General features: G+C 45.4%; 2 protein-coding genes across 5 annotated transcripts in view; one reads left to right on the plus strand and one right to left on the minus strand.

The window, feature by feature from the left end:
• CD99L2 (CD99 molecule like 2) overlaps window positions 1-20,272 on the plus strand; it is a 73,622-nt gene extending 53,350 nt beyond the window's left edge. For 2 of the 3 annotated variants that reach the window (XM_066581779.1, XM_066581780.1), the window contains 5 exons: window positions 5,343-5,405; window positions 7,621-7,683; window positions 12,594-12,713; window positions 18,185-18,250; window positions 19,976-20,272. In XM_066581779.1, the coding sequence (XP_066437876.1) occupies window positions 5,343-5,405; window positions 7,621-7,683; window positions 12,594-12,713; window positions 18,185-18,250; window positions 19,976-20,040 (377 nt within the window). In that variant the 3' untranslated portion in view covers window positions 20,041-20,272. Of the gene's footprint in view, window positions 1-1,655; window positions 1,695-5,342; window positions 5,406-7,620; window positions 7,684-12,593; window positions 12,714-18,184; window positions 18,251-19,975 lie in introns of all 3 variants that reach the window. The other variant, XM_066581778.1, reaches the window with a different exon arrangement.
• An 18,197-nt stretch (window positions 20,273-38,469) lies between these two features.
• On the minus strand, window positions 38,470-119,361 carry MTMR1 (myotubularin related protein 1). Of its 2 annotated transcripts, XM_066581781.1 has the most exons (16): window positions 119,051-119,361; window positions 109,039-109,144; window positions 107,671-107,694; window positions 90,655-90,730; window positions 86,796-86,890; window positions 82,861-82,968; window positions 80,442-80,543; window positions 70,425-70,508; window positions 63,487-63,636; window positions 63,070-63,258; window positions 61,090-61,275; window positions 60,075-60,281; window positions 58,214-58,306; window positions 57,345-57,458; window positions 56,566-56,742; window positions 38,470-39,309 (listed from the first exon to the last, which is right to left on the minus strand). In XM_066581781.1, the coding sequence occupies exons 1-16, from the start codon at window positions 119,188-119,190 to the stop codon at window positions 39,145-39,147; spliced, it is 2,016 nt and encodes a 671-aa protein (XP_066437878.1). In that variant the 5' UTR covers window positions 119,191-119,361; the 3' UTR covers window positions 38,470-39,144. The 2 variants fall into 2 exon arrangements, with proteins under 2 accessions (XP_066437878.1, XP_066437880.1); XM_066581783.1 differs by lacking the exon at window positions 107,671-107,694.
• Window positions 119,362-121,896: the final 2,535 nt, after the last annotated feature.

Raw genomic sequence — 121,896 nt, forward strand, 5'->3', positions numbered from 1 at the left:
CAAACGAGCTTCTTGAAGTGGAGCAAGATAGTTTCCTGTTAAACAGAACTCTGAGTAATCCATTGAGATGAAGGGGGTGGGGTGGGGTGAGTGTAAAACTGACTTTACATGTGTTACTGATATTCTGTTAATTTTTGTTCTTGATTAGAGTGCTTTTAGCCTGGACTATTCTCCTTTGCACGAGCAAACCAGCTGGTGACGTCATCGCTAGCTCGTTCGCTCTCATGCAACCTGTTTAAGCAGGCAGATTCATCGTTGGCTCATTCAATGAGAATTGGGCAGTATCGTTCAGTGTTTCACGTAGCAAATGTGAAATACTGAATGCTCAGAGCTTAAACTGAAGGAGAAGCGAACGAGCCAACGATTATTTTTATGTCTGCATAAAATGGACGACGAGCAAGAAGCAAATGATACTTTGTTGCCCAGTCATTGGCTCGTATTTAGACCGAACCATTATCATTCAGTTTCGCTTGTTGGGACGATTATCTGTCAAATAAAATTGCAATCTAAAAGCACCCTTAGTTTAAAGTGCATCAGTCACTTTACATAGCGCTTTATCATGTGCCGTACTAACGTATGGAGAGTGGGTGCACCACTGAGCAACCCCAATAAGTTTTCTGCAAGTCTGAGAGGAGGGACGAGTCCCCGTGTGACCATTGTCAGTGCTCTGTTGACAAAGAACTCATGCCACTATTTCATGCGGAACCTGGAATCCTTGTGCCATTTAGTTGGGTGTATGGGCTCTCGTTACCATTTTTATTTTAGGTAATGCGGTTTTACAGCATAAATCATAAGACGTTCAATTTAGAACAGTTTTTAGATTCTAATTTGCTCTAACTTCCATGTCTTGTGACGAAATCTGTAATTTGTGAATTTAGTAGAAGACTCCAAATGAGTTACCATATATACTCGAGTATAAGCCTAGTTTTTCAGCACATTTTTTATGCTGAAAAAGCCCCCCTCGGCTTATACTCGAGTGAGGTAAAAAAAACAACAAAAAACCCGTAATACTCCTCTCCTAGCCTACGTCTGTGTCCCCGATGCAATGGTCTCCCCTGTGCGTCCAAGCTGCTTGAGAATTCTCCCCACTGTCGTCTCCCTGCTCAGCTTTGAATTTCCCCACCGTCAGCGCTGTGTAGGTGAGCGCAGTGATTGGCCGGTGCTTGATCCAATCACAGCGCTGTGTAGGTGAGCGCTGTGACTGGCTGGTTCTTGATCCAATCACAGCGCTTACTTACACAGCGCTGACGGCAGGGGAATTCAAAGCTGAGCAGGGAGATGACAGTGGGGAGAATTCTCAAGCAGCCTGCCGCACCGCCGGGGAGGCAATCGTGTTGGGGACACAGATGCCGGCTGGGAGGTGAGTATTGCATTTTTTTACCTATACTCTAGTATAGCTCGGCTTATACTTGAGTCAATAAGTTTTACCAGTTTTTTTTTTTTTTTTTTTTGTGGTAAAACTTATTGACTCGGCTTATACTTGGGTCGGCTAATACTCGTGTATATACGGTAGTAACTTCTGTTGCTGCCTGAAGTGTCAACATTGTTGATTTTATATATGAAGTGAAGCCTTTGGAATCCGTGCTTGCTTTGTGGTTCCTATTGCTCTGAAGGACGTACAATTGACATTTCCATGACTGTTGGTTCCACAATAGGAGATAAAGATAAACCCAAGGGTGGTGAAGGAGGCACAGGTGAGATATTCTTGACTTGAACCCAGTTACGCTCTTCTTACTTGCTAATCTCAACTTTTAACACCTTGTCAGTTCCTTGTCTAGACCAGCTACCCCAGGCTCTTCTGCTTAACAAAATCTGAGCTTGGCTGAAATGTATGCTGAACACAGCTTGAAATAATTGGCAATATGTGGCTATACGCTTATCTGCTACTAACGCATGTGTAATAGGCAAGTAAGGCAGAACTTGGTAAAATTACTATTTTCACAATTCATTGACAGAAAGCTTCCCTATCTCTTCCATCAACGTGGGTCACTGTACCATCTTAAGCAGGGACCCAGGGGACAATATTAGGATTACGAAGGTTTAAACGTATCCCATCCCTCCATCTGTCAACAACCACCTCTCGTCTATGGCCAGTTGATCCACCATGGGTAGGGCAGCATGGTGGTCCAGTACTTGCCACTGTTGCCTTGCACTACTGGAGTCCTGGTTTTGAATCTTATTAAAGACCACATCTGCAAGGTGCCTGTATGTTCTCCAAAATACACTAATGGGTTAATTGATTTCTTGCGAAATTGACCCTCGTGTACGTATATCAGAGAGACAATGGAGCTCATGGTCTATTATGATCAATTGCAATCTCTGTACATACACAGGGCTGCATAAGGCCTCCTTCCCACGAACGGATTTACGCCGCGTAAATCCGCGGCAAAAATCCGCTGTGTTGCACCATGCTATTAGGTTCTATTGAACCTAATAGCACAATGCTCACGATGCGTAATTCCACCGCGGAATTACGCACCGCGATTTCTCCCGTCCTCACCCGCAGCATGCTCTATTTGCTGCGGGTGAGGACGGGCTGTACGCGCTGACGGCTTCCATTGCAGTCAATGGAAGCCGTCCGTTCACGCTATCTCCCGCTGCAACCAGCGGAAGATAGCGTGAAAAAACGCTTCCCCGCCTACCGCCGCGCGTCATATGACGCGGCCGGCGCGTCACGTGACACGGCCGGCCGCGTCATGTGACGCGGTGGGCGTGTCACATGACGCGACGGCGGTGGGCGGGGAAGCGTCTTCACGCGATCTTCCGCTGGTAAGTATGGGGTCTCTGGGGGGCGCCGTGACGGGATTCACTGCGGAATATTACGCGGCGGAGCCCGTCACGCTCGTGGGAAGGAGGCCTTAGACAATCTGAAGATGAGGGTTACATAGGTTGAAAAAAGGAGGTCCATCAACTTTAACCTTTACTTGATTCATTGTAGATAATTTGCTAGATTAATTATAACAATCAATGCCATTAGATAATCATCTTTTTTTTTCTTTAAATGCTGTCCTTGTCCCTGCCATTACTACCAATGGGGGTAGGGCATTCCATAGCTTGACTACTCTAACTGTAAAGAACTCCTTCCAATACCGTTGCCTAAATCGCCTTTGTCGACCCATAATTATATTCCCTCTTACTTTGTAAGTTCCTTGGTGGAAAAAAGTAATGCTCCAGCCTTTTTTACTGACCATACATATGTTTATATATGTTAATGCACGCTTCTAAAGAGTATTTTTACCAAGCTGAAGATGCCCAATTTTTCTAGTCTCTTATAAGACGGACCTCCCATCACATTTAATAATCACGACTTTGAACTCTTTCCAGCTCAACTAGATCTTCTGCAGAATGTGGAGCCCAAAACTGAGTTATGTACTCTGCATGTGGTGTTACAAGAAAAATATTGCATTGGGATCACATGGCTTAAAGGGGTTTTCTGGGTAAATACGATTGGTGGCATGATCAGTAGTTTATCTCCTGGGGTCCACTGCTCAGGACCCTGGATGATCAGGTAATTGTGTGCCTACTATCCGTACCACAACACAGAAGGTTATGGAGCAGAAGCGGTTAGCTCTGACCCCTGTGTAGTGGCCGCCACTGGTAACTGCAGGTGTGGCTCCCATTAAAATTGACAGTTGCACCTGCAATTACTAGCACTGGTCATTTGCAGAGTGGTCCAGTTGATAAACTATTGATAACCTGCCCTGTGGATGGGTCATCAATAGTAACTACCCGGAAAATGCCTTAATTTCTCTCTTTTTATATATAACCTAAAATCCTATTTGCCTTTGCAGCTGCTGCTTGATACTGGGTACTGCTGCTTAGCTTATTTGTAACCAGAATATTTAAGTCCTTCTCTTGTTCTGTTTTTCCTAGTTTTGTTCTATGTAATGTGTAATAATCTTAAATTTCATCAGTATTTAAATTAATTTGCTATGTTCTTGCCCATTCTGCCGGCTTATCCAGGTCTTTCTGTAATATTTTACGGTCCATCGCTGTGTTAAAGGACCTGTAACATTCTCATGTCACCGAGGCCAGCTGCATAGCCTTGTAGCAATGGCTGCTCTTCTCTCCCTCCGCGCTCCGTTCCCCTGTACAGACTGTCCTTAGATTCAACTCCCAGCGCTTTGAATGTGTCAAGTGGGTGATCACCGACAGTCGATGACATCAGATTTGATTAATGGTGAGCTGTGAGCACCACCCACTTGCCACATTTGAAGTGCCAGGAGCTGGATCTAAGGAGAGCCTTACAGGGAACGGAGGGGAGTAGGGAGAAAAGTGTGGCAATGTTACACAGCTAGCCCTGCTGACAGGAGGATCTGACAGGTCCTCCATAAGGGTAGGTTTAAGCATAGCGGAATGGGAAGCAGCACGGCAAATTCTGCAGAATTTCCACATACAAAACTGAGTCAAGATCCACGCTACTGGTGCAGATCTTAATCTGTAGAAGCGCAGCTAATTTTGAGTTATTTCAGAAGATACCAGCCCCCCTCAAGGTCTTCACACTCTTGGCAATTCCTTCACAGGATGCCCGGCGGCCTCTAAACGGCGCAGCACGGCTGGCCATTTCTGCATCACCTGGCCAGTAGTACCTTGCTCATTAGAGGCCACCGGTGCCCGGTAAAGGAAGTGCAGAGAGTGCAAAGACTTCAGAGGCGAGGAGGAGCATGGTATCTTCTGAAATGAGTTGGAGTCAAAACCCATACCACTAGAGTGCAGATTTTGACTGTCTTTTGCGGAAATGCTGGCGATTTTTGCAGTGGAAATTCCGCAGTATTTCCACTTCATGTGAACAACATACTCTTAAGTATTTGCAAAGTTAAGTGCCAGAACAACCTGACTGCACTTTCAATATCATCCAGAAGGTAATTGGCAAAGGGGTTAACAATATTGGGTCTAACACAGATCCTTGTGGGGCTCAACTGCCAACCGAAGCCCATTAGAGTTGTAGCATTTACAACAGCGGCGTTCTGTTCCTCAACCACTTCTTTACAAATGCGCTTATTGCCCCCCATTTCCTGCTTCAGTACAAGACTGTTGAGATATTTTCTCAAATGCTTTTCCAAATCTGTAAGACAACAGCTGCATGGCCAACATCCACGCCAAACCAGTTCAAGGGTCTTCTGCCTAAACTGGGGTTACTGGAGTCTCTTTCTCGGTCTTTCTGTGCAAATGGTTCTGAAATTCTGGTGTGCGGTTTCTGCTATTCTATAAAATGTCTGTAATAGAAAGGACTCCGCGGCTAGAATAGTCCTCGGTGGTGGGCTTCGGGGTTTGGGATGCTGAAGCGTTGCCCCCAACACCCGGTTGTACTGGAGCAACAACACAATCTCTTTATCTTACAGATTTTAAAGACTCCGATTTGGACGACGTATTCGGTGGAGGCTACAAGCCGGATAAAGGCAAAGGTAGAGTCCAGCCAGCCGCAGTAATGTGCAAATATCACTTGTTCCTGGCTGTAGGATGCACCACCCATAGAGAATACGGCCATGAATGGGACCTACTGGACTAGTGGTAATAACTGTGACTGAGGGCCCGCAGCCCAGATCTTGTAGGACCAGTGTTCCATCAAGTAGAAAAGACGTTGCTGCTAGTTTTCCTCCTCTTTAGCCAGTTATTTCATGTTTAGGCGGGGTCCACACAGGGGCTGATCTGCCCCCGAAGCTGTGCCATTTAATGTGGATTTTGAACCTATTCCTGTGTGGAATTGACCCCCCCTCGTTGGGCTGCCTGCACACATGCGACAAAATCGCGTGATTTTCTTACGATGCAACAGCGCTACAAATCGCATGTATGTGAGGCTCATGCCTTCCTGTGGGTTCCTTCACATTAGTAATGTTTTGTAGGCTGCTACATTGCTCTGTACAGCTGAAATTTACAGTGTTTTGTAGCCCATGTTTCCCTATGGAGTCTGCCTTGAGTTGCATCACACAAAATAGCAGTTTTCGTGCGGTGCAACTTTTACTGAAGGAAGTCCTACTGTTTGAGCCCTAAAATAAATCCTAGCTGCATTAAAAAAACAAACAAAAAAACCCCCAAAACATTACCTAACAGGCACTATCCGCTCTGCCGCACATCTTCTCCTCTGGCAGTTTCACGGCAATTGTTTGTAGCCTTCAGCCAGTGCTTCCTGGTCAGGGGTTCCAAAAACCCTGTGAATGTGAAGGCACCCTTAAGGCCCACTTACACACAATGATCTTTCAAGTGATTGAAATATTTAGCAATCTATTTGCAAAAAGTGTCAATAATGACCATTAACACTTTATCATCTTCCTTGGCATGTAAAAGGGCCTCCAGAAGCTGTTTGCAAAGCGCAGTGTGTGATCAACCACACGCCCAGCTGTGCACACAGCAGCATTGTTCTCGTCGCGGCTGCTGGCAGGATACAATGTTAACTGCCTGCTCCCCGTGGAGATAACAGCCTGCGGTCTACTGACAGATATAGGTGTTTGCTTTATCTCTAGTAGCTGAATGATTGATTTTTTTTTTTTAGTTTACCTTAAAATCCTCGTTCAAACGAAAAGTGCCCGATGCCCACTTTTACATGTAACCATTATCGCTCAAATTCAGTAGTTTTAGTGAATTCTGAGCGATAATCGTTGCGTGTAAATGGGCCTTTATTCTACATTGCAACAAAAAGCAAAAAAAAGTGAAAAGCAACATTACAGTTGTAGGTATGACAAACCCTTGAAGAAAACCATTATGTACATCAATTGAGATGCAAAATCAAAATAGAGAAACTCCTTATTAATTTAGCTGTACATTTCCAAGAGGCACAGCACAGATAGCTAAAGTCCCCTTTTACTTGGCACGCACATCGTTTGTTGGATCAAGCTGTTTGCACCATAATGGTGCGGAGTGAACACATGCGATGATAAAGTGATCAGCGATTAAAGTGCTGATTGATTCTTTCCTGAAGCCCTAAAACCCATAGTTGGTCGGCCGCTGCATCGGTCATGTAAGCAGGCTGTTATTAATCTATGAACAACTGTGTCTTTACTGTAAATGGAGGCAGGTGGGCCGGAATGATCCCCGCCCTGCTGCGTCTCTTCCGAGCACCGGAACGGTCATCGCTGGGACGGCTGTCAGACACTAAAGTGCCCAACAGTCTTCCCGTGTAAAAGGGGCTTAATCCTTTGCAATCCAATTTTGGATTCAGGGTTTCCTAGGGGGCTTTCTCTTTCTGCCATTATACAATGGCGCCATCTGCTGGTTAGAGCCAGTACAGCACTATGTGACATGCTGGAGAGGCCCCCGACAACACAGCGGCCAGCAATATACAGTAAGAATACCCTGCCGGAAATCTTCCGACGTCAGAGCTGCACAGGCTTTAATCAGAATGTCCTCAGACGTCAGACAGTGGATTGGAAAGGGTTAAGAAAATGTTTTAGGTTTCTGCGGGGAATGCGAGCATTTATTCAAAATTGACTAGCCAAGAGCTGACCGCTTCTTTAAGTGAAAAAACTAGTTGGCACATCGGTTTTATGCCCTGCTACTCATTTCTTCTGTTGGACGTCCTTTCGCGGAGGCTCTAGATCGTCAGTCACTTCACCATTTATATCCTGTGCTCTTTATTGTGTAGAAACGTGTAACTGCATTTATTCACTTGATGCTTTTACTCAGGTGGGAGTCCTGGAGGCCGAGGGTCAGCCGGAGGCAATAGTGACCATGAGAACTATGATAACGGTATGTACGGGTAATGACTGGTACCTAGAGGGACAGATCAGTCCTTATTAGACTCAGTGTTGGACAAACCAAAGCAGTCAAACCTTGTTTTGTGTCAAACTTTGCTTTAAAGTTTTTGGATTGGTGCGAACTCAAACCTCGAGCAGTTTGTCTCCACCGCACTCACTAAAACTCTTCCTCCTGGTATTGGTAAAAGTCCGGTTCAAAGTAATTTGGATGGGGCCAAACATTTTGCCGAATTTTGGGAGACCTACCAAACTTTTAAAAAGTTTGCTCAGCACTAATTCGATTATAATTATATATTGGGGAAAAAAAGAGCAATAAAGGAAAACCTAGTTGTTTAACAAACCGTAATTTCTGCTGGTGTGACTACCCGGTTACCACCTGTCCTCTGCACACACATCCTGAATGGAGTGGCTGGTACCCACGTTTTGGTGATTTAGCAGTCCTAATCGGCTCTGTGCTGATGCTCCTCAGTGAGCTGTGAATGAAATGGCAGGGTACATGCTCAACCTTCATTCCATTTAATCTCCTCTTAGTCATGACCTTGTAACTGGGAGGATCAGGGGACCCCGGGTTCCCCATTCTGGTAATTGGTGGGAGTCCCGGTTTCTGTCCACCACCAGTCTAGCAGGTCTCTTCTATACAGTGAAGAGGGATTTTTCTTCTGGCCAGAAATACTTCTTTGACTTGTATACTTTGCAATTGGGTTCTACTCTCTTCAATGTTGTGGCCCCTGTGATAATGCATGTTATAGGGGCCCCAGGGTGCCATGCACTATACCATCGTGTAGTGTATCCATGCCTTCCTACTCGAGCATGCTATTGTTTCAGTATAGGACATCAGGGGTGAGATCTAACGCTGGATCTGTCTGTTTGACCACATGCTGTATTAAGGCAGCAGAAATGCAGTCCTAAGCTCTTACTCATGACCTGAAGGTTGTGAGTTCAATCCCTGCATGGTTCAGGCAGACGGCTCAAGGTTGACTTAGTCTTCTATCCTTCCGAGGTCGGTAGAATGAGTACCCAGTTTACTGGGAGGAAGGGGGGGGATTACATGAAAGTGCTGTGGAATCGGTTGGTGCTATACAAATAAGATTTTTTTTAAATTTTTTATTCTATGTATAAAGAGCATTTAAAATTCTGGTATTACCCAGCAAAACCTTTTATTCCTTGTTTGGCTGTCATTTGTAAATGTATTAGCACTCAGGGCTCATTCGCATGGGAGTATGCCGCTATGCATTTCACGCGCTGAACTGCGTTTTCATACACAGGAACTGTGCATATTTACTACATGTTTTGTTCTTGTGGGTTTTTGTACGTGTATTCACTGTGGTGTACATGCGCACAAAAAATAAAAGGGCCTAGTGATGAGCGAGCATACTCTCTAAGGGCAATTGCTCGAGCGAGCTTTGCCCTTAGCGAGTACCTGCCCGCTCGAGAGAAAAGGTTCGGGTGCCGGCGGCGGGGGAGCGGTGAGTGTCAGCAGGAGGGAGTGGGGGGGAGAGAGGGAGAGAGATCTCCCCTCCGTTCCTCCCTGCTCTCCCCCCGCCGCTCCCCGCCCGCCGCCGGCACCCGAACTTTTTTCTCTCGAGCGGGCAGGTACTCACTAAGGACAATGCTCGATCGAGTAATTGCCCTTAGCGAGTATGCTCGCTCATCACTAAAAGGGACCATTGATTTTCTCCTGCCTTTATGCATAAAGATGCACGTATCATACGTATTCATTGCATGTTTATTAAATTGCATAGCAAATTGCGGTCTGTTATAGGGACCAAATTAAGACAGGATGCAATTTTTTTTCACACGTGCGAAATACCCCAATGGGAATCAATGGGTTTTATGCTGCCCTTATTACGCGTGTAAATGGACTGTGAACCGGCCCTTGCAAATGAGCCCTCCCTTTCACACCCGTTGTAGGCCTCCAGAATGGGGGCGGTTTGGATACAGCTCTATAGACCCAGACACAAAGCTGATGGGGCAGTTCTTTTTAACCCCTTGACAACCTTCACTGTTAAAGGGGTTGTCTCGCGAAATCAAGTGGGGTTATACACTTCTGTATGGCCATATTAATGCACTTTGTAATGTACATCGTATATTACAAAGTGCATTAATATGGCCATACAGAAGTGTATAACCCCACTTGATTTCGCGAGACAACCCCTTTAATAAATGATAGCGGGAGCAAGTAAATGTCACCCAGCGCCGTACACTAATGATCCCAGAGGCACATTGGTTGTGTCCATGGTGCCGCCACCCCACAGCCATGGCCAGGATCATAGAAGACATTGAGCTAAACCTTGTAATGCTACAATTGTGGTATTACAAGCGTGCAGGTGAACTCTACCAAATTTTAAGGGACCTCGCCCGGTGCTGTCCTGTGCAATCTCGTATTTGGAAATACTTCGGGTCTGCTCTAATGGCTACCGTCGCATGTTATGTGCGCAGGCAGTAATGCATCGGGATACGTGGGGATTGCAATGCTTTTGTAATAGAAAAAAAATCTTTCACATCTGCTGCTTAATAAAAAAAAATGTAAAAAAAACCCCAAATACTAAATTTTATGTACAAAAGTTACACAAAAAATACAACCCCATTAGCAAAAAAAAAAAAAAAAACACCTAGCAAAACTTTATGGGAGGAAGCAAAGTAGCTATGGCTCCTGTAATTCAGGGAAATGAGCCATGTTCAAGGAGATGAGCAAGACTCCGAGCCTGGTGGGATTGTTGGAAATGGTCTTTGTTCTGGGTGATAGAAATCCTCTGCATCTCCAAACTGCTACAAAGTGTGTTCCTTGTCCGGGGGGGTCCACACTTAATACGGAGAGCCGTACATTGCAGGGGAAATCGCCTATCTGCCTGAAGTGTGAGCCCCCTGTGATCCGCTTATCTTATTATGCCTTGCATGAATAAGGGGGCTTTTACACGCAACAGTTTGTCGTTGTAACGAGCAGACCATAACGGGCATTTGCTGGTGCAGCCTGATTACACAACTATCACTACTAAGGGGGGGCCTTTATTCAAAGATGCTTTAAAACCTCACTAACCCCAATATACACACATAAAATACATGCTGCCTTTGTGTAAGGGTTATAGAGCCGGTATGACTGCAGCACCCGCGGTTTGTTGGCTCCAGCTCTGCTGCTGACGGTACTACACGGATGACTCTCCAGGGACGGCTGGCCTATATTGCAGGCCATATTCTGATGGCACACATCTCTGCAGACCTAATACGTCATGGCGCTCGCTCCAGCGCAGAAATCGGTGCATCAAAAGGCTTCATGTATCGATGAAAAGATATAAACACATGGGTGTGATGGAGTCCTATTATGTATGCCCATAGATGAGATCCAACCAGGGCAAAACCACTGCAGGCTAAACAATGACACATGATGTCAATTTAATTGTAAATCTGCATGTAGAACCGCTAAAGGACCCCCTGTTGTCAGGGCGACCATAGGTCCTGTATAGGTTGGTGTGCTACCAGAATATGGCCTGCAATATAGGACGGCCGTCCCTAGAGTCATCTGTGTAGTACCGTCGGCATCGGAGCTAGAGCCAACAACCTGCGGGAGCAGCAGTCATACCGGCTCAATAACCTTTATACTAATATGGTACACATGTATCTTATGTTTTGTGTGTATTTTGGGGTTAATGATGGTTTTAAAGTGTCTTTGAAATAAAGGAGCTCCTTTAACATATAAACTTTTAATAGCGGGGTATTCAAAAAAAAAAAAAAAGAAATCATATGTGACTGTAAAGCAGTCAGATGTATATTTTGCAGATCTATCAGGAGCCCCTCAGCGCGTGTTTTTTTTTGTTTTTTTTTTCCTCCTGAGAACCTCCTAGTAATCTTTGTCCTTTAACAAGTCCCGACAGACGGTTCCATATTGTTTCTGCTCAAGGACTTCATTGCCACCCTTATCTGAGGGTTTGATAACCATAGATGTATCGTTCTCTAATGATTTCATCCTTGGTCAGATTGTTTCTACACGTCCCGCCTTCTCCAAGTCATTACTAATATCTGCAAGAATAGATCCATCCATGGAAGACTTGAGACATCTTATAAATGCCTTGAGATCTTTAATCCATGAAGGCGCTGGATCTGGTTTGTGGAACAAATGACAATCCTCTAGAGAATATGTAGAATTCCGTTCCTGGAAGTCCTTTGTTAGGATACTTTTATGACCTGAAGCCAAAAGTGGTGACTCCTTTCTCGTAAGCAATATGGTGCCGCTCCTCTGTGTGTAGATGGAATATCTCTGCCTTGGTCCACCTCTATCCCTTAATACCGTGTATCAAATAAGACAGTGTCTTGATATTAATTTTTCTTCAAAAAGGTTTAACTTTTTTACATGTATAGCTGCCTGGACACTATTTAAAGTGACTTTTTAAAATTAACTGTTAGCAGGGCTTAGTTTTGGAGTAGGGCTTATATTTCAAGCATCCTCAAAAAGCCTGAAAAATTATTTTGCATACTGAAATTCTGGAAAATTATGCTATGTCTTATTTTCAGGGTATGTCTTATTTTCAGGGAAACAGGGTAGCTGCGGAATTCACGCATGAATGCGAGTGCACCGCATGGTAGGTTATATCTGAAGAGGTGAGCTGGTCACTGTGGCTTCAGCTTATATTCCCTGTCACTCATATAGACTGGAGTCTTCTGGGGAACTATATAGTGGTTATGGGGGTTTTGCCCCTCATCGGTGTGCAGTAGGTTGCTGGCTTGGCTGGATAAGAGTCCTATTACTAAGACGTAGGTCAGGAAGGGTGCAGTGTCTCCTTGGGGAGAGCACATAGTAGATATGTGGCGACGTAGCAGGTGGTGCATGCTGCTCTGGGAAACTTATGCAAATGGGAAGATGCAGTATTTTTGGGAAATGCGAATTAACTTGAATCTTTCTCATTACAGGAAATTTAGCTGAAACTGGCACCATTGCAGGAATTGTGAGCGCTCTGGTGATGGCATTAGTCGGGGCGGTGTCCAGCTATATCTCCTATCAACAGAAGAAATTTTGCTTCAGTATTCAGCGTATGTATTCTCTCTCTCTCTTCAAGTCCAGATCTAGAATATAATATAGAACATGTTCAATAAAAACGCAGCGCTACGAAGTGTATATCATAGTGGGCGGCACAATGGGAGTCAGAATATTACTCATCCCGAACCGGCACTAGAAAGAAATGCGAGATGAAGTCTGAGTGGCACTGGTGGGCAATACCCGCACGGCCGTGTATCGTATGGCACTGTATCCCTCTAGTGAGGCGGGCTGTAGAGGGACAGCGGATATATGAAGACATAACAGAATGCACAATATGTCCAGCCTAATGTCTGCTCTTAACGTTTGATGGCCCAATTAAACGTTTTGGCATTCTTTGTCAAAAGCGGGGCGGTGGAAACGACCATTTCAATTTACAACCGAGATCCACAGGCCGCGCCAACGCTTATGTCTAGAATAACATCTAGGTTTTTCTGATGTAATGTTCATTTTTATTAATTTTCATGCAAAACTGCTGCAGAAGGATATGATTCCCCCCTTAACACTGTACATTTATGCCCTGGAGGTTCGGGGGTAGCTGTGAACCCTTTAAATGCTGTCATTATTTCTGACAGTGCCATTTAAATGCCTCAATCGATGTTCAGGGGTCCCACACTGCCTCCTCGTGATAAAATCGCAGGTTGCCATGACAGCTGGGAGTCTTTTTTGAAAGCCCCCAGAGTTGCCATGGTAGATTGCTGTTTATGGCAGTATATCATACTTTAGGAACGATCGAGCCATCAGGTCTTGTCCCCTATGGGGACTAAAAAAAAATAAAAATTAAAGATTAGTTTAAAAAAGTCTTAAGGCTCATTTAGACACAAGGATTATCACTCAAAATTTGCTCAAAGATGGCTTAATCATTGTGTAAATGTGCCCATCTCTCACTTATCTGAAAAATGAGGAATTTCAGATCTGCATGAAATCCATTGTTTGGCAGAACAGCTGATAAGAAGAACCGCATGCTGTGTTCTACCTGGGATGGAGCTGACAGCTGAAACAATGTAATCGGCTGTTGTCAGCCCTGCAACAGAGCGGGGGGGGGGGGGGGAGGAATGTATTTTGAGAACAGCGGGTGGTCTGTTCCCTGAATACAGCTCCTGGCAGCTCACACACTACTAATTGATACTAATAGACATTATTCCCAAGTAGTAGTTTTATTCAAAGTGATCACTCAAAAGCCATCTTCGTGTCTAAATACACCCTTTTTAATTTTTAAAAAAAGACCTTTTGCCATATTTATAGCCTCATCCATAAAAATCCACTATCAAAGTAACGCATTGTTTACCCCACATAGTGAACACTGTTTTAGGGGGGGAAGAGGGGGAGGAAACAAATTCAAGCTTTTTTGGTCACCCCGTTTCCAAGAAAAAATGGAATAAAAAGTGATCAAAAAGTCATATAGACTCCAAAATGGTACCAATAGAAATTACACTGCGTTCCGCAAAAAACGAGCCCTGGTACAACTATGTTGACGGAAGGCCACGACCTTAAATGATGCAAAAAAGTACGAGTGCTGTCAGGACTCTTAAGGCTGGTTTGGAGACAACCATTATTGCTCAAAAAAATCTTTTGAGCGATAATCGTTGTGTGCTTTTTTTGTAACGCAAGGTAGGTGCTCATACGTTGAGTGATCACCTTGCGCTCCGAGCGGCGTATGCAGAAGACAGGCATATCCAGCTGTTCTCTACACGGAGCGCCCGGCTGTTATACAGCTGAGCGCTCCGAGTGGGAGATGAAGAACAGAGCTGGGCCGCTGTGTTCTTCATACCCCACCTGTCTTCAGGGAGCAGGATACAGCTGAAACAATAGTATCAGCTGTATCCCGCTGTGAATTCCTAGTATCTGATCGCTGATCTTTCCGCACGCTGAAAGACAACGATCAGCGACTGGTTAACGAGAACTGCACGATGTCAGTGCAGTTAGACACAACGATTATCGCTTAACCCTTTGCAATCCAATTTTGGATTCAGGGTTTCCTAGGGGGCTTTCTTTTTCTGCCATTATACAATGGCACCATCTGCTGGCTAGAGCCAGTACTGCGGTATGTGACATGCTGGAGAGGCCCCAGACAACAGAGCAGCCAGTCATCTACAGTAAGAATACCCTGCCGGACGTCTTCCGACATCAGAGCTGTACAGGCTTCAATCAGAATGTCTTTAGACGTCAGACAGTGGATTGGAAAGGGTTAATAGATGGCTATGAGCGATTTTTTTTTTTTTGTTTTTTTTTTTTTTTGTTTTGTTTTTTTGAGCGAAAATAGTTGTGCTCATCTGGAACTGGCCTAAAAGCCCTTTTAGACACATAGGTGCATTTAATACAGATGAGTGACCTGACCATGGATGCACTGACCCGAGCTCACAACAGACTAGTTCATCTATAGTGCTGTGGCTTTGAGTTGGTGGACTTTCACTCCGGCCGGGACAATCATCCACATTACGTAAAAAATGTTCCTGCAATGGGTTTGTCAGGATTTGGCCTTGGAGGAAGCCGGAGAGTCCTGCCTCTTCTCGAGCCCATTATTGGGGGACTTGAATACAAACTCAAACAAAAAAATGTAGCCAATCCCTCTCTGTGGGCGGGGGAAGCAGGACTCGCGGGTCGTCCAGAAGCCTTTAACCTGTTTACATGGAAACACTAAATGAAATCTGAGAGAACCATATGTCCCCACGTTCGGCCTCTCACCACTATCCAGTGCTGCACTCCGATACGGATCACAGGGGACCTGACCGGATTTAATTAAGCAAAGATGTAGAATTAAATTACTATTCTATTCCTTCCCGAAGAGAAAAGGTGCGGAAACGAGGAGGCCGGTACGTCGTGTGCCGAGCGTAGAGTAAAAGGGAATATTTACATTCAAGAATACAAGAATTAGCCTACTGGCTTGGATTTCACATTTTATTCTTCTGGGACTTTCCAAGCAATTAAGGGGTGCAAACAGAATGCTAATGACCGGGTTGCCAGCTCCAAACGAATGCCATCATGGAATTGGCACATGTTTTATGAGTCATTTAGTCCATACGCTAGCTCCAAGAACAGAAGCTGTTTATACAGTAACACTTCTCGGTACATGCGGCGTAGACTTCATTCACTACGGGTAAATTATTTCTGTATTGGGCAGACGGTCCACGATCTGATCGCTCAACTGTCAAGGTGCTTGTAGGGGCAATGGTGTCTATAATAGACGGGATCCTATTGGAACAGGCAGCTGTGGGAGATTATGGAGTGCAGTCATCCTTTTGTCTGGGCCAAGGGTCCTCTGTGTAGGCTTGAGGTGGTGACCCGAATGGACCTCAATAGCATCTATACCTCTTAATGGAACAAGAATATGAAACCTACTGAAATAAGCGCCTGGAAGAATAGTCACTAATGTGCCAGCATAGTAATGGGTTGAAGCTTTAAATGAATTCGAAAATCCTTATATATTCAGCCCGAAGAGACTGCATAGATTCCTGGTGGTGAGTTTGCTCTTTGGCATTCATCCACCCTTTGCTCTTCTCCTAACCAATCTATGTAGGCAAGCACTGTCTCCAACAATATTGCAACAGAAGGAACGAGCAAGTGGACTCTTCCCCCACCCCCCCACATTTTATGAATATAACACGTTACAACAGATGGTGGAAGTGGTCCCCGTTCACTTCTATGCACCTGTTGGCACATGGCGACTTGTTGGCTGATACTGGCTGCAGCTCTTCAATGCTGATGCTGCAGATAGTATTTGATGTTTTCCTTCAGTTCATCCAGGAAATGTGGATTATTGGTGTACACTTTTTGATTTAAATATCCTCACAGCTGAAAATCACACATGGACAATTCCAGGGAATGTGATGGCCATAACCACTTGTCAGTTTGCTCTTCTGTAAACTGTTCATGAACCCGTGCCAGTGGGTCACTGGAGATGACATGTTGCCCCATCTTGTTAGAATATGCAGTACATTCTTTCTTCTGGTGATAGTTGGTTGTAAAACTGATTCAAATGTGAATGCCAAGGTTTATCTGGACATGCTTGAAACAAAGACAATTGGGCCCACTCTTTGGTATACGGGGTCAGGAACACAAACGCCAATTTTCTAGTTGTGTAGTGGGGATTTTCAGTAGACCAGTACCTCATATTGTGTGAATTCATGTGATCTGATAAATGAAACCACACTTCATCCATCATAAAATACTGCGTTGGGTCCAAAAGTTCTCCAGCCATCACAGTTGGCAACGACCTATAGTAATTGACACATTTAGCTTCGTTGAGCTCTTTCTGTTCCTGCACACATTGTTCCGTATGGTTTTGGTGATTTTTAGCACTTGCTGACACACCAATAATCTTGCACCACCTTGCTGGGACAGACTCGGAGTTATCAAGGGCTATTTGCAATCCACTACTGAGATCGTCTCTCAGATTACTACGGATGTGCAGACGGACACCTTGGTTTCTTCATGTTTGCGACAGACCCATGGCCCACCTTGTACTAGGGTTGCACCAACTTGATTTACAATTCTGTGTACTAGATTGCACATGATGCGGGGGGGGGGGGGAGGAATCCTTCACTTTATCACTTAACCCTTATTGAGTACAAGAGTTCCAAGAAACAACCCTGGACATGCATGTGGGTCAGGAAGTTGTACCAGATACAAGCTTCATAACAGCTGCTCTTCTTCTTTTTGAGCCTGACTGTCTAACGGACACCTCTGAGCTGCACTAAAACTGCAGTCGGGTGCAACTCTGGTCAACTTGGTTAGTCCTCTACATTTTGTTACAAGGTGTCTTCTTGTAGTTTGGGCCCTTTTCCTGTGAACTAAAGCAATGATTCGTTTTATCTCCATCTCTTCCACAAAGCTCGACTCGCTGGATGACTGTTGGGTTCAATTCCCTTATAGGGTGCTTATGAATACATTGTCTGTGGCAGACTTTTATTCCCTAATTTCAAGCACACAGACAAACATTAGTGAATTCCCTTCTCATCTAATTCTATTCTCCCATCTCCTTTCCTGCTAGAGAATTGGTTTCATAATGTTCTCTCCGTTCAGTCATTTGCTGCGGCCCCTTAAAGTTTGCACAGCCCTCCTCTGTTTGTGAAACCTTTCCTAATGGTGTCTCCATACTGCTGCACAGCAATATTGGATCCCTGCAACGGAAAACATCAAATGAGGCGTGCAAAAGAAATAGTCGCTTTTATTTTTTTTTTGCCTCCAGCACAAAGAAAATATGTGAAGCCAGCGAGGCCGGCCGTATTGATGCGGCTCAGAATAGGAGATAATGGCTCTGTGTAGATCACCGCTGTACAGTATACAGTGAGGCTCTTCTACTATAGAGGTCTGACGGGACACAACCATTCCTATCTGTGACTGCTGTCACCCAACCACCACCGCTATCAGCACCCTCCCTGTAGTAACCGCTATGGATGGTGAGACGTCTCCCTGCAGACGGCTGCTTGACCCAACCTTGAATAATGGTTATCTATTGATTCCACAGAGGGACTTAATGCTGAGTACGTGAAAGGCGAGAACATGGAGGCTGTGGTGACGGAAGAACCTCAAGGTGAGACAAGTGTCAACGGTTAATGTTTTACTCCTCTTGTAATGCTGGATGGCCTCTGATCTGCTCACTTGATGTATACTCTGGGTGTCATGTATTTTATTTTTTTCGGCCTTACATACTAGATTACTGCATAAGTGCATATATATGTCCATCCATTTCAGCCTGTTACCCCCCCCCCCCCCCCCCCCCCCCATCCCCAATCTTGATCCGGAAGAAGATTTAAAAAAAAAAAAAAAATTAGGAAGCTTGGCTTCTACCTCATTAAGGGAAAAAAATTCCTCCCTGACTCTAATCTGGGAATCTGAATAATCTCCGGATCAGCGACCCTTCTGAAGCTATTAAGGATTATAACCTATAATATTGTATCACTCCAGAAAGACATCCAGTCCCATCTTGAACTCTTATCGCGTTCGCCATTATTACATCCTTAGGCAGAGCGTTTCACTGCTCTTACTGTAAAGAACCCCTTTCTATGTCTGTGTAGAAACCTTCTTTCCTCTAGACGTAGAGAGCGCCCCCTTGTTACTGTCAGTCCTGGGCATAAATAGATGGGAGAGATCTCTGTATGGACCCCTGATATACGTTAAAAGGAAACTATTATCTATTTTTAGCCCTAGAAGCGAAGTTTATGGGATGAAAGTAAGAGACCCGGGGATGGCCGTTTTTTTACTTGCCTTGTCAGTCGTTCCCCTGTTTTCGGCGCTGAAAGCCACCGCTGCTGAACAGTCCACCCATTATAAAATTAGAATTGGTGGACTACTCAGTGGGCCACTCAATGCATCAAGCAGCAGTTTCCAGATTGACATCAGAGAATAAAGGAGGTAAGTATAACGCTTACATCCCCGGACGCAGAGGGTCATCAACTTTCAGCTCATAAGATTAGCTGTCTGGGCTAAAAGTAGGCGACTGATGCCCTTTAATCTGCAAAATCGTGTGATTTTGGCGCGATATTATATATGCGTTTTCTCGCACTATGTGAAGCCCATGCTTTCCCATGGGTTCTTTCACATTAGTGATGTTTCCTCTGTTGCTATCTTGCGAGAAAAAAATGCAACTGCTCAATAATGGCACAATTTATATATATATTTCTTTTTGTAGCCCACGTTTCCTTTGGGGCCTTTTGTTTTTGTCGTATCGCGACGCACAAAATCGTGGTTTTCATGCGATCTGACTTTGACATTAGAAAATAAGCCCTAGCTGTACTCCATTAAAAAAAAGTACTTTCCTAGCTGGCTCAATCTGGGTCCTCCTGCTGCTCCCCGGAGCTCTGCTCGCATCCTGCAGTTCTCATTCACTCACAGAAGATTACTTCCTGGTTGCAGGATTCCTAAATCCCGCCTCCAGAAAGCAATGCCTCTGATTGGCTGGGCAGCGCTGCATGAACCAATGCAATGACTGTGATTTGTGTATACTGCATTGATTGGTTCTTCAGCCGCTGCTGAAGAACCAATCAACAGTCAGCATGTTGTGGAGGTGGGATTTATGAATTGGCTGAGCCGCAGCATTGATTGGCCAATGCATAAATCTTACCTCCACAATGCGAAGTGAAAACGGCCTCACATCCCTAGGGCTTTCACATGGTGGGGAGTGTAATATAGGGTGGCGGGAGTCACAGCCCGTGTGAAGTTGGCCTAAGAAGTGTGCTTGATAAAATGTTGGTGATAGATATGTAATCGCCGTTTAGAGAACTGTGTGAATGTAACAGATTTATTGTTCCTTTTTCAGTGAAATATTCTTCCTTGGAGCCTCAGTCTGCGGTTACACCTCCTGGAGACCCATCCAAAGTGTGAACACGGCAGCCTTAGCAGGACTCCACACCAGTTGTATCATCTCACGTACGGAATTCTTTATGGAAAAAGTTGAAAAGAAAAAAAAAAAAAGAATCGTTTCCCATCGCGGCCAATGACTTCTCTTCTACCAAAATGACCGAATCTGGTTACTATGGGAAATGCCATCTGGTTTCCTTGACGCCAGCTAGCATAAACTATTCCCCATGTCTCTGGGGACTTGGGGAAGGGGGGGGGGGGGGATTTATTTATTGGGCTTCGTCACTCATCTTAAGCTTAGGATTTGTATCCATCATATTGGATCATTCCTCTTAATGTTCCAAGTTTACATATTAGCTTTGTAGGTTATTTTTTATTTATTCTATACGGCTTGCAGAACAAATGATACTTAAAGGCAATGTACATGTTCACCATCCCTTTAATTGCCCCAATACATAGTTTTCTTTCTACAGCTGCTCTGTCGCCCTGCTGGGGCTGATGTGCTATTGGAAATGCAGCAGAAAACTCTCTTACACGCTTTGCACCCCATTTTTTTATCTGTTTTAGGTCACTTTTTCTTGCCAAGTCTGAAAAGGGGGAGTGGCTAAATGTTTTTTTCTTTTTTTTTTCCCCTCCGTTACAATTTTGGGCTAAAATATTCCATAAAATGAAGATAAAGCGGCGGTATAGATTCACCTGAAGATGTAGCAGATTTATCATTGAGCACAACCAACTCTTGACCATCTTAAAATGCACCAGCTTTAACTCAGTATTAGTAAATTTGCCACATTGTATGTGTCCGTAGCCATAGGAGACAACAACCGGGCTCTGTAATCTCATCCTGCAATGATGCCGTGCTCTAAGGGTTCTTGTAGAGGAGTCGATTTAGCATTCGAACGAGCAAATGCCGTCATTACCTCGTCCGCTCGTGCAGCCTGTTTAGACAGGCAGATACATCGTTGAAACAATTTCTCATTTAAATGAGCCGCCGTTCACATTCGCTGCCTAAGGGCTTATTCCGACGGCCGCGTATTCACACCAGGCGATATACGGTGTCGCTCTCTGCAGGGGGAGGAGGCTGGAAGAGCCGGGAGTGGTGCTCTGAGCTTCCACCCCCTCTCCGCCAGCTCTCTACCCCCTCTGCACTATTTGCAATGAGGGGAGGTGGGATGGAGGCGGAGCTAATTCCAGGAACTTAGCCCCACCCCGTCCTGCCTCCTCTCATTGAAAATAGTGCAGAGGGGGTAATGAGGGGAGGTGGGATGGAGGCGGAGCTAATTCCAGGAACTTAGCCCCACCCCCATGTCTCCTCTCATTGCAAATAGTGCAGAGGGCAGAGAGGGGGCGGGAGCTCAGAGCACTGCTCCTCCCCCTGCAGCAAGAGACGCCGTATATCGGCCGGCGTGAATACCCGGCCGATACACGGTCGTCTTAATAAGCCCTAAGTGACTGAGAACGACTGAACGAGCGCTAGTTAAGCTAAACGAGAAGTGAATGAGCCAACGATTAATTTTATGCCTGCAGAAGATGAACGAGCGAAAGTTTGTCATTGGGCCGTTGGCTGCATGTAGACTTAACGATTCGGTCACTTTCACTCTTGTGAACGGTAACCATTCCATCTAAAAGCACCTTAATTATCTTGCTAATTTACATTTGTTAGGTTAGCGGGAAGTAGGGCATCATACCAAAAACCGTGTGGTTGCTCCTCCAGTCTCGTTCTCCTCGTTGCCCCGTAGTGCAGGTATATAATATATAATTGTGTGAATGGGACATAATTACTTTGGAACAGATGCTTTTTCATATTTGTAGAAGCTTAGCCATAGTTTTGAGCAATTATTATAATATTTGGGTCTGGAGTACCTGATTTTCAAAAAATAATGATGTATTGGAACAGGCACTTCCCATTTCCATTGGAATACCAATTGTGTGTGTTTTCTTCTATGACTGTGGCTCAGTTGTTAGCACTTTTGCCTTTCCGTGCTGGGGCTCCAGGTTCCAATTACATCAAGGGTAACATCTCCATGGACCTTGAGAAGAAGGGGGGAAAAAAAACTTCTCCATCCAGATGTTGCCTGTGGTCAGATTTCGACCTAGATTCCAGCAAGGCTACAGTGCTAACAGCTGAGCCACCAAACTTGTTCACCACGTCCTCTAGAGCAGGACAGGCAACATCTGGATGGGATTTTTCTGTTCTTTGTGTTTATTCGTGCTGCCTTTGGTTAGTTTTGAACGTGGTCCTCCAGTGCAGCAAGGTGGCAGCAGCATCTCTGAGTCGCCATGCTTGGTCTTCCTTTTGTGGAGGAGAAGCACAGACGTCTGTGCAAATATTGTCCTTGAAGAGATTTGAAGCTAGGGCCCCAGCAGTACAATGCAACAGTGCTAATGACTGAGCCACCATGCTTCTGCCTGCTCTAGAGGGGAGAGCGAAAATGATGAGAGAAGGAGAATAAGGCGAAGTATTAGGAGGAGGGGAAAGGACGACAAAGGAGAATGACATCTTGTTTTTCTCCTCCTCTGGAAAAGAGGCCGGAAGACGTTTGGTTCAGTGGCTAGCACTTTTGCCTTGTCGTACTGGAGGTCTTGGTTTACAGCTGATTATGGACCATATCTCCATAGAGTTCATATGTTTTCTTTCTTCTCCATCTTCTCCTTCTCTGGAGAACAAAGTGCGGTGGCTCAGGTGTTAGCATTGCTGCCTTTTTAGTGCTGGAGTTATAGGTTCATATCTGTCCAAAGGCCGCAACTGGCTGTATTTAATGTTTTCTATTTTATTCTCCCTCTTCTCATCCTTTGGAGCAGAAAGCACAGGGGTGGCGGTGGTGGCTCAGTGGTTAGCAATGCTGTGTTGTAGGTTCACATCTGACTAATTGAAAAAAAAAAAAACCCTCTCCAGATGTTACAAAGTCCATCCAGATTACCCTTAATGACATTTGAACGGCAACAGAGCTCCATTAATAGAGCCTACACGCACCCACCTACCGCTTTCCCTTTAATTATCAAAACTATTTTCTTTCGATTTTTATTATAGATCAGGCTCCGGATGACCCGATACAATTTTATCGCCTGGCTGATCATGACAAGTACCACTGATTTACTCTAGATTTACCAGTTCTGCACACACTGAAACAAGAAATAGTATTTAGCACTGAACTTTCAAAATCTTGAAAGTGGTGTATTTAAAATACTTGTCTTCCCCTTTTTGACTCACCTAGGCTTCCATAGAAGATGGGCGGGGTCTATACCGTCTCTGTAAGTTATGCTAATGATATTTTCTGTATTACTCGTTATCATGCCTTTCTCTAAATCTTCTATATGGGAGCGGAGAAGGAATGTTGACCCTTATGTGCCATGATATCATTTGAAAAAGGTCTAGCTATAGCCTAGCTCTCTGTAATGACTACAAGGGTCCTTTTGCTTGGGCAGATTGCTTGCCCAGGAAGGAGTGACAATCGACCCGGATAGCGTCTTAGTTCTTATTTGGTACATTTAAATTGTTTCTCCCCTTAATCGTGACGATTACTCAATGTATAAATTGTTGGCTGCACCTCTGCTGTTTTACAGAAAGAGATGCGCTCTAAAAAAAAAAAATTAAATAAAATAATAAAAAAAATTTTTTTTAGCGTTTGCTTATGTGGCAGCTTGTGGCTGCCACGTTTCCACAGGGCAGTGATCGGGAACAAATCTTAAGCTAATCATTGGCCAATTATAGATGGCCTTTCCTCAATTCAGGATTGTAAAAAGGTATGACATTGACTTGCAGGAACCCTGCCTTCCATTAGGTGGCGCTGTAGAGGCATTGGTTCAGCTTCCCATTTGTTCAATTCATAACTAAACACAATAACGTCCGTTTTCACATTTATCTAACTGGATCATGGGAGAACAATGAACGGATGAGCATCTTTTAACCCTTTCCAAGCCACTGTCTGACGTCTGAAGACATTCTGATTGAAGGCTGTACAGTTCTGATGTTGGAAGATGTCTGTCAGGGTATCCTTACAGTATATTACTGGCCGCTCTGTTGTTGGGGGCCTCTTTAGCATGTCCCATACCACAGTACTGGCTCTAGCCAGCAGATGGCACCATTGTATAATGGCAGAAAGAGAAGGCTCCCTAGGAAATCCTGAATCAAAAATTGGATTGAAAAGGGTTAAGCATTATTTACTATTTATTTGTTTAGTTTAAATAAACATGAATGTTTGTTTTTACATGCTATTACTGCCTACATGTCATGCTAATACTTCCCCCCCCCCCCCCCCCCCCCCCCGCCCCCAAGGCAGAGTGAGAGAGGGCCACCGTCCCTCTGACCCTGTTGCAGTTCCGTGCCTTATGAGCATTCTGCTGGCCCTGTTCTGTACATTCTCATACCACTGACACAAATGGCATCAGATACATCTGTTTGACTATTCTGCCGGATCCGCTGCAGCTAGGCCTTCTCTCGCACACTGAAGCCGTACAGTTTGTTGCCTGTTAACATGAATGCACTCATTAGGAGCCTCAGAGCCAAAATAAAAAGGATGCAGCCGATCAAAGTTTTTCTAATTGTAGATGCAATGGATTAATGTAAAATGGGTTGTGAATGTGGCCACAGCCTTTATAGTGGAGCTTTCTAGTTCGGGAACATTGGCTATACCAACAGATATTCTATTCTAGCTTTGCATCTGCTTACGACTGTAATACAAGGATTGTTCACCTCACTAAGACTGGGACTACAGGGGGAGTTCTTGTAGCGCAACCTTCGACTATCGAGCTACAGCTGTTCTCCAGGGAATGACGGAGTTGTATGCAGATGGGGGCACGTCCGGGAACTGATGTCACTCAATAGTTAAAATAGCAAAGTTGTGCTACAAACAGTCTTCATGTAGCTCCAGGCTTAGGCTGGTTTGAGCCGAGCGTATTGTAACACATCCATACTTTGTACTATTGTCTCTAATACGGATCCAGCCGTATGTCATCAGTATTTGTCTCCCATATTGTTATTTTATATTGGGTAATTTGTCCAGTAAAAACTAAAAAATATTGAAGTAGGAACGCAAAAATCTAAGTCCTACTGCGTTTTAAACTAAAAAAAACTAAAAATCTTAGCTCCATATTACGGTCCACACAACATGTAATCGGCCTGAGGCCACTCTGACCCATGATCTTTTTACCGAGACGGTTTGAATGCTGCCGTTATCGCGGTAGAACGCTTCCATTGATTTCAGTGGGGCCTTGCAGACGTGTTCGAATGTGACTTTTTCTAACGCTGCGATCTTCAAGAACTGTCCCTTGAGTTTCCCCACATTTAGCGCACCTTATCACCCATCACAACGATAGGGTCAGCTAAAACCTGTTGTCAGAGTCAGGAACCCGCGTCCGAAAACTAAAGTAAAATCGCTGCAATCTAAATCTGTGTTTTGCCAACAGCATGCGTGACAGTGACTTTATAACTGAAATGTTATTAATACTTAAGCATCCCAGTAAATACCAAACATCTGACTTGGACCTTGTTTAAAGGGAAGACTGCAGCACATGGTAGCGTCTTGGTATTTTCAGACTTCACGCTGGAGTCTTAAAAAATAGCATTTTCTTACACTAGCCACTGCCTCACATGCTATAGGCTGACTTCCTTTTTTTTTTTTCCCCAGCTCTACTTTGCTGTGTAGAATGGTACCGTGTCAGCAGAGTCATACCGTCTTTTAAAGGGTAGTAAATTTAATGCCTACTCTATGAACTACTGCCCTAGATACTGGAGGATAGTAACGGTATAGACTTTATCCCCACATCAGGTTCTGTATGCAGTCACTGCCACTTCGATCATTAACGCCCATTAATTGGACCTGCCATATACTTTTTAATTGTAGGTCATTTTTATTTTTTATAATTTCACTTTAATAACCCTGTAAAGTGTAAGATATCACTTCACGTATACAGACATTTAATCTAGACTGAAATTAAAACATAAAACCGTCCGTGTTAATCCCAAGTGACGTGGATACCTCATATAATGACATCACATGAGATATGTGCACCTACACACCTCCCATTTTTGTCATCAGAGGTGGTCTGCTCCTCTTGGCCTTTCCCTCGCTCCCCTCTTCTCCTGCTCCATAGTCCTACCGGAGGCAGAGACGCTGCTGAGATAATGTCATCCGCAGCTTGTTGATGGTTTCCAAGTAACAATAGGAGAAACATTAACTAGAAATATGAGTAAAAAGCGCAAAAACGTATTCTAGTCTACAGGGATGCAAGATGTTACGTTTTCTGACTTCACAGCCGCCATGGATTTAAAGCTGGTGCTTTATTTTAACTGGTATTTGCATTGACAAGGCCTTTTAATGCACTAGTTTGCATATTTAGTGTGTTTTTATTTGCTTCGGTTCATACAGTATTACATATTTAATATTCTAGACAGGTTGATTATATCCTGTGTTTTCACCAACTGCTTTCTCCCTGACAGAGCTCCTTACGGATAGATTTTGCTTTCTGATGCGTGACATTAGGCGTAACCACTGCATACCGTCCTGACAATAGGGCCATTTCAAAAACTGCAATAACAAAAGGGCGGTCCAGGATTAGGAAAAAAAACTAAATATTTTAAAAGTTTTTTTTCTGCAGAAACAGCGCCACTTTTCTCCAGTGGCCGTCTCTGGCATTGCAGCTCTTCCTCATTCGCTCCAATAGAGCACAGCTACACTACCAGTCGTGCTCCATAATCAGGACTGGTGTTGCCTATAGGATTTAATAAAACAAACTTTGATCAGTGGACAATCCCTTTAACAATAGATGTTCTAGCTCAGTAGACCTTGTCCCATGAAGAGACCTACTGTAAGCTATCCGATCTACAAACCTTTGTTTCTCTTACTGAGGGGGGGGGGGGGGGTGCGGGGAGAGAAGCTGACTGGGGAAGGCAATGACAAACCACCCCACAAAAACAGTCTACCAAGAACCCGTCACCCTTGCAGTCGGTCATGACTCGGTGCTTGCATCAGGGGACTTTACCTTTTTACCTGATCCAAACTCCACAGCTATGAAAAAGTGCTAGCTGCCCATGCATCCCAAGTACATGTTGTTTAGACCTAGACAGCATTAACCCCTTCAGCGGCAGGTTTATCATTACCATGTCATGCCAGGGAAATCTCTGGCTGAGTATACAAAAAAAACCTCAGAAGATTTCAGATGACAGCTCAGTGCTCTGCACATTTCAGCACCAGAGCTGTCCACGGAAATCTTCTGGGGTTTAACAGCATGGTCAGTGCAGCAAGCCCCGGAGATTTTCTGGGCGTGCCACTAAAGGGGTTAAAGGACTTTTTTTTTTTTTTTTAAAAACCGAATCCAGCTGCTTTGCCATTAACCAATAAATAGTCCTATACTCGCCTGTGTCCCGCGCTGCCGGTCTCTGCTTTTTAGGTCATGTTTACAAGCTTCTCCAGCCATCATTGCAAAGCTGCAAACAAAGTGACATTTCCCTCTTTTTTTTTTTTTTTTTTTTTTTTCCCAAGTTGTGTTTTTAAATGCGCATTGGGGAAAACCACTTCCCATTATAGGTCAATAGGATGCGTATTGTATATGTATTTGGACGTGATACCTGCCAAAATCCACCTTGTGAACATGGCTCTGTCTAGCTCCAGCCTAAGGATGCCGATGAAGCACTTTGTCCGATTCTCACTAAACTTTTGCGCTATAGGGGTTAATGTGCACATTTAGTTGAATGTAAAGGGAATGTTTTTGTTTTTCATTTTTGACAAATCTACAACATTGCTGCTTTTTTTTATGTTGCACCCCATCTGATGGCCACTGACACCACTGGTTTGTATTTGCACCAGCACTTATGATCTTACCATGCCCGCGCCTGGCTTCGAGGGGGATGAAGCGTCGTCCTATATTGGTGGTACGCTCCAAGAGTAAGCCGTACAGTTGTGCTAGTCGGTCAGAGCTACATCTAGACTTAACATATAGCTAAGCCTAAACATATAGTGATTTCTTCTCAAACGTAGCCATTATTTCTCATGTAGATGTAATATCTGGTAAGAAGCCGAGATGCATTCTTCACAGAGGTAGTTGCTAGTCTAATATCTTTTGTTTGGCTCTCTGGTCTGTTATTAATTTCAGCAATTTAATGACCTTTCCCGCTCCGTGATGCGTTTTCTACATGAGGGACTTCTCATAATAGTTGAGCCTGAACGCTGGTATTCTATAGTCGGAGTATGAATATTCATGAGGGATCCACCGTGATTACAAACCTGCTTCCCTTGTCTGCTGCAGCGCTCCGCTCCCAGGGGATGACGGTTGCCTCGATGCCTTCTCTCCGGAGTGCTTGCTGTGTTGCGGGGGTCACAAGGGTACGTTCACGCACGGCAGACTGGTTTCACAAATTTCTGCAACTGATTCGTACGTCAAAAAGTCTTTGAACCATCTGACTGGGCCGGTTTGTGTAGCAGGGGCTCCGATTCTGCAAACTGATTAACAGGACCGTTGCAAACATGCCTGCACAGACGGTACGTGCTGTTTTTGAATCGGACGGCAATGATCCACTCCACGGTGAGATGTAGCAGTTTTCGGCATGTTCTGTTACTTCCTACCGCCGCTGATGGATGCTGCAATATGTAACTAATTATGGAGTCTGTATGTGCAAATCTGATCCTCTTAACAAGAACATTCTGACTGTTAAGGAAATTATACGGACGTGCGGCCAAGAATCAATATTCTACTTCACTCAGGAGCAAGGTCACCAAATACAATTAATGCCAGTTTGTAAAACAGCTTCTGTTCAGGATGTTAAGCGCCTCTGTAGACAAAAGAAATGAAGTGTTGGGAAATGTGACGCTCGCCAATTAAAAGAATGACACCGATTGTGGCTGGACTGTTTCTGTGACTCGGGGGTTAACAGGGTTTCTTACTTCATCTATGAGCAAATGGATGCGGACAATCCCTTTAATTAGTAGTGTTGACCCATTTAGTCTCATCCATAGGTGCAAAAAGCCGGTTGTCAATCATATGCGTAATGGGCTCGATCACATGGGAGTCAAAATCGCGTAGAAGTTAGCCGTGCAAATAAATCGTGGCCGTCTTAAAGGAAAATTGTGGGAATGGATGATTTTCTGCGAGTTAAGGCCTGAGCTTAATTAGCATTGAAATCGCCCAGTCACTCGATAGGGAGTTGCTGGGGAAAAAAAGCGCTGCTGCTAAGGGAGGAGAAAGAGAGGAAGGGAACTCTCTTCATCTCTGCTGGGGAATCCCTCCATCTCCCTTGGCTGGTCGCCCGCATATCTCCCAGAGTTGTCTATGGAGACTTCTGTGATCCTTTTTTTTTTTTTTTTTTTTTTTAGGCAAAAGTTAGAAGATAGGTCAAGACTAGAGATGAGCGAGCATACTCGCTAAGGCAAACTACTAGAGCCCACTTGTCTCAAAAGATTCCCGCGGCTACAAATCGTTCATCTGAACATTTCCATAGGGATAAGTCAGTTACTTGAGGAAGCACCGCTCTTCTCGAGTAACTGCATTCTTGTCCGAGCAGGCTCGGGGGGCGGCGGGGGGGAGAGAGAGCTGTCACAGCTGCGGCCGAGGATCCCTGCATCTCTGTAGTGATGCGAGGCTGTTTTCACGTGAATCTGCCTCGCATCCACTGTGATTTCACATAGTAGGGAGCGCAATATGAGGGCAGGATTCACGGAACCAAATTGCACTCGCCCGCGTGATGTCGCTCCTGCGGTTGCAGATTCTGTGGCATACTCGCTGTAGATGTCAGTGGAGAATTTCATATATCCTTGAAGTCTATGAAGAAATTCTGCAGCTAATATCCACAACAGGTAGAAAACATTCTGGAGAGCATGGCCGCAGCAGGAACACTTCAAAAACGTGCACGATTTCTTTAAATAGATGCTGCAGATTTTTTCTGCTGCCGCCGTTTCATCCGGTGCGAGTTTACCGTCAGGTACATAATGGATTGGGCCACAATGGTTCACTGCCCACACCCAAGCCTGAGAGCGCTTCTATACATCCAAGGCCGGCGTCACATGAGGGTAAGTGGATTTAGTGAATTACGTCAATATCTACTATTTTCGTGCGCAAAAGTACAACACAATGGAGCTCTCAAAATACGTTCAGGTGCCGCAGGCCTGAGCGCAGGGCTCTAGAAGATGAAACACATGATAACCCACTGACATAGAAGGGAGGTCAAAGGAAAGGCGAGACCCTGAAACATCTGTTTTTGGTTTAAGCTGCTATTTGGTGCGGCTCTGCAGCACATCGCACTCCTCCAGTTCAGGGCAAACTGCGTTGTGTAAACGTGTAGCCAGCGGCTCTCCCGGCCCGTGGATGGCCACACAGTATCTGCAGAAGGGGAATGTTTTTGGCATTTCTCTTATAGGCTTTTCTTTAGGAGGAGAAAAAAAAATGCCAGAAAAAGTTTCTTCTAATTAGAACAAAATAAAAACTGCCAAAAAAATGTTCTAAATGAACTTGAAATTCGCTGCATTTACAAGCAAAAAAAAAAAGCATGCAGAAGGTTGGGCTCACAGGGGCGGATTCGGATTCCAATTGTGGAATAAGCGCAAAGGAGCCATGGCAAAACGTGGGCATTGCAAAGCAGGTACTTTGCTTAATCATTCACACTCGCAGATATGAATTGCAGATTCCGCGAACGGAAGCAACATCGCAGCGTGCTCTATTTTACCGCAGACTGCTCCCATTGAAGTCCATAGAGGTTGTGCGGGCCGCAGCCTATACACAAATAACTTTGTATAGATCTGTGGGTACCGGCCTCATGGCGCGGGAAGTGCAAACATTGAAAAAAAGAAAAACCTGTACTGCGCATGGCCAACAGCGAACACCACGGTCATACGCAATACAGAAATAGCATGGTTGCCGGCCGGACTCACAGCCAGAATCCACGGCGGACCTCTCGCACGCAGAACTTGGTCCACCTGTGTAAGCCCGGCCTAATGGCGCTTTCGCACAGGATGGAATTACACCACAGGACGCGCCAAAATACGCAGGTCTAAGTGCGGGTTTTGATGCAGAATTCTCCGTGGCGCGCCTTATTCCGTCCCGTACGAAAGGTCCCTCACAGCGCCCGGAGGCTGCAGACATTTCTCCCATTAGTTCCTTCAGCGCTGACCGATCGGCCAGGTCCGTATAACCCTTATTGCGCCGTTTGCTGCGGACAGATCAATCTTGAATAACGATAATGAAAATCCTAATCCAAAGCAAAGAAAAAAAAAAACCTGCCAAAGCGAGGGGAGATAATTTTATGCAATCTAATAGATAATTACCCCAAGGCAGAAAATACAAGCAATTTCCTCTGAAGTCTCCTCCTCACATGGAGGGCTGTTTGCATTCAAGCCATTAACGGCTCTATTTTAATACCTAGTTGCGCCAATTTGTCTTCAAACCCGTAAATCAAATGCAAGACGAGACTGAAGGAAATTGTGATTAAAAAAAAAAACACTCTCCAAGCTCTGTGAGTGTAACTCCAGCGCCGGTCCGTGACCCCGTGGCGGTGTCTGAAGGCAAACTAATTGCAGCGTTCTCTTTGTTATGTGTGTAATCATTCTGATGCAATCATTAGTCAAGCAGATAAAAGTGGGACGAGGGAAAAGGGAATAAACCTGCTTCGTTTATCGCTCTCCGTGTTTTCGGCTCGCTGTTGGCGTCACATTTATGGCCTCAATTTAATAAACAGCGGGATGTGCCGATTAGGGAGCATTCACACAAACAAGCTTCCCGTGCGCGTTTTGTCCGGTTGCGATAGGGATGGATCTTGGACAAGAAAGTAACTAAATTGACTTCAATGGGTTAATTTACATGAGCGATCAAAAAAAAAAAAAAATTCATTGCTGACGCTCGGACATCTCATGAGCAAAATTGCGATTTTGCCACAATTATCTCTCGGCGAAATCACGATCGCCAGTGTGGCCTTAGATGGATTAAAAGTAATATAGGACCTATGACTGACGTGTCCCTCTATTTCAGCTTATAACACCCCCCACTCCCACCCTAATGTTGATCCAGAGAAAGGCAAAAAAAAAAATAAAAAAAAATTGGTGTGCCTAATGTATACCAGCAGGCAGAGGACAAAAAAAAAAAAGTGCCAATCACACACTTTTGGGGCGCCTGTACACGGCGCGTCCGGATTCTACATGCAGAATTCCACCGCAGAAGTAAACTTAAATTGCTTGCGGATGATCACAGATTCAAGAGCTTTGCCTAGCGGGTGCACAGCAGATCATCCGGGCGGGGAAATCGCCAGCCCAATGGTGCCTTCCCCGACCTCCCTACCTGGTCTTCAAACAACCTGAGAATTATCCGCCTACAAATCCACAATGATCGATGGAGCCCGCCTGCGTGGAATCTGCGCTAAAATGGAGCATTCTGCGATTTTTTTTTCTGCTTGCGGAATCCGCAATTCATATCTACATGTGTGCACAGAGTTGTGGAAGCTCATGCTTTCCTATGGGGGCCTTACATAGAGCCACAGTGCCCCCAGATTAGAACATTCCTGATGCACATGCCGATTATCACCATAGGCCCCCAAAGCACCTGGGATATTTCTAGGGGGCAGACATAAGCCATTTTTCAATCTTGTATCAAAATCTGCAGGTTAGACATTCAGTTTTGGTGCAGAAAATGTCACTACATGTCGCAAAACAATTCTGCCCGTGTGAAAAGGTCCTATAGGTGATCTGGCATGCATGTCTCTTTAAGAACACCAGCTAGACACAAGATGGCAGAGCTTGACTGTCCGAGCAGTCGTCATTCCTGACTACTAACAGTATCGCCCAGTACCCCGATACCACCAACACTTAGGATAAAGCCGAATAGCATTAAGGCCCATTTAGACAGACATATATATGCTGCATAAACTAGGATCAGCTGATCGCTCAGTTAACATAGCAGCAGTTCAGAACTGAACGGCCGCTATGTTAGGTCAATGGAGAGGGGCCATTAGCTTGGAATCAAAAGGAAATAAACCTGCATTCAGTTAAATTGAACTTTAACTAGGAAATCACAGAGGTGCGAGAAAGAATAAGGACATTATTCACTGAAGAGGAAGCCAGTAATGCAACACCTGATAGACCGCAGGCCAGGCACAATCCCCGTAGACCCTAGTAGAATGCAGTGGGCCATACGATAATTTGGAGGAACGACTTGTTCAATGCAGACTAATAATGCAGCCCCTCACTCAACCCAGCCAAAATTGGAGAAGAGTGACTGCAAACAAGGAATCAAACAGTTATAGTCGGCTAAATCCTCCCCAGCAAATTCAGCTCCGATTCCCTTGAGCTGGACGAACAACGGTTGGTTAAAGGGGTTGGCTGTGGTGAGATCGCCCCTTTAAATAAAAGATGTTGAATTTAGCTCTGCTGGTTGCATCCGACTGTACTTCAAACCATACTTTGGTTCCAGCTGATTTGAAGACCTAATTCCCCTAAATAAAACCTCCTGCAGCTCCGGCTCGTATAGTTTTGCACTCGACAGAAAACAACATTCGCAGTCATTGTGCAGAAAGTGTCTTTTCACACATATTTCAGTTCACAATTTCACAGCATTGTGGCATAACAAAATGGCAATATTAAAAGTGCTAACATTCCATCTTTTAACTTCAAACGGTGACCTTCCAGGTTGCTAGGCAACATCAAACCTACTCAGCTAAAAATATGATTGAGTAAAATGGCTGGAAAAACACTAAATCTACTGTTTGGCAATGCAGAGCCGTCATTAGCGTTGCTGTAATTCTGCAGTAGAGAGGGCGGTTATAGAGGCCGAATGTATTAAAACAGACAAATTAATCGACCCCGTCTGCGGTACCTGCCTCATCCCCATCAGTGAAAGGTTCCGGATAATAGTCCCTTCCCACATACAATAAAGAGGACTAAGCAAAGCACTATTGTATTCTCGTCACCAGCTGGGCTAAATCTAGGCTACATAGCCCTATAGAGGGCAGGTAAGGTTGGGGTGTTTAGGCTACTTTCACACCCCCTCTGCAGTGTAAATGTGCCCTATGCATCGGCAAGGCTCCTGATGCATCAGACTTAGCCCCCCACCCTCCGACAGATGCCAAAAATGTCCTTTATAAATTGTAGTATAATGTGGAATTACCAGATTTCTGCATTAGATGGTCTGATTGATTGTGCTGGTCTATAAATGTGACTTCATTAACAGTGTAACTGAACTAATAGCACACAAGCAGTTGTACCATTAATGTGCTCAATAAAAGACATTGATTAAAAAGTAAATGAACCCTTGAATGTAATCTGTATATCCCGTTTAGTAGCACACACCTCCCGCAAACATTTGCTGTAGCTGCAAACCAAGATTTGCCTAAAACACCGAGAAGGAATTTTGGAGCATTTGTCCTTACAAACGTGTTACAGTTCATCATTATTTCTGGGATGCCTTGCGTGCATAGCCCTCTACAGGTTATGCCACAGCATCTCGATGAGGTGAAGGGTCAGGACTCTGATTTGGCCTTTCCAAAACAAAAAGCATCCTTTTTCCCAGCCTTCTTGAGTTGATTTCCTTTTGTGATTTAGGTCATTGCTGCTTCAGCGAACGTCTCTTCAGCTTGAGGCCATAGCTTGCTGCACTTACATTCTCCAGCGAAATGTATCGATACACCTTGGAAGTCATTGCTCCCTCAATGATCGCAAGGTGTCCAGGTCCTGAGGCAGTAAAGCAACCTCAAAGCCTGATGATACTTGCACCATGATGTACAGTGAGGGCGGGGCTTTGGTGTTTATGTTCAGTGCTTGTTTTTCCCCTAAATATAGTGCCTTGCATCGGTACAAATACGTTCGAATATCTTCTTATGGGTCCATAGAAGATATTCCCAGAAGCATCGTGGTACATTCAGTTGGTCCTGGGCAAACCCGAGGTGGGCTATGATTTTTTTTGTTTTGTTTTTTGGGAAGGGGGGGGGGGGGGGGCAGCAGTGACTTCCTTCCATAAACATTCTTGCTCAGTGCTCTTCCAATAGCAGACGCAGGAGAGGTTTTTGCAGTTTGTGACCTTCTCTAGGACTTTTTCTGCTACTTTGGGTTTTTTTCTCACCTCTTTCAGGATTGGCTGTTATGCTTTTTGAATTATCTTAATTTGTAGAGAAAGCCATCAAGAAAACCATTAACCCTTTCCAATCCAATTTGTATCCTGGTTTTCCTAGGGGGCTTACTCTTTTTCTGCCGTTATACAATGGCGCTATCTGCTGGCTAAAGCCAGTACTACATGAGATGACACGTTGGATAGGCTCAGACGGAAGAGAGGCTGGCAATATACAGTAAGAGAATCCCGACGGACGTCTTCCAGCATCAGAGCTGTACAGCCTTAAATCATAATGTCTTCAGAGGTCAGACAGTGGATTGGAAAGGGTTAAGATCTTTAGCAATGCTTCTGCAGCCTTTTCCAACTTCATGAGTAGCCAGGCTCTGGATGCCTTTATTTAATGGGCAAAGCACCTATAAAATTCATATTTCTTATCTCATCTCCTTAATTAGGTTAATGAATTCTCCAAGAGTTAATTGGCAAAAACGTGTTTCAGAGGTTTACTTACCCATAGTGCTGGGAGAAAAGGTATATTTCCTCAATGTGCTCAATAAAAGACATGAATGGTAGAACGATTTGTGCAGTATCAATTTAGTTAGTTTATGGTTCTTATAGTTTCCGACAGGTTCACCTTAAAGACCAACACCTTAGAGACCAACACAACCTAAAGTTACGGTGCTTACAGTTTAGGTGATGTGGAGTTCAGGGAGCTGTGTCTCATACTCACCCGGTGGTCCCTGCCGAAGGGAGCGTGTGCACAGCAGCTTCACTCTTTTAAGAAGGCCGTGTGCGCACAGTTCCCTTAGAGATGTATGGCCGGTATGCGTGCACTGCCTTCTGAAAAGAGTCAAGCTGCTCTGCACACGCCGACCTCGCCAGGGTACACCGCAGGAGTGGAGCACCAGGTACGAGACACAGCTCACCGGACTCCACGTCACCTAAATTATAAGCACCGCGACTTAGTTTATGGTGCTTACAGTTGATGGCAGGTTCCCTTTAGGATGTCCATGCACCTTCAATAGCTGTTGGCAGAAGAAACCACTTCTCCAGACTTCCCCCAAACACATGAATGTTGGGTTTGACCAAATGTTCATGTGCTTTGCAAGGGGAGAATGAAATCCACGGTCAAAAAGCACTGAGGACGACTTATCTCCAGGGAGATGAAAGGAACGGGCATTGAAATTCAATATGTCCGATACTTCTTTTCTACAACATTTTCTGTTTGGGTAAAAGCGGAGAGGCCTTCAAATGCATCTGGCAGCTGTCCGGTCCCGCTGATACGGATGACATTAGTCTATTGCATATGAGGGCATTCAGATAAAAATCAAACCACATTTTGATAGTAATCAATGCAGAAATCCAGGTAATTCCAAAGAGTTCACTTACTTTTCCTTGCAACTGTACAGAGCCCTGTGTATTCAGTGTTTCTATCCTGCTATATTTAGGCCAACAGCGGTGGAACAGAGCTCTAATTAAACACCTTATCCTCGTCAAATAGTCTATAGAGCAAAGCTGAGAAGTGGACTGCTGTAAATTGACGTGTTAATCCATTTTAATGGCTCCAGTGGTCAGAGTGAAAACTGGAATATTTCAGGTTTTTAGTCACATTTAACATGAAAAAAGAACTAAATAGAAAAGCAACAGAAATCTAAAATATAAACGCAGAATACAAACCTGATGTGACAGGCCATTGTGATTACACATTTCCTTTAAGGAAATATAATTCACTTTTTTTTCATATAAAAAGTGTTTTTTGATTTGTTTTAAATATATCTGGGCATTAGAAACAGACATCCTCCAGCTTAAATGTGTCATGTGATGAGAAAATTTCTTTGATGGCTGGGCAAATGAATAATAAAATTATTATACTGCCATATCTTCGGCCCCTGGGATCCAGCTGAGCCACTCCGGCTGCCTCGTTCTTCTCCCTGTCCACAGATGGCTGCCAGAGGTCAGGTGACCGCTGCGGTCTATAAGAGACCGTAGTGAAATCCTGGCATCATGGTGCCCAGCATGTGAGCGCTAATGTCAGGAGTTTGGATGGTGACACTGTGGCCACCGATTGGCCACAGTGTTCATCTAACCTGCAGAGGCCGTCCACCGATGGAGGGGATGATGGTGCAGCATGAGCAACTCATGGGGGCTTAAGATCGGTGAGTATACTATCATTTTTATTACCTGCCCAGCCTTCAAAAATGTTTTTCTTATAATTACACAACTTCGTTAAATGCAGATTATACTGTATATAGTACGCTGCCATTAAAGTGGTTGTCCGATTTCCAGCTGTTTTGTTGCAGGAAGCAGACAGCGCCGTGCACTGCGCAGTGGCCCGCGTCGGTACTGCAGGTTAAGTTCTACAGAAGTGAATGGGACTGCAGTACTATCATCAGCCATAGAGGTGGGACAATCCCTTTAATGAAAAGAGTTTTATACAGCCAACTACACTAAACTGCATTTCCTACTCAGCCTAATTTCTTAAAGGGGTTTTACCACTACTTAAAATGGTCTCACCGCTACTATGTCCTTCCTAGTCAGAGCAGTGACCTTCTATAGCCAGTGCTTGGCTGCAACACTAACATGTCCTGGTCAGCAGCAACCAGGAAGGGCAGAATAGTTGTGAAGCCGTTTTAAGTAGTGGGCAAAGCCCTTTAAAACATTTGCAATCGTTTAGTCCCATATGTTACTGCATTGTGATGGGTTAAAGTGGTTGGATTCTAACCATCGAAGCACTGCACCCGCATTTCAATGAGTGCCCTTATAAGTGCCGGGCACTACACGGGGTACAGCTCCCACTCTGACCCGTGTGTAGCTGTGTGACAGCATACCCCCACTCATCCGATCGGCCGGTTTCCTGAGCAGGAGACCACGGCTGATCCACTATTGATAGGTTATCAATAGTATTTGTGCCTGGAAAGCCCCTTTAAATACGGTGACCGTTACAAGTGAAATGTCCTGCTGGCTGCAGCTTTCCCCAAAGAGATCAACCCATTTCTGGATTTTAGAGAAGTTGAACCTAGCCGATCACTGTGACAACCTCCATTTAGAAAGAAGTGGTCTTTCCAATCCACTGTCTGACGTCTAAAGATGTTCTGATTGAAGGCTGTAGAGCTCCAATGTCAGAAGACATCCGACAGGGTATTCTTATTGTATATTACTGGCCACTCTGTCGGGGACCTCTCTAGCATGTCCCATACCGCAGTACTGGCTCTAGCCAGCAGATGGCGCCATTGTATAATGGCAGAAAGAGAAAACCCCCTAGGAAACCCTGAATTCAAAATTGGATTGCAAATAGGACATAAACCTTATGTCAAAGGATCATTGTTGTCTACAGTACTTACCAAAACCACTTCTCACAATGTGAATCCACCATTTTGGACACTTAACCCCTCGTTTATAGGGTAGTTGCCATTAACATTTGCAGGACAAGTAAAGCTTGGCAATGGTGAAATAAAAATTTATATTTTCAGAGGTAAAAACACTATACAAATACATACTTCGGTGCAACAGGATAACTTACATGTGGTTACTTCCATTCATTGTTCGGTAAGCTTTACACAGCATTAAATAGGTGCAATATGGAATTTACATTACATTGTCAGTTCATACGATATCTAAGAATACCGTCCCCTCCAGGCCTGATCCCTTCATAGAGACAACATGATACGAGCCTCACGTGAAATGTCCTCTACTGCAATAACTGGCTACAAAGTTACGTCAGCTTCATGTTCTACAAACGAAAAACACAATATAAAATAAAAGAATGTAAAATTTGGGAAGGACTACTATAAACATAATAACAAGTGACACCTGTGTACAGTATACGGCACTGGGGAACCGGAGAAGTGTAAACAATATTCAATGGTAGGATCAGATTTACAGATCCTGCATATCAGGGGAAGGGAAAGAAAAGGAATGGCTTCCAGCATTCAATCCTGGTGGCGTTTGCTTTTGACACGTCTGTAGCAGGTGAAATGTTTATATTGAAAAAAAAAAAAAAAAAAATGAAAAAAAAAAATTGCACTGGTGCCTCGGTGCCCAATGTGATCTTCTCACAACAGCAGATGGTAGAGGGCACCTGGCAGATTGCCAGTCCACGGCTCCACGCTTTGCCTCTCAGACAGCAGTGTGTACAGGAGTTGCGGAATGTGAAGGGGAAGATCCTCGGTCCGATGAAGATGACACGGATCTGGTTGTTGCTTCTCGATGAAGTTCTTCCACTTTCTTCTGTAGCTCTGCTCGAATAGCCAAGAGGTCCTTAAGGTTCTGATGAATTGGCATCTAAGAGGAAAACTTGGACTGTTAATATTCGCAAACAGAGGAAAATGGTCATTAAAGGGGTTTTGACATTTTAAAAAAATAAATAAAAAATTCTATACTCAGCTATTCCTCCACAGGCAGACTACTTATGGCATCTTCTCCTCTTTGACCTTCTCCAGTGCCCTGGGTCAGCTCACCACAAGCCAGCCAGCTTGTTATGAAGCCTGCATGTCCTCCTCCTACAGGTCAGTGAAGGCCACGTTCCTGTGATGGCTAGGAAGCAATGCTGGTCTATTGCAGAGACAGCGGGCATGCACAGTCTCTGCAATAGCTCGGCACTCCCTGCTAGGCTGTGAACTAGTGGCGTAGGGTACATTGCCAGGCAGGAAGGAGACTGCCTGTTAATGTAGGTAACATCACAAGCAGCAGAGGAATCAGCCAGCTGGAGGTGAGGTGACCCCCAGGACTGCAGGAGATGATCAGTGAGGAGAAGATGCGGTAAGTAGACTGACAAGGGAGAAATAGGGGAGTATAGAATTTTATTTTTAATGACAAAACCCTTTAAAGTAATCTCAGAATATCTGCATTAGACTTGGCCGTTTCTAATTGCATTGTTAACCATGACTTCCACCTCTGCCAGTGCCTCCTAGAATACAGCCATAATAATTGACAGCTGGTGGGCTGCACTGCCACATAACCATGCTCATGCACTGATTTTCTGTGGAGCCTTAGCTTGGAGAGGATAGGGATGGTTTCACATCAGCAGATGGGGTTCCACTTTCCTGCTCCGTTTTGGGAGCAGGAAAGGGGAATCCCTGTGGCCGAACGGATTCCATTGACTATAATGGGGTATGTTCGGCTTCCGCTCAGCAGCCTGTCTTTCAGACGGAAGAAAAAGCGCTGCATGCATCGGTGCAAATATTCATGACAATCACTGTGGTTCTGCAGCAGCTGTGTCAGTATACAGTACTTGTGTGCTCTGATGGGGTGACTATCCTTAAGATAAGCATGTGTGTGCCATCTGCTTAAAAGCAAGCAAATCAAAGCCCACTACCCAGTGCACGGATCTGTGATTGGTTCACCGAGTGTTGGCTCTGATTAGCTGAGCCAGTGCTCAAGAACCAATCAGAGCAATCTCTTGCTGGAGGCGGTGTTTTCAATACCCATTACCAGCAAGAGATGCTCTGTCGGCGCTGACAACTGCAAGCAAGCCTGCCCAGAACTGTGGAAAGCAGCGGGAGGAAACCGGATGGCACCTGGTAGGTTAGTATTGCTTTTTTTTCAGGTAGTGTAGTAAGGGCGTTCAGCGATTTCAAAAACACGGCACCAAGTTGTGCCACGCTTTTAGCAGTGCTGAAAACTCTGCCCATTGATTTCAATGGGCAACGCACAGCATTGAAAAACGCTGAAACGCCTTTGACCTCCGCCTCTACACCCAATGTAAAATGTGTACAGGATATGCTCACTGCCCTCCTGTATATGGTGAAGCATGACGCCTTACGGATTGTTCACATTTGTGTTAGGACTTTCTATTGGTCTGTTTTAGGTCAGAAAAACAAAACTGAAATAAATATGTTTTTCCCCCATTGATTTCAATGGCTCTACAAAAAAAAAAAAAAAAAAAAAGCTTTCAGTTTACTTTTGTTCGTTAGTTTTTTTTGACGCAACAAATAGCGCAATCTGTAGTACAAAATGGAGACCTACAGTAATGGAATGGAAGCACATTAAAAGCATTAAAAGCCCACTGAAATCAAAAAAGGAGAAAAAAATGGAAACATTTATTTCAGTTTTAATTCTCTCTCTATTCCAAAAAAAAGGAGAAAAAAAAAAAAAAGGAAACCCCCAATATAGATGTGAACGCGCCCTTTGTTGTCCTCCTTGGCAATAAGGATGCAAATGAGAAGCTTTCTTACTACTGCAAACCCACTATTTACAAGCATAGGAGCTTTAAGACCGATGAAATAATCACGCGGTAAGGCTTCTCTATATTCGAGCATTACGGCATCGGAGAGCACCGATTACAGGTGTACCGCTCGTAGGCCACAATGGAGAACGTCCACTGATTTGTATGACGCAGGATATACTGTATACATCCCTCAACTATTCATATGAATCACCAACGCAATTACAATTTAAGATAATCTGCATCTTTACAGTCAGAGCTTTACGACTGCCACTAATATACGTGTGAAAACAAACCATTTTGGTTAAACATGATGCTAACAAAAACACACATTATCCCTTCAATATAAAACCTGCCAGGCTTTCATTTGCTTTTTAGAAGCTTCAGGTTTTACTGGGAAATATAAAAGATCTCTAAATTAAAGCGCCAGTCAGATGCAGCTGTACAGACGCCCGCCGCCTGCTGATCAGACTACATCGGCAGTTACCGGAGTGGCTGCAAAGCCCAACAGGCACGAGGTCTCCAGCCTGGGATATGTACATGTGGCATCCATCAACATGGGAACATGTATGTGCAAGAGCAGGCTGGCTTTACACGGGCGGACCGGATTACGCAGGTGGGAGGCCCATAGGGGATTCTGGCTGTGAGCCCGGCCGGCGCCCCCGCATACCTGAATTTTCTGCATGGTGTATGACTGCGGCGCCTCGCCCTCGGTCATGTGCAATACAGTTTGTTTCCCTTACGGTTTGTATTTCCCGCCATGACGTGGGTACCCATGGCCCATATGTAATATTTAACATGCTTTTCAATGCCCGTGTTTCACCGTGGATTCTCCGTGAGGATTCAGATGGCGTATTCTGCAACTGGAATCTGCCCGTGTGAAGCTGGCCCAACACACAATGTAGTGCAATGCGTCAACTTTATTAAGGGGTTCACGCTTCGTTCCAAATTTGGTGCATCTTGGACCGTCCTAAAGACAGAAAATGAACTCTACGCCTACAACCAGCAGATGTAGAGCTGCGTTACAATTTGTTGCATTTTTGGTCATTTACATTCATAAGTCTGCCATGAACTTGATGCCACCCTCTCGTAGGTAACCCCACAACTTTTTTAAAAGTGTTGAAAGGGGAGTAAAGTTGTAAGTTACTGTGTAAGTGAGGTGTGCACCATAATATGTGGGGGCTCTTTACAACCCAAAAGTGGTGCAAATGGATGAATAACTTCGTCCCAACATCTATATAACACAAGGTGTATACTATAATCCTACTAGACTAACCAAAAATCGTTAAATCCCCAACCCCTGCTAGCCGTATTGTCCACATGCTCCACATACCCAAAGACTACGATCTACAGTGTGTAATGGCAGATCATGTTGTAAGCAGACGTCACCATAAGATGTAAAGCAGTATTTTCGGTTTCTGGTGAATAAGGGCTCATATGATGTTCAGCACACCGGCTGCCACAAGAGAAAGAAGAAAAAGATTTCCTTCGCATCACCGGATTTTATTACAAAAATAGAACAAAAAAACAACTCTGAAAGCAAAACGATTCTTTCATTTAAAGCGAAATTTGTTATTTTTTTGGTTTTTGTGTGTGACTTATTAGCGGCTCACGTAGCTCCCAAGGTAAAGACGTGCGAGTTATAGGCGCTTCACAAGGCCATGGGCTCAAAACTAGCGTGAGTTGAATACAACTCACATGGCAATTAATGTGTTGAATGTCCTAACAGGGCATAATGACAGGGACAGTGTTAAGGCCCTTTTACATGCAATGATTATCGCTCAAAATTCACTCAAAAGCTATTTTTTGAGCGATAATCGTGTGTAAATGTGTGCCCATCGTGCACTTTTCATCCATCGCCGAGTTCAGGTCTGCATGAAATCCTCGTCCCTAATAAGACGGACTGAATGCTGAGTTCTCCGCGGGCAGCGCTGATAACAGCCACTGGAGAACAATAGCGATGTATTTAGAGAACAGACCACATGCTGTTCTCTAAATACATGTAAATGAAGTACTAAAGGGCTGATTTAGCACAGTAGTACCTAATGCAAAATGATTGCTCAAAACTGTCAGCTTCTGACAAGTTTTGAGCGACCATCTGTCTGTGTAAATGCACCTTTAGGCCCCCTGCACATGGCCGGAAATTCTGCGGTGGGATTTCCCGCAGAATTACGCCGGTGGAAGCTGCCATAAGATTGCATTAAAAAACGCAATCCTAGGCAGACGGCCGCGATTTGTCCGCGAGTAATCACATGCGGAAAACAAATCGCGGCATGCTCTATTTCTGTGCGGGTCTCGCAGAAATGTCCCTCCACGGCCGCCGGCAGCCGTCACATCACAAGGCCAGAGCCGCGGGTGAGCGCTGTACTGGTCCCTGCAGGGGCTTGGGTCGGGATCTGACGCAGCCATCTGTAGGCGGCCCTAGTCAGACAAGCTCTTTAAGTTGGAGCTGGTCCCAGGAGCACTGTGCTATTACCATGACTCACACGACCGCAATCTTTCTCTAAGGCCAGTTTCACACAAGCGTATTCCGGCATATTTACACGCCCGTAATAGGGATGAGTGTCCGGCCTGACCGCGAGTATCCTGATCATAGATTCCTATGAAGTTCTAAGTTCGAGTCCAAATACACACTTCAGGCCAGGACGCTTATTCGTATTACAGACACATAAATGCACTTGTGCGAAACTGGTCTTGTAGTAAACATTTTACAATCCCAAGAATTCTGACCATGCCGCCATACTACTACCATGGCGCCCCTGAGCCGCAATGGACCATCTGTGTAAAAGCTTTTCGACAGCTGGGCTGAAAGACATCGAAGGGCCACTCTGGTAATTGTTTTCTTTTCATTCACTGTATATCAAGCCCCCCCAGTATATAGAAATGTAGCATCACCATCCTTGAAGCATGGCACACCACATCACCAGCGCAGACCGCCAGGCCCTGTAAGCCACGCGGACGCTGCCATTCACTTTAAACAGCGGCTGTGCTATGCAAATAGCATAGCGCCGCTAAGTCAAGACTGAATAATGTAGTAGCCTGCTCACACGAGATGCGTTAGCGGTGTTACATCGGTAAGACAACGAGTATTACCTTGATTAGTTATGCTTTTCTATCTGAAAATTCCTGTGGTCTTTTTCCTCCTGTGGGTCATGTGATCTTATTCGGACCACCTGAGATTTACTTGTCCCTCTGTAATGTTCAAGAGTCCATATTTCAGTCACCAGAACCTCCTGTATGAGGATAGTACATGGACTGTTCCACACAGGCTCTTCACAGGGGGGACATAAACTCATCACAGTTACTGTGAATTATTAGAGGCTCCTGTCACATAGTTATAATGAAGGAGATAAGCGTTCAAGCTCTTGACTGTATGGTCTTCAGCTTATTTAGGTAAATATAATTAGGGTAATAATAATTAGTGTCCTCCCAGCAGGCAGAAATGGTACTGGATCGAGCTGGTGATGTGATGATGTACTAATACATCATGGGATGGCTAGCACAGCATAGAGGAACAGAAAACAGAAAGAAATGTAAACATCAAGACGGTTTCGGTCATCTTACCCAGAATGGTACTGGATTACTATAAGATGCACCAGAAGATATTAAAACTTCCCTGGTGATCTAAAGAAGTGGAGGGTTTCGAAGTGAATTTAGATAGCTGCAGTGGCCACAATAAAAACCATGACCCCTGTTAGTGGTTAGTAGTTAGTTATAGTAATTGTGCCCCCAGTAGTAATAAGCTGCCCCCAGTACCTCCAGGTGGGGCAACAACCCCATCACGAAATACATTGCCTTACCTGTGTAGCTCAAGTCCAGGTGCCGCTGAGTATTACAGGCTTTAACCTCTGACACTTCCTCCTGGCGTCTGCGTTACTGCACTTCCTGTACATGCAGCGCAGATGCTGGGAGGAAGTATCAGAGGTCAGAACCGGGGGAGGGGAGAGGAGAATCTCTCACTCTCCCCGCCCCCTCCACCCCCCCCCTCCCGCATTTGCACGAACGAGTAGGCAGATACTCAAGAAGAGTGATGCTCGCTCTAGTATCTGCCTTTACCGAGCGTGCTCGCTCATCTCTAGTTGTCACCCGTACTGGTTGCTAGGAAACCTGAATACCCCAAGGGGGAGCTACAAGAAGAAAAAAAATGGAAATCTTCTATCTATATATATATATATATATATATATATATATATATATATATATATATATATATATATATATATATATATATATATATTACTAATTAAAGAACACCTAAGTGACACAACACTCACTATACAAAAGTGGTAAATAAACTGTCTTTTTAGCAGGTTTATGAGACGAAGTAGATGAAGGGACAGCTTTGTATAAAACACGAAAAAAATCTAGGAGCTTGCATAAAGCGATTGATGCATAGACTCGAGGCTGGGGGTAGTAGGTTCTACAGGGTCTTCTGCACAAAGGCCATTCCTATTTACAAAGTCTCGTCTGGATCTATAATGTACTGAATGTTATTCACTCAAGGACACGCATTACCTTGAAAACTAAGTGATGAATCTATTTGTTCTTGCTGAATGAGTCTGTTTTTTTTTTTATCTTCTGTTGCAACGGGGAGCCTCGATAGAAAAGCAAATGTGTTTTAATGCCACTGTGTGATCTCCGGCAAATCAAGCCATCATTTTTTCCCATTTATCTGCAAAAAAACACATTTGCTTCAAGACTCCCATTTTTTCCTACGGCTTCGTTTTCTCCCTGGTTCCTCTTCATCATGAAACAGAATGCTATCTGATGCGGTTTAAAGAAGAAAGGCCCGACAATTAAATGTACTTGCAGTGAAAGGCGTTATTTAGCCATTAGAGAAGCAGCAATGTGATGTTTTTCAGTGGAGACAATTAGCATTGCACTGCAGTGATCCACAGAGCCGCCATGCCAAGTCTTTGTGAGATCCATGTACTTTTTAATAACTTCTACCTAAACAATAGAGCTGAACTGTAATTATCCGTATTATGTAGGTTAGTCACAATATTATACTTATCGTATGGCGCGTCTGCCGTCATGTCAGGCTGCTCGACTATTGCTTCTGTACTTTATAATTCGAGTTACAATGAGCTTTCAGGTTACAAAAAAAAGGCCATAAATAATGAGGCCATTATCCCCGGAAGTTTCTATAGCAAGTGAATCCCCAGTTACGATTGACAAGTTAGTGAGTTTACCTACTCCTATATCTAGTACATCAGCGCCAACTCCTCGTTACCCGAGCAGCATGGTGCCTTTTAGGTAATGTTGCTTTTCAGCCCTGAGTTTCTGTCTTCGAGTTCTTCCTAAAGCATTCTTTCATGAAATTCACAAAAATTTCCACACTCCAAAAACATACAAATTGCAAGAGTTCTACAGGATTAGAAAAACATGGCCGCTTTCTTCCAGAAACGGCATCACTCAAGTTAATGGATTTAAAGAAACTTGGTCTGGACTTAAAGGAGTACCTGCACTTTCCCCTTTGGATGCTCCTGCTCCATCGGCAGTTTTCAGCTCCTTCCGGCAGGTGAAGGCAGGCCTATATGGTGCTATATGGGGGCCGTCTTCAGTTGCTAGGAGGAACTGAAAACGTCTGAAAGCAGAAGCGCTCCGAAGGTGAAAGTGCAGGTACTCTTTAACCCTTTCCAGTCCAATTTGTATCCTGGTTTTCCTAGGGGGCTTACTCTTTTTCTGCCGTCATACAACAGCGCTATATGCTGGCTAAAGCCAGTACTGCATGAGGTGACACGTTGGATAGACTCCGACAGCAGAGAGGTTGGCAATATACAGTAAGAGTACCCCGACGGATGTCTTCCAACATCGGAGCTGTGCAGACTTAAATCATAATGTCTTCAGACGTCAGACAGTGGATTGGAAAGGGTTAAATATGGATGACTTGTCATTAGGATAGGTTATCAGATTGGTGGAGGGCCGACTCCTGGCACCACCAATTGGCTGTTGGAAGTGCTCACCGGACTTTGGTGAACACAGAGGTCTCTTCCTTTGCCAGTGAGGTCACGTTCATTGGTCAAAATGGCCTTTATGCAACTCCATCCTTTTCAAGTGAATGGGCTGTAATACTAGGTACTGTCACTCAGAAATGTACTATGCAAATGGGGATGGAACAATGACTCTATAGCGCCACCTATTAGAAGGCAGCATTCCTACAAGTCAATGTAAGACCTTTTAACAAGCCCTATAACAATGACTGTGAATATGAGCCAAAGCCAGAGTCTTCTCCAGAAAAAAGAGATAACCATGTACATCTAGCTGCATGGCCTTATAAGTCTCTTCCAAAGTCACAGGGGCAGAGGAAGTCCCAATGGGTTATAAACAGGGTCACTGAAGAGGACCCCTTTAAAATATAACTTAATAGACAACGTTTAAAATATGGTTTCTTTAGACCAGTGACAATGGACAAAGGAACAAACACATATATGGTGAGGCTGATGCAAATAGATGGTTACATCCGCCACACTCAGAGATGCTTGCAGTAGCCTAGAGTAGTGTCGCCAACACCTAATATCTACGGCACCGAACCTCACTAGAATGAAGAACTGGATAACAAACATTAGGATCCATTATCCTTTAGTTTTCCATGATGTTCTACTTTTTTTCTATTTTTGGTTTATCTAATGTGAGTGAACTCCTATCTGTTGCCCCCCTTTTTTAGGGATCTGCCCCCCAAGTGACTTTTGATTCAATCAGAATGTCTTTAGACAGTGGATTGGAAAGGGTTAAACGTTATCTATTAAAAGTTATATTTTAAAGGGGTCCTCTTCAGTGACACTAAGTCTCTTCACACCTACCAGGGGATCTTCAGGAGGAGAAACTCTACACTTCCCAACCCACATAATAAGCCTCTCACCCAGCCAGCCACTTACCTACTGTACACAGAAGAGGAGCAGAAGACCCAGAACAGCTGTCTGCACACGATTCCCCTTCTGGAGAAGACTGACTAGTTGTGTTACTTATTCCTAGTCATTGTTACGGGGCCTAGTAAAAAGTCAGACATTCGCATATTTCCTTTCGTGTCAAACGTTTGCTGGAGATGTTGATCCGAGCTTGGCACCATGTTATATATTTGGTAGGAATGTCCACTCATCCAACCTTTCAGGCAAAAGGTCTTCGAGCTATATAGAGGGGCGCCCGGTGGCACGGTGGAGGTCACTCAGCAGCTGGCACTGCTTTCGGTCATTCCTGGCCTCTTCGCTACGATTAAAAATGGTCTTTTGCGCCATTTCCTCACTGCGGCCAGGGCTGTGATCCCACGTCATTGGCGGAGTAGTGTCACTCCCACGACTGTGGAATTTGTCCAGGAGCTGACTCAATTATTGTACATGGAGGAGTTGGTTGATGGGGACTCTGGGGCCGCATGCTCAAATGGACGTGCCTGGGAACGGTGGAATGCATTCTGGGACTCATCCGAGCTTCAAAATATAACAGGATGGTAGAGGAATAGGGCTCAGGATGTCCTCGGGGAGGCCGAGTTTGGGGACGATGCCTTGAAGATTCATAATGGGGTTCCACACAGCTATGCACTTGCTAGTATTAGAGGGTTTCCCCTCCTCCCTGCTAACTATCCCTCCTCCCCTCCCTTATCCCCCCTTTTTTTCTTTCTACCTTAGATTTGCGATCGCTTTTTTCTGTTTATTCGAAATATTTTTATTTCTTCTCTCTCTTTTTTTTTTCCTTTCTCCTCGTGGCTGCAGTTGATTGAAAGTTGTTCGAGAGGACAAGAAATGGTCAGGTCCGAGGGCCCGGCGCCATTCCGGTTACATTATGTGTATACACTTTTTACAGGATGTACAGAAAGGATATATATGAGAGGCCATTGTTGCAATATTAGGTACGATATTTCTCTGGTCTAAAACCCATAAGGCCTCCTTCCCACGAGCGTGACGGGCTCCGCAGCGTAATATTCCGCTGTGAAGCCCGTCACGGCGCCCCCCAGAGCCCCTATACTTACCTGCGGGAGATAGCGTGAAATCGCTTCCCCGCCCACCACCGCCGCGTCACCGCTCGTCACCGCTCGTCACCGCCCACCGCTCTCGCGTCACCAGCCGTGTCACGTGACGCGGCCGGACCGCGTCATTTGGCGTCATATGACGCTCGGCGGTGGGCGGGAAAGCGTTTTTTCACGCTATCTCCCGCTGGTTACAGCGGGAGATAGCGTGAATGGACGGCTTCCATTGACTGCAATGGAAGCCGTCAGTGCGTACAGCCCGTCCTCACCCGCAGAAAATAGAGCATGCTGCGGGTGAGGACGGGAGAAATCGCGGTGCGTAATTCCGCGGTGGAATTACGCATCGTGAGCATGGAGCTATTAGGTTCAATAGAACCTAATAGCTGCGGGCAACGCAGCGGATTTTCGCCGCGAATTACGCGGCGGAAATCCGTTCGTGGGAAGGAGGCCTAAGCCCTTGCTGCGGTCCTGCGAGACCTGCTACAGATTATATTTTTTCTTTTGTTTATGTGCAAATTGTATAAAAGTCTTAAAAAAACATATTAAGCATAAAAAGTAATTGACTTGCAGGAAAGCTGCCTTCTAATAGGTGGCTCTATAGAGGCATTGTTCCATCTCCCATTTGCATATTAAAATTTCCCAGAAGCGCATGTATGGCCTTAGACTACTACTACTCTCCACAAGGCAAAACTAACCTTTCACATCCAAGACATATATGGCGTTGTGTCTGGTACACAATGAAGAGGCCAGACCACAGGGACTTCTTCAAACAGATGATCATTGATGGTGCCAGGAGTTGAACCCTCACCAATCTGATACGGATGTCGATAGGTCATCAATATCCAAGTCCCGGAAAACCATTTTAAGCTGCGATACCAAAGACCATGGACAAAAGTGGCTCTGCTTTCAGAAGAAGAAACTAGTCATGTTTTTCAAATCTCATACAAGCGCTTTAATTGGCTTCCTATGAAATCGGCCCATGAGTGTGTGTACCAGAAGAAAGTCTGGCTCTGTTAACATCTCAATTTCTAGGCACTTGAAGATAAATTCTTGATGCAGTTGTATACTACAATTTGTCCAAAGCCCCATGCTCTGAGCCTATGCCCAAAGAGTGTCCTTGTGGCATACACGGAGCAGGAAGTTCTTCTATCTCACTGGTCTGCCATGCTTTTCTATGCATAGGGACATGGTGAACGAAAAAACTGGCAAGCAATACAGTGATGATGTGGGAATGTGGGCTAACTGCACACAAACTAATTCACAATCTTCTCCAAGGGTCCATTTATAAGAGATTGCACACAAGGAGTTCGCACCATTCTATGAACCACTCGCCTGCTGATGTCCTAACATGGCCCTCAGTAACCCCCTATGGCTTTTTCGGGAGTTGTAGAAGAACTCTTCAGGCTTTTAAATGCACCTTCCAGATGTTTGATGTTGACGCGGTTGTTGACACAGCAGATGTCAAGTCAGTAGCCCGTTTCTGCCCAAACACGTACCAGTTGATCCTCTATCATCGATTCCACTGCAGTGGAGATGGCGCCCGCATTGAATATTTGTAAGGTGAATTAAAACTTGAATCGTTCTCCGATCTTTTCATGTAATATAAAATATCCCCAACAGAAAGCACCACGAAAGCCAAAAATCAACACTTAAGGGTGTGTTGTAAGGCGTTCCTGAGGAAGTGGGCAACTATACAGGATCCCCAAAACACGTTGATGGCACCCTATTGATTCACCAAAGCCTCTGTCTATATGATCTGCAGCTATAGGAGTGAGGGGATTCCCCTACCCCAACGAATGTAAGCGATCATCTCCTACTTGTGACATTTTAATTGTACATTATCCAGCTACTGCCCGAGCACCTTTTAGTTTGTCTGTCACTATCTTTTCATGCCATTCCAGCTGTTCTATGTCAATTCATGTATGAATGAATCATCTTTACTTCTGCACCGTTCTTTTTGAATCACCTTGTACTAGGATTTAAATTGAGCATAACATCGTTGACATTTTATCACCAAGCTAGTCTTACTACTGAGAGGTTGGTGGAGGTTTTGATCTCTCCGGGGCCCCACACATTCAGAATGCTACACAAAAACTGAACTTTTTATTTTGCTCATCTTAAACTCCCCAGCGGTCACATTAAATTTTGGGGGGGAAAAAAACACATCCTAATTGTGTAATGGGAAAAAAAAAACTTTAAAACTTTCTGTAAAATTGTTTAGGTGCCATAGCCAACAATAACTGCAGCATCTGGCAGTTAAAAGGGTAGAGGAGAGATTAGATGAGCAAGGGCAAGTCCTTTTCTAGAAAAACAGACCCACATATGTGACAATCAGAGAACAAATATGCTCTCTGATTGATGGGGGTGATAACATCAAGAAAAGTCCAAGTCACCCCTCCCTGGGACAAAGATATACAGAGAATCACAGATCTTCTCTGCAGCATGTGACAGCTGTATATTCAGTATTCCTGACCCAAATTCCAAAGGGCTGTAGCTCCGATTCTGTAAGGGCTACAGACCTGTGGAGATCATCTACCCACTTTTGTGAGCCGATTCGGAGCAGTCCTTTGCGCATGCATCATGCTGACTCGTGAGATATGCACCGCTCAGTGGATGAGGGCCAGTACATCATCCACATCACAGCAACATAGAGGGGTGGGTCAATGAGAAATCCTACAGTCAGGAGACACGGTCCAGCCCACCTACCGGACTGGTCTCCATAATTAGTATGTGGTGTAGGAAGTTTACAAGTTCAATTTCTGCAAGTATGCTTTAACAACCACCAATAGCAACCTGATTTTGTAAAACCGATGAACTTCCCTGTTCTATTGCTGTGCTCGGTTTACTATACTGAAATGTGATGACAAGTCCCTTTAAAAAAGGAATAACTTTATAAACGTAAAGAAAAACAGACACAAAAATCCCATTATTTCTGCACCAAAAGTAGATCCAAAAGTTTGAGAAACATAAACTTAAAAAAGAAGAAATCAATGGACCAGGAAAAAAAAAAGCGAGCTAAAGGAAGTAGAGATGAGGGGTAATTAACCGGATCTTACAGACATGCAAGCGATGCATAGTAACATAGTAGGTTAAGGTGAATGAAGACAATGTCCATCTAGTTCAGCCCGTTTTAACCTCCCCATTGTTGGTTCAGAGGAAGGCAAAAAAGAACCAGCAAGCCAATTAGCTCCTATGGTGGAAAAATGTCCTTCCCGACTCCATAATGGCAGCCAGAGTAATCCCTGGGTCAACATTTGAGATAAACAACCCCGCTGGTTACCTAATGTCTATAACCTGTAATAGCATAGCACTCTAGGAAGGCATCTAGCCCCCTCTTAAACGCCTCTATGGATTTTGCCATCACCACGTCCTCAGGCAGAGAGTTCCACAGTCTCACTGCTCTTACAGTAAAGAACCCCCTTCTGTGTTGGTGATGAAACCTGCTTTCTTCTAGACGTAGAGGATGCCCTCTTGTTACCGTCGCAGTCCTGGGTATGCGGTAAACTATACTCCAAACCCATCCAATGGATGGCACATCCTTACACTCGGCACCCGTGCCTGCAGTCTCTATCTACCAGCGGTCTCACCTTCTGGTCAATTTGCATATTTTCTAGGGAAGTAAAAACTGAAATCCACTTAAGAGTCTTTATAAACCCAGGCTTTGTTCTCTCTGTAACCTGCATGGATTAAAACCTCTAGACAATGAGCCGTGATTCAGAGAGCATATCACCTTGCCACGAATAATTATTCTTCTATTATTCCATAACATCACACCGCACTTCTCAGACGGCGGCTCTTCACTTCTAAGACTTTCTTGATGCCGATGGAGTCTAGACAATAAATGTCTTTAAAAACAGCAATATATGAGACTGTTCAGAAGTCTGGAGAAATGGGTTATTGAGGCAAAAATGACTGCTGACGGCTACGGACACCGCTACACTTTTATATTGCTCATTTACTGGAAAAAAAATGACTGAACTTTCTAAATCACAAATTATCACAAATTCTCTACCACTTGGCTGCTCAAAAGCCTGTGCAATTGGTTTACCTAGGCTGTGTTCACACCTGCTCTCTCGTTAAGCTCCACAGCTATGATTGACAGCCGTCACAATGTCCTGGTTGGACGTCATAGTTGTCTACTGGTGCTGTTCACTGGACAGAAGGGGGCAACGCCGGAGGGAAACATCCCGTCCGCAGCGCACTTGTGATGAATCTGCCCGGCCACCTTCCCCCATCTACCCGGGCGCCCGCCCGGCCACCTTCCCCCATCTACCCGGCCGCCCGCCCGTCCACCTTCCCCCATCTACCCGGCCGCCCGCCCGTCCACCTTCCCCCATCTACCCGGCCGCCCGCCCGTCCACCTTCCCCCATCTACCTACCCGCCCGTCCACCTTCCCCCATCTACCTACCCGCCCGTCCACCTTCCCCCATCTACCTACCCGCCCGTCCACCTTCCCCCATCTACCTACCCGACCGTCCACCTTCCCCCATCTACCTACCCGACCGTCCACCTTCCCCCATCTACCTACCCGACCGTCCACCTTCCCCCATCTACCTACCCGCCCGTCCACCTTCCCCCATCTACCTACCCGCCCGTCCACCTTCCCCCATCTACCTACCCGCCCGTCCACCTTCCCCCATCTACCTACCCGACCGTCCACCTTCCCCCATTTACCTACCCGACCGTCCACCTTCCCCCATCTACCTACCCGACCGTCCACCTTCCCCCATCTACCTACCCGACCGTCCACCTTCCCCCATCTACCTACCCGACCGTCCACCTTCCCCCATCTACCTACCCGACCGTCCACCTTCCCCCATCTACCTACCCGACCGTCCACCTTCCCCCATCTACCTACCCGACCGTCTACCTTCCCCCATCTACCTACCCGACCGTCTACCTTCCCCCATCTACCTACCCGACCGTCTACCTTCCCCCATCTACCTACCCGACCGTCTACCTTCCCCCATCTACCTACCCGACCGTCTACCTTCCCCCATCTACCTACCCGACCGTCTACCTTCCCCCATCTACCTACCCGACCGTCTACCTTCCCCCATCTACCTACCCGACCGTCTACCTTCCCCCATCTACCTACCCGACCGTCTACCTTCCCCCATCTACCTACCCGACTGTCTACCTTCCCCCATCTACCTACCCGACCGTCTACCTTCCCATCTACCTACCCTACCGTCTACCTTCCCATCCACTACCCGACCGTCTTCCCCATCTATGGTACCTACCTGACTGCCTGTCTGTCTACCTTCCCATCAACCTACCTAACTGCCCATCTACCTTCCCATCTACCCATCCATATATAAATCTTAGGATGCATTTACGCGGGCGTGTGCGATATCAACCCAAGATACACTGATCAATATCACGCCCGTAAGCCGGTAACATTTTCTGCCATTGCGATGTGTTTTGTGAGATAAATTCTTTGCAGCGCTGCACATGCGGTTTTTTTGCAAGCATTTGTCACGAGTGTGAAAACGGCATGTTTTGAAAGTAAAAATAGAAAAATCGCATTGCAGTTTATATGCGAGCGCAGTGCAGATTTTTTTCCTCCCATTGAAACAGATTTGCTCAAAATAAGAAGGTCGCAGCTTGTCCCATCCCAGACCATCAGTCCGAGAGAAAGATCGCACATGTAAACACATTGAAATAATGTGCTATTTTCACGTGCGAGTGCTATCTACATCACTATGGGACAGAACCCGCAGATGGAACATGGCATTATGTTGTATCACTCCGGTTCCTTGTAAGCTGCAGCATTCTGAATACCGCCTTCTCCCCTTACATTTATTTTACAACATTGTAACTTTTATGTCCCCTCACCCTAACTTACTGTACAAGGCTACAAGAAATATTGGCACTATATGAATACAATTACTATCACAGCACACCAAGAAGAAAGAAAACAAATGCAACAAGATTAACACACAATCTACGGATGGCCATACTATGCAGATTTCCTCCAGAGAACGGTCTGCACACAACGCATGACTTAGGGTCCATTTAGACGGACCGAATGTCGGGCAAACGATGCCCAACACTCGTCCCTGTGTGTCCTCCCTCCCGTGCACGGGAGCTAGTAGCGCAGGCTTGCTCACAAAGCGGCCAGCAGGGGAACGGGGAGGCTGCAGGAGATTTCACTCCTCACTCCCCCGCACCCTTCTCCATTCACTTAACATAGCGGACGTTCAGTACTGAACGGCTGCTATTTACACTGAGCGATCAGCAATCAAGCTCATCGTCCATCGTTTATGGGAATAAACGATGATGAGCTGATTGCTGGTCGCTCAGTGTAAATAGCAGCTGTTCAGTACTGAACGGCCGCTGTGTTATGACAATGGAGAGGGGTGGGGAGAGCGAGGAGTGAAATCTCCTGCAGCCTCCTCGCTGTGAGCCAGCGATACTAGCTCCCATGCAGCAGCACGGGAGCTAATATGTGCGGGAACGAGTGTCGGGCATCGTTTGCCTGACATTTGTCCTGTCTAAATGGGCCCTTAGCTACTACAAAGGAGTGGAGTAAAAGCACTTTTACACAGAACGATTATCACTTGGATTCCCGCGATCCAGTGAGAATGTGAAGGATTATCATTCAGTGTAAATGCATGCTCCGACTGAACAACGAACGAGAAAACCTTCACTCCTCGTTCAGTTTCGGCATATAATGTACCGTTCCGTGCAAACAGCAGTCATTCCCTTTTGAAGACTATCCGCTTACTGTGAATGGTGGCGGGCGGGAATGAACCCCATCCTCTCCGCTTCCGTTAAGTCAGTAATACTCCTTCCTCCGTAAAAGCATAGGAAGCATTACCGCTGGGACGACCGGCTGGGCATCTGTTACCCATCAGAACGATCATGTTTAAAATTTTGCACACTAACTGCACCAAAATTTCAAGGCCTGTTCTGTGTAATGAGCGCTTTCTACCACCCAGAAAAGTAGGAGTTGTAGATGGCGCTTCACCCGCTCATAGCTGATGGATAGAGATGAGCGAGCGTACTCGGTTCGGGTGTTTTTGCACTCGAGCACCGCTTTTTCCGAGTAACTGACTTCTCGGACGAAAAGATTCGGGGGGCGCCGGGGGTCGGCGTGGTGGAGCGGGGTTAGCAGTGGGGAACAGGGGGGAGCTCTCTCTCTACCCCCCCCCCCCCCCCACTCCCCTCTGCAACCCCCCTGCTCACCCCTGGCGTCCCCCCGAATCTTTTCGTCCGAGTAGTCAGTTACTCGGAAAAAGCGTTGCTCGAGTGCAAAAACACCCGAACCGAGTACGCTCGCTCATCTCTACTGATGAACACTAAAATAATCAAGCTATACATGGCAAATCTTAACAGAAGAAGCAGTTGCATTCTGGGAACTATTTGCAAACAGAGCAAGAAAAAAAAGTGGGACATTTATTAACAAACCTGAGGTCTGGTCCTCGGATTCCACCTAATGTAATAATTCACCCAGAGTTCCAAGTGGCTCAGACTAGCGACCGGATACAATACGTGGTGCTCATAATTGACGTAGAAAGGGTTTGTAAACTCATCCACATGGCTATTAATGTACGACCATAACGAGATCGTTTTTGTCTGCATCTCCTAGAAGACAACACAAATGGACAATTACACTTCCCATCTACATACTATTAATAATGCAACACCAGTAATGCACTGAATGGGATCATGCGAGCGCCAACATATAAATGTCATGTGTTCAGCAAATGCATCGTGCTGAATACTAAGCGGCTTATGAATGCAACAGAAGGGTTCTCTCTCAGCGAAGCTGCAAGTAGGCAGTGCTTTACGTCTGATATTCTGCAAACATTATGAACAGGGAAGATGTGAAGAATAATAATGATTGCATGGTCAGGCAAAAGAAGAAAAAAAAAATCAGAAATAAGTACTACAGCGCCACCTCGTGGTCAACACCGTGGTCTGCAGTATAAATCTGGGCATATTATGCCTGTTATGTGCAAAACTATTTGTCCCCTTCCAGACGGCTACTACTATTACATAATTATCGCTTTGGATGGTTTCTGCTTTCTCAACACCCAAGACATTTGCTCCTTGCCCACCTTGACTGTACGTGACGTAATGGCCTACCACATCAGCCGCCTCCACAGAGCAGCGCTGGCCATCTGAGATAGAGTAAGTGTCGCCACTGCGAGCCGAGCGTAATATTTGCGTTCCGTTATACGTACCTCTTTCATTCTCTGCTGCTCGCTATTGTATAAAAATGTGCCAAACAAGCAGCTGTAGAGATGGTCCAGAATGGTGATGAGGAAAAGCTCATTAAATTCAAAGGCGGCAGGAAACTAAAAGCAACCAAAGGACACAAAAGTGTTAGTAAAATGTTCAGACTCAGACTTCAATATCAAGAGCCGTTCTTGGCCGATACAATGTTATAATAACTTCAGAGGGGTCGGTGATCCGGGGATTATTCCGATTGGAGTCAGGGAGGAATTTTTTCCCCTAAATGTGGAAAATTGGCTTCTACCTCATTGGGGTATTTTGCTTTTTCTGGATCAACATTGGAGGGGTAGGGAGTGTGTGGGGTGGGGGGGGGGTGAATAAACTGAACTTCAACTGCAGAGCACAGAGTAGCCCTCACTCATTAACTGCTATGGCCGCGGGTCAGGTGATGCACCTACTTCCACATCACCCGACGGTTGGCCACGGTGCTAAAAAGCGATTACTGGGTGAGGGATGTGAGTGCTGCTCTGTATGCTGCAGTGAGGGGAGAGGAGCGGCAGGCCAATATCAGCTGTGGGTCCGTACCAATGGTGCAGAATTTGACTCTCTTTAATGCAAAAATGCTGCGGATTCTGTAGCGATATTTTCCACTGTGGAGAGTCTGTAGCATTACCGCTACGTTTGCACATACCCTGCGATAAAGTGACCTGGAGCCATCACGGACCATAGCTGCGAACTACAGCAGCAATTTATGGCACTACAGGCAATTTCTTATTTCAGTGATATTTGGATAAAACTCTGCAATCCGCTTACAACAAGGGGGGCTGACCTACAAGGGGGGCCTAAGCCATAGCGATGATGAGGATGAAGCATTTACCTGATTTGTCATTTGCCACACACAGTCAATGAATTGAAGGAAAATTGGGGACCGGTCGGCATCGGCGTGATTGTCCTCCCCATGGCCCACTCTCTGGAAAGAAGAAGCAATATTCAACACTTGCAATTACAAGTTCCAATGTTGAATAATTAAACATCAGTGATGATATAAAGAATGAGAGTTGGGGGAGGGGTCCTGTTTGGGACCCCCTCTATGAGGCAGAGCAGAGCCTCTGGTAAGAGTGACTCCATCTCTGACCATATTTATATATTTTACATTTTCACCTACATTACTTTGACTTACCGCCATGTAATACTATCCGTTGGCCTCAGAGGAGCCCACAAACTGTTCTAGGGCAGTCCATAATTCAGGCTCTTTAATCCTATTAAGGACTCGGGCATTTTTTCTTTAATTTTGGTTTCTCCTCCCCACTTTCAAAAAATCATAACTCTTATGTTTCTGTTTCAATGGGGTCTCGCAGAGCTGCGTTCGAACACGCGATTTTCGAGCACTGTCTGCTCTATTTTCGTGCTTTCTAGCATTTTTTAAAAACGCACCTCATCACAGTCACCTGCGTTCAAAAAAGCTGATCAAAATCGCGGTAAACGGCAGCATTTAAAACACTGTGTGTGAGTGTGGCCTTCAACTTACAAGTGTTTGATCAGTATTGCAGTACATGACATTTCTGCTGGCATTGTATTAAGACATGCGGTTGTCACGTCTTAATAGGCGGAAATAAATGGCAGTGCTGAAGACCTTCAGTAGTCCCCAGCTGCCATGACACCCAAACAGAACCTCGCAGTCTTACCATTGAGAAGCGATTCGGGACTGCTGAATAGGGCATTTCAATGCTGTAGTCAGAAGGGACAGCAACATTTAAAGGGGTTGTCCGGCAGATGAAGTTAATTTTTTTTGGAGATACAACCTGCAAATACAAGCGTATAAAATATACACTAAACCCCCATTTAAGTAGCCCTTTCCGCTTACCTGAACAAGCTTTTTATCTTCTTTGTAAAAATTCTCTTCAAAGATGACGCCGGGGGTCTTCTCCCATGGTGTACCGAGGGACTTCTCCTATGGTGCACCACAGTATATGCTCCGACGTGCGCGCTCCCGATGACGTCGGTCACATACTTTTCAAGCCCCGATGGTGTCTCCTTGGCTCTTCTCCAAACAGCAGCGGCAGGCAGTCACTCACTCCGCTCTGGTATATGAAACCAGGAAGTGAGTGTACTGCGCATGCGCCGACCGGCGGCGCGCGTCCCCTGCAATGATTAGGTAAAGAGCGCGGTCCCGGCGGAAGAACGAAGGATTGCGCATGCGCGGAGCGGAAGAGACGCGTTCCCGCGCAGACGATAGCTGCTGCCGGCCCGACAAGAAAACCAGACGATTTCTTGTCGTAACCACGGACGACCGAGGGGCAACACAAGGGGGGGCACCCTAAAGGTAAGTGAATAACTTCTGTTTGCAACATTTTCAATGCACAATGTACATTACAAAGTGCATGGAAATGGGCAAACAGAAGTAATGAGATATGATGTTTATGGCCGGACAACCCCTTTAATGATTTAACCGCCACGATTCAGTTTAAAAGGTTTAAGAGCCACGGTGATCGCAGCCAGGAGTCAGCTGTCCAAGACAGTCAACAGCGGCCATGTATCAAGAGTAACTCTGCTCTCAAAGTCCGCTCTATACAAACCTTGTGCACCTAGGGCATACATACGCATCCTGGGGTGCTAAGGGGTTAAATAAACTCAGTACTAACAAAGGCAAATGTTGCACAGGCAGCAACATTGTTACAGTTTTGTCATTTAACAACCCGCTTTCTTTTTGTATACATTGTGTGCTTGCACATACATACCATGGCAAACCTATGGCCAAAGCTGATCCATTCCTTCTCAATCAGAACTTCAAATCCTTTGATGGTCCTGTAATAGCTGTCCAGCATTAGCATTGCCAGCGATGTCAGCTGCGCCGTCCTGTCCCAGCCATCACTGCAGTGAACCACAACCGACGTCTTGCTTGATTCCAGCTTGTCTGCAATCCTCACAGAACCGGCAAGAAGCATCTGAAGAGGCAGCAAACGTTAGAAACAAATAGTCAGAAAATAGATAAATGCACCAAATACATCACCTAAAATTCCCTCCAGTCACTTATTGGCCGGTCTGCCTATGACTGTGCAGAGGGAGATGGCTGCCAATCATCGGCTGGAGGACAGGATGGGCATGGCTGGCATGCAGCTCATGAATATCGAGGACTACTTCCTGTAGTCCTCTATGTATGGCTGCAACTAATTAAGTTTCTCCAAAACTACTGCACAGGTACATACAGCAGACATATCATTGCAATCATGGTGACGGTCACTACCTTGTGCTGCCCTCAGAGTTCTGCAAAAAGATAGCTACAGATGCCCTTTAAATCCAAAAGAAACCGATTCCAACTGCATAAGATGGACCACCCCAACAAAATCATCAAGGTCCAGACCCCATAATATGCAACGGGCAAGCTGTAAGTTCCCTGTTTGCCGGACATGGCTCAGTACTTTTAGTAGCACCTGCGTTGGGTATTGCAGTTTACTGCAGCCTCAACCCATTCAAGTGAATGTGACTGAGCTGCAATACTGGGTATATATAGTAGAAGTACACGACTGCCATAGTCACTACTGTCTAACGTTGTACAACCCAAGTATAAGGAATCAGCATATGGATGTTGTAGAAGGAGCAGATGTAGTCCAGCTACCACCCCGCCTGTCCATGTAGGACTATCATTCATTTGATTTCAGCAGATCCGCAGCGCTCGGCAGCCGCTTCGCTTCAAGCTTAGTGGTCTTTAGCAGTGTAGGGGGCTACGACATTCCCAAAATGTATGAGCCTTACCCGTATGTATTCAAGCCAATGTGTCCCATCTACATTTGTCAGCCAACGAGCCTCATCAATAGCCGGATAGACAATCTCCTTCAATTTCCGTAGCGATTCCCTCATGACGTGGATGTTGTGTATCTCCAGGAATATAAGCTCTGCGTTGGGGTAAGCCGTCTCACTCTCGTATCCCCCTCCTTTAGCCTGCGAGATACAAATCACAAGAAATAAGCCCCCGAAACACAACAGGACAAAGACATCCTATTCTTATCAATTTAGTCCTAACTCTGGTCATTTAACGCTTTTATTATTACCCGCATATGTTATGCTATTGTGATTAAAAATAGTTTTAGGCAGAGAATTAAAAAGGTGTTTTTCCAAAATTAGACTTTTTCTCACCACCAGAAATAAAAATCACTGATAGTGGCAACAATAAATTTTCACCAACAGAAATAGCGCCCCTCCTGTCCATAGGCAGAGTCTGGTGTTGCAGATTCACCATATTCACATCTTCTATACTTTTACAACCCCTTTAATAATAAACTATCATCACTACTGTCTAAGGCCCCCTGCACAATCCTAGGCAGACGGACGCGATTTGTCTGCGCAAAATCATGCGCAGAAAACAAGTCGCGGCATGCTCCATTTCTGTGCAGGGCTCGCAGAGTTTCGTGCGGAAAGGTCACTCCCCGGCCGCCGGCTGCGCATGCGCCAGCTGCCCGGCAACTGGCAAATGAAAGATTCAGTGCCGCAGGAGCAGGTAAGTGCCACGTTGGTCTCTGCAGGGGCTTGGGTCGGGTCCTGCTGCGAGAATTCTCGCAGCCGGATCCGACCTGGCCGTCTGCAGGCGGCCTTAGGCCACAATCTTAGTCACACACCGCAGGGTAAATAAAGAGTTACATGCTGCCTAATGAATTTCCTGTATAATGCATGACTGTGTGGGGTCTTCCAGAGAAAAAAAATGTCTTTAAGTGACACTATACCCACAAGCAAATGGCGCACTCCCGAATTACAAAATATCCAATCCGTATTACGCAAAATACACATGCAAAAATAGACAAAAAAAGGATTGAAAAAAACATTTAAAAACGAGGCAAACGTATCAACCGCTAAAAATATTGGTGCTGGAATACCCAGAACCAACCCGAATAAAGGGGAGTAGAGTATAAATGCAAATGTTCCGGTATACAGATTTACAAAGGTGCATATGGAGTATGTATAAACCCCTACTCGACACGTCCAAAGATATAGCAAGGACTAACCGCTTTCCACACCGCGGTTTTCAGTGCTTAATTCCCCAGGACTCCTGATACACCAGCTGTGCTCGTTCCCTGCCGGATGCCATGACTAATGTGCAGATATGCCATTATATCCCTTATTTCGCACTGCCTGCACTAGTCAGTGTATTCGGTATTAGATGCTATGACTCATACATTTTACACTATTTTGGAAGGGGTCAATCCGTGCTGTATCTCTTGTAAAGGCCCATTTACACGGAGTGATGATCGCTAAATAAAAAAAAAACAACCGCTAATCAGTGATCGTTTTAGCGATCATCGGTGCGTGTAAATGGGCGCCCAACGTCTGCTTTTCGGGCACTGCTGGCTGATCGTTAAATTCAGTCCAACATAGAAATCGTCACTCACTTTTATCAGTAGTTCTCCACGGGAAGTGCTGATAGCATTGTTTCCCCGTGAAGAACAAAGGATCTGAGCGCAGATAAGAGCCCTCTGGCTATTACCTGCATTCAGGGAAGGCTTCACTTACACACCTAATTGGTAGTTTATTTCTTTGTTATTAAGTATTTTTTTCTTTCTCCTCTTGTCTATTGTGTGTAACAGACTGGATATTTTGGTATTTGGGAATATACAATTTGCTTTGTTCTTCTCTTTGCATTCCCTTTGGCGTCAGGTCTTTTATCTTTGGCGATGCCCATCAAATCTTCTCTTCTTTCAAAATGAACCCATTTCTCTTCAGGTAGAAGCATTCTGACCTTACCTTGTTGGTATCAGCAACGCTGTTCTGCCGGGCATCAAATATAATAAGCTTATGTGACTGAGCGTTGGCATCCATGATGGTCTGCAAATACTTCTCATCCTCTTTGCATCTCTTGTCATTGGGTCCCACCAAAGGTTGGCTGCAACGGGTGATGGTCGCCTGGCTTTCGGGGTGAATCCATGACAAAACCTACGAACAAGAAACCATTATTGACCTACTAGACCCCACTGCTCTGCTGAATTTATAGGGAGAGTAGTTTGCTTAAAATTGGGCAAATACAAGTTGTATGTGATCACAGCAAAAGTACAGAAGCCGTGAAATAACAAGGAGAACTTCCAATATTATCACCATCACATCTTTATACAAACTACTTGTACTACCGTGACCCCCCCACCCCCCACCCCCCCACAATCTTACCGGAATCCGCCCTTTGGCTCTAAATGCTCCGACCCTGGCCAGGTCATCATCTGCCACACTTGTGGGGACAACAAACACCGCGGGGTAGGTATCGCAGAGCTCGTAGGTACTGTTGATCTTGGAGATTTTCCAGCTTTCATTTGGCAAACCCTAAATGGCGGAATGGAAGATAAAACAAATCCCGTTAATATGGCGGTAGGCGAAGGTCGGGACGTATGACAGCGTATAACCACACGATTTAGTTTGCATTTTGCTAATAAAACAGGTTTTTCTGTGCTCTTTACCCCTAGGATTATTTGGTGGCAGATACAAGATAACAGTCGACTAAAACACATCAATTGATTCAAGTGTTTTATCAGATTCTTGACGGTTTATTTAACTGGTCGCTGCACTTTATGCCCATGCGATAGCCAATGTGATAACTAGCAAAGTGCAAATCCCTTCATTTACCTAAAATGAGGTTTTTATGCTGAAAAATCGCTCTAAAGTGGTGGCCACTAGGGGTCTCCCTTCCTGTTAACGAGCCGTCCTCTGCTGTGGTCATGTGGTAACAGAGAGGAGGCTATCTGGCATGTCTGCATATGTAAAGTCCACTTTATTCGAAAGACTGAAATATATAGCACATGACCCAAACGCAGATGCATGCTTACATGTTTTGAAATCAGTCTTACCATCTCGGTAACTAGAAATGAAACACAGGAAGCACAAGGAGGGCGATGACTCATTCTGCCCATATAAGTCTATGGAGAGCAGAGAGGAGGAGAGGGAATAAAACCTCTTTTACATGGGACGACTGTCCAAATAATGCCCGACATTCATCCCCGCATGTACTCGCTCCCATGCTGCTGCACAGTAGCGAGTATCGTTGGCTCGCAGTGGGACAGCTAGAGGAGATTTCACTCTTCGCTCTCCCCCACCCGTCTCCATTCACTAACACAGCGGCTGTTCAGTACTGAACGGCTGCTGTTTATACTCATCGTTTAGTATCATCGCTCATCATTTAGGCTGCATAAAATCCTAAACGATGATTGTTAAGTGAATGCAGAGGGGCGGAGGAGAGCGAAGAGAGAAAATCTCCTCCAGTCGTCCCAGCCCGCTGCTGGCCGCTTTTTCATAGAGCCAGCCATACTCGCTCCCGTGCAGCAGCATGAAAGCGAGAACACACGGGGACAAGTGTCGAGCATCATTTGTCCAACATTCGTTTTGTGTAAATGGGGCTTTAGGTACAACATACATGCTGCTTGAGTTAACTGGTGAGTGATTCACAACTACTAAAATCATATCTACACTGCTCAGTTCTGCTGTTTAATGACCATATATAGTGAGGATTATGTCAATTTGTGCTACAGAGATATAGAAAATAATCTAACATCCTGCGCTTCTCAGTTACAATCAGCTATATAGCTTGCAGAACAGGAAAGGTGGCAAATGCAGGATACAAGTCGCGTAATGGCCAGAAATTGTGTTATTCCTCATGTACACTCTGCAGGTTATTCTGAAAAATTACATGAAAGCGCAGGCATGCTGTAGTTATCTTCTTGTAAGGCCTTTTCCCTAGGGCGATAATCACCAGAAAGGTCGATACATCGAAAATTCCCAATGATTGAGCATTGTAAAGCGTGTAGCGAGCAAATAATCAGTAATTCACTTGATTGTCACCAATCGCATCTTTTATGTTGGTAGTACATCTACTTGTGTGAACAAGCATCTGCTATTAGTAATGGGACCAGCATGAGAGAAGGAAAGAAGAGAGAATGCATGTACGAAAAAAACCCCAAAACATATGATATTGTACCATCTTAATATAAGCTTCGTGACCCTCCAACGGCTGATAGCTAATCTGTCACACAAATTATCTAAGGGGCAAACCTGTGGATAGGGAATAACTTTATGGCCGGTACCAATGCCAAGAACGGGAGTCCCGACGGCCGCTGCATTAATGAAGAGGAGGATACACATGTGCACAGCCACTCCATTCATTTCAATGGCAGCAGTGGGAATTCAAAGCAAGAGTAGTCCCTGCAGCACTGCTGCTACAGTCATAACTGCTGGGACCCTGCCAGACCCCATTATAAGGCAATGGGATTCATAAAGATCAATTTGAGGACAGATCTGTCATAGGAGTCATGGCTCTGTTCCAAATGGAAGTCTTGATGCGAATGTGGCCAGTGCCTAGCGGTCTTCCTACACGAGACGATGATGCCGACACAAGTATTAGTAACGCTTGTATCACTCCCAGCATGGAGGCGGAGTGGGCCGGGGAGCATTCTCACCCCCCCCCTTCCACCGCCCCCCACCTCCATTCACAGTAAGCAGACAGTCATTCCAAAGCGAATGACTGCAGTTTACACCGAATGGCACATCGTTCAGTTTTTCACAATTTTGTGTTCAATTTTTACAGAAATTTTTGGTGATTTTACTTTAAAACTTTCGGTCACAATCTATAGTTTTAAAAAAAATCCAAAAATCCTGCATTTTTCCCCACTGAGCCCAGAGCCCAATACTAGTCTGACACTTCCTGATCTGTAGAGAAAATCTTCAGCGGTCGTCTCACTAACATCACAGGCAGGATTACACTGAGAAGTAACACCTCTGAGTAGATCACACAGGATCTATCATTCTCAATAGGTGATCAGCTGTGACCTCCTCCCCCTCCCTGCACAATGACCTCTGCACAGGTCACAGAGCATGTCTAGAACAGTCTCCATACAAGTCAGTGGGTGCCTTCTTGCATTTGCATGAATAGCCCATGAGGCTGCTCTAAAGCATATCTCTAAAGGCTGTTAAATGTAGCTCAGTAAAGATGGCCGCCCCTATAGTCACGTATAGACAACAGAATAAAACAAATCTACAACCAGAAGATGAAAACAAAATTGAAACATTTAAATTGGTTTCTCTTACTGGTTTTAATTAGCCAAAAAAAGTGTTGTTATCCGGTCGCTTTAAATGAGCCATTGACTTAGACCTGCATATGTGCTGCATGGTTGCGGTAGGTTTATGAGCATTACCTTTGTGTACTATGTATATTATTATACACATTAGTTAGTAATCAGTGCTGCCGTGTAAGGGTTAGGGCTGAGATAAGCATGATAGAAGATAATGGTCTCCCTCCATGTCTCATATAGTGTATTAGACTGCTGACTGTGCGGACAGATGCCGCTGATATGAATCAATGCCTTCCTGGTAAAGCACCGCAGAACGTGTCAGCACAATATAAATAAGGGATAAGGATCTCCATCTCTATTTACTGCACTATATCTCGTACCGTGGTTGTTCAACAACCCTTATATCAGCAAAGCCGAGTCCTCTCTCAGCTGCTCCTATACTACAACAGTCCCTTAACACATAAGTACAGACATCCAAGTCCTACCCGCACTTTCAGAGGACTAGTCAGAATAAGTCGTCGTGTGTACTCGAGAAACAACAATATTTCGGGGCCATTTTAGGACTTGTATCCTGCATTTTCACTCGTTTCCGCTCTGCAGACCATCTCGATTTTTCGACCTTTTTTCGAGCAGGTGGATGGATATTGGCTGCTTTTATGTTTTCCATAGATCCACATGGAGAATACAGCAGATTCTGCTCTCTATGTAGCACATAGATACATAACAGCATCATACAGTAGAACTGAGCAGTGTAGATGTGAATTCAGTAGCTGTAAGACAAACAGAAGTCACATCTGTGTCTCCCTCCTCCTCTCCATAGACTTTTACAGTCAGTATAAGATATCACTCTCCTCCTCTTCCTGTCCTCTGTCTTGTTATCTTTATTACTGGAAATGGCCAGCACTTAACAGGTGGAGGAAAGCAAATTAGAAGGTAGGGAGACCCCTGGTGGCCGGCAGCTGAGAGAGATTTTTTTTTAGCACAAAAACATCTTTTTTTTACTTAGATAGCGCATACATATTCTGTAGCGGTGTACACAGATTGTTAGCACTTACATTGGGCCCGGTCTCCATTGGGGCTCACAATCTAAATACACCTATTAGTATGCCTATTTTAGTTAAATAGCGCTATTTGCACTTTTTCCAGTTGTCATCACATTAGCTATCATACAGGGTTATTGCAAATGATTATCACAATTTGAAACACTCAAGGCTGGGGTCACGCAGGACGGAATTCTCGTGGAATGGTCCCACCGCAAAAACGTGAGAATTCCGCTGTAAAGGCACAGCTTCCAAACCCTCGGTCTTTAGCCGCGGGTTTTAGAGTGGTTTTGCCGCTGGCATTACGCTGCGGCTTTCTCTTCCCATAGAGAGGTTGCTGCAGAAAAGAGAAAATAAATTGACATGCTGCGGAATTGAATTCCGCGCCGCGTGTCAGTTTTCGTGTGGCTCGGCCGCAGCGCGTGCATGAGATTTTTGCTAAATCTCGCGCACTTTGCTGGCTAATCCCAGGATCAGGAGCCGCGGGCGAAATTGCCGTGCGGACATTCCGCCCCGTGTGAACCCAGCCTTAATGTCTCTCAGATACATAAATTTGATATTAATGGAAACAAAAATTTTTGTTGCACATCATCAAAAATGTTTTCCAGATCAGAGGTGATCAATAGGACTTCCCAAATTCACTGGCCACACATGGAGCCTGTAGACAAGTTCCTACCATACAAGTTGTAGCGGATCACGACTGACTGATGCAATGGCTTCCATGCGGTGTACTCGCAGGTCATGGTGGGTGGTAAGGAGGGGGGCTTGTAAACTCTGCCTATAACACTTAAAAATAATCACAAGGCATAAGGTCCAAGGAAGAAGTTCAATATCATCACGACCTGCAGTGCCAATCCATCCGTTTGGTAGTCACGTACAGAACTCACTATGAAAAATGGGAAATGGGTGGGGTGGGGGGAGGGGAAAGGGGCCATCCTATTGGAAGATGAAATTTGGGATTTTCTGTTTCAGCTGCGGCAGAAGCCATATCTGTAGCACATCCAGGTACAAAATCCCGGGGATTGTTTCCTCATGTACACTTTCCTAAGTGTTATAGCGCAAAACACATTCCCCTTTGGGGAGTCGCGCATACGCTACATGTAGACAGGTGGGTTTGGTCTCCTCCGGATTCTGATATTACGTTTGTTAAATACAGACAAAGGTGGAAGGCGGCTTCATCACTAAACACTAAAGATTCCACAAAACCATTGCTTTCTATTGGACTCTGCAGACTCTCGCAGATGGACCGTCGTCCGCTTAGTTGTCCGGTTTCCGGGTCTGCAACAATTGTAATCAGTAGAGATATCATCATAAACGTTTGCGCAGAATCTTCCACACCGTCGGCTGCGGGTCGTCCAATTCTCTGCTTGCTCTGACAGTGGATTTCTCAGGACTTTGTGTGAAACTTCCAAGGACGCGCTCCGCTGTTTCCACGCTTATCGGTGGACGGATGCTTTTTGCTTACAGATGCAACCTTTTCCCTTAGAATTGGAGTACCTCTCCCTGGGGATCCTCACTAAACATTCTTTAAAAAAAATTATGCTGAACACTAATAGACTGGAAGACATGAAAACCAAGGACACAAACCGCTCTCTTGTCTTCGTTGGCAGCCATTTTGTTCCATTCCCCCCCTAGTGAGGACTACAGCAGAATAAAACTTTTTGGGCTGCTAGTAAAATTGTAGTACAGTAAGATGGTCTTGGTTGCCCATAACAACCAATTACAGCGCAGCTTTCATTTTACCTCAGCAGCTTGAGAAATTAAATGGATTGCTATCAGCAACCAGGACAGTCTTAAGGGCCATTTACACGCAAAAGTCATTCAAATGAACAAAAACCTGCGATAATAGTTACATCTAAATGCAAAGCCATTGTGCACTATTTGTTTACTTTTCATTTGTCGCTCAGTTTTGATCAGCATAGAAATCCTCGCTGGTTCGCTCGCTTCTCGCTGCGTCTAAACGCTCTCCGTGCGGCGTTTCACATAAAAGAAGACGCGCTGAGCGAGACGTTAGCGATACTCGCTGATGATCTGCCGGGCTAAACGTTCTGCACGAGCGCCAACAACTAGCGGTGACGTCACCCGCTCATGCAGGTTGTTCAGTCGTCCCGTGTAAATGGGGGATAACCGTTAGTTTCGCTAAATGAAACTTTTTGAGTTCCTGTTTCCATTGATATCAAATGTATGTATCTGAGGGTCATTAAATGGGAGTTCTGAGCGTTTCCCCAATCAGGAAGATCATCTATATTAATTATTAACACTGCAATCACAAGGTTATCAAACCCAGGGATTTAACACTGACATGTTTTCGGCTCTGCTCATATCTACATCATGGTTTCAGAGGGGACTTATTCTTCCCCATCAAATATGCCAATCTGCAGAAGAGCCTCCCAGACGGGTGTGTAGAAAGCCTTAACCCTTTGCAATCCAATTTTGGGTTCAGGGTTTCCTAGGGGGCTTTCTCTTTCTGGCATTTTACAATGACGCCATCTGCTGGTTAGAGCCAGTACTGCGGTATGTGACATGCTAGTGGGACCCCCGACAACAGAGCGGCCAGTAATATACAGTAACAATACCCTAACTGGATGTCTTCCGACATCGGAGCTGTACAGCCTTGAATCAGAATGTTGTCAGACGTCAGACAGTGGATTGGAAAGGGTTAATGATTAGAGATGAGCGAACCTACTCGGCCACGCCCCTTTTTCGCCCAAGTACCGCGATTTTCGAGTACTTCCGTACTCGGGCGAAAAGATTCGGGGGGCCCCGTGGGTGGTTGCAGCGGGGAGTGGGGGGGGGGGGGGGGGGGAGAAGGAGAGAGAGAGGGCTCCCCCCTGTTCCCCACTGCTACCCCCCACTCCGTCATGCCTCCCCCCGCCCCCCGAATCTTTGCACCCGAGTACTGAAGTACTCGAAAATCGCGGTGCTCGATCGAGTAATTACTCGAAACGAGTAGGTTCGCTCATCTCTATTAATGATGCGACTACCTGATGAGTGCGCACAGCAGGACACATACCTGTCTCTTGTATTCTGCTGAAGGGTCGTAAACCTTCCAGCCATTTACAGAGAACTTTTCTTTATAGCTGAAAGCAAACAGCGGCTGGAAGAGAAGAGACGGTTTACGACATTAATGTGAAGTTATAAAGCATGCTTTCAGCAAAGGATAAAAAGCCTCAAGACAAAAAGAGATTAAGTCCAATCTTTTACAGCAACAGTCTAATTACCCCTCCATAATTATCAATCTGAACATGGCAAAATTACCACATAAGGAATACCGAAAAAAGAGAGAAAGGCGCAGCTACCCTGTGGTGGTGGTTTTGGTCGGCTGAAGACAAATGTCCGTGACTTATTGGTGGACGTGTATGTGCTGTTGGCCAGACTGCGGAAAACAGGTCCATGCAACGTATGGGGGAGATGATTAAAAAATCAGGCGCAGCAAGAAGTAGTGGCATTAAGGGTGGAAGTAATACGCTGTATTGTACAAATGTAAGAACTAGCAGAAAAACACGTTTCGAGGCACTGCCTCTTCTTCTGGTGAGCTGGCATAAGACACAACCCATTGGATACTGGTTGTGCTTATTAAACCAACATGGTGGACCCCCACTAGTGGGAAAGGGGAGGGTTCATAAGCACAGGAAATTGCTGTGACTCTGAACCCTTCTATCCCCACCGGCTGTGTTCCACCATGTCAGCTAATAGGCACAATCAAGTATCCAATCAGTAACAGGTTGGGTCTTATGCCAGCCTGACTGAAGAAGAGGCTGTGCCTCGAAACGTGCTTTTCTGTTAGTTCTTAAACTTCATACAATACAGCATATTATTCACGCTCCTATTGTTACTTCTTACTGGAGAGCCGCGCCTGATCTCTGACTATTACCCACAAAGGTCAGATCATTGTAGTAAAGCACACTGTCACCTCATACTACACAACCGGAAACATAGGATGCTCATATAGGAACAAGCTCCTCTCGGTGAAGGCTTAAGGAATAATCACAAAATACAAAGTCCCGATCCTTAAGTGACGCCTCTACATCTCATCACCACCCAATCTGTAGGTAAGTTCCCATAGAGTGTAAATGCTGTGGATATTCCGTGCAGGACCCCCTGCTGCATTTATAGAACTGTGTAGAGGAGATTGTAACGAATCTTCTCCACATGGTGCCAAAAATAAAGTGTGGAACCTTTAGGGGAATTGATATCCAGCGGCATGTCATGTCAATTGTTTGCTGTGGATTTCTCCCTAGTCAGTGGCAAATACGCAGCATTTTGGCAGAAATCAGTGCAAACAAAGGCATACCGTTTATGGCTTTTTGTGAAAAATCTACTGAAAAATCAGTTTGGGGGGAACATGCCATGATTAAGTAGGGAGAGGTTGTAGACCAGGTACTACCATGTTTCCCTGAAAATAAGACCTACCCTGATGATAAGCCCTTGCCACACTAGGTAAAAAGAAAAACGCAATACTCACCTCGCAGCCGGGGTCTGTGTTCCCCGCTATGGTCTCCCCGGCAGTGTGGCAGGCTGCTGTGTGATCCTCCCCGCTGTCATCTCTCTCTGGTAAACGGGGCTTTGAATTCCCCTGCCTCCAGCAAGTAAGTGCTGTGATTGGATCGAGAGCCAGCCAATCACAGCCGGCGCTCGATGAACCAATCACAGCTATTCAATGAATTACATATTTCAGGTTTAATTTAACATTGTTGGTGATTTATGTTAAAAGTTAAGAAAAATATGGGAAGGGCAGTTGCTACCCCACCAGCAAACTACCCATCTGTATATAAGAAGGTGGCGGTCACACAGAATGAGGGATATTGAACATGAAGTCACACTATAAACCCATTTAATCCAGGTAGATTACTGTCCAGTGTTGCGCTGGCTTCACCCGTTCCACTGCCACAGCTGTTTCCAGTCTTACTAAACATGTTTTTAAGCTAGTAAGATCAACATGGGGGTCTTCACATCCTTCCAACATAATGCTATAGTTTTCCTGGCAGTGAACCTAAGAACTCCTAGTAAATAAAGGTCGGTTCCAGCGAGGACTCTGGTCACAGAGCTGAGACACGGACACTTTACTAGGATCCAGAGGAACATTAATTCCATTAAATAACACAATTCCTTCCAAATCAGAGACCAGTGTTTGGGGTGGATTACTCATTGATGAGTACATCGTGAAGGTCCTGAGAGCCCGAACGCTCCGTGATGGGTAGAGTTAATGTTAGCGATGTTGCAGATCATCTGGGACAAGACCGCTTCAATGGGAATCTCCACAGATTTTTAACCCCACAAGAAGCACAATCCCCCATTATTTCAATCACGGATGACTCCAAAGAAGAATTTTGGCAAGCAGCAGTACTGACCTCCAGCGGATCAGCAGCGAGGTGGTGTGGGGGGGAATCAAGGCAAGAAGATTTATTAGAACTACTTGGCCTAAATTTCCCACAGACTTGGGATAGGGAAACCTGGAGTAACATTTGCAAGAACAGTATTGCCTTCTTCAGGATTAATACTGAGGTCTACGTGATCTTAAACGGCAGACATAAATACTCAGTTTGGCCAAGCGTTTCCGTGTTTTATATGGGTAAAGGGAGGTAAGCTTCAGCCAGACAGTTCCGGCAGTGATTTATATCTACTGATATTAATGAGCCACTATACAGGGGTTGAGCAATCTGCTTGTGTTCCGTACCCCTGTGTGTTGTGGCACTAGCAACAGGCTCCCAAAAAAACTGATTGGCCGGTGTTCAAAGTCATAGACCCCAGCCAATCAGTCATTGATGACCTATCCTGAGAATAGGTCAGCATTAGCATTGGTCTGGAAACCATCTAAGTTTAAGAACATTCATTTAAATAACCCTTTAAATAATCTAAAAGAGAGACACTGAATAAGAACAACCGGCCTTCAATCTCAGGATCAGTGGGCGCCCCAGAGGTCGGACCCCCACTAATCATATCCTAACAGTAGGCCATTATTTTATAGGATGGGAAAACTCCTCTAACAGCAAAACTAGTAACGGTCAGCACAGTCTTCTTATGTAACATGCTGTAATAAGTAAACCCCTCAAGGTCTTTTCATTTTTGGTTTCTCCTCCCTAGTTTCAAAAAGTTGTAACTCTTCTTTTTCTGTAAAAACAGCTGTCTGGGGATTATTTTTGTAGGATGAGTTGTATTTTTCAATGGTACCATTTAATGTACCACATAATGTACTGAAAAACTTTCTAAGTGGAGTGGCCTAATTCCGCCATTTTTGGGGTACTTTGTTTTACAGGGTTCACGTTGCGGTAAAAATTACATATCTATTCTGAGAGTCAGTACAATTATTAAGATACCACATTAAGAGTTTTTTTTTGCTGTACTACTCATAAAAAATTTACATTTTTTTTCTTTCACCATCTTCTGACAGACAATTTTATATATCTATCAATGGGGTTAGGTAAGGGTTAATTTTTTGCGGGACGACAACTTTTATTGGTATCATTTTGCAGTAGATATGCCTTTTTGATCGTTTATTAACATTTTTTCTTGCAAACGTGGTGACGGTTGTGTATTTTTTTTCCCTGAACAAAAGTGCGTTATTTTGATAAATTGCACTTTTATTCTAGATATAGGAAAAGGGTTCTTTTTTTTTTCCTAACATTTTGTATGATTTATTTCTTACAATTTGTTTTTTCCAGGTTTTTTTAGTCCTCTAAGGGAACTTGAACTTGCAATTGTTTGATCGCTTATACCATATACCGCAATACTTTAGTGTTGCAGTAAATGGTATTTCCGCCACTACTGCATTAATAGGCAGAAATACAAGGCAGCTCCAGGTGGTCTTCAGTAGGCCCTCGGCTTTCATAATACCTAAATGGCATTTCGCAATCTCATTGGTGGTGGTGGGGGGGACCTTCAAATCGGCGTTTAGGTCATTTAAAGGCCATTCATCAGAATTGACAGCAGCAATTACAGGGTTAACAACCACAATTAGTGTGAACGCTGATCGTGGATGTTGCGGTCGAATGTCAGCAGTCAAAGACAGCTGACAGGTTGTGTATGTAGCGGGCTCAGCTTCCGGGCCTGTTCTATACAAAACTTCTGCACCCAAGTAGTGCATATACATAACATACCCTCGTAGGTAAGATCTAATGGTGTCCCAATACCAGAACAGTATCAGGATACGGGGCTTGGGCCTTACCTAGAGCTGATCCAGGATACTATCTGAGGCTCCTAGGAGGGACAGTCAGAAGGGGTGTCCCTTCATTTTCCCGAGGGTCATAGAGTAGATGAGCTAATCTAGCCTGATCGGCGAATGATCCGATATTCCCCTCGGTAAATATTAGAGACATTGTGGAATAATAATGGTGGCCCAAAGATATAATTAATACAGCTTACGGCATGAGAACTCGCTTATGTTGGGGTGACAAACATGCCATAGGTCTTCAGAAATTATTGCAGCTAGCCGGGATAAGCCTCAGTGGAAGAAGCAAAGAACCCGGTACGCTCGCCATCAACCACTCGTAAGAGAGCAAGGTGGGTGGGCCATGGAATACAACAGCGGTAACGCCTAGAGTTTACGCTTGACTACAATCAAGGATGCCCTCTGTTTTTGAAGATCTGCTGAGAAGTCCAGAAAGAGAGGAATGGATGAATTATCATATCAGATTTCACCATGTAGACGTGCAGTTTGCAGTCAATACAATTAAGTAGGCATGCCAGTAGTGGTCTTGGGGGCTCCCCGGACAGAATATTTCACTGGAACACAATGGGCTCTCTCCACTATAAAGGCTCATCAGGAAACCATTCATGGAGCAATTTTTCCACAAATTCCTCTGGCTTTTGCCCCTTTGCCCTCTCCACAATGCTTATAATGCAGGGATTATTTCTCCTGGAGCGATTCTTCAGATCTTCTGCAGCCAAGTCTCAGCCTTGAGAGCGAGGTCTCACACTATATATAAAAGTGGAGCTGTGAGGTCGTCCAAGGTTGATATTCTAACTTCCACATGTGCGACAGAGTCTTGAAGGCTCTGAAGGTCTTGTCATAAAAGTCTAACTTCCACTTTGATGTCATCGATTTTACTTGTAAGGGCAGCAGTAGACAACGGAATACCTGAAAGGAGCTGATCTCGTCAGGTCTGGTTCTGTGGACTCAGCTGCAGGGTCCGAGGGTCTTGCTAGTGAAAGCACATGGCGAAGCAGGGTTGTGAGCACGGCCCCAAGGTTCCTCTCTGACAAACCAAGTTGATTGATTGTAGAGAATTGAAGCGTAGAGCCCATTGGACCCATCTTGGTTCGGTCCTAGAGCAATTTAGTTTGGAAAGGGGTTTTGGGGGGGGGGGGGGAAGGGAGTGTGGGCCCTTTAAGGGGTTGAGGAGTAGTATGTTATACAATCATCAGTGCTGCTGCACTTTATCCCCCCAATGGTATTCCAGTAGTTAGTTTCTCTGAGTGCAAATAGTGAGGTGTAAGGCTGAATTATACAGTGACCTGTGGATTATGGCAGAGTCCGCAGAAGGAGTAAGCAGTAGCTAAAGCCACCTTTTCCCTTTAAGCTTCTTGTCCCCCTTCTTCATATAGCAGCCGCAAGAAAAAGGCGAGGTAAGATGGCGGAGTGCTCCTAGTGTGGGCGCAGTAGTCCTGCCACTTACAGGCTACTGCAATGTCAAAGGCCTCATGTCCACGGGGAAAAGAAGAATTAAAATCCGAGGCGTTTTTCCCGCACGCGGATCCGCGCCCCATAGGGATGCATTAGACACCCGCAGGTAATTAAATACCTGCGGATGTCATTTTTCCCGTCAGGCACGGATCCGCGTGCAGGAAAAAAATGGACATGCTACATTTTCGTGCGGGTCTCCCGCGGGGACAGCTCCTACAGGCTTCTATTGAAGCCTATGGAAGCCATCCAGATCCGCAGGAGGTCCGTACCAGAATTAAACTCACCTGCTCCGGACGATACGGATCTTCCTTCCTTCGCGGCCGGATCTTCTTTCTTCGGCCCGGTGGATGTGCACGCCGCGGGAGTGCTGAGCACATCCGCCGGGCCAAAGAAAGAAGATCCGGCCACGAAGGAAGGAAGATCCGCATCGTCCGGAGCAGGTGAGTTTATTCTGATTTTCAGCCTCATGTCCGCGGGGCAGGAGGGACCCGCTACGGATTCTACATGGAGAATCCGCGGCGGGCCTGATTTTGCCCGTGGACATGAGGCCTAAAGTCACTAGCGACCGTCGGGGGCCGCCTCCGTGTACTTGTAGACATGAAACAGAGCGCTGACACAGGATGAGGTCGGGATTACTGATGTAGCTGTCAGGTATGGGAGCTCCTAGACCTGCGGCCGTCCATGTAGCCACGACACCCCCACCCCCACCCCCCATTTGTAATTTTTAGTGCCATGTAGGTTACATCTGTCAATGTAATGTGCACATAAGTATTCCAGGGAGGCAAAAGATATCAAACTGTTAGTTGGGAATGATGCCCCATGGCTAAACTTAAAATAAAGGATCTGTTTGTATGGGCCACCCTCTGCTTTTTTCAAGATTCATCATTGATGTGTAGTTTTGCCATATGTTTATGACTGTTTTTACAACTTGCAAAACATGGCAAGCGAGAGCCCCCACTCTTGAGATTGGTGAGGACCCAGTGGTCGGACGCCCCACTGATCTATCAGCTTTCACCCATCGAGAGGATGAGTAAAAGCTGGAAAAAAAAACACCACATCTCTGGAATACCCCTTTACCTGTCTATAAGATTTGGAGCTCTGTATACAAAAAGTAATCAGCCCAAAAAGCGTAAACACAATAGTGACACTTTGTTAGAGAGAAAGGAAAGGGGTGCAGCAAACCCAATTGTGTCAGATACTTGAGTCACAGCTATGTGACCAAGATTCAAAAAGCCTTGAGGAAGGTTATAAAAAAAATAGGTAATTGAGGTGCTCCCGACCAGGTGGACCCACCAAGAGTGGGTGGACTAGATAGGTGAACACAAAAAAAAAAAAAACTTGTCTTGGCACCACTCTCCAATACAAGTCGTAAGACGACAGGAGGAAATATTAAACTTTTCTTTTATTAAATCAATTTAAAAGCCAGCTAAGAGTGTTTTTGTTTTCACATAACTGCGTTAAAGAGGTTTTCCACTTTTTTATTGCTTCTATTTAGAGAATTGTATGATTTCCAAAATACATGTATTGACAATTCTACTCACACACCGAGCTTATAACCATTGGCCCCATTTGTGCAATAGTATGGCGTAGTCAGTCTGTCCATAGTAATGGATGTTGGTCATGTGACTCCTTGTAGTCAACGGTCACAGATCAGGTAGCCAAGAGTGACTAGTAGCTTATTGAGGAGCAGGACTCTGTTACTGCCTGCAGCTCTCGTTCTGTCTGTGGAGAAGCAGCTTTAATATTCTTCTCCCAGTCTCCTGCGTGCACTTTTTAATACTTTTTTTTATTATTATAAACAGGTAATACCGTTAACAACAACATGACGCTTGAAGACGTGTGGTTTATAAAAGTTTTTTTCAACCCTTTACAGGTGTTTTCCGTGGAAAATACTATGGATGACCTATCCTGACCCACAGAATGAAGTTATGTCATTTTTGCTGCAGTGCGCACACTGTAGAAACACGACCGGGCCGAACGTCAGAATTTCATTTTTTTCCCCATTTCACTTTACTTAGAATTTGCCGTGATAGGCAAATGGTACCTGAGGGGTGGGGGGCATTTAACGGTTAACAGCAACGATCTGCTTGAGTGCTAATCACTGCTGTTGCAGGCAAGGGTTTGCTATTAGACAGCCGACACACGGCTTGTATAGAGCGGGATTGGCTCGCATCCCGCTCCCTATAAACGCTAAACACCAAGGACATAAATCCACGTCCTGTGGTTTTAAGGGGTTAATATAAAGTTAACTTGCGAACGTTCGAGTTACGAACAATCTGTGAGCACAATATGATGTAATACCATAGCAGGGACCGGACAGGCTTCTATCAAGCCTTTCTGGTTAGATCGCAGGACACTGTGCAGTTGCTAGGCAGCCGGGGGGCCTTCTGAAAGGCTCCAGGGCTGCCTATGCAGAGCGCCTATCAAGCCGTGCGCTTAACCCCTTCATGACATGGCCTATTTTGGGCTTAAGGACGCAACAATTTTTGGCGGATTTTCTTCTCCATTTATCAAAAGTCATAACTTTTTTATTTTTCCGTCGACACGGCCGTGTGAGGGCTTGTTTTTTGCGTGGCGAACTGTAGTTTTTATCGGTGCCACTTTTGGGTACATTAACTATATTGTAAAACTTGAATTTTTTTTTTATGATAGCAGGGAGAGAAAACGCATCAATTCTGCCATAGATTTCTTTTTTTTTTACAGCGTTAATCATGCAGCATAAATGAGACTTTCCATTTTTTTCTGCGGGTCGGTACGGTTACAACGATACCAAAATTCTTACATTTTTTTTCGGTTTTCCCACTTTTCTGCAATAAAAACCCTTTTTTTGGAAATCTTTTTTCTATTCTAAATTGCTGCATTCAAAGTCCTATAACTTTTTTATTTTTCGATGTACAGAGCTCTATGAGGGCTTATTTTTTGCGAGACGAGCTGTAGTTTTTACTGATACCATTTTGGGGTACATACGGCTTTTTTGATCACTTTTATTGCGTTTTTAGTGAGGCAATATGCTAAAAATTAGCATTATGCCTCAGTTTTTTAGCGCTTAAAAGCATAAAAAAGGGGTTTTTTTTACATTTTTCTTTTCTTTTTTTTTACATAATTTGTGTCCCTCTGAGGGACTTGCAGCACTGTGCCTATGATCGCTGTCATAAGGCATGGCAGAGCTACTGCTCTGCCATGCCTTATTGCTTATACAGCGATCATAGGCATAGGCAATACAGGACGCCGGTGTCTGGCGTCCTGTTGCCACGGTGACAGGCCGGGCTCTCGCGATGACATCGCGAGTTCCGGCCGGAGACACAGAGGGAGCCGCGCTCCCTCTGTGAACTCTTTCCCTGCCGCGATCTACTTAGATCGCGGCAGGGAAGGGGTTAACAGCGGGGGGCGTATCTCCGATGGCCCCCCGCTGTTGCAGCGGGACGCCGGCTATGACTGACAGCCGCCTCCCGCTGCGGGATAGCGCGCAATAATATGTGATCCCGCGCTATCTCCAGGACGTAAGTTTACGTCCTGTTGCGGGAAGTACCAGGCTGCCAGGACGTAAACTTACGCCCTGCAGCGGGAAGGGGTTAATAGGCACTCTGCATAGGCAGCCCTGGGGCCTTTCAGAAGGCCCCCGGCTACCTAGCAACCACACAACATCCCGCGATCTTACCGCGGGACACTGTACAGGACCCCTGAATGTCGAGAATGTTCTTACAGCTGGCACCTGGCGGCACCAGTTCTGACGAGTCGCGCCGCTCGTCGGAAATGTTAACAATTTAAATACAGCTACAGACAGCGGTATTTAAAGCGTTAACAGTTCCGACGAGGAGTGCGGCGTCAAAACTGTTGCCGCTGGGTGTCCGCTGTAAGAACAGCCTGCACCCGATGTTGTATGGAGCGGGATCCACCCGCCATCCTGCTCCATACAAACATTTGTTCGGACTTGCAAACAGGCTCCTGGAACGGAACCTGTTCGCAAGTAGGGGACTATCTGTACACAACTATCTTCAAGTATTGAGTTAACTGGAAAAAACACACAGAGGAGACAGGGTGAAGAATAGAAGAGCTGCTTCTCCACAGACACTGACAGACATGAGAAGACACTGCTGCAGTAACACTCTGTGAGTTCTGCTGCTCAGTAATCTACTACTCACCTATTAGATGCCTAATCAGTGTCACCTGAATACCAGTGGTCACATGACTGACAGCCATGACTATGGACAGACCTGTCCATGGGCAATATCATTCTACTGTGCAGATAGGGGCTATGAGCAGAATTTGAAATACATGTATATCAGAAAATCGTACGAGTTCCTATACTAAATAAAACAGTAAAAAGTCAACATTTACTTTAAGAAATTTGCTCATCTAAATTAGTTTTTAGCATTTCAGTCAATCAAGGTCAATGCCATCACTTACTATGCCATTGGAAACAGGAAACGCATGTCTTATAAGATTCTCAAATATTTCCAGTTTGCTCTGCTCTTCCAGCTTGTACGCTAGCCGTAAGTTCCTCATATCCTTTGGAGACAAACAATGGGGCTGTGTTAGAAAGAAAGCTATAATCCGGGGTTATTACACTGAGAATGTTAAAAGCGGAGGAAGTTCAAGAATTTCACTGTTTACAAACTTCATGTGAGAATAACCGTCTGTACATTTCCACTTTAGTGGTAGCAGAAGTCGCTAATCCCCCTGTGCGGAGACGGAAGGGATATCCTGCCCCATCGTGGGGACCGCGCTATGGAATCATTTACGGCCGAGCCATTAAACCTCATAGGAGATCAAAAGGTGGAGGGACACAAACGCCGACCTCACTATACATGAAGCAGAAGCCTGGATATGTCTGGACTGCAGCAGTTAGCAGATCAAGAGATTACACACACAGACCTCAAGGTTCTTGTAAAGACATAAATATCATCACTTACTACATTTAAAGGGGTTGTTCCACCAAAAACATTTATCACTTCGCCCCCAACGATAGATGCTAAATGTATCATCGCTGTGGGTTTGACCGTGAAGGCCCCCAGGGATGACAAAAATGGCGCATCATTAATCCTTCTTGTAAACGGAGTCAAGAACGATGTGGTTGGCCAACTCCAAAGACAATGAAAGTAGTGGTGGTGACGCAGGACCTCCACTGCATCCACTGGGGGAAATCTGGGTACGTCATTCTCATGATCCCTGGAGATCCCAGCAGCCACAGATTTATCGCCTATCCTGTGGACAGCTGGTATTTTGGTGGAAAAACCTTTTTTTTAAAGAAAGTACTCAAAGTGCCACATAATAGGCTAAAATACAAAATGAGCTCGGACTGGGCGAAAACGTGTGTAAGTGGGTAAAAAAATTGGCTCAATGATAGAAAGCAGAGGGTGGTAATAAATGGTTCGTACTCTGATTGGACCACAGTCGCTAGCGGGGTGCCACAGGGTTCAGTATTAGGCCCCACTCTGTTCAACATTTATCAATGACCTGATAGAGGGGCTGCAGAGCAAAATTTCAATATTTGCAGATGACACAAAATTATACAATATAATTAATGCAATGGAGGACAATGTGCGGCTACAAACGGACCTGGATAAGCTGGGGGCTTGGGCAGAAAAATGGCAAATGAAGTTCAATGTTGAAAAATGTAAGACTATGCACATGGGCAGGAGAAACGGATGTCACCAATATACACTTAATGGGGTACCACTAGGGAAAAGTGATATGGAAAAGGACCTGGGGGTATTAGTGGATTGTAGACTGAACTGGAGTAACCAATGCCAGTCAGCTGCTGCAAAGCAAATAAAGTCTTGGGGTGCATTAAAAGAGGTATAGGGGCGAAGGATGAGAACATTATCCTCCCACTATATAAGGCACTTGTCAGGCCTCACATGGAATACTGCGTACAGTTCTGGTCACCGGTGCTCAGGAAAGATGTCACAGTGCTTGAGGGGGTTCAAAGAAGGGCAACTAAACTAATACATGGAATGACGGGACTGGAATACTATGAGAGGCTATCCAAATTGGGATTATTCACCCTGGAAAAAAGACGGCTAAGAGGTGATCAAATAACCATGTATAAATACATGAGGGGACAATACAAGGATCTCTCCCAGGATCTGTTTATACCCAGGACTGCGACGGTAACCAGAGGACATCCGCTACGATTAGAGGAAAGTAGGTTTCATCACCAACATAGAAGGGGATTCTTTACTGTAAGAGCAGTTAGACTGTGGAACTCTCTGCCGGAGGAAGTGGTGATGGCAAAATCCATAGAGGAGTTTAAAAGTAGACTTGATGTCTTTCTGGAGAGGAAGGACATTATAGGATACAAGTCTTAGGTTAATTGTCAATCCGGGTATACAGGCAGGTAGGAACTATTTGGGGTTGATCCATGGAACAGTCTGATTGCCATTAGGGAGTCGGGAAGGAATTTTTTTCCCAAAAGGGCTAAATTTACTTCTGCCCTTGGGGTTTTTGCCTTCCTCTGGATCAACACAGGAGGATAGACAGGCTGGACTAGATGGACATTGTCTTCATTCAGCCTTACATACTATGTTACTATGTTAATTGTAATGTATGAGATATTCTCCAATAATTGCAGGCAAAGCTCCCATTAAAATCAAAGGGAGCTGCACCTGCGACTTTCAGCACTGGCCACTACACAGGGGTCAGAGCGATCTGCTTCCACTCTGTATCCTCTGCACTGTGGCGCTAACAGCAGGCACATCAACGGCTCATGGTCCCAAGCGGTAGCCCCCCTCCGATCATAATGTATCCTGAGGTCATCAAAAAACAATTGCCTGGAAAAGCGCTTTAAAAAAAAGGTTTCACTCTCTGTAATGTATACAGTTACCTTGCAAACTATCTCTATGCCACAAGAGTTATTTCCTTGGCTTTGAACTCCAATCTTCTCCACTCGGCTGATTACACCTAGAGGTACATCAAGGATAAATGGGGGGTCCTGCAATAGAATACAGAAATATTAGTACCTTACTTAGTAGACTGAAGCAATAATTTACATGTAATTAAGGTTATTAGCTGTTATTAATCATTTAATTAATGATATTAACTGAAAATATCACAGCATGGATGAAATTTGGAGAAAATCATCTCACACCCACTAGAAGCAATAAAATGCAATAATAGAAAGACATCATGTAAGGGCAGCATCATTTTTTTCCCTATTGTTCAGAAATTTCTTCCCAACATTGTTGCAGAAGTTCCCACAAATGTGCTGCACTGGCAGCTTGCTTTGCTTTCAGCCTTCTATCAAGTTCATCCTAAACAAGCTCAATGGGGTTGAAGTCTGAAGACTTCGCAGGCCATTCAATTCTTTGCAGCTTACAAGTTTCTTGTTGTCTTCTTAAAGCAACCTTGAGGTTTTGGGGCAAAATCTTGTCCTGGGACCGAAGGAGACAATTTTACTCCCTGCTATAGATCTTCTATGCTGATGTCCTTCCAATCTGCTGGTTCTTGATCCCAATATCAGCTATCGATGATGGCAGATGCAATCTTCAGACTATCTAATCCCCACCACACATTGGTAGCAGTAGACTACCAATGCACTACACCTTATCTCTGTTTGACAAGCAATGCTCACATGATCAGTGTTGGCTAATCAGAGAGCAGTGCATAGTGTGCATGAGGTACAGGGGCTAGCAAATTGCAGCTGCCATTTTGGATGAGTGAAAACAGAATCCAAAACCAGGTGATCGGTGGGACATTGGCAGGGAAGAACAATGGTAGCTGATATAACCCACCCTCCAGTCCCATGACAGCAATTTGTCCCAAAACAGAAGGTTGCTTTAAAGCAGTTCTGACATATCCTAGAAGTAGGCTTTTGATCATGGTCTTGCTGTAATATAAACCCCTGAGCAACTAGGAGTACACCAGAGGGTATTGCATGGCATATTAAAACGCTGTAGCAGCCCTTTTTGTCCAGTATGTCAGTCACCCTTTGCAAGTTGCCAGCTCTGGATCTAGTAGAACAGCCCTAGACCATCACGTTTCCTCCTCGACGTTTGACAGTTGGTGTCACACACTCGAGAACCATCCTTTCACCTACTCCACGACGTACAAAAATCCGGAATGATGTACCAAAGATTTCAAATTTTGAATCATTAGTCCATAAGACCTTTTCCACTCTTCAGAAGTCCACTGGAGGTGCTGCTTGGACCAGGCAAGTCTTCTTTAAATCTTAGCAGTGGTTTTCTTACGGATACACTACCTGTCAAACCTGCAGATAGAAGTCTTCTCTTCACTGGTGAAATCAGGTATGTGGACCCCGAAACGCGTTGTCTTGTATACCTATTATTTTTACTGAACTGGCTGTGATTTGAATAAAGTGAAGTGAAGAATAAAATTGCTACTTCTAGCTTTTAAAGGCTGACCTGGAATGGGGGGGAAATGGTTGCATCCAGATCCCCCCAGTGAAGTAACATCCATTTTAACTTGAATGTACATCCCTTACTCATAGGGGTTTAGTAGTGCAAGGGAGCTGGACTTTTCTCTATTTTACATTGTCTATTACTGAGGCTGGATACCCCGGATTTTCATTCCCTGCTGCTCTACTGACTAGATTGGGATTTTCACCTGAGAGATTATATAAAGCTGGAGTGGACCCTTTTGGTGTGGAGTTCTGTCTGATGACAGACTCCATACCAGACAAGTCAGTCCACTTTCTCCTAAATATATTCACATCTTTATTATTCCTCCATTTCTGGAACGCAGATACCTTTTTTTTTTTTGTTGTTTAAGTGCTTTTTGATGGTATAGGAAACCGTACTGACTGCCATCTTGGCTTTCTTAGCAATTTCTCTATAGGACAGACCAACATGTCTAAGGGTCTGCATGTCTTCTTTGGGTAATTTCCTTTTTTCCCCCCCATTATGACAGTAATCTCTTCTGTCCTGAAGAGCAAGACTATCTAAGTCCTGTCCTAGAGGGTGTAATGTAGTCTATTCCAAGACCGGTTATATAGAATCAGAGAGTTTGAAAGTAATCTTCAAATGTTGAGAGACTTGTAGGAATAGTTTGTAGCTAATTTCAAACCATAATTTGCCATCTGTGCTTCAGAGCAGCTGTCCTTGATGTGTCCCTTGAAAAAAGCCCTTTGATTAAAATCATAAATTCAGACTATTGTTGTGTTTCAGGTTAAAATTTCATAATATTTTTATGTTTTTAACTTACTTCTGAAACTTCCAACTATTTCATCTTATTTGCTCGACTCGAACTGTGTTTACGTCAAAAATAACTGGAAAAATGGAGGTGTCCTAGAACGTTTGACTAGTAGTGTACATTTCATAAAACGAGCAAAGAATTGACGAATAGAGTAGGAGATGACAAGTTGTAACAGAAATCTTCAGGGAACAATAGAAAAATATTGTCTTTCCATTTTCTCCCATCAAAGGCCAAGGTGGTGGTGCTTTATTATTCCGGCGATGATAACACCAACTAAAGGTATTTCAGCACTTGAAGAATAATGTTAACATATACTGTATGTTTAAGTAAGTCAACAGTGCTGTTTTCCAATCAGTGTCGGTACGTGCACGTAAAAAGTCGGACATGTAAAAGGGACTCAAAAGGGGTTATCTGGGACACCGTATTCTGTAATCTCTCGCTCAGCTTTCCACACTCCCCCACCGCTTCTGAACTTCATTTCCAGGAGGGGAGTCACAACGACCTAACATGAAGGGAGCTGGTGATTGGCTGCAGCAGTCCCTTTTGACAGGTATGTCATCGCTTGCTCCCTGCACCCGGTAGTGAGGAACAGCAGGGACTGGAGAGCCGCCCAGCATTAGTTAAGACTATATTATTTTTGCCTGCAGGGCAGACTGTTTAATTATTATTTTCTGTACTCTTCTAAATAAGCTACAGACCGTAAGTATGCAGTCAGAAGGATGAGCTGTGATCTCCTCTATTACAACTGTGTGACAGGAGCGGTCTGATCATCATCAGTAACGGTGACAGGAGTGCCTATATCCCATGCTAAGCAGTTTTTGTTGCAGATCCATGTAACAGCACCACATAGACTGAGAAATCGACTAGAAAATGAATGTAGAACCCCCAAGTAGATCTGAGCTGGTCAGAATAGAGATCACATTGACCATCTGAGTAAAAGAAAGAAATAACTAATTAAAGTGACACAAGCTCACATATATACTGGGGGCATAGCTACATAATGAATGAATTTTAAAAAAGGCACCAGAGTAGCCCATTTAATACACCCTATCCAAGGCTTTTTTTCAGAGCCCGGCATAGACTGGATACAAAATCCCAGACAAAATACACCATATGCAATGCTATATTATCTGGGAGAATGCTGGAAATTCAATAGGCCCTCAGTGCAGTGAATGGCACCCATCAGGTCCAGCACTTCCATATTATTTGTATACGTACATACTACGGCTGAGTTAAACATTGGAGTGTTGAATGATGCCAATACGTGCAGTAAAATCCTCAGTTTACTGCTGTAACAGCAATTAAAATAAGGGTTTACTGGGTCTGCCATATGATGAACACCCGCTGGAAGCATTGACTATATTGGGTTTCCATCATTTTATTGGAAAAAATAAAAAATAGCACTGCATTCTGCACTACTTTCTCCTGCGTTTATAATGACGACCAAAGAAGAGCCCTCCAAACAAATGTGTAGATCAAACCTAAGCCGCTGAACTAGTGAAAGTCGTCAAAATGTGATCTGCAAATACTGGGTATGTTATGGTAAGCAGAGATCATTCTCAATACTCCACACATGCAGAGCATTAGTACATCTCGCCCGACACTTACCCTTTCCACATTTTTGAAGTACATCTTGAAATCCGTCACCGTTAGCGTCCCGCTCACTGCTCCCCAAAATGGACAGATATACATGACATCCTTAGCTGTAAAATAAAACGGGTCACACTTCAGATAATGCCGGTCGTCAGCAGTCATCCCTAGAGGAATCTGTAGCAGGGGCCGCCACATTTACAGCCTGACCATGGAAAACGTGTACAGGCCAAGTCCGCAAAACGAGAGCCAACTTATTAGAAGCAAGCCCTGGCTACAGATGAAATTACACGTACCTCCCACCCCAACCAGTAACCGCTGAATACAACCGCAACTTATCACTATTTCATCAGGATTTGCCACCATATATTTGATTCTTGACCCAACAAATACTGATCTGTAGTTATCCAATAGAAAATAATAGTAATATGGTGGCAAAATGGACAAAATAGGTCAAGCTGCATAAAAAAAAAAGCCCTTGAAAAATATAGGCGTTTGAATAGATACAGAGATCTACATTAGCTCCGTATTAGGGTCCGCAGACCACGGACAGAACAGAGCTAAAACATGGCCATCGGATACTGGCCTAAAGGAACTATTTATCTCTGACCATTTTACTTTTCACGTTCTACATAAGTCTGAAGTGCTTTGTCAATTATTTACTAGGACTAGAGATGAGCGAGCACCAAAATGCTCGAGTGCTCGTTACTCGAGTCGAACTTTCAGTGATGCTCGAGAGTTCGTTTCGAGTAACGAACCCCATTGAAGTCAATGGGCGACTCGAGCATTTTTGTATATCGCCGATGCTCGCTAAGGTTTTCATTTGTGAAAATCTGCAAAACCCAAGAAAGTGATGGAAACAACACAGCAACGGATAGGGCAGGCGAGAGGCAACATGCAGGGCTGCGTCTCAAGCTCCCAGGTCCCACTATTAAGCCACAATAGTGGCAAGAGTGAGACACCCCCCCGCACTGTCAGCATAAAGATCGTTCTCCTCTGCCACAGCTGTAACAGCTGTGGCAGAGAAGAATGATGTTAGCCCATTGAATTCAATGGAGCCGGCAATACAGCCGGCTCCATTGAAAGCAATGGGCTGCCGGCGATCGCGGGATGAATTGTCGGGAAGGGCTTAAATATATAAGCCCTTCCCTGCAATTCATCCAGAAATGTGTAAAAATAAAAAAAATATATATATACTCACCTGGTCCCGGCAGACGGAGTTCAGCGCGGCCGGCTGCAGTTCTCCTGAACTGCTCTGAACAGCTGTGAGTAGTATTCAGCAGCCGGGGATTTAAAATCCCCGCCTGCTGAATGAGCTGCCTCTGATTGGTCACAGCCTGACCAATCAGAGGCAGCTCTCATTCACACCTATTCATGAATTCATGAATGGGTGAGTGAGTGCTGCCTCTGATTGGCTCAGGGGCAGCTCTCAGCTGAATGACAGCTGAGCTGAGCCAATCAGAGGCAGCACTCACTCACCCATTCATGAATTCAATGGGCTAACATCGTTCTCCATTGAATTCAATGGGCTAACATCGTTCTGCCGGCACAAGGTGAGTATATATTTTTTTTATTTTTACACATTTCTGGATGAATTGCAGGGAAGGGCTTATATATTTAAGCCCTTCCCGACAATTCATCCCGCAATCGCCGGCAGCCCATTGCTTTCAATGGAGCCGGCTGTATTGCCGGCTCCATTGAATTCAATGGTCAGTGCTCGTTTAATCGAGACGAGTACCGCGTGGTGTTCGTCTCGAGTAACGAGCATCTCGAGCACCCTAATACTCGAACGAGCATCAAGCTCGGACGAGTATGCTCGCTCATCTCTAACTAGGACCTTACATATGGCTTCCAGTGTCCCCAAATCTGCCTTCATTAAGGGTACGTCCTTATGGGACATTGTTTCCACTGTGGAAAGTTTGCTGTGGATTTTGGCACGGACGCACATCAAAACCGGTTTGTATTACAAATAGATTTTGACCCGATTTCACTATGAATTTCATTCCAAAGGGTGAAATTGACGGCTAAAATCTACAGCGTAACGTGCCGTGCAGATCCACCTCTTAATGACCAGAGAGTTCTGGTCTTAAATGACTAGACACTTAAGTGAGCATATAGTGCTTTAAAGGCCTTATTTATTTTTCTTGGGCCGCCCAAAATTATTTTTCCTGCATTTTTCTGTGACCTGTAGGGCTGTTTTTGAATACCTTTTCTCACAAAAGTTTTTCCCATTTTCGTTGTAATTAGAGTTGGTGTACAAAAAGTTTTTTCTTTTTTTTTTTAAAGTTCTATATTTTCAAAAGTAGTATATTAAGGCCTCATGTCCACGGGCGGGTCAGATTCCGCATGTAGGAGCCTGCAGCAGAATCCAACCCTGCCCGCAGCCGAGGACCCTGCTTACCAGTCCGGATGTGTGCAGAAGTGCCGGCTGGCGCAGTACATTTCTCTTTTCAAACTTCCTGCTTTCCCGCAGAACCCGCGGCCCATCCGCAGTGTCAATGGAAGCAGTCCGTGCGGGAACCGCAGCAAAATGGAGCATGCTGCGATTTTTTTCTTTTATCCGCGAGTGGGAACTGCAACTGGTTTCCGCTCGTGGACATGAAGGATCGCTTTACCAGAGCATGCTATGGAGGCTTATTGCTGTGGAATTCAGAGCGGAACGCCCCCTCTGTGGGTTCCACAGCAAAAAAAACACCTGTAGACATTGGGTCTAATTCTAAAATAAAGCGCAGAAATGGGTCCCCCATTTATTTTCATTCATCTTGATATACAACCTGTATCGTCTCAGATTACAGGGCAGCTATGCCAATGGTTTAAATTTGCGTGGGTGGTACTGTATGTCCCCCATGACGTCATGCAAGACCTCTGGAGAACATTCAACCTGTATTTTTTCTTATTTGACAATTAGTCACTGGCAGAGCTGAGCTGGTGTCTGCTAAGACCAAGCAGAGCTACCATACAGGCTGCCATTGGTGATCACATGACCGCCAGGTCCAATAGAGGAAGCAGCACCGACACTTCCTCCATAGCACTCATTGAGCTCTATGTAGGCTGGACAAGAGAAGGCAGAAGTGGTTGTAGACCTTTTCTATCTCCTTGTGGTTCCTGGCTGTTTCTGACACCCAACCTGCTCCATTTCAGGAGATTTAAACCTGTATATATACCGTGGCACAGGTTTAAAGCCCAGGACCAAGTCTTCTACATGTATGGTGCTTGCTATGAATAAGGTTAAAATCCACTCTTCAAATCAATTTTTCTGTATCACATAAATGAGACTTCTTAAAACCTCATTGACAATGCTGCGGATTTGCCACCATAAGATCCAGTCTTTATGGTACATGCGGATTGTTTCTGCGTAGCCTCCAGTGTCATCAGAGACCCCATCTTTCAGGATGTGCCCCCTAGGGCGAATAGCGGACTGCCCAGGTTCCCACTCGCAGCAAACCATGGATTAGGACAGAAGCCATGGTCAGCTGGCCATTTTCCCCTGCAGGGATATGTAGTATAGCAAGACAGCTATTCAGATAAATGGCCGCTCTGTTATACAAGGACAGCACCAAGTCTCCCTGACCGGGAGTCACTCTCCCAGAGCGGGCTCTTGAGCAGGGAATCCCATTCTATTCCCTTCATATTCCCTATTAGAGCATATTAACAGTGGTTGGGTTCTTGAAACAACCCTATAGCTCCCCCTAGTGCTGGCTGCTGACAGATGGAATTTTATAATTCTCCTCTACAGATATACACAGCAGCACCAACACTGAGCTCCGAACCTCATAAAGATTTAGTTCTACGAGGACTTTAGTAAATATAAACTAAGTACACATACAGAAGAGGGTCGGATAGCACATATGGCCTTGCTATACCCATCCCCACTTACCAATGGCTTTGATAGACTCGCCAGGAAAAAGTGGTGCCTCCTCCATCTGTGCCAACTTGTTCCCATCTCTCAGAGCCTGGCAAGAAGAATAACTCAGTCATATCCCAGTTGAAGTGTTCCAGGTAGTAGAAGTCCTTCCGCCCCGTCCGAGGAGCGTACGGCTGGTAAACACAGGATATTAGGCACGCAGTGGGCTCCGGACAGTCTCGATCACCTCCCGCCACAATCATTAGCTCATGTATAATACATTCATCTTTCAAGGGATTTTTGTGAAACGCGACATCGTTCTATAAGCAAATATCCAGGGCAGACATTGATTTCTGTGGGCTGCTGGTAATAGTAAAGCATAGGAAGACCGGTTTGGATTATGAACACCTCCACCGGGAGGTCAGACATATAAATCAATGCACTGCTTCTATATACAGTGGGAAGGAGAGTGGGGGGGTGGAGAACAGAAATCAATGTAAGCCTCAGTCCTTGCATGGAGCCCACAAATATCAAGCAGTGTACACAATACAGATGCGGCCATTAATGTGAGATCCTTACTGTAACGCTTCACTTATTGCACTTTGATATGTAAGTAGTAAAAAAACTTTCAATAGAATTTAAAGGGCATTTTTTCATTTTAACAGACCCCTTTAAATTCTACAATGTAACTAGACTAAATAAATGTCAGCCAAAACGGTAAAGTGAAGGACCCTGGGATAGCAATATGCAAATAGATTGAGCCGACACACATTACAGAGAACCTGTCGGCACTCCTGACCTGTATAGTTCACTTAAAGGGGATGTAGCAGAATTAATAGATCACCTATCGGAGAATGGGGATCCAGTTTCTTTCCAACACTACAAGGTCGCTTCTCCTGCCGCAGAGACGTCAGATTGAACGGAGCGCATGGAAATAACTGAGCGCTTGTACTCCGCCATCTCCAGCGGTCACATTGACTGGAAGGATACCATGCATGCACGACTGCAGCGCCATTCAATCTACTCCTCACTATGAATGCGGGGTGGGGAGTAAGCCCGTAGTAAGGAAACCTCTATTCTCAGGATCAGTGGGGGTCTCAGTGGTGAGATCCCCAACAGTTGGACTTTTATCACCCAACCCAGGGCTAGGTAATAAAAGTTGATTCTGTTACAACCCCTATAATGCTTCCCAGTGGGGGTGGGGGGGGAATAAATAAATTACCTGAAAGCGCTGCAGAATAAGTTGGCGCTATAAAAATTACAAGTTTTTTTTTTATACACACACACAGGGTGAGGCAAAAGTCTGGGCACACCGTTTAACTGATGCAATAAGAAAATTGACTTCCTATGCGTGAAAGTATTAATTTGGAGGGAGGCCACATTTTTGGAGAATTTCGGCGGCCATTTTGAAATCTGCCATATTGAATTTAGCTCAGGTTTCTTAAATGGGAAGGGAGTCATGTGATATATTACTCAGTTTTGATCTATCTTTACTTGTTTAGGAGTTACACAAGGTGCATTCAAGTTCTAAGGTCTCAATTATTCTCTCAGGAATAGGAGCAGATAGAAATATGGGGCAAATATTAGGAGACGCAAGTATTTTTCAGGGATGAGCGAGACAATTGGCAGCATTGGCCAGTGCAAAGAACCCACACGGCAGCGGTTGGAGTTAGGAGCGTTTTCAGTGCTTAACATGGCTCGTAGTGGCCAAGCAATCGTGACGTCAAGAGGGGGATGCTGAGAACTGTCTTCCGGGGGCTAAAGATCATGACGGCGGTCTTCTGCTGCGGCTTCAGAGCTACCAGTAGAGATGCCTCCATCGAGACTGGAGATTGAGTTATTGTAACCCAACACTTGTGTGGTATTCACCTCTGAACTCGTGCCGTAGAAGAGCCCTAATCCAAGGGTCATTAGCCAATCCAGTGACATTTGGGTACAACCTCTTCATTAGTGGATTATTCCCTTGTAGGGTTCCCCCATTAATAAACTTGGCTACAATATTGTAATCTCACATTAATGAACGCATCACAAAACGAACAAGCAAAGCTATAGCGCTGTTATTTAGAGAACTCTACCATGACTATACTAAGTATTGTGAACTTTACAGGAGGCTCCTCACCGGTGCTAAAAGCAAAATGAGATCAGCATGGTCATTAAGGTACGATTGCCCGATGTATATGGGCCTGATGGCCGTCCCGGAGGCTGCTGCCCGACTATCCTTCCTCTGCTTTACACAGAAGTGATAGTCGTTCAAGTGACTGAAGGCGGAGCGGGGACTATACCGGCCGCCCACCTCCGTTCACAGTAAACAGGAGTCCCAACTTTCAGCAGCTCCTGTTTACACGGCCGACAGTCCGTTGGTCTTTAGTTCTGCGGAAAACCAAGCAACTCCGACATGTGTGCGATTTCTCCCTCAGCGCCCGGTCGGTGACCACGTACACATGGTACGATCATCACCCAAAATTTGCAGTATCCAGGGACATTTTGGGTGATAATCGACCCATACATAGTTACCAAACAGAACTTTTCTCATAAAAGATTGATTTTGTCTAGATCCCAAGATACAGCCTGTGGGATCATCCAGAGCTGTATTCACAATCCTGCTAGCTCAAGAGCTGAAGTTTCACAGCGTCCCTTGCTTTCCTAATATCTGCAGAGTTTACTATTGATTTACATTCTGTGGATTCAATGGAGACCATCCGCGTGGAGTCTGCGACAAAAGAGCATGCCGCAATTTTTCTTCTGCTTGCAGAATACGCAATTCGCATCTGCGAGTGTGAAGGAAAACTCAAAGGTTCATGCCTTTCAACGTCCATGTTTTGCCACGGATTCTGCAATTAGAATCCGTTCATGTGAGACCCCCCTAAAGGGAACCTAATTTACAGTGCTGACAGGCAAGGTGAGTGGCAGCCGGGCGCTGTATATTTTTTTTTATACTCACCCGCGTCCTGGTATGTATCATGGCTGCCGCTGAAATCGGCTGTACAAAAACCCGACTTCAGAATGCCGCTTATGTACTCTCCTATACAAATCTATGGAGGAACGTGCGCACAGGACTCTGAGGAGGGTCAGATTTTCTGCCGGCACACGGACTTCAGCAGCGGGCACAGCGGGATCCAGGGGCAGGGCAAGTACAAAACAATACAGCACCCAGCTCCCTGTCACCTGGCCTAACAGCACTAGATATTAGTTCATGCAGGTGGCAGGCACCCTTTAACGTGTACTGGAATACCAGTGTTAGGTAAAATGTTATAAACCTAAATTAGTATAAAGAGAATGATAACTTGATACACCTTCCTGCCCCGAAAGTTTCCAGATATGGGTTATCAAAAATTATGGTTCGCAGTGACCTTCGTAAAATTGAGTCCCTTTTACTTCTTGACACCATGACCTGATGGTTCTGAAAATTGAGATTTTTGTATACATTCTGGTAAATGAAGAAATGTGCAAAGTTTTGTAAGAAGCAGCGATGGTCAAGTGATACCTTATGGTCAAATTGTCCTGCAATGACCCAACTGTCTCACTGCAGCATAGAAGCTTAGATAAACTGATAGAGGTATGTCTCCGGCAGAATTGTGAATACAGCTCTGAACTATACTTGGATACTATATGTGTACAGTGAGTCTGGAACGTCTTCAGACCCTTGCACTTGTTTTTTTTACATTTTGTTATGTTGTTGCCTTGTACAAGTTAAAAACAAATTCATTCTTTTCCCATTATTTTGCATTCTACACCCTGTAAGGAAAAAGTGAGAACAGAATGGTAGAAATCTTAGTTTTTAATAAAAAGAAAAAAGGTACAAAAATTTTGCATTGAGGGTGATGAATGAGTGGAACAGGTTACCACGGGAGGTGGTGAGTACTCCTTCAATGGAAGTGCTGAAACAAAGGCTGGACAAATATCTGTCTGGGATGATTTAGTGAATCCTGCACTGAGCAGGGGGTTGGACCCGATGAGCCTGGAGGTCCCTTCCAACTCTACCATTCTATGATTAAGTATTCAGACCATTTAGTATGGCACTTGAAATGTAGCTCTGGTGGCCTCCCATTTCTCTTCATCATGATTGGAGTTCACTTGTGGCAAACTCAGTTAATTTGACATAACATTAGAAAACAAACCCCTGTCTATATAAGGGTCTCACAGCTCACAATGCATATCAGAGTGGAGGAGGAAAGAACTGCCTATAGAGCTCAGCGACAGTATTGTATGGAGGCACAGATCTGGATAAGGCGACAAAAAAAGTCTGTTGCACTGAAAGTCCCCAAGAGCACAGCGGCCTCCATAATTCTTAAATGGAAGAAGTTTGGGACAACAGGACTCTTCCTAGAGCTGCTGACCCACAAAAGTAATCGGGAAGTAGGGCCTTGGTAAGAGAGGCAATCAAGAACCCAGTGGTCCCTCTGATGAAACCAAGATTTAACTTTTTGGCCTCAATTCTGGAGCAAACCAGGCACTGCCCATCACCTTCCCAATACCATTCCTACAGTGAAGCTTGGTGGAGGCAGCATCATGCTGTGGGGTTGACCTTCAGTGGCTGGGAAAGAGACTGGTCAGGGTTAATGAAAAGCTGAATGGAGCAGAGATATAATGAAAACCTGATCCAGAGTGCAAGGGACCTCAGAATGGACAGAAGGTTCACCTTCTGACAAGACAATGACCCTAAGCACCCAGCCAAGACATAACAGGAGGGGCTAAGAAACAACTCTGTGAATGTCTTTGAGTGGCCTAGCCAGAACCCTGACTTGAACACAATCAAAGATTTCTGGAGAGACCTAAAAATGGCTGTCCACAGACGGCCCCCATCCAAGCTGACAGAGCTTAACAGGATCTGCAGAGAAGAATGCAGAAAATCCCCAAATCGATGTGTGCAAACCTGGTGGTATCATACCCAAGAAGACTGGAGGCTGTATTCACTACCAAGGGTGCTTCGACTAAGTACTGAGTACAGAGTGTGAATATTTAGGTAAATGCCAAAAAAACCCAAATATTTTTACCATTCTGTTCTCGCTTTGTCATTATGGGGTATAAAGTGCAGAATATTGTGGGGGAAACAGGAATTTGTTTTTAATTTGCACAAGGCCATAATATAACATTTAAAAAAAATTTAGGGGCTGAAAACTTTCCGGACCCACTGTAGTTAAGAGAGGAGCATATGCTTTAACAAGCAGAGAAGTTCCTTTCACATTAAAGGAATTGAGCATAAAACAACAAAAGTGAATATTTCTTATAATATTGTAAAGAATTAAGCCGGTCTTTCTATTGTAGCAGCCATAGAGGTAAGGTGGCTATACAACTACAACAGTGGTCGACCTAACACTCAGCCATTCGTCTTGGCCTCCCCCCACCTCCAGTAAACCCATGCAACCTCAGCTCGCCCAAGCATGCATGCATTCTTAGTAGAGAGAGGCAAGTAGAGAGAGGCAAGTAAGCCGCTTTCAGATACCTCAGGCTGTGGCTTATCTCCTCGGAGAACAAAGGATTGGACATGTTGAAATTCAAGATGGCAGATCCTTCCCCCCATTATCTGCCGTTGGTAGAAGGTCAGACATAACTCTACAAATTAGATGACCCATGATCATCCTGTTCAATCAGCTGATCAGTGGGGTCCCTGTGGACCCCAGCGATCAGATATTAATGGCCTATCATAAGGCTAGGCCATCAAGCTTTAAAAACTTGGATAATCCCTTTAAAAAGGTGCAGAAACACACTGCGGTCAAATTGTTTCTTTTGCCACAATTACTGTAAACATGTGAAAATATGCTGCAGTTTAGGGAATTTGCAGCAAAACTTCAGCATTTCTCAGTAACTGTGGCAAAAAAAACAGTTCCGCTACCACAAGGTGTTAATCCAAGTAGACTGGAGAATGCAAATGAAATACACAAAAAATATAGTATAATCCCATATTGTGACTGCAGTGAGTCACATGTGCTAATTAATTAATTTAATTAATTAACGGCATGCAGTTTTGCCCAGGAGAATGGAGCAGTTTTGCAAAGAAGTTTCTGACCGTATGAATTTTATAAATTTTTCTTTTTTTTTTTTTTACAGGTCACTAATAGGCTTTACGTGTAAAAAGAATGTTGCCAAAAACTGCAGCATTTTGCAGTAAAACCGCATTACAGCTGCACACCTGGGCTGTATTCATTGTCATATTGCAGTTTTTGTTGCAATTTTGCAAAAAAAAAAGGCACTGTGCAAACAATGATGTACCTGCAACGTGTGAATACAAGGCATGAAATGATTACTCATTAATAGAGATGAGCGAACGTACTCTTTTCGGGCGTTTTTGCACTCGAGCACCACTTTTTCCGAGTAACTGACTACTCGGACAAAAAGATTTGGGGGGCGGCGTGGTGGAGCAGGGGGGAGCTCTCCCCCCCCCCCCCCCCCCGAATCTTTTCATCCGAGTAGTCAGTTACTCGGAAAAAGCGGTGCTCGAGTGCAAAAACACCCGAACCGAGTACGTTCGCTCATCTCTACTCATTAACATGCTCGTTTGGAGGCGAGGAGCTGCCAGACACCCTTGACTTGACTAAAATCTAAGGGAGATGGCAGAAGCGGACAGGAAATCTCCAACCTGCGGGATCATTTTCTTCCCCTAATGTAAAGCAAGAGGGAACGCTCTGGCAGTCCACAAAGATCCTTCACTACAGCGGCCTTTCCACAGGCAATCTAAAGACTACAAACAAGCAAAAAGGAGATTGGAAACCCAATGAAAGGAGAAAATTAGAATTAAAATATAAATTAGAAAAAAAAAAGAACCCAGAGCTCCATCACATCTGACGCCTCTGGAGAAAGGGGGAGGAAAGAGTAACTGCCGTTTTTAAGAAACTATTGACATGTCAGAGCAACATGGCAAAAGTTTTGATCGGTGGGGTCCGGGCGCCGAGACCCGCGGATTGTTGAAATGATCATTCGTTGTCAGCAGCTGAGAAAAGCCAACAAGTAGCGATCACAGCCCGAGGGGCCCAGTAATACTCAGGAGAATGCTTTTTGCCCATTCATTTCAGCAATTAGTGGGGGGGGGTCTCAGCACGCAGACTCTACAGAGCAAAACTTTTGATATGGCGCTATGACGGGTCAAAAGTTTCCTAAAAGTGCCGTTACTCTTTAAAGTGACCCTTCTGAAGGGGTATCTTACCTGCACTTCATTTTCTATTGCTTGCCCTTCCATTCCACTGGATTGGTTCTTTGTTTTTGGGTGTCCATGGTGGCTGCTGCCATTTTCTAACTAATAGACACTGAACTGCTCTGTGGTTGGCCAGCGCTGTGAGCAGCAATGGCCAATCACAGAAAAGCTACAGTGCATTGGTAGTCATAACATTTCTAATACACTATGGATTCTCCGATAGTCTAAAGGCGGCAGGGATATCTTGGCTGCCTGAAAACAGAACAAGTGGAATAAAGGGCCAGGAAGAGAAAGTACAGATAAGATACCCCTTGTCCCTCCTATCCCCGTAGAGACATTTGACCCAAGGCTGGAGGGTGGCTTTAAGGCTATGTCCAGTTGAGGACCGAAACTCTTCAAAGTACAGTAAAAATGCTTGTGAATTGAGTTTTATAAAACTTCATTCGCACATCTTGCAGATTTTAGTGGAAGCGGTGAACTTCTAATTCTTCAGCAAGTCCTACAGGTCACTTCAAAGAGGGTTCCCATTTCAACATTTTTGTTATATCCACAGGATAAATGTCTGATCGATACAGGTTCCAGAAATGGGACCTGCACCTACGTGGAGAACAAGGGTCCCCCAACCCACCAGGTGGGGCAGCCACATACAGGCGAAGGACAACTAGACCCACAGTAAGGGTTAATTCACACGTGTTGCATCTGCCTTGGTGGACAAATCCAACATGAATCAACAAGACGATCTATGGCAGAAATTTAAAGCCAACACTCCGATTTCTATCCCAGATGTAAAGCGCCTATGCTAGCCAACCCACACAAGGATTAGCTCCAATTAGGGGCCAATCTATAGGTTTTCCATGGAGAATCCATAAGAGGTACAAATAAGTTTCTTCCTGTAGATGATTTTGTTTCCACTGAATGTAATATAATACCCCATTTACTTGCACTTGAAACGTTACTAGATTTCCAAACCCTTGTTCTCCACACAGATGAGGGTCTCATCAGACAATTCTAAGCATATCCTATGGATAGACCATATTCAATATCTGTTAAAGATCAATGACTTGTGTTCTCCAATGGAAGTGAATGGAAAAAGATGACCACAATCTGCCACCTCTGCCCCATTTACGTCATATGGATATTCCAAGTCGTGGCACGGTGCAATCAAGTAACACACAGAGGTGACGTCACTTCAGGAGGGTACTGACCGTAGTCGCCGTCTCGTTCACAACTATAGTAGAATCTATGAAACAAGACCTCCTCGTAGGCGATGAGTCAAACTACCACACTGACGACTTCTAGATGAGCGGTGTAGTTACGGGATGGATTGGACGAGGACAAATCTAAAGCCTAAAGACATGCACTACGATGATATAAAATATAGGGGTACAACTTGCCGCCTGCTCAGCCTCCGTTTCGGAATGATAGCCATTGTGCTCGTCCTGTATATCCTGTGTATGCACGAGGTGGGACAGAACAGAGGCAACAAGAGAGAAATACAGTAATCATGCAGACAACAGATAATAGGACAGGTCAGACTTATAAGACACAGTTAAGACATTAGCCATAAGTGCGCGCAAAGTGGAGAGTAGACATCCTCTTTGGCGTGTAAGTCACCACATGCAGAACAGGAGAAGGAAGGCTACGTAGGTTTTATTACCAATGACCAAGTGTTCATACAGCAAATACTCAACTACAAACCACTGCAGAGGGAGAATATGGCCTAGACCAACTCCATGGGTGCTTTGCTATTATTGTATCTTGACGCCACCAGGAATTCCTGGTGGAGTCAAGATTGACAGGGGGTGACGCCGCCTGAACGTGATTGGCTGCACAGCTTCTTCAGAAGCAGGTCCTGGAAAGGCACTAAAGATTTATTGAAAAGGGATAAAGTGTCCACCGGCCTTGCAGCCGCGTACCTACAGCTGCAAGTACGTTTCCCTGCGGCGCCCCAGGAGGCGGAACCCCCCTTAGTGTAGAAGCGCTGCTCGGCCTCGGGAGCAGGGAGGCCAAAGTGAACCTACTGTGCTTTCCTAGCAGAATGTGTATGGATTGGCAGCTGTGAGCAGGGGAGCGGGAATCACGGAGCACACATGCGGCCGCTGGCACGGAGCTGACAGCCGGAACGGAGGGCTGAGGTGGCGGCCGGGTGGGACGCATGGCTGAAATCCTGTGCGGGACTGTGTAGTCTGTGTAGATTTCTGCCGGCCGTGGAGGGTTAGCCTGAGGGTTACTGTTCTTCAAAGGCTTACATAATTACATGTAAATGCTAGCATGGTACAGCGTTAACATGGCAACATTTACAGGTAATAATGTAAGCCTATGAAGAACAGTAACCCTCAGGCTAACCCTCCACAGCCGGCAGAAATCTATCCACACGCTGGTAGGACCTTCCTGCCTTGCGCCTATCGGGAGCTAGGGGTGTGACAGGGGCATTCCTCCTGTCAAATCCCTAGCTTTCGGTGGCGTCAAGGTACAATAATACTGGGTGCTTTATGGCACAGCTGCTGGCATGGTATATAGTCATGGGCATCATCTACACCAAATCAGCAGGGTACTGTGCCATCACATCTAGTATGACTTTCGAATATAGGTCACCCACCAGTGTTGTGTGAACCAAACGAGTAGAACCCCATTTCAGATCAACCTTTGCTAAAAGCTTAGTTCGGGTTCATGGTAAACCAAACTTTTAGCTAAGTTATACCTGAAACTGGGTTTTCCTTGTCCTGGTTCACTCAACACTGGTCCTAAACACTGGTTTATAACACGGTTTAAAGAGACTCTGTCACCATAGCTTTGCACCACACGGTAGCGCCTGTCACACTTGTTGTAGTGATATGTCTGCTGTGTGGATCTGTGCAGCAGTTTTGGAGAAACTTGCATTTTATCAATTACAGCACATACATAAAAGGACTACTTAAAGTAGTCCTGCATATTCATGAGCTGCGAGATAGCGACACCCATCCCGCTGTGCATCTATAGAAAGCTGCCAATCATTGGCTGGGGCACAGGGTGGGTGTGGCTAGCCTGCAGCTTATACAGGACTAGTTCTGTGTCTGTTTACTAATAAAATGCAAGTTTCTTCAAAACTACTGCACAGATCCACACAAAAGACATATTACTGCGAATGGAGCCAGGCGGCTAGAATGATCCACGGCCGCTCCACCTAGTCATCTCATTGAAAAGTTACCCTAAGCAATAACCTGGGGGGTGTAAAGGGGTTGCGGTATAGGAAGCATCCAGAATACTTGAGTAAGTTCCTCTCTATAGGATGATCTAGCCCAGTGTTCCGAACTCCAGTCCTCAAGGCCCCCCAACAGGTCATGTTTTCAGGATTTCCTCAGTGTTGCACAGGTGATGTAATTATTGTCAGTGCCTCAGACATTGCCACAGGTGTTCTTACTATAGGATATCCTGAAAACCTGACCTGTTGACCGGCGTTCAGGACTGGAGTTGAGAAACACTGATCTACATTAGACATGTTAGGATATACTCACATGCAGAAAAGACCTGCAGCGAAAATTAAATCCACAGTACTTCGATTTATGCTACAGATTTTCACATGGGGGGTTCACCCCTTAAACGATGGGATGAGATCTACGGTACACCTAGGTAGGACATACCGACTGCGCAGCCAATGTGTTGCAGACTTTCCACTGTCCCATGTGGACGTACCATTAGGATATATCCATAGAGGATGTAAATGGTGTGCGATAATCCACAGCAGCAGCGGCGGCATAGAGGATGAGGTTATACTAAATCTTATCCACATCGAGAAAGAGAACCCGCACAATAAATTGAATTGCAGTGCAGGTTTCAAATCAGAAGAAAATTAATGAGCACTAGAGATGAGCGAGCGTACTCTGATAAGCACTACTCGCTCGAGTAATTGGCTTTATTCGAGTATCGCTGTGCTCATCCCTGAAGATTCGGGTGCCGGCACAGAGCGGGGAGCTGCAGGGGAGAGCGGGGAGGAACGGAGGTAAGATCTTTCTCTCCTTCTCTCCCGCCCGCTCTCCCCTGCTCCCCGCTGCGACTCACCTGTCAGCCGCAGCGGCACCCGAATCTTTAGCCCCGAGCACAGCGATACTCGGATAAAGCCAATTACTCGAGCGAGTAGTGCTTATCCGAGTACGCTCGCTCATCTCTAATGAGCACCAAAGTGCAAATGTAACATACGGATTTCGCAGTGGATGCGTTGTGGATTTTGCCGTGTGCAGCGGCGTACAGACTGTCCTTGGCAGTGGGAAGCTGCTGGACTCCGTGTTGCTGCTGCTCTGAGAGTATACCTCTGTAACAAAGTCTGACGGACGAGTCACAACTTTTTCCTTTAACTTTGTATGTAATTTGACAGCAAATCCACCTATGAAATTGGAGTCCTCCAGAAGTGGAGCGATTTCCCGTAATACACCCATGTCTGTCTTCATCGCTATCTACTGAACACATCTTACCAACGCATAACATCACTCAGCTTGCAGATGTTCCTCAAGGCTTTCCAACGATCGATAGTCCGAGTTTCTAAGGGCTGTGCATGAAACGATCGCTCAATGCCAACAAAACACAAGTAGCTTCCTTCGGTTTGCCGAAATGCTTGTATCGCACGTCATGCAAACTCGTGCGCTGAAGTTTCACGTGTGGAGTTCGTTTTAGACAAGACAGGATACAGAATGTAGATTCATCTCGGAATACATGACAAGGCACGCTCTTAGCGATAGACAAGCCATTACACGAAGCCAGACACACTACATGCATGCTATAGATGGGCAGAGCCATGCGGATCATTGATCGCACCGACAGCGAGGCGCAACCATCTGCATCATGCGCTTGCATTATCAAAGAAAACATCAGGCACCGAATTATAGAATGTATATCGTACTCACAGCAACATTTACCTGTAAGCAATCCCGATATTAGCAATGATGCAATGTACAAATACACATTCAATCATTACAGGGAGATTTTCCCATATAGGATAAACATAGGACTGCGGTATCTAGTACAAAACCTCATCATCTGCAGGAAAACATCACAGTGGGACAATAAGCAAGTAAGACATCAAGCAAGACAAAGAATAATGTCACTGAGTACTGACGAGTAACATTGTTTAGTATGGATCCTATCAACAGAACCCCAATGACATTGTAGCCTTGATCATCGATTTCCGTAACTACCATAGAAGTGCATGTGAGTTAGGCCAGCGTCACACAGGCGTATTTGCATGTGCAATACGCAGAGAATAGAACCCATTGATTTCAATAGGTTCGTTCATGTTTCTATATTTTGTGAGCGCATTTTGTTTGTCTTTCTGGGTATTTGTGCCCCAGAGGTCCCCATAGAAGTCAATGAGGGAGCACAAATTGGAGTGCAATCCGCAAGGAGATGTGTGAAACGCCACGTAATTCAGCTAGAAAAAGAACACATCTGGGACTTATTAGCCATTTCAAATCGGTGCGTGCCCTGCAGGTAGAAAAAGTACAGTAAAATACGCCGATACACACACAAAAAAGAGGTGCGTGCAATCGCGCTCGTATGAAGCTGGCCAAGGTTAGGGAAACCGTGTAGTGCAATTAGCTGGACTGTTTCCTTAGCCCTGGCATAGAGATGGGTATTCACATCTCAGGCATGACTAACGGAGATCCATTGAGGCTACGTTCACATATGCGTTTTTCTATTCAGTCACGTACGCAGCACGATTGTCGCCTAATTTCGCAGTTTCCGGCGAGCATTTGGTCGATAATCACCCCATGTGAAGGTACCTTATTTCTCAGATCATGGCTGATCACAACATGAAGACCCCCAATATATGATACTTCATGTCTCAGCTTCCTGGATCCTTGTTTGGCTGCAGACCAAGCGCTGGATAGAGACCAAGGCAGGAGATGAGGAAGGAAACTTTTTGTATGGGCTATGCATTTCAATGCCGGCACGCCATCTTCATCTGGCCTTTAGGATTTTTCCAATCTGGCATGTCAGTGAAACACAAGAGGTAAATGGAAGCCAAAAACGATCCCGTGGTTTCTTATGGAACCACACTTTGTGTATGAGACCTCAGTTGTGACTCCTGGTGTCTCCCTGCGCCGGACAGAAAAACGTTGCATGCAGGTTTCCATCCACTTATGGACGCAGAACTCGTGGACAATGTGGAACAACAATTTTCTGGCATAGTAAAAATACAAAACTTTTGCGCAAGGGCCACTTGTGCAAAGATTTTGCGACTTTTCAGCCTTTTGCGCCGGTCCCGCCACTTATTTGGAGAGTGGGTGGGCCTTGTCAGGAGGGGCGTGGGTGCCTAGGTCTGACAGATGTATAACGTATGCTACAAAGTGACGTAAAGGATTCCAGAATGTACGTCTGGTCGGGACCAAGCATACGTTTATGTGAAGCTGCAGAGAGGTTCGGCGGATGTGCCGAACGCATGCAGAATGTGCGCTGCGAGAAATCTTACTAAGCCCGGCCAGGAAGGGCATCAACAGGTCATCATTTCATTCCGACTGGCTGGACACAATTTAAAGACATTGGGGTTCACTGCAGTGAGTCTATAACCTATAGAATATAATCCATGCTTTTATATGTGCACACATATACGGATTTCTTACAGACGACTTCAAGCTGACAAGTTAGTCTGATGTAGAAAATCGGACAACGCACAATCATTCCCCGTCCTCCATTGGTGTGCAGCCGACTGTCTCCAGTAACAGATATATCAAGCTGTCGAGGATCCTTGCACACCAAAAAAAACAGGAACGCTTCCCTCAATTTTGTAGAACGCCAGTAGACCAGAAGAGTTCTACAATTACTCACCCATCACACGTCTGGGGGAGGGCCTGAAACCGGAAGAAGTCCATGGGGCTACTAAACTTTCAGCAGGGTTCATTTAAGGGTTTTCCCCCCACTATGGACTTTTATCACCTATCTACAGGACAAACGATAACCGTCTAATCGCTGGGATCCCCACGATCACTATAACAGGGGTTTTGATTGCTTGATCCTTTTCACCAAACAGACACAATGAGGAATGAAACTCCGGTGAAGTCTCTGCTGCAGCATTGAAGTCTATGGGACTGACCGAGACCACAGAGTACAGCACTCTGTTTCCGTCACCCCCATACACAATAAATAGAGTTGGCAGGGCGTAGGTTTGGTTGCAGCTCCAAAAGAACTCTTCCACAGCATAGTCCCCTGTTCAAGTGATCAGTGGGGACACCAGCGATCAGGTATTTATTACCTGTCCTGTGGATAGTTGTCAGAGCAGAGTGTGGCTACAAAGAACGTATCAGGCTCTGGAAGATGAAGCATGCATTACACAGACAGGCCACTGTCAGTGGGAATAGTGCAATACTTCATTCTCCCTGCGGGGGAGCTGTAGGGAAACTGAATACTTGCTGTTATGTTCTCCCATATTATTGTCATGGGACCGCCAATTGTCTAAAGTTGACATCCCCTTTAAATACAAATACTGCTGCTAAAAGAGAACTGGGCAGCTCCAGCAGACTACACTGGCTTCAGACCGGAAAAGAAAAACTGTTTAAAGGGGTATTCCCGTCTTGGGAATCCTTTTTCAGTGTGTTTGAAATGACAAAAGCCATGCCCTCACCCATAAGAGGTTTATTTCCAAAATGCTCCGTTCTCCAGATCCTGCAGATATTGATTCCTCTGCCCTCTGGTTGTTTACTGCTCATTGTCAGGAAAAACAGACCACCTCTTCTATGGAAAGAAATAGCAGAGCCCAATGATAGCTGGTAGCCGGGGCCCGACAGCTAGTGTGTATGCGCTTCTGAGAGCCTGCCCATCTGATTTAGATGAAAGTAGTAAGCAGGCGCCGGCCTCCTCTGCTCTTCTGCCATTTCTTTCCATAGAAGAGGCGGTCTGTTTCCATGGCAACAAGCAATAATTGGGAAATAAACATCTTCTGGTCGAGTGCATTGTTGTGCAATTTCTAACACAATGAAATTGAAATCCCGCCCCATTTCTGCTACATGTGAAGGCGCCCTAAAGGGACTTTCTGATATCAGAAAAACAATTCTGCTGGATGGGTAGGGTGCCATAAAATAAAGAAAAACCCATCCCCCACTCCGCTATTCTAACACTATTAATTCTTTTTCCGATATTAGAAATCTCCTTTTAGAGCGGTTTCACGTGTAGCATATTTTTCGCTGAGAAATTTGGTGCAAATTCGCAGATTTCACCCTTTCAATTAAATGGGAGAAGCCTGTTGCCGATCCGCATGAAAGTCGGCATCAAAGTTTGCACCAACTTTGCAGATGTGTTCTTTGTCGTGGATCTGGTCATGGATCTGCAGCAGAATCCACCATTTCAAATGAATTCTAACTGAAAGGGTGAAATGTGCTGCAGATCTGCACCCAAATTAGTATTATAATCTGCGGCAAATCAGCTATGTATGAATGCACCCTTAGGCCTCATGTCCACGGGCATAATTCATTTAGCAAATCAGCGCATGTCTCCCACGCGTGAAATCCGCAGATCAATTTTCCTATAGAGAATCATTGACCATCCGCGGTTAATTTAACAGCCACGAATGTGATTTATATAGATATGTGGATTTCACGCGCGGATGGGCCCCATTGATCTCTATGGGTGCGGGGGATCATTTGCAGAGGCACTGCGGATTTGACGGTTAAATTCAATTAGGAAGGTGGGGAAAAAGCTGGGAGGTGGGGTTGCATTTTTTTCTCTTTTTTAACGTTCGGATGATCTGCAGAGCATCTGCATACATCCGTGCGTGAAAAATCTACAATTCGCATTCTCCTGCAAGCGAAAAAAAAATACAATTTAAAGATCCTCCACTGCAGAAATCCGGGTCAAATATCCATGTGGGCTGTATTACGCCCTTGGACATGAGGCCTGAGGGTGGATTCAGACGAACGTATATCGACTAGGTTTTCACACAGAGCCGATATACGGTGTCCTCATCTGCGGGGGGGGGGGGGGGGCTAAATGCCGATAATTAGCCCCACCCCCATCCCGCCTCTCCCCATTGTAAATAGTGCAGAGGGGCGGAGAGGAGCCAGAGAGGGGGCGGGAGCTCAGAGCACTGCTCCTGGCTCTTCCAGGCTTCCCCCCTGCAGAGAGAGACGCCGTATACGGGCTGGGCGTGAAAACCGAGCCGATATACGTTCGTCTGAATCCACACTTAGGGAATGTTCATATGTAGCAAAGCCAAAATAAATTTTCCCAGTTGGAAATCTGCATCAAAATGTCGCAGATTTTGACATGAATCCACGGCAGACTTCTCATCCTTGCAGGTAGACCCACATCCAAAAAGAGGACCGGCTGATCACATCAAGGACCCTTGATTTCCTTCAATGAACACCCCAGCAGTTTGCTAACTTCACACTAATGTCCTAGAAGTTTACAATAATAGTAGAAAAAACAAGATAAAGACTACAAGTTGCAGTAATTCATTTGTACAAGAGCAATCAGCAGGACACGAGAAACCAGATTTTGGGTGAAAGTTCCAAAAAAAAAAAAAAGAAATTGTCTTTTTAGCAAGTTACACAGTAAAATACAAAGTATTGTTCATTGTCTAAAGTTCATCAGGGGGCAAAAAGCGATCATCAAATGTCTGTTCGACAACACGATAGACGGGCACAAGTGAACACAGAACAGGTGAGACTACGGAGCGGCCACACAGAGCACGAGTACTGGAAGCTGAAAACACGGAAATATAGGCAACGACGAGCATCAAAAATCTCCAAATGAAAGAGGTTAAACACAAACATACAGAATTACTCAGGGAGCCGGTCGGCCCTTTTTAGCTTAAATGTTCTGTAATCATTTTTGCGACAATTAGAGATTTTGAGACTCAAACAAAAAAAAAACAAAAAAAATGTGATTTTCAACAAGTGGCACAAAGTGGACACACAGGCGAGAGGCCGAACCGCTGGACACCAGATATAGCTTACCCTTATATCCGGCCTCTTGTAGACCTGTTAAAATGCATAAGAATGTCAAGACAAGGTACCTGTTAGTAGCGGTCATATACAGTGACAAGAGGGCGGAGCTGGATGTAAAGTTACCATGTTGGAACGGCTTCTTTATTTCCAGTGGGAACACTATAGAAATGCATGATAAAGTTCCCGATTTGCAAATTCACATCATGATTAGAGATGAGCGAGCACGCTCGGATAAGGCAGTTACTCGAGTGAGCCTCGCTCTTCTCAAGTAACTGCATTCTTGTCCGAGTGTGCTCGGGGGCGCAGCGGCAGGGGATAGCGGGGGAGAGAGTGAGAGAGATCTCCCTCTCTTTTTCCGGATTTGGTATGGATTTTGGCAGAGAGGAAGTAAACTTTAGACCGTTGAAGAGAAGCCAAGGTCACACGTCCAGGAATCTCTACAAGCAGCTGATGTGTGTCCCCAGCAATACTGAGGAAGAGACATTATTGCCTCGAAACACGTCACGAAGAATACACCTGGAAGTCGGGCTAATATTCCTGTGTATGTTATGCTTTCTTGGATACAATATCAGGTCACGCCTAAAGGTACCTATACATGGGGGCGACCACTGCCTGAATAATCGCTAAAAACCGCAAATTTGGGCGATAGTCGTCTGGTGTACACTTGGCCACCAAAAGTGAGAAGCTGCTTACTTGTCGGGAGTCACTTGTTTTTTCGGTCACCTGAAATCCAAGGAACCGTTAACCCCTGTAATCAGGCAGTCGTTCATCTATGAATGACTGCCTGTGTGCAGCAAATGGAGGCGGGTGGTCGAAAGTGATGTCTGACCAGCTCCGCCTAGATTCTCTGGACTGCCGCTCCTATGTAAAAGTACAAGAGCGATAAACCGGGGGACGGCTATCGGCACTTATGCGCCCGACAGTCGTCACGATAAAGGTACCTTTACACCCCTGCATTTTTTTTCACTATGTCGGTTCTATTGTTGATCCGTCTACCCTTGTGGGTGTGGGGGCCACCTGCGTAGGTGGCCCCTGAATTCTCCTATGCAAACTAGCTATAGCATTAAAATGACTATTTTTGTAACACCTCTGGAAGTTCCAGTTTCATAACACCCGTTTGTCCCATTTGGGGACGTTCCACTCCTCTTTTCCATTTTATCACTACCTAGCAAAAGTAATTCTGCCCGGTTTCAGATGAACAATTCGCGGTCTCTCCTTAGACTTTCTCTTAGGAGTCTTAAGGCTTCAGAAGACATTAACGAACTGCATTCCGATCGCCTCTTACCAGGAATGAATAAAGTTACATTTCATTGCGCAGTCCTACCATGAGAAATCCCCCCAATGATATAAGACGCAACACCCCCTCGCGACACTCACCCTGTAATCTCGAGAAACATTTTCAGGGGGCACAGAACCAGAGATCTGGCTGGATATTGTGGCTGCAATCAGCTGCTTGCACCATTCCACGTGGGATCCAGTAGGACTGCAAAAAAAGAGCACAAACACCGCAAATAAGCCTACGGGTTATTATTCAGCAGCATTTCACCCCGGCATCAAGGCAGGAGAACCAGTAAGGTTACTGTGTAATAAGGGGGGTGGTACTTTGGATGGTGAAAATAGTGCTGCAGGCTGCGCTACTACTACTGACGGCTGGAGAGAAACCCAAACGCTGATGTCAACAGAACCAACAACAAGGTAGAACACCATTGTATGTTATCCCATTATTCTGTACGGCAGTCGTGACGCTTGTACTTCTGTGACTTGACATGTCTCCAGACCTTATATAAGAGCCATTGGAGATTCAGGGGCTAAAAGAATTTTAGGCCCCAAAATTAAATACATATGCAACTAATATCACAAGACTAACTGCATACAGCACCTCACATTCCTCTCCTCTTTCCGATTCCTCCTTATCGGCTTCTAAAAGCTAATAGTTGTAACTGCTAGACCAGAATACAAAACCGTACCTACTATAATACCGCCCCCCCATCCTATGTACAAGACCATACCTACTATAATACCGCCCCCCCATCCTATGTACAAGACCATACCTACTATAATACCGCCCCCCCATCTTATGTACAAGACAATACCTACTATATTACAGCCCCCTCCTATGTACAAGACCATACCCACCATAATACCGCCCCCCATCCTATGTACAAGACCATACCTATTATGATACCACGCCCATCCTATGTACAAAACCATACCTACTATACCACCACCCCCCCATCCTATGTACAAGACCATACCTACTATAATACCACCCTCCTCCTATGTACAAGACCATACCTACTATAATACCACCCTCCTCCTATGTACAAGACCATACCTACTATAATACCGCCCCCCATCCTATGTACAAGACCATACCTACTATAATACCACTCCCATCCTATGTACAAGACCATACCTACTATAATACCGCCCCCCATCCTATGTACAAGACCATACCTACTATAATACCGCCCCCCCATCCTATGTACAAGACCATACCTACTATAATACCGCCCCCCCATCCTATGTACGAGACCATACCTACTATAATACCGCCCCCCCATCCTATGTACAAGACCATACCTACTATAATACCGCCCCCCCATCCTATGTACAAGACCATACCTACTATAATACCGCCCCCCATCCTATGTACAAGACCATACCTACTATAATACCGCTCCCCATCCTATGCACAAGACCATACCTACTATAATACCGCTCCCATCCTATGTACAAGACCATACCTACTATAATACCACCCCCCATCCTATGTACAAGACCATACCTACTATAATACCTCCCCACATCCTATGTACAAGACCATACCTACTATAATACCGCCCGACATCCTATGTACAAGACCATACCTACTATACCGCCCCCCATCCTATGTACAAGACCATACCTACTATAATACCGCCCCCATCCTATGTACAAGACCATACCTACTATACCGCCCCCCCATCCTATGTACAAGACCATACCTACTATATTACAGCCCCCTCCTATGTACAAGACCATACCCACTATAATACCGCCCCCCATCCTATGTACAAGACCATACCTACTATAATACCACCCCCCATCCTATGTACAAGACCATACCTACTATAATACCACCCCCCAGCCTATGTACAAGACCATACCTACTATAATACCGCCTCCCCATCCTATGTACAAGACCATACCTACTATAATACCGCCCCCCATCCTATGTACAAGACCATACCTACTATAATACCGCCCCCCCATCCTATGTACAAGACCATACCTACTATAATACCGCCTCCCCATCCTATGTACAAGACCATACCTACTATAATACCGCCTCCCCATCCTATGTACAAGACCATACCTACTATAATACTGCCCCCCATCCTATGTACAAGACCATACCTACTATAATACCGCCCCCCCATCCTATGTACAAGACCATACCTACTATAATACCGCCCCCCTCCTATGTACAAGACCATACCTACTATAATACCGCCTCCCCATCCTATGTACAAGACCATACCTACTATAATACCGCCCCCCTCCTATGTAGTAGGCCTTACCTACTACAAAACCGCCCCCCTGATCCGAAGATGGTGGTGGAGGGCTTAAATGTGACTACACAAGATCATGAACCTTGAGCATTTTGTAATATTCTGGCTCAAAACTAAAATTCCATTTTAACAGAAACGATTCTCGAATCCATAAACTCTGCGACCTTTCAATTAATCTCCATTTATTATCTAATCTATACAGAACAACATTTTCCTCGTGTGGGTTTGAAGAACTCTTGCCAAACCTCCTCGGTGCGCTCGGCCCGGCTCTAAGAGCGAACGGAAAAACTCTTTAGTACGGATGACATTTCATGGAAGAGACTTCAAGCTTTCAGCCTTAAAACGGCGATTGCCTGGTGACCGCTGCTCCGAAAACTTAAAAAGTTGGAATAGAAACTTTTCTTGTCAGAAGCAATCAGAACCATCCTAGCGGAGAGGGGGAAAGAAATAGCTCATGTGCAGAGGAGTCCATCTCACTGAACATGACCTTTAGAGGAAGGAAAGGAAGAAATGATACTGGAAAAGGAGAAACGCGATGCGGGGGTGAGGCAACGGCGAGATCCACCTTCACAACTAATTTCCTTTTATTGTCCCATTCTATCTGAAATGAAAACAATGAATCAACTTCGCAAATAGTTTGGACTAAAATCCATGCCCCGTGCAGCTTGAGCCTACGGCCGCACTCCTATCTGCCCAGCACTGCTTTTTTAAAGGGCCAGTACAGTGATTTTTTTTTAATTTATTATATAGCTGGCCCGCCAGTATACATAAGTCGGCTCGTGTTACGTTGGGTAGTTAGTTCTTTCTGTCTGAAACTCCCGACCTCTTTCTCCTCTGATGGTCATGTGACCTCAGTTCTGACCAGCTCAGATCTACTTGGGGTTATGTATTGATTTTCTGATCGGTTTCTCAGTTTGTGTGATGTGGTTACATGGACCCTACCACTTAAACTGCCTATACAGGCTCTATTGTCACAGTTACTGATGATGATCACACAGCTTTAATAGAGGAGATCACAGCTCACCTTCCTGACTTATGAGCTGTAGTTTATTTAGGTGAAGATAATAATTAAACTGTCCACCCTACAGGTAAGAATGGTATAGCCTCAAGCTAATGATGTGCTGATGCATCATGGGTTTGATTGGAAGTAAAAGTTAAAAAAAATTTTTTTAAAAATCTTACTCTCAAGATAATGCAGGATAAGTATCAGACAGGGTGCTTCACTGCATGGAAGTGGTTGGAGTAAAACTAAAAAAAATAAATCTAGTTATCTGTACAGGGCCAACTTATTCCGCAGCGCTTTCAGGTAATTTATTTTTGTCCGTTCCCTTCACGGACGCAGCGCAGCCAAAAATCGCATGAACGAGAGGCAGACGTGACTAAGTCACGGCTGCAACTCCCGTTCGGATGGCTGAGGCAAAGGCGCATAAACGACGCAGCCTCGGAATACCGCTGGCCGGGTGAGTGGGAGGACGGGGGGGGGGGGGGGGGGGGGCATCATTGCTGCCTTCCAATAGGTGGCGCTGTAGAGGGACTGCTCCATCTCCCTTATTTGCATATTACCCAGAGGAGCATGGATGGCCTGAAGGCCCATTTAGACACAACGATTATCATTCAAAAGCCGTCTTTTGAGCGATAATCGTGTCTAACTGCACTCACATGGTGCAGTTTTTGTTCTCCCGACGCTCATCGTTGTCTTTCAGCGTGCTAAATGGGCCTTTATAAGCCACCTCACGTACCCCCTGTGGAGATTTGCAAATACACAGTGAGCACACGTATCATGCGTGTATTCACGACATATTTCCCCTGTTCTATTCACTTCCATGGCCTATTTCAGTGTGTAATATGCAGCACAATAGGACACGCTGCGTATTTTTTGAAAGTAGCATGACCAATATGCAGATATGTGAATAACCCCATTTACATCCCTGCGTATTAAAGTGGTTCTCCCGCGCCGAAATGGTTTTTGTTTTTTTTTCAATAGGCCCCCCGTTCGGTGCGAGACAAACCCAAGGGATGGGTTTAAAAAAAAAAAAAGGTTTAGTACTTACCCGAATCCCCGCGCTGCGGCGACTTCTTACTTACCTTACCAAGATGGCCGCCGGGATCTTCACCCACGATGCACCGCGGGTCTTCTCCCATGGTGCACCGTGGGCTCTGTGCGGTCCATTGCCGATTCCAGCCTCCTGATTGGCTGGAATCGGCACACGTGACGGGGCGGAGCTACGAGGACCAGCTCTCCGGCACGAGCGGCCCCATTCAACACGGAGAAGACCGGACTGCGCAAGCGCGTCTAATCGGGCGATTAAACGCTGAAATTAGACGGATCCATGGCGACGAGGATGCTAGCAACGGAGCAGGTAAGTGAATAACTTCTGTATGGCTCATATTTAATGCACGATGTACATTACAAAGTGCATTAATATGGCCATACAGAAGTGTATAACCCCACTTGCTGCCGCGGGACAACCCCTTTAAGAGCGTAATAAACTGTGTGTAATACGCTGCATATTTACACATAATCTTATACAAAACTATACACTGTGATGCAAAATTGCATGAAGGCGCCAATGAGTGTAAACTGCAGGTCGGCATTTCTCCAATGCGGCTGGTGTGTTTGGTCAGACGGTGGGTGTGGAGGGTCGCAGGGCTTTTGGATTTTAGAATTTACGTTCTGCATTTGAAATAACGCACGCAGATCTCCTCCGCTGTCATTTTGCCAATCTGTGCATTTTTTCTGCTCTTCCAAATAAAAGTAAAATAAAAATAAATAACAGCTGTAGGAGAACCTTGGAGCCCCTCTAACAAAGTAGCGAGTGAATAGTATAAAGGACACCAAACGCAGATCTGTATCCTTCCCCATCCCCCCGCTATTCACTGGCTGCACACAATAGAGGGGACTGGCCCTCTCATGCCCCAGCATGGTGCCAACGGGCCGCTTGCAGGCGGGCAGCGAGCATTGTATAAGGATGCAAATGACAGCTTAGGCCTCGATGTCCATTATACTAGTCACCTGTTACTTTATGTCACGGGCTCTGCCGAGGCGGCAGCCTCCAACTTGATTGTGCAGCTTGTGACTGCAGGCGCTCCAAGTACGCTTACTAGTTTTTATATTTTATACTCTTTTTTCCCGCTTTTTTTGTGTGACTGTCGTAGGCAGACCAGCTCTGAGCTGCTGTCACATCAGCGTTGGGAAGGGGGGGTTGCGATATCCCACTCCGTGTTATGACTGAACCAAGCAGACTCCACTGACTTTAATGGGGTCCAATCGGCTGTCTACCATTTTACCAGAAGAAAAGTCGAATGGAGGTTCCAGTACGCGTCAAGGCAGCCTTGGGGCTTATTCACACAAACGCATTTACACAGTGCATTTTGCGCAAGCAAAATCTACCAGCGCAAAATGCAGTGAATGGAACCCATTGATTTCAATGGGGTAATTCAAAAGAGCGTATTTTGGTCGCACAAAAAATGTAGAATGTTCTATTTTTTTTGCATGTTGCGCAGAAACATATTAAACTACTTTAACAAAATTGCCCCTTGAAATCAAAAGAAGTAGGTTTGCGGGTTTTTTTGCACGCGCAAATATGCACAACATATGCAAAAAATACAGTACAACACACACACGTACCAAACCACGGTCACGGTGCAAATACACGTACATCCGTGTGCAGCTGACCTTAGGATGCCTGTCCACGGGCGTTATTACATTGCGTTTCCCGCGGCGATAATGCGGCCGCGGGGAATGCAGTGCGTGCTTTCCATAGCCCCTCTGTCCATGAACGGAGAATCATAGTGATTCTTCGCTCGCGGACGGCAAATCGCGGCATGCTGCGAATCGCCGTGATTCTCCGCAAAGAGCCTATCTGTCAGATAGGCTCACCGCGGAGATCCGTCCTCTGGCTCCTGCTCCTCAGCGGCGGCTCCCGCGGCGGAGATCTGAAACGCCCATGGACACGGGGCCTTAAACACATGTATACAGTATGTAAGGCTGCTTCCACATCCGCGTTGGAACCTCCACAGCAGATTTGCTACAGATGTTTTCAGCCATGTGTGAACACACAAATAGTACCGCAGGCAGCGGGAATGGATTGCAAGGCACAAAATACGGCGCAGGACAAAAAAGGGTTAACGGGTTTTCCAGGGAAATACCACTGATGACATATCTTCAGATAGCTGATTGGCCGGGGTCTACTGCTTGTTACTCCGATCGATCAGCTGATCTGGCGCCTGCCGTCAGCAGTACGGAGTAGAAGCTGCTTCTCCCACACCTGTGGAGCTGTCGGCACTTGTAACCACAGGATGGGGTCTCATTAAAATCAAACCGCACCTGCAGTTACAGCGTTGGACACCAGAGGGTCAGAGCAGTGCCGGACCCCAGAGGGTCAGAGCAGTGCCGGACCCCAGAGGGTCAGAGCAGTGCCGGACCCCAGAGGGTCAGAGCAGTGCCGGACCCCAGAGGGTCAGAGCAGTGCCGGACCCCAGAGGGTCAGAGCAGTGCCGGACCCCAGAGGGTCAGAGCAGTGCCGGACCCCAGAGGGTCAGAGCAGTGCCGGACCCCAGAGGGTCAGAGCAGTGCCGGACCCCAGAGGGTCAGAGCAGTGCCGGACCCCAGAGGGTCAGAGCAGTGCCGGACCCCAGCTGATATCAGTAGGATTTCCCGTGAAGACCCCTTTAGGGTATATTCACATGGGACAGAAATGCTGCGGAATTTCTGAATTGGAGAATTCCACATCCAAAACAAAGTGAAAATCCGCAATATTGGTGCAGATTGTGACTCGAAATCAACTGGTTATCCGCAGCCGATGCAGCGCTCCCCTCACCTGACAATGCTTGCGCTGTCCAGGCATGCCGACACTAGACAGCCTCTAGTGAGCGCCGAGCCGCTGGTCAGGTGATCAGTGCCAGTGCTTTTCTACAAAGCATACAGTTACATACAAAGCACATTGCGAATGCTAGCAGAAAGCATCAACATAAATGGATCGCAGACTACAACACACAAACTGGATCTTCTATATGCAGGAAGGACAATGCAGATGAAATATCCCATCCAATTATCCAGTTGTGATGACCCGATTACAAGTTCTCTGAAAATCCTCATGTTGTACCCCGATACACCCCGTAGCACAATTACCCCCAATGGGATCTGAACACAATCCATGGGGAAAGTAACTTCCCATTCCCGAGCCAAGTGATGAGATGGTCTACAGTCAAGGACTCTGACCTGTTCTACCTTGTGAGCCTTGAGACATAAAACATGCAGAAACAAGAAGGCATGCCTGGAAGGGTAAGTCCACGTGGCGGATTTGCTGTGGACTTTCCGTGTGGACTGAGATTTTAACCCTTTTCAATCCAATTTGTATCCTGGTTTTCCTAGGGGGCTTACTCCTTTTCTGCCATTATACAATGGTGCCATCTGCTGGCTAAAGCCAGTACTGCATGGGGTGACACGGATAGGATCCGACAGTAGAGTGGCTGGCAATATACAGTAAGAGAACCCCGACAGATGTCTTCCAACATCGGAGCTGTACAGCCTTAAATCATAATGTCTTTAGACGTCAGACAGTGGATTGGAAAGGGTGAAAAACCTTGTCAACCCGCTGCGGAAAACATCCTCAGTGCGCCAATTCTAGTAGCAGATGATTCCACCGCTTCAAAGGAGCGGATGAATTCCACACCTAATTCCTGGTTAAAATCCGTTTTTTGATGTGGATCTTGCTCGCTGCGGATCTACTATGGAATGCTTGCTGCGGACACTCAGGAGCAAATCCACCCCGCGTGGACGTACTCCAAGGCGAACATCCCACAGGCGAGCGCACCATCCCAGCAGGATACCGCGCTCCCCGAGATGTGGAATCCCAGAGGAAATGAGGTGTTTTCATGTCACTTCGGGGAAGTAGCGATCAGGCGCAGCGGAGGATCGCGGAGTGTCTTGCATCGTGTGCGCCTAGTGCGATGCTGCCGCCGCGAACGGGCGATGCGAGAGCACGCAGAGAGATAGGACACGCTGCGACGTTTCCTGCACAGCATCGCTCCGCGGTTCCATGCGTGAAGACATCGCTCACGTGTATGACCCCATTCAAAACACGGAACGTTTTACCGCTGTGCGAAGCTGCGATCGCCGCGATCGTGATTACGCCTGCCTGTCCGTGACGGCGTACCTCACACATGCTGGCACACACCGGCTTTTTTCTTTTGTTTCCTGCGAACATGCGTATAAGCGCCGCACCTATGCAATGTGACCGTGCGTACAGCGGTTTCACGCGCACCCATAGAGGACAACAGGGCTCCGTCGTGCGTCATACGCGGTAAAATAGGACGGACTGCGTTGTTTACTTGCGTAATATATGCAATGTATACACGCAAGTGTGAGTGGATCAACGAAAATCACGCACTTCCTCTGACTCCACCCACCGCGTATACAGCGTAATACGTAGTGGAATTATAGAGCTCGTGGAAGAGAAAATCAGCGCCAAATCCCAAGTGTTGTGGATTTTGGCGCGGATTATCTGCGGATTGACAGGTAATCCACAGCATGCGCAAAAAGTATAGGAAAAACGCACAGGCGCACGCAAAAGCACAACGCCCATTGCGCATACGCCTGTGTGAATCCACGTACGGCTTTACACAGGACAACCGCCGTACAGCACATTGGGCAGACTAGCGATATCTGCCCCGTGTAAACGCGCAGCCCGACCGGGCACGGAGCGAGAAATCACTCGGTACTCCAGTTTTCGTGTGGTCCCGCTGCACACATTCCGCAAGATTTCCGTCTGGTGGGACCCCAGCATTACGGACACTTTTTCATGCTTCCTCCAATCCAATTGGTTGACTGAAAGACTGATATATCAGTGGGGGTCCGACTGCGGGGGTCTGACTTCCCCATCCGCCTCACGTCTGGGTCGCAGTGAATGGCGCACGGGTTACGCTTACGCCAGCCGCCACTGCATTCATTCCAATGGGGCTGACGGTAATAGTCCAGCACTGAGCACTCCGCTATCTCCGGAAGTCCGATTGGGAATGCATGGAGCGCCACTACACAAGCGCGCCCGCCGCGCCATTTACTGACGTTACTGCGGGTGAGGGAAGCAGGACCCCCGTCCTTGGGATGGCTGCGGGGCCCAGCGGTCGTACCCACTGATCCATCACTTTTCATCCATCCAGTAAAATGGGTTTTAAAAAAAGTCCCCTAACCAGAGTCGCCCTTTTCGGAGCGCGGTCAGACGGACGTCCGCGAAACGCACACGTTGTACTGCAAAAAACACATCAAGGCGGAAAAAGCGTTTAACGCCCCGCGGGCTGCAGTGGATTTCACGGACCGCGCACATTACATTCAAGGACACGCGTGATTTTGCAGCATTAATTTTAAAAAAAACGTATGGAAACGTCTCCTTTTCCTTCACGCTGCAGTCAGCGGCGCGGCCGGATGCACATCGCCGCAAAAGGGTTAAAAAAAAAGGTGAACTTTAAAACTTTATTAAGTAAAAAGTTTACTGTGAAAAACAAACTTTTTCATGTTAAAAAAAAAAACAACAAACAATCATTTGAGCCGTATCGGGCGCACGCGGTCTAAACACGTAAACGCACGCTTATAAATACACGCGTTTCACGCATTTTTTCATGGCCGTTTTTTGCATAAGTGAAACTACGTAAAAGTGCGGCCGGTAACTCCGTGAATAAATGGCGCGGCTACAAATACAACTGGTCGTTTGTGGCTTTTGCAGCTGCTGCCTGACGCCACTGGATGTGACATCTCCCCCGCTGGCCCGCAGAGCTGACACTCTAGCACCACCCCCCCGCTGGCCCGCAGAGCTGACACTCTACCGCCTCCCCAGTACCTGTCCAGGGTCTCCACGCTGGCCTGCCGGGAGCCGGGTAATGACGGCGGCGCTGCCGGTCTGGGGGGCTTCCTAGCAGCTGATGCTCCGGCACCTCCTCCCCCGGCACTGCCGCCCTCCAGCCCCGGCACTTTCTCCATGGCCCTTCCCTTCCTCCCCCGGATGCTCGGGATACAGCTGAGCCGCTTATCGCGCAGGAAGGGCCGGATTGGAGGCCTCGTTTCCTGCCGGCTTCCTGCTGTGATGGAGGGGAAGATTCACTCTGACGTCCCCGCTGTCATCCTGCGAGGACCAGCATGCACCGCGGCGGCAGCCAACAACCCACAATACACTGCGGCGCAGAGCGTCTGAGCGACTCTTCACCGAACACCCACAATGCAGTGCGGCGCCACGGGGACAACTAGAGCCCGGCAGTGCATTCACCTATGGAGCGTTAGGGCAGGACTCAGGGGCAGACAGGAAATCTGTCTGGAAGAAAGTGTTACCCATAGCAACCAATCACAGCGCGACTTTCATTTTACCTCAGAAGAGTAAGAAATGAAAGCTGCGCTCTGATTGGTTGCTAGGGGCAACACTTTTTTCAGACAGTTTTCATAAATGGCTCTTGAAGATCTTGGGCACTAATAGAAACCAGTAACAGGCACCCACCTAGCACCCACCTCACAAGCTGAACACAATGGAAAGAGGGCAACTGTAGCAAATGTTTCTGACGAGCCACACCTCTTTTATGCAATGCCACGCCCTCTATTTCCCATAATAGTGCCCCTCAGTGACCCCATCACAATTATAATAATAACGCCCCTCATTGGCCCGTTTAGTAATGATGCTTCATTTATTATTGCCCCATTACCCAGCATGGTCTAGGCTTAATAATTATGCCCCACAAGACCCCAATTAGTATTAAGGCCCCATTTAATAACAATTCCCCATTGCTCCTAATGGCCCCATTAAATAGTAATACCCCACTTGGTCCTGTGTAATAAAAATGCCCCCATTTAATAACTATGCCCCTCATGGCCCCTTTTAATAATAATAATAATAATAATAATAATGTCCTCCCATGTCCCCATTTAATAATAATGCCCCACTTAGCCCCCATTAATTAATAATGCATCATCACGGCCCCATTTAATAGTAATGCCCCACTTGGCCCCGTTTAACAAAAATGCCCCCATTTAATAAAGATTTCCCATTTGGCCTCAATAATCAATAATGCCCCTCATGCCCTGTTTAGTAATAACGCCCAATTTAATAACAGTTCCCCTCTTAATAATAATGCCCTTCCATGTCCCCATTTAATAATAATGTCACTCATTTAATAATAATGCCCCACTTAGCCCCCAATAATCAATAATGCCTCATCAGGCCCCATTTATTAGTAATGCCCCACTTGGCCTTGTTTAATAAAAATGCCCTGGGTTTAATAACAATTTACCATTTGGCCTCATTAATAACAATGCCCCTCGTGGCCCCTCTTAATAATAATGCCCTTTTATGTCCCCATTTAATAATAATGCCCCACTTATCCCCCATTAATCAATAATGCCTTATCATGGCCCTACTTAATAGTAATGCCCCACTCAGCCCTGTTTAATTAAAAATGCCACCATTTATTAACAATTCCCCCTTTGGCTCCATTAATCAATAATGCCCCCATTTAACAAGAATGCCCCCATTTAATAATAATGCTTAACTTCGCCCCATTAATCAATAATGCCCCTCATGGCCTGTTTAGTAATAATGCCTCCTCATGGCCCTATTTAATAATAATGCCCCTCATGGCCTGTTTAGTAATAATGCCTCCTCATGGCCCCATTTAATAGTAATGCCCCACTTGGCCTTGTTTAATAAAAATGCCCTGGTTTAATAACAATTTACCATTTGGCCTCATTAATAACAATGCCCCTCGTGGCCCCTCTTAATAATAATGCCCTTTTATGTCCCCATTTAATAATAATGCCCCACTTATCCCCCCTTAATCAATGCCTTATCATGGCCCTACTTAATAGTAATGCGCCACTCAGCCCTGTTTAATTAAAAATGCCACTATTTATTAACAATTTCCCCTTTGGCTCCATTAATCAATAATGCCCCCATTTAACAAGAATGCCCCCATTTAATAATAATGCTTAACTTCGCCCCATTAATCAATAATGCCCCTCATGGCCTGTTTAGTAATAATGCCTCCTCATGGCCCTATTTAATAATAATGCCCCTCATGCCCCGTTTATTAATAATGCCCCTTTTTCAGAAAAATGCCCCCATTTAATAATAATGCTTCACTTGACACTATTAATTAATAATGCCCCTCATGCTCTGTTTAGTATTAATACCTCTTCATGGTCCCATTTGATAATAATGCCCAACATGGTAACATTTATTAATAATGCCCTGTTTATTAATAATGCCCCCATTTAAAGGGGTTGTCCCGCGCCGAAACGGGTTTTTGTTTTTTTTCAACCCCCCCCGTTCGGCACGAGACAACCCCGATGCAGGGGTTAAAAAAGAACACCGCACAGCGCTTACCTGAATCCCTGCGCTCCGGTGACTTCTTACTTACCGGTTGAAGATGGCCGCCGGGATCTTCTCCCTCCGTGGACCGCAGCTCTTCTGTGCGGTCCATTGCCGATTCCAGCCTCCTGATTGGCTGGAATCGGCACGTGACGGGGCGGAGCTACACGGAGCTACACGGAGCCCCATTGAGAAGAGAAGAAGACCCGGACTGCGCAAGCGCGTCTAATTTGGCCATTAGACGGCGAAAATTAGACGGCAACCATGGAGACGAGGACGCCAGCAACGGAGCAGGTAAGTGAATAACTTTTGATAACTTCTGTATGGCTCATAAT

This window comes from Eleutherodactylus coqui, chromosome 10, assembly GCF_035609145.1.
Source record: "Eleutherodactylus coqui strain aEleCoq1 chromosome 10, aEleCoq1.hap1, whole genome shotgun sequence".
Classification (NCBI taxonomy): Eukaryota; Metazoa; Chordata; class Amphibia; order Anura; family Eleutherodactylidae; genus Eleutherodactylus; species Eleutherodactylus coqui.

Bases quoted from the DNA above. Each gene is read 5' to 3' on its own strand.
- MTMR1 (XM_066581781.1), bottom strand. From the start codon at position 119,190: ATGGAGAAAGTGCCGGGGCTGGAGGGCGGCAGTGCCGGGGGAGGAGGT. The intron at 58,307-60,074 runs GTATGTATGTGC...TCTTCTTTCCAG, and splicing joins TTGGCCATAGGTTTGCCATG to AGAGTGGGCCATGGGGAGGA. The intron at 39,310-56,565 runs GTTTGTTAATAA...TTTTCCTCTTAG, and splicing joins ATCCGAGGACCAGACCTCAG to ATGCCAATTCATCAGAACCT.